The 144,179-nt window shown below is 45.8% G+C and overlaps 2 protein-coding genes, 1 long non-coding RNA gene, 1 other non-coding gene and 1 pseudogene across 6 annotated transcripts; 3 read left to right on the top strand and 2 right to left on the bottom strand.

Annotated features, from left to right (window-relative positions):
- Positions 1–9,302: 9,302 nt before the first annotated feature.
- DCLK3 (doublecortin like kinase 3) lies at positions 9,303–56,831 on the bottom strand. The gene is made up of 5 exons (XM_019946990.3): positions 56,404–56,831; positions 24,300–26,128; positions 14,131–14,263; positions 12,719–12,886; positions 9,303–10,088 (listed from the first exon to the last, which is right to left on the bottom strand). The coding sequence occupies exons 1-5, from the start codon at positions 56,483–56,485 to the stop codon at positions 9,895–9,897; spliced, it is 2,406 nt and encodes an 801-aa protein (XP_019802549.2). The 5' UTR covers positions 56,486–56,831; the 3' UTR covers positions 9,303–9,894.
- A 3,176-nt stretch (positions 56,832–60,007) lies between these two features.
- LOC109551996 (transportin-1 pseudogene) lies at positions 60,008–62,805 on the top strand (annotated as a pseudogene).
- Positions 62,806–77,076: 14,271 nt separating this feature from the next.
- Positions 77,077–142,712, bottom strand: TRANK1 (tetratricopeptide repeat and ankyrin repeat containing 1). 3 transcript variants are annotated; one of them, XM_019946960.3, is made up of 24 exons: positions 142,497–142,712; positions 140,222–140,272; positions 138,103–138,229; positions 136,089–136,239; positions 133,382–133,500; positions 130,746–130,829; positions 130,009–130,147; positions 128,125–128,256; positions 125,794–125,964; positions 119,834–119,995; positions 119,038–119,292; positions 117,321–117,497; positions 113,789–116,680; positions 107,037–107,236; positions 106,616–106,753; positions 100,723–100,869; positions 99,249–99,405; positions 96,244–96,332; positions 93,828–93,931; positions 93,590–93,722; positions 87,058–87,203; positions 80,810–83,859; positions 79,624–79,722; positions 77,077–78,592 (listed from the first exon to the last, which is right to left on the bottom strand). In XM_019946960.3, the coding sequence occupies exons 1-24, from the start codon at positions 142,625–142,627 to the stop codon at positions 78,492–78,494; spliced, it is 8,955 nt and encodes a 2,984-aa protein (XP_019802519.2). In that variant the 5' UTR covers positions 142,628–142,712; the 3' UTR covers positions 77,077–78,491. The 3 variants fall into 3 exon arrangements, with proteins under 3 accessions (XP_019802519.2, XP_019802520.2, XP_073667093.1); XM_019946961.3 differs by lacking the exon at positions 140,222–140,272; XM_073810992.1 differs by lacking the exons at positions 136,089–136,239; positions 138,103–138,229; positions 140,222–140,272; positions 142,497–142,712 and adding an exon at positions 134,160–136,037.
- Positions 82,188–87,090, top strand: LOC109552028 (uncharacterized). Its single transcript, XR_002178762.3, has 4 exons — positions 82,188–82,313; positions 84,492–84,574; positions 85,903–86,018; positions 86,886–87,090. It is a non-coding gene; the product is annotated as an uncharacterized lncRNA (long non-coding RNA).
- On the top strand, positions 102,015–102,087 carry TRNAG-UCC (transfer RNA glycine (anticodon UCC)). Its single transcript has one exon. It is a non-coding gene; the product is annotated as a tRNA-Gly (tRNA).
- Positions 142,713–144,179: the final 1,467 nt, after the last annotated feature.

Here is a 144,179-nt window from a genome sequence, read left to right as displayed (position 1 = left end):
AGATGACAGCAGCACAGGCCAGCATCTTAAGTACAACCTCATGAGAGACCCCAGTCTGAACTACCCAGCTATGCTGTTCCTGAAACACTGACCCACAGCGGGTATGAGATAGTAGTTTAAAACAACAGTAAACGTTAAGTTGTAGAGTAATTTGTTATGAAATAATAAATATCAATAACTAATGTAACACCCAAAACGCCAGCCTCGCTGGCCACATACAATTTCTTTTCAAATATTTTCCTCTCCAAATCTGGCTGCTATCCTCACAACGCTGGTTCAATAACACCAACCTGCTAACTTTGAGATGCAACACACATTTTGTAGCACTTCCATTACTGAATCACTCTGCTTTATTTGCCAGTGGGGATCTTGAGAATTTCTACTCCTTGGTTCCCACTGCCTGGCTTCCATGACACAATAGTGACCCAGTTCTACTGATTTGCTCTTTCAGGTCTCCCTGCCTCTTTCTTCAAAGAGGCTTCTTTTTCTACAGGCCACGTCAATGCTGGTGTCGCCTCAGAATCTATCCTTCTTTTCTTCTTTTGACCCCGAGCCAACTCTGTGGGTCATCTTGGTGCTCCCCGGCTCCAATGACCATCACTCCACAGATGGTCACCAAATCCATCTCTCCAGCCTAATCCCACTCCCCACACCCACCTGCCCACAGGCAGTGGTGCACTGGAGCCCAGTCATGGCAACTCACGAGAGCCAATGGCACACATCTCTTCCCAACTCTATCTCTCAATGTCACATTGGGAGCTTGAAATCAGCCACATGGAAACTGAAATGCAATTTACACCATGGCATTCCACAAAGGCTACCAATCAGGGCTTTGTCAAGAGTCAGCAGATAACCACTTATCAGCACATTACTGTTCAACCAGATGCCTTTGCCTTCTGTGTCGCATAAACACCCCCACTCAATGTGTCCCAAGCTGAGTTTTATTTTTTCATTCATTCAAAAATATCTGTTACAGTTTTTTTCAGGTTCTAATGAAGGAGAGACATTGGCTGCCTTCAACAGACTCGTATTCTGTTGGATTAAACAGAAGGTAAACAGGTAGCATCTACCACACTGGTGAGACTGTAGCACGGGGGGAAGCTCAAGGGGCTCGGGGAGCTCAGAACTGGGAAGACTTTTTTGGGGGGCTGTGCCATGCAGCTTGTGGGATTTTAGTTCCCTGACCAGGGATCAAATCCAGGCCCACAGCAGTGTAAGTAAGAGTGAAAGCGCTGAGTCTTCGCCACTGGACTGTCAGGGAATTCCAGGGGAAGACTTCGAAGAGGATGTCTCATCTCAGCCATGACCTGAATCACTGATGCGAAGTTTCCAGAAGAAAGGGGGAAGAAAAGTGTTCCAGGCAAAGGAAGAAGAGCATAAAGACTCAGTGTGAAGAGAGAGCACCGCATGTTTGGGGAGCAGCAAATGCTTCAGCAGGGAAGGGCCTGGCGTGAGGTGAGCAGAGGTCAATCCATGAAAGGCTTTATAAGCCCTGACAATTGCCTTAGACTTTTCCTGGAGGCAGTGGTAATTCACTTAAGGTTTTTAAGCCTAATCATAGGACTTGATTTGCTTTTTGGAACATTCACTATAGTTGCAATCTCGGAAGAGGGCTGAATAGGACCTACTTTGAAAGATTTTTGAAAGATTTTCTTGCACCCCAGTGTTCACAGCATCACTATTTTCTATAGGCAAGACATGGAAGCAACCTAAGTGTCCATTGGTAGGTGAATGGATAAAGATGTGGTCTATATATACAATGGAATATTACTCAGCCATAACGAAGAATGAAATAATGCCATTTGCGGCAATGTGCATGGACCTAGAGATGATCATACTAAGTGAAGTTAAGTCAGAAAGGGAAAGACAGGTATCATATGATACTACTCATAAGTGGAATCTAAAAATTGATACAAATGAACTAATTGACAAAACAGAAGCAGACTCACAGACATGGTTACCAAAGGGGAGGGGGGAAGGAGGGATAAATTAGGAGTTTGGGATAAACAGATACAAACTACTATATATAGAATATATAAACAATGAGGTCCTACTCTATAACAAAGGGGACTATATTCAATATCTTGTAATAACCTATAATGGAAAAGAACATGAAAAAAAATATATATGTATAACTGAATAACTTTGCTGTACATATGAAACTAACACCTTTTTGCAGACCTTGGAGGAAACAGCTTCGTCTCCTTTCCTGGGGTTTTCATGGGTGCCATCTGTAGGCTTAAAGAGTGTTCTGGTGGGACTCTGAGGTCAGGCTGTTCTGGTGAAAAACTTCAGGGTAAGGTCTATCAGAAGGTTAATCGCTCATTCCCACTGACAATTTCACTCAGGGCTCCTGTGGGGAATTAGTCACCTCAAGTCCAAGGGAGCCCCTGGGCCTTTTCATTCAGTGTTATTCTCTTTCTACCATGTGAGAGGCTCTTGTCTTTTATTGTTCTGCTGTTTTAGGCAATCTGTTTTCCAATGTTCTTCCTCCTTACAGTAAGTGCATTCATTGTTCCTTCCCCAATGGGGACTTAGCTCTCTTTTGAGTTACTCACCTTCCGGGAAGGTGAGAAAATTGGCGTTTTTGTTTTGCATCTTCTTTCTTCTGTTGTTGTTCTCTGTTGAACACTTTAAAAGCACCATCTACCAATTGAGAGGGCTTCATTCCAAATGCACCATCTAAATTTTGCAACTTTCTCCTGATATCTGAGGCAGTTTACCCCCAAAAGGTCAAATTTAACCTCTGTAATATTTTCAGGGGCCTTGGGATCTGCATTAGGTTGATGTCTGTAGGCCCGATAAATCCTTTGCAAAAATTCAGAGGGGTCTTCATTTGTTTTTTTGCTGAATTTCTTGAATTTTGTTCAAACTCTTGCTTTGGTTCCCCTTTTCAAAGCCCGGCCAAGATGCACTCATAAGTCATGCTCTAATAAGGGCATTCCTCCCTCATTGGGGTCTCAATTTGGTTCAGATTTCGGTGCTGCCAAGTGGGCTTCAGGTGTAGAGGATCCTCCCTATAAGGAGGGTCGTGATCTTTCAAATTAAACAAGCCTGAGAAACCCAGCTGGCTGATCATTTGTATTTAGGTTCCCTGTGAGTTAATGGGGGAAGGGAAATTTCCCTGCCCTGGGAGTGGCTCCTGGCCCAAGTTGGGTGCCCTGTCTGGTCTTAGATGGCAATACCAGACCAAGTCCCTGTGCCCCAGAAACTAACACAGGATTTTCTAATTGATCCGTATAAGCAGGGACAGTCCTGAACCCCAGCGTCAGGAATTGGGGCTGAATAAGAACAGAAGGTGATGAAGGGGTACATATATTGGTATGGCGGCCAGAGCAGCTGGCACAGCCACCTCAGCTGGAGGAGTGAAGGTTTGAAGCAACATAATCTCACTCTCATTCCCTTTTCTTATTTTCTCTGATAATAGTACAAATGCTTGCACATAAAAGATTTCATCTTGGGGCTTCCCTGGTGGCGCAGTGGTTGAGAATCTGCCTGCTAATGCAGGGGACACGGGTTCGAGCCCTGGTCTGGGAGGATCCCATATGCCGCGGAGCAACTAGGCCCGTGAGCCACAACTACTGAGCTTGCGCATCTGGAGCCTGTGCTCCGCAACAAGAGAGGCCGCAACAGTGAGAGGCCCGCGCACCGCGATGAAGAGTGGCCCCCGCTTGCCACAACTAGAGAAAGCCCTTGCACAGAAACGAAGACCCAACACAGCAAAAATAAAATAATAAAAAATAAAAAATAAAAAGATTTCATCTTTCTTCCCTGCTTCTTCACAAAATAGCTATAGTCATTCAAAAGCCACTGTAAAACCATAAATAGCAATTGATCATCTCTAACCGCTAAAAGGATGCCTTTTGGAATTAATATTGTTAACAACAATCACTGTTCCATAATCTAGATTTATAAAGAAATTAGAATCCATTAAAAAAACTAGAAATGTTGTCAAAAAAAAGGGACGCCTTTTTGCTTTGGCATCAACCCACTGGCATTACACTGTAATTGTACTTGATTACTGCTGTGACACAATTTAAGATAATTAATAAAATTATGACTGATATCATTTACCAAGATATGCAAGAATTTTAGAAGTTCCATATAATTTCTAAAATGTGTATGTTAATGACATTTACCCATATGATACAATCTAAGAAATTTTATAGCCACTTATTTGACAATGCTTCCCATGTAATTCAACATACCAAATAAGCCTAATTAGTTTACTGTTTCTGAGATGGAGAGAACACAAATAATTTGAGGGCTTCCAGGGACCCTTTGAAAAGCCTCAATATTAGCTAGAGGTCAAATGAACTTCATTTAGAGTTTGATCTTTGGGAAGTTTGTCAGAAATATCAAAAAGCTTTAACCAGTGATAAAAGATCAATGACAAATACAGATCACTTTAAAGAAACTTAATTACCAAACACAGTTTAGTATTTCAAGAAAACTGTCTTCTTAGAGAACCAAATTCAGGTTCTGTACCACTTTACCTTTAAAATTCATTTTCTTAATTAAGTTCAATCTCATCTTAGCCAATCCCAACCATGCACGAGACTCTTTCAGTGTTCCTCCTCCACAAACCTTCCACAATTTTCTGTGTCCATATTAATCTGCCCCTCACTTTCTTGTCCATTCAGAAACAACCAGCTCTAGGACAAGACCACGTTTTTCCCTTTAACAAAATGCATTTTCATTCCTCATGCTCTGCTGAAAACAGACATCCTACATCTTTACATACTGAAATGTTTCCCTCATAATTCTTAACCTTAAAACCTTAATCTCTAGTGAAAATCAAGAAGCAAGCAATCGTAAACTGTTTATCATACCTGAATTTCCTGACTAACAAGCTTATGCTTTTAGTCTTCCTCTCCTGAGAAGGCAAAGATAGGTAAACTTAGACCTACCCAGCAAGTAATGTTCCAATATTTTATCCTATTTGAAATGACCCAGATAGTCAATGAATTCTCTTCATTTAGCTTAGTTTAAAGTTACAAAAATCTAGAGAGACTATTTTAGATAGACATTCCCAAAACATAATTATTCCTATACAGTTTACCTAAAACTCTTACCTCATTTACCTCTATTTTATTTACTTAAAGTCTTTGTCATGGGACTTCCCTGGTGGTCCAGAGGGTAAGACTCCGTGCTCCCAACGCAGGGGCCCCGGGTTGGATCCCTGGTCAGGAAACTAGATCCCACATGCATGCTGCAACTAAGGAATCTGTATGCCACAACTAAACATGCTGCAACGAAGATCCCACATGCTGCAACTAAGACCCAGTGCAGCCAAAATAAATAAATATATTTTTAAAATATTTTCATATTGTTATTTTCCTTGCTGACAAATGTTTTAACAGGAATAATAAAGGTCTTATTTGATTTCTAGTAAACTTAGGTACAATGAAAGTACGATACTTAATGTTGATGACTCTAAAGACATATATGTATTAAACTAGCAAGTTTCAGCTAACTTTAACTCCAGATAGTAAAGCAACACTGAATATTTCCTAGATCACGTGAGCCCAAAAGTCATTCTGGTCGGTCTCTTCCATGTTTGAGTATGAATATAAGCACATAATTTCCCTCAAGCCAATCAAATAGAGCCCCCCCAAAATCAATTGTGGCAATGTCACACATCTATAACTCACATACAAACTCAAACACAGGGACCTCTCAATTCCCATTTCAAAATGTCAGCCATGAATCAGGTGCAGCAATGTAAAACCCACCAGTTACAAAAGAGGTTGGATTCAAACAGGGTTTCTGGCAGATGGGACAAATCAAGGTCACCTGTTCAGACGGCTAAACCCTTTTTACTAATATTTATGGAAAAGATACTTCTATTTGTAGCATTTGGTGACTTTAGGAACCAAGTAGAACCTTTCTCTTCTTCCTGGGAATGTCCCGTTCTTGGACAAGAACAGACAGGTTTTTGGTTTTTTGTCTGTTTCTTTCCTCCATTTGACATCAGTAAACGTTTAAAATATCACAAAGCTGATTTGGCTGTAAATGGAGAAACAGTACCAAACAAAATGAAACAAAAAACCCAAAGGACAAACAAAATACTAAATGAACCCTCAAGTTTGGTCTTGGGTTTTACATATGCCGATGACACAGGAGACCATGAATGACGTAACTGACACAGCAAGGGTACATGGTGCATAGGGTCCCAAGGTAACCCTGCCTAAATCCCTTGTGGAGATCCTAACAGGTACTATGGCCACACATGGTTACAATGATATAAAGTATCATCTTCCTCTCACCCATGGGTTCACAGCTGTAATCAGATCACTTATCCAAAACACACCTCAGAGGACTTTCTTTAGGGATAGTTGAAACATTCCTTGTTTTTCAAGACAAATAAAAAACACAAACGGCACATACAAATGCTAGTATCCAAAGAAACAAATGAACACGTTCACAAATTGGGTTAAAGTCCAACTCTTTCCTCTCTCCAGCAAGGTACATAAACAAATTGGCTTATTCTGGAGAAAAAGCTCCAAATGGAGAGGAAATAAAGTTCCTGGCTGTCTACGCCAGCACGACTTACCCTGCTGTATCAAGCCCATCCGCTACCAAATGTGGATTCCTTGCCCCAACTGGCAAGAGCTGGGGCAGCCGGTACTGCTTTGGAGAATTTTGAAGGGAAAATCCTCAGGACAAGTGGTCCCAGTAGCTGCTAGGGCCTTACCTGAAAATTTCCCCACCAGGGCCAGCTGGCCACAAGTAGAAAGGCTCCTGGCTGGCTGGCTTGCCAAAATTTGTTACTGAGTCCAAGCTTGTACTGCTCGCTGCACGACAGGCCAATAAATCGAGAGATGAGTTATTGGGGCAAGGAATAGTGCCTTTATTAGGAAAGCCAGCAGACCAAGAAGACAGTGGACTCATACCCCCCCCCCCCCCCAAGAACCATCTTGCCTGAGTTAGAATTCAAGCTTCTTTTATACTAAAAGGGGAGGGAGTAAAGTTAAACATTTCCTGGTTCCCGTCAGCCTCTGGAGGGGATGTGTTAATTTCTTCCTCCCTGCAGTCATTCACAGGTGGGCCTGCTCAGGATGTTTTCTGCCAGTTAAACAAGGGTATTTTAGCTTAACATTCATTGCCTGGGAGGCAGGGTTCCCAGAGATGGGCCATGATGTATAATTTAAACTTACAGGCAACATCCCTTTCAGATTACCTTGTAATAGGATACAAAGGTTCTTCCCTATTACACTTTCACTTAGCCTAATTATTTTGAGTTTTATCCATTCTGTTGCATGTATCAGCAGGTCATTCCTTTTTATTGCTGAAGAGTATTCATTGGATGGACCTACCACAATTTTTTTCTACACTCACCAATTTAGGGACATTTAGATTGTTTCCACTTTGAGGCTACTACAAATAGAGTGCCTGTGAATATTTGTGTACAAGTGTGTGTGTGTGTGTGGACATATGCTCTAATTTCTCTTGTAAATACCTAGGAGTGGAATAGCTGGATTATATGGTAGGTGTATGTTTAACTTTTGAAGGACTACCAAATTGTTCTCCAAAAAAGGAATACCATTTTTACATCCCCAACAGCAATGTACAAGAGTTCCGATTGCTCCAAATCCTCACCAATACAGGGCAGTGTCAATCTTTTTACTTTAGCCAATTAATTTTAGCCATTCTAATAGCTGTGTACTACTATTTCATTGTGGGTTTGACTTGCATTTCTCTAGTGACTAATAATGGAGCTACAACTTTTAACAAGTGGAAGACCAAACCTACTCAGAAGACCCAAAGGTGTAAAAAGAGATGTAGGGGGAAAACCAGGAAAATGCATGACTTATGGAAGCCAACTGGAGAAATGATTCAAAGAGAGAGAGGTCAGTAGAATCAAACGATGCCCTGAGGTCTGAAAATTCTCTTTTGGATTTAGTGCCTTTGGTGACACTATCAAAAGATGTTCCAGTAGCAATTGGTTCCAGCTTCCAGCCTCCTTCCACATTTCCAGAATGAGTCCTACTGTACTGCCTGTGGACAGCACCCCCTCCTCAGGTGTCTGGGTCCCAGCTCCATGGGGCCCCTTCTCGGACCCCTGAGATCAAAGCACCAGCTGGTACCTCTTTGCAGTCGTTCTAAGTTCCTAGGGGGTGTCCCAGGCTCTGTTCTCTGCGAAGCCAACTCTGAGATGGAGATCAGCATGCAGAAGTTTCATTAGGGAGTGATCTCAGGGCCATCACGCCTGGAAGAGAAGGGAAAGCAGCAGGACCGGGCAAAGGGCTCAGCCAACCCCCACGGGGAGCTGTGAAGCTGGGTGGCCCTTCAGGGTTGTCTGGCCGAGCCCTGTATAGACCCATCATTGGATACAGCCACTTCCCAGGAGGGGCATGTGATCCTGGGTGAGGTGACTCCTGCCAGCTAAGGGCTGTTCCTGTCCCTGGTGATTGCTGAGGGCTATCAGCCAGCATCACCCCGCAGCTCATTCCCTTCAGCTTTGAGGGGGCATCTGGGTGGCACAGTCAGAATGTGCTGCAAGGGTTTCTCCTCCAAGCTTCTACATTCGAATCGCCCAAGTCTCTTCCCTTGGCTCCTCATCTAGGAGTCATCATCTCTGAATTACTTCCTGTGTGCTTTCTGCATTTTCCAACACCTGTTCCAGCAATTCCTTATACTAAACTCTCGCTGTTCCTGTTTCCTGTCGGATGCACTTCCTCCACTGAGATGACACCTACACTGTGAGGGAAGGGATGGGGGGGGTGAGAAACCTGCACTTTGGGGCTGATTCTGTGTCCTATTGACCAGGTTACATATAACCTAGAAAAGTCAAGCTGGGAAATATCAGGATGATGTTTTGCTATCAGCTCATACATACTCCCAGGGTCATCTGTTGGTACCGAAGTCCGGAGTGAAATAACCAACATGTCCTATGCCCTCCACAGTCTGCCCTGCAGATAGGAACATGCCTGAACATTCTGAGCTCCTTCCAGCCTAGGCGTAACATATCGACTGCGTTTCTGACATAGTAATGCACTAGATGGCTCCCTCGTGATCTGAAAATGTAAACACAGTCACACCTGAGTGCCTAACTTCACGTAGTTGGGACTCAGACTCAGGGATCATTGGCTGAAACGCAGTCTAAATGGGTCCTGAAGGGGCGGGAATAAATCAATGATTTCTTTTTTTTTGGCCATGCTGCGCAGCATGCAGGATACTAGTTCCCCGACCAGAAGGCGAACCCGTGCCCCCAGCAGTGGAAGCACGGCATCTTAACCACTGGACCACCAGGGAATTCCCAATGATTTCTTCTTTCCATTTCAGGCTGCACTAAATCTGATTTTCAGTAAGGCTAAAATGCTAGAGACCGAGACCAGCACATCCTAAACAGACCTGGCCAGTTCATCAAGGGTCCATCAGCACATTTATACGTAGTCACAGTGGTTTCGGGAGGCATGTCTGAACTATAACTCCCTGGCTCTCATCACCAGCATTAAGAAGTAATCAGAATACAGTTACTTCAGTCATCCAGAGCACATTTTATTAACACAGAAGGACCACGATTCAGCTTATTAATCTCACAGGGGGAGTTTAGACCCTGGTAAGCACCACTCATGTAGTATACTATGAACTTGATTATAAGGAGGAAGCAAAACACATCATTATTACCAAAAATTCTTCACTGAGAACAAGTCTCCCCCTCACCCCCCCAAAAATGTATTAAAGGCTTCAAATCTAAAAATATGTTACAACATTTAACATTGACTCAAGTTTATTTTGTTAAATAAGCTTTAAAATATACTGTCTTCTCTCCTTCCCCTGATTCTCCAATTATGGGAGGAAGGCTTTTTCACTGTTTTTCTCCTTGACATCTATCCTCTTCTCTGTCCCCGAGCAGAACCGAGGGCTGAGCGAATGCTGAGGCCGTGACTATGACGCCTGCTCTGCAGCCCTCGAGTGCTGGCTCCGGAAGTGGTTCTCGCTGCTGGGGGGCCCCTCCTTTTGTAGCTTTGCCCTTCTGGTCTTTCCAGCAGTTTCAATCCAGGGATGCTGAAGGACCTGGTGGGCCGTGTAGCGCTTTTTGGGGTCTACCACCAGCAACCGGCTCACCAGATCTTTGGCAGCTGTTGGAATGACAGAAAGACGGAAAAATGAGATGCATGCAGGTGGTTTGAAGTTTCCCTTCCCCATACAGGAAATAAGGACACAAACCTTCCTGTTAGCACCATGGCTGGATCAGAGAACTTTCTGCCACGGTGGAAACTTTCCATATCTGCGCTACCCTCTTGGGACTACTGAGCATTTGAAATATGGCTGGTGCGACTGATGAACTGAACTTTTTTTTTTGGCCGCACCGAGCCTCTTGCGGGATCTTAGCCCCCTGACCATGGATTGAACCCCGGGCCCTGGGAAGTGAGAGCACAGAGTCCTATCCACTGGACGACCAGGGAATTTCCTGAACTGAATTCTTATTGCATTTCCTTTTAATTAATTTACAGTTACATTCAAATAGCCACATGCAGCTAAGGGCTACCATGTTAGACATAGAGTCATGAGGTCAGGCCTGCAACTAACACCCATGGCGCCGCCCAGCTCAAGAGGACACATGGAAGCCACATAGTATATGTCTACATATTTTAAAATTTGTAAATCAAACTATCAAGTTGTTAAATAAAATATGTCCAATCTTCCTTCCTAAATTGATAAATATACCTCCAGATTGACAAAACTGAAAAACATGGGCAAAGAGATCTAAGTAGTAAATAATGCAAATTCAAAATGAATTTCATTTTTTGCTCAAGACCATGACTGATTCTAGAGAGATGTGGTGACAGCTGGTGGGTCAGGTGGCAGACGGGGAGGAGAAGAGATTTCTCCCTGGCTCGCTGGTTCTCCCAGGCCGGCTCCCTGAGCCTCTTAACCAATTACTTAAGAATACACGGGAGGGAATTCCCTGGCGGCCCAGTGGTTAGGACTCCGCGTTTCCACTGCAGCGGGGCACGGGTTCAATTCCTGGTTGGGGAACCAAGGTCCCTGCAAGCTGTGCAACACGGCCAAAAAAAAAAATACCTGATGTAATAAAGGCATGAATGTATATATATATTTTTTAAAAAAAGAATGCATGGGGAAAAAGATATCCATGTTTATTTACCTTTATTGGGGGATGCCTCTTGTTCAAGGTCAGCTGTTCACCCACCAATTGACCCGCTTCTATGGCCACTGTCCAGTCACCTCTTGAGCATGGAGACCACAGGATTTCTCCTACCCCACCCCGTTCAAACTGGGCAGATTCCGCCCACAATGTACCCCTTCCCCATTCATCCCAGCATCACTCCTTCAAGGTCCTCGGAGGACTCAGGGGGTAGAAGCCCAGGTTTAAACGGAATTCTCAGTCTCACATGCCTGTGTGTGGACAGTTGGACACCCCACCAATATGTCTGTGCTCCCCCTACGCCCCCCAAACAGCTGCTCCTTGGCAGCCTAGGGCACTGTGGGGAGGGGCTGGGAAAAGAGGTCTCACAAGCCTTGGAATTGGGCTTGGGCCATTTGTGCGGGAAATTCTGGGGTCCCGGTTAAGTGGTCTAGAAGGGGGAGCCTGGGCTCTGGCGGGGGGCACAGCCTCTTGTCCCCAGAGTCTCCTCACTTCTGGGGAGACATGTAACAAGAGCAGGCCCTCTAAGGCATGGGACTCAGGGCAGGGGCCACCATAACCAAATCTAAGAACAGTGTTGCATAGAACTTTCTAAAATGATTTTTAGTCCTTTAATTCCTAAATTGCCACTGCCTTGATCAGCTCAAGACCCTTACCCTACAGGCAGCAAGCTTCCCTCTGCCCACCTTAGTTAAGTGGAAAAAAATGAAGCTCTTCCCTTCCCGCAAGCCCGAGCCCCAGATGAGGAGGCAGAGCTGAGGACAAGGGCAGATGAATAACTTATCTTAGATGATGTGTTTAGGGGAAATTGGGGAAAAGTTATCACTCCTATTCTACTTTTTCAGCTAAAGACTCAAAACCCCCAGTGATCTAGTTCTCAATTTTACAAGGGCAGTGGGTAGTACATACAAATCAGTAGAAACAAGGGGGAAAATTCCACTTGAAAGGGCCAAAAAGGAGGAGGACCACACATGCTTCTGCTCCACTAAAAAGTACCTGAGACCTTCTCCCTCGACCTTCCAGAGCCCCTGTGCCCCAAGTATGCCCCCATAGGAGCCTGAGTATTCACAGGTAAAGTACGCATCTCCAGTCTGTCCAATTCCCAAATACTTCTGTATATGAGATGGCAGATGGCTTTTTTTTTTTTTTTTTTTTGGCTGCACTGCACGCCTGTGGGATCTTAGTTCCCCAACCGGGGATTGAACCTGGGCCCTCGGCAGAGAGAGCACCGAGTCCTAACCACTGGACTGCCAGGGAATTCCCTATGAGATGGCTTTGATCTTTCCAAATGAGGATTACACATTTCTGATATTTTTCAGTTTAGTTTTCAGTTCCGAGGTTCTTTAATTGGCTTCAGGAAAAGTATTTGGTGACTACAACTGGTGGTGAGAATCTTTCGTTATATCTCAAAGCAAGTCGTGTTCGGAATGCTATGGAAATCTACACCAATCTAGCAGGAAATAAAGGATGAAGCACAAGATGCTGACAGCCCAGGTACCGTAGTGGGTTCTCTGGGTGGCGTTTTACACATCTGACCTGATCCCCGGAGGGGCTCCATCTCTCCATCCCCTTCCCTCCTGCCCGGGAAGCCCCAGGTCTCACCGTCAGAGATGTTGTCCCAGTAAGGAGCCAGGAACTCGAAGTGGCCCAGCTGGATGATGTTAAAGAGCTCATCCTGGTCCCTCTCTGGGCTACGGAATGGGGGGAAGCCGCACAGGAGGATGTAGAGGATAACGCCTGCGGCCCACATGTCCACCTCCAGCCCATAACCTGTGCAGTAGAGGCAGAGACACATTATCTCACCACTTTGGCTGCCATCTCTGTATCGAGGGGTCTCAAAAGCACACGTTCAGCCAACCAGACAACTCTGTGTATCCACCTAAATATCTCTACAGAGTCAGTGTGTTCAAAGTCTAACTCACCCCATCCCCATCTCCCAAAAGAGCTTACCTTTCCAACACCCTGTGTTAGTTGGTGCGAGCCCTACCATCCTGACTTCCCAGAGTTCACGTAGACTATTTGCTTTCATTCCTCTCTTATCCAGCTCAGTAATGCCTCCATTAAAATGTCTATAGTCGCTCAGTACTCTCTTGTCCCACTGTCACTGTGTTACCACAGCTACTATGCTGGCCACACCGAGTCCAAACTCACTTGTGGGGAATCCAGACTCAACCCACCCATCCAACTGCAATTCCCTCTGCTCCACTGAGGCTGGTCTTCTCAATGTCTCTACCACCCAACCTCCATGCATAGTCTAGTCTCTGCATGTTGGCTTCCCTGATGCTTCTGCTGCTGGGACAAAATCTCTCCCTCCTCCCTACCCCCAGACCCACAACCCATCCAGAGCCTTCCCATCTTTAGCCATCACAGGGTGGCTAAACTGATTTCTCCTGGAGTGCCAGGATGGCTAAATAGGCATTCACATACTTGGAGGCATATAATAATAATAATAATGATTTCCTTGTATATCCTTTACAGAGTGTGTCACTAAAATAGCCCACTGGACCCTCATACAATATACAAGCCTGTAATAAATGTTATTCATTGGGTTTGAAATGGGACCTCCTTTTCCTTTAAATGCAAGGTTGGTAAAGGAATTTTTAAGCCAATTACCATAAGAACCGTTCCAATTGTCTCCATTAGAGGTAACCTTGGGTGAGTGGCCAAATGACCTTGCTTGCTTGCGTTCCCCACCCAATTCTCCACCATCTTCCATCTCACCGTCCTGCCAACACACGTGCATGCGTGCGCGCGCACGCACACACACACACACACGCACATACACCACAATCCCTTCTCTGTAATAAGGGCAGCCCTTGTGAGGAAAAAGTGCTCATGCTTTGGTCAAGAAGACCTATTTCAAATATTTCCATTAACATCCAAGTACAAGCTTAGTGCCAACTCTCTGAGACTTTCCACTGCTCCATGCTGAAAAATGTAAAATTTAAATATTAAAAGTTAAACCTTGGTTAGTAAGTGAGCTGGAGTCCCCCAGAGCAATGTGTAACCCTTACCTTTCTCAGAAAGAATTTCAGGAGCTACATAAGTCGGAGTCCCACACACAGTAAATATAGGTCTCACCACATGCTTTGCAAGACCAAAATCAGCCAGTTTCAAGGTGGTAGATTTGTCCTCATTTCGCTGAACCTGTAAGAAATCAAAATCCCCAAACCACCAAAGTTGTGATGAGAACAAAGAAGGAAAACTAACAGGACAACAACCATGCAAGTTCAGGATAAGCAAACAATAAAACACAGGAGCTTATAGATTGACCCAACACTGACAAATCCAACTGGATCTCAGTGACACGTGCTCACTAAAGAACCAATGAGTTAGATTTTCTCTGCCGTCCAATATGGTAGCACCATATTGCCACAGATGGCTATTTATTTTAAATTAATTAAATTAAAATCTAATAAAATTAGAAATTCAGTTTCTCAGATCCACTAGCCACATTTCAAGTGTTCAATAACCATCCATGGCTAAGGGCTATTATATTGGATCGCGCAAGTCTATAACATTTCCATCAGTAGAGAAGAATCCACTGGGCAGCACTGAGTTAGAACAAGGATCAATGATATTTTTGAGCACAGACTAGCTTTAATGAGAATTAGAAAATGCCTGTGGATAATGTAAAGTCGGAGCAGAGGAAAAAAAGAAAGGAAAAAGAAGTGGGAATTGTAATGAAAAAGTAGACAAATAAGCAGTGGAGGCTAAAATTATATGGTTTACCTAGCAAACACTTCTGTCATGCTTCTTCTTCTTCTTTTTTTTTTTTTTTTTGTGGTACGCGGGCCTCTCACTGTTGTGGCCTTTCCCATTGCGGAGCACAGGCTCCGGACACGCAGGCTCAGCGGTCATGGCTCACGGGCCTAGCCGCTCCGCAGCATGTGGGATCTTCCCGGACCGGGGCACGAACTCGTGTCCCCTGCATCGGCAGGCGGACTCTCAACCACTGCGCCACCAGGGAAGCCCTGTCGTGCTTCTCTGATGCCAGGCGCTGTTTATAACATCTTACAAAATATTAATTCATTTAATCGTCATTGCAGTCCTGTAAGGCCATGCACATTCCCATTTTACAGATAAGGAAATGGAGGCACAGTTACATAGTAAATGGTGACCTGGAGTTTGAACCCTGACACTTGGGCTTTAGAGTCTGTGCTTGTAACTGGGGTATGATGCCGAATCTTCCAGCAAAGGGTTATTTCTGTTTCAGGAGGCTGAGGAGGTCTCATCCAAAGGCCCCCAAAGAATTGGAAGCAGGTGGACCAGAGGCAAACCTCCACCATCAGGGGGCACAGCCAGCCATTCTCGACCCTGAGTTTTACCGTGTTGTTACAAAAAGGGCTTTTGCAGTAAATCCCTCAGGCTGTGCTGGGCCCAGGAGTGATCCCTCTTGGGAGAGAGATGGCCGTGTCCCTGGGAGCATTTCTGCTGTGTGGCCAAGACCTCCAGAGCATCTGCTGGGCTGTCTGGGTTTCAAGATTAAACTAATTAATATCATAATTTTACCCTCCACAATAGTTCACCTCTGCAGAGCAGGACTGACTTCACGCAAAATAGGAAGTATTGATACAGAAAGTCAGCCTTGCTATCTTCCTCCTCCCCTTTCAGGATCTCCTCATCCAAACCGAGGGCCTCCTTCCCAGGCATGGCCCTGGTCCATCCTCTGCTGTCAAGGCTCCATCCTCCTCCCCTGCTTTACCGGGCCCGCATCTCATGGTAGAAGCTGATGGCTCAGGCCAAAGTGAGCTGAGTGGCTAATTTCAGCGCTATGGGAAACTCACTGGGATTAGCCTGGGTGATCTCATCCAAGTGTGACTCAATGGAGCCACCAGGGCTACAGGAGAAATTATCAACCTGTCTGCAGGTGCACGCCCTTGCATCCTCACTGGAACGGGGGCCAAGGTTCCCAATGCACCGACCAGCACTTGGGGGGCTGGAGGGCATTAGGCAGGGCTCCGGTTCTCCCTGTGCTGCATCAGACCCACACCCGAAAATGCAGGGTGGGCAGCCACTCCCCGATCTCCTCCGCCAAGGGTAAGTGCTCCAAACCTGCTTTGGTTCCTGCCAGAGAGTTTACATCTCTGTAAGCAGAATGTGTCTTAACTACTGAGCCCAAGTCACTGCCGGGCAATCTAATCAATATCTTCATAATTAACCTAACCTAATGGAAATCATAGATGTAAAACTAAAACACACTTCTGCTTTGGTCTGTGTATCGAGACAGACAGAGCCCTAAAGGAGACTGGAGAGGTAATTATTAGAATAATTTACACTAGAAAATCTACTTTGGAAGGCAAGGACAAAAAAAAAATGTGTGCTGCCTTAAGTTTCCAGATGGACCATCTACATGAGTCCCATTTGCTGGGTGACTGCTGAAAAAATCTGTCCCTCACAAATATTTGTAAATATTCCCAACAAAATGATCAGTATTAAAAGCATTTGGCTGATTGAATACACCAAAATAAACTATGAATCCCTATGCAAAATGACGAGCATTTCCTTCCTCAAACCCCCCATCCCCCCAACCCCTGATTCCAAAACCCGAGTCCACTGAGTCAGGAGCAGATGAAACATGATGGAGACTTGGCCTTTTAGCTATTTTGAAGTTTTTCATGATATTTATTTTGAAAATGTATTATGTTAAATGTCCAGATGCTGATGGATACATTTTCTTTTTTTTTTTTTTTTTTTTTTTTTGCGGTACGCGGGCCTCTCACTGTTGTGGCCTCTCCCGTTGCGGAGCACAGGCTCCGGACGCGCAGGCTCAGCGGCCATGGCTCACAGGCCCAGCCGCTCCGCGGCATGTGGGATCTTCCCAGACCGGGGCACGAACCCGTGTCCCCTGCATCGGCAGGCGGACTCTCAACCACTGCGCCACCAGGAAAGCCCAGGATACATTTTCAAATACCAAATCTGTTTTTAAAAATTATTTTATGGCCTTCCTGAAATAATATTACACTGCTTCTTGTCTCCATAGCTTTTCTCTTTGAGTCTCAGGATGATGAGACCCATAGCAGAACCCAAGGGTGGTTAGGATCCACAGAGTCATTTGTTCCTTCCAGAAAGTAAGAATGTTCTGTGTTTTTAATTCTTCTGTCTCCAGCCTCTGCTGTCAGGAGTTATGTAACATTTTTAAAAATTTATTTTATCTTTTAATTTATTTTATGTATTTGGTTGTGCCAGATCTTAGTTGCAACAGGTGGGCTCCTTAGTTGCATCATGTGTGCTCCATAGTTGCAGCAGGTGGGCTCCTTAGTTGTGGCATGTGAACTCTTAGTTGCGGCCTGCATGTGGGATCGAGCTCCCCAAGCAGGGATCGAACCCAGGCCCCCTGAATTGGGAGTGTGGAGTCCTAACCACTGCACCACCAGGGAAGTCCCGGGTTTTATGTAACATTTTTCAGAGCTGTCAGTGTGACTTGAGACTTATTTACTTCGCCTACATGAGCAGCTTAACTACATCTAGGGTCACACACTGACAGTGTGAATTTTCTTTTTGTTTTTTTTGGTTTTTTGTTTTCCAACAGGCACCTCACATTCTTGGCTTCGAAACAGTTCTTATCTTAATCCTTGAATTCAAATGACTGACATCCTCCTGGAATAACTCTTCCTTCTGGTATTTGTGCAACTTTTTTTTTTTTAATTTAAGTATAGTTGATGGACAATGTTGTGTTAGATTCTGGTGTACAGCAAAGTGATTCAGTTGTATATATATATATATATACATATATATATATGTATATATATTCTTTTTCATATTCTTTTCCATTATAGTTCATTGCAAGATACTGCATATAGTTCCCTGTGTAGGACCTTGTTGGTTGTCTGTTTTATATATATTAGTGTGTATCTGTTAATCCCAAACTCCTAATTTATCCCTCCCCCCACCCTTTCCCCTTTGGTAACCATAAGTTTGTTTTCTAAGTCTGTGAGTCTGTTTCTGTTTTATAAATAAGTCCATTTGTATCATATTTTTGATTCTGCATGTAAGTGATATCATATGATATTTGTCTTTCTCTGTCTGAATTTCTTCACTTAGCATGATCATCTCTAGGTCCGTCCATGTTGCTGCAAATGGCATTATTTCAGCCTTTTTTTATGGCTGAGTAATATTCCATTTTATATATGTACCACATCATCTTTATCCATTCATCTGTCAATGGCCATTTGGGTTGCTTCTTGGCTACTGTAAATAGTGCTGCTATGAACTTTGGGGTGCACGTATCTTTTCAAATTAGAGAATTCATCTTTCCTGGATCTACACCCAGGAGTGGGATTGCTGGATCATATGGTAGTTCTATTTTTAGTTTTTTAAGGAACCTCCATACGGTTCTCCATAGTGGCTGCACCAATTTACATTGTGTGGAACTTGTGAAACCATCAAAGTCTCCACCCAAACAGGAAACTTGTCTACAACATCTTCCCACCAGACTATCATTCACCTCTGGTTGAAATCTCAAGATGGAAAAGATCCCATAGTTTCACATGGCAGACCATCCAGATCATAGTCAGATTAACTTGTGAGTAGGTTCACCCCACGTTGATCCAGAATTCCACCTCCACCCCTTTTTTCTAAATCTGCCCTCTGGGAAGGACACACCACTTCCAAAGATGGGCAACAAGTACCAGGATTCCCCCCAGGGTGCTTCTGGTTTCTCTAACAGGCTCCCAGGTGGTACCAATGCTGCTTCTCTAAGTTCACATCCGAGAATCCTCAAGCTTATCCTTATAGGATCAGGTCTCCTGACCCATCATCCCCTTCTCGCTCCTCCCTACGCTAAGTACAGCTCTTGAACCAGCAGACAAGCATCACTTGTGAGCTTGATGGAGACCTCAGGCTACCCAGGATCCACTGAACAGAACTGCATCTCTGTGAGACCCCAGGGCGATTCTTGTGCACTGTAAAGTTCTAGATAATCCCTATTTAATTGACGCCTCTTTTAACAAAGAATGCCCAGAAATGAACACCATATACCACGTATGATTTGAACAAATCAGTGAGCCTCGGTACCCTCAGCTGACTAGGCACTGGGTGGCCATCAAGGCAAAGACCCCACTAAATGACCCACTTCGACGCCACAGCCCCAGTGCACACATCTGACCTTGTCCTCACCCCACATCTCCGTGTCTCTAGCTACAGGTTTATCTAAATTCACTGCTCTGGGTCACATTCCTTCTGGGGCTCGTTTTCAATTGCCCTCTAACTGAAAGGGTGTTAGAGATTAATTTACATGGTACTTTAATGACTCTTGGTCCATCTGCATCCATCATCCCTTTTTCTAGCCACACCAAAGTACCATGCTTTGAATCCAGACAATCTACATTTACATAAGCAGCCAGATCACATCTGGACAGTCTCAAAGCTTCAAAAGGAATCTTTCCTTTTCTGAGCCATTAACAGCCTCCTCTCCTTCAAGGGCACATCAATTTAAATGTGATCTTTCAATGATCATCTCTGAACAGCAGATGGAAGCAGAGTACAGACCAAACAGCAAGCGGCTGGCTCCCCCTAAGAAAAGGGGTAGAGCTTATTTATCTGTCATCTTCTTACTTGATCCTTCATACTTCCTCTGGCCTTCTCCCTCCAAGTTTCCATTTCCAACTGGCCATGAGGACGGAAATGATCTTAGAAACCAATTCACATGGAAATGCCAATGCCTAAAATCAATTCACATTTCAACAGCAAAAGATAGCGTAATACAAAGAATGACTGAAAAAATCAGTGGGGACAAAGTTTTCCCGGGACCTGTCACATTACTGGCCTGTGACATGCCTTTGGTGTCTATACATCATCACCTCTCTGGCTCCTGTTTGCTTAGGGCCCAGTCAACACCACACAGCACATTCCAACCTCTCCAAGGGAGCACATGCTGGCAGAAGAAGCAATTAACACTGATATTTCTTCAAGCTGGAAATTCTCATAATGAAAATTTTCTTTGCAAGATTTCAGGAGTCTAAATAGCCCTAAGGGAAGAGGAGCACTAGCATCTTATCAGGAAATGTGATCACTAGAAATAGATAAGCTCAGTAATACAGGCCTAAAATTTTAATCTAGGGCCCAATTATCAGATATAAATATTTCTGCTGGTGAAAACAACATGGTAAGCTTGCTAGATCCATTAAGAGCTCCTAGCACATTCTGGAAGTCTCTAAAAGCAGCCACACTCAGCCATGTAATCAAAAGTTAGTTCTAACATCATCAGTCTCCTATGTTTAGCAAAGTATTGATACAGACAGTAGCCATCCATTAAAGGAAGAAACAATTATTTTGATAATACAGAAGTCAGCACAAGAGCGGAACACTAAATTAAAGTCAACTAAAGAACATTAATTGATGGACAGTAGTCACCATGGTGATATTTACTAATATTAACTCTCAGAAGACCAGCCGAGTTTGCAACATAATTATCCTAACAACAGGTTTAGAGATGACACCTTTCTAAACTCAGACAAGGAGTCTATTGTCAAATCCAACACTCCCAGATCTTTGTCTGAAAAACCACAAAGAACTTATGTTAGGTAGCATTTAAAGTCTGACATAACAATATATTCAACTTTACTCATCTGGAAAAAGGACAGACACGATTTAGAAATGTGACAGGCCCACTCAGTCTGAAAAACACCAGCTGACAGATTATCCACAAGACAGAAAAGATGTTACCCTATGCCACCAAAGATGGCTCAGATCTGTAGCTTTTTGCAGCTTCTGAAGGAGACTTGCCACCACGAAAGAAAGTTTTTATTTAAAAAAACAAAAAGTAGGTTTTCTTGCTTGGTGCTTTGTGACCACCTAGAGGGGTGGGATAGGGAGGGTGGGAGGGAGACGCAAGAGGGAGGGGATATGGGGATATATGTATACATATAGCTGATTCACTTTGTTATAAAGCAGAAACTAACACAACATTGTAAAGCAATTAAACTCCAATAAAGATGTAAAAAAAAAGATACAATAAAAAAGTGGGAAAAAATGTAAAAAAAAGTAAAAAAAATGTAAAAAAAAATGTAAAAAAATGATACAATAAAAAAGTGATTTCTTTAAAATCAGAAAAAAAGGGTCGAAATATCAATTACAATTAACACCAATAAACAATTCATGTATTAGACTGAAAAATTATAGCTCCGCTGCAGTTTTTGCTCTCTCTCAGGACACAAACACACACACACACACACTTCACTGCCTTTAAGGGCACTAAAACACATATGAACTGACATTTAAATCCATGAAGGTGTTGCCAAATGACTTCTCAGAGGCAGCTAGCTTGTCCACACTAAATGTATTCCTTGCAATTTTTTATTTCCTGAAGCAAATCTCTACGTGCCACCTGCAAGTGCTGACTTTCTCCATTTTAAAAACTGCTTACAAGTCAATCCCTTAACACAAGTGAGAGTCTCTATTGCCCAAGAGATGGGCCAGCTCGACAGATTGGTTCCAGGACCTTGTGGAGAAAATGCAAGCTCAGATGACTGTCCCCAAAAGAAAACGATCCTATAGGGTAAAGGATCTCACTCCACATCCTCGAGAACATGTATCACTGTTCCGATGCTTTATTAAGCACAGGCCCAAAATGTTCTGTTCATGGGACCCACCCAGGCCTCTAGTCAGAATTCCTCCTGCTTACACAATTTGGTGAAAACATCAGAGGATCTGTAAAGAACACTGCTCTGTCATGATTCCAAAGTGCCATTGTAAACAGGGTCCGGCACATCACACATGGGGAAAACTTGGGCTCAGACCCAAAAGACAGAAACAAAAAGCAAGTGAAAAAAGGATGAGGACACTTAGCTCATGCAAAAATGGAATTCTTGGGCTTCCCTGGTGGCACAGTGGCTAAGAATCTGCCTGCCAACGCAGGGGATAAGGGTTCGAGCCCTGGTCCGAGAAGATCCCACATGCCGTGGAGCAACTAAGCCTGTGCTCCACAACTACCGAGCCTGCACTCTAGAGCCCGTGAGCTACAACCACTGGGCCCGAGTGCCACAACTACTGAAGCCTGAGCGCCTAGAGCTCGTGCTCCACAGCAAGAGAAGCCACCACAACGAGAAGCCTGTGCACCACAGTGAAGAGTAGCCCCCGCTTGCCGCAACTAGAGAAAAGCCTACGTGCAGCAACAAAGACCCAACACAGCCAAAAATAAAATAAATAAATTAAAAAAAATTGTTTTAAAATATGATTTAAAAATGGAATTCTTAGGGAATTCCCTGGTGGTCCAGTGCTTAGGACTCGGCACTTTCACGGCCGTGGGCCTGGGTTCAATCCCTGGTCGGGGAACTGAGATCCTGCAAGCTGTGCAGTGTGGCCAAAAACCCCAAAAAACAAAAATGAAATTCTTCAAAGGGAGATTTATTCCCTGGTCATTCAGGCAACCAGTCAATGATCTGCAATTCTATGAATCTGGACCAAAACAAGGCTGCTTGATTTAGGGGTCAATGTAGACCTCACTTCACCAGATAATTAGCTCGACTCACTCAGAAATCATTCTGCTTGTGGGAACAACTTACAGGCAGATGAATGTACTGGGATGATGTTTCCAGGCTGGCTCTACAGCCATGAAATTAAAGGAAACAGGTTAACTCCTTTCCCCTCCACCGCATCCCCCTGCTCAAAAAAAAAACAAAACAAAAAAACTGGCTCACGAAGATCACTGTCTCCATTTACTACAGCTTCATGTGCAGCAATCTGGCTTTGGATTCTTCCTCATGATGTCCACCTTAATATCAGACTCATTCCTAACATAGTAATAATGAGAGTAGCTGCCACTGATGGAATGCTTGCCATTTGCCAGGCAGCATGCTGGGGTCTGTACTCATTCTTTCATCCAACTGATATTTATTGAATCTCCACTATGTGACAGAACTGATGTCGTTTTCAAGGTACAGTCTGAATAAAACAATGTTCCTGGGGTCATAGAACTTTCCAGGAGGAGGAAAAAGAAAATAGAAGAATAAATATGGAACATATCAGGTGGTGACTGGGGCTACAAAGAAGAAAGTGGGACAAAGGGGCCAGAGAGGGAACACGTGAAGTGCACTGTCCTAACGAAGCCCACCAGGAACACACTTGAAATTCAGGAACACACTGGGTTGACTGACTCATTGCAACAAGGGAGATCCCCAACACCTTGGGGATCCAGGCATCTAAGTGAGAGGGTGTTCAATGAACTTGTAAGAGGTGGATCGTGTTAGGTGACTTGGGAGAGGGTTCATGAAAGCAGGATTTTGCTCTGAACTGGATACTGTCAGGAAGTGAGGGTAATTCTATGATTGGGCATCTTGGTAATTCTTATCTAGAAGGTGGGAGGAAGGTGGGGCAGTGAATCATAGTCACCCAAAAGGGAAAATGTTGCGCCATTTGTGGTCTGGACAATCTTGTTCTTATCTGGATTTGGACATGATGATGAAGAGGTCTTGCTTTTGTCTGGATCCATCATGGTCCTAGAGTGTCCTTATTTGATGTTGGTGCTTTGGGAGATTGTTTACATCCAAAAACAGAACAGCTGAGCTGTGTGTGCCAGGCCAGCTCCCGTGCTCAATCCTCCCTCAACCTTCTAAGACAGGTACTATTACTATTTCTCTTTTATAAGTGAGGAAACAAAGGCCCAGAGAGATGAAAGGACTGATGCTAGAGGCTTTCGGGATCTTAGTTCCCCGGCCAGGGATCGAACCCAGGTCCCCTGCAGTGGAAGCTTGCAGTCCTAACCACTGGACCGACTGGGAATTCCCAGTACTGAGCCTTTTGAATTCCTGCGGCAAGACCTCTTCTGCAAAAGGGCCAGGGGGACTTTTGGTGGGAGGGTGGGCTCAAAGCCTGCAGGGGGAGCTGCTACCAGCAGACACCCCTAGCACCTAGGCCAGAGGATGTGCAAATGCCCAAGAAATGAAGTCCACCTGATCACTGTCAAGGTGAAAATATTTTTCTTCCAGGCACGAGAAAACAGTTTCCATTTTGTTTAAATTGGAAGGCTTCTTTCTCAATAATTTAATCAAAACCCATTTATCTCTGCAATTTATGAACTACAACCAAAGTTTTAAATACTGAAACGAGTATGTTAAAAAAAAAAAAAAGACCATAAAGGTAAATGCTCTAGCGCACAAGGGTACCAGAGCAGGAGCCCGTTCGGACTTCCGGTATCCCACGTTTTATAACCTCCCTCTTCCGCCGCAGCCAGGGCGGGGCTTACCAGCAGGTTTTCCGGCTTGAGGTCCCGGTGGACGATGCTCTTGTCGTGCATGTGCACGAGCGCCTTGCACAAGTCCATAAGCATGAGGGCAGCGTCGCGCTCCGGGAACTTCACACTTTCTATAATGGCATCGAAAAGGTCCCCTCCCTGCACGTACTCCATGATCAGGTAGATCTCCGCGTCCGTTTCATACACTTGATGCAGTTTCACGATGTTGGGGTGAGAGAGGCTCTGGATGATCAGGATCTCGCTGTCGACCATGTCCTCCTTCCCCTTGAGCTTGGACTTGTCTATGATCTTCATGGCGTAGGCCTGCTGGGTGCCGCGGTGCCTGCACTCCTTCACCACCGCGAAGTTCCCGTCCCCGATCACGCGGCCCGGCTCGTACTGCTTGCGCACATCTGCCGCCAGGATGCCCGCGGGCCGCCGCCTCCTGCCGCCCGGCCGCTCCGCCTTGCTTTCCTCCGGCCTCGTCTTGGGCTCCTTTTCTACCCTGGCCGGCGGCTTATCTCGGGAAACCATCCTCCTCCCTCCAGACGCACCCGGCTTCTTCTCCTTTTCCGCCTCCTGCGCATCCCCTCTGGTCCTGGGGAGCTTCTCTGTGTCGAGGTCGGCAGGATGCTCCCTCCGCAGCCAGCCTCCCTGCTTGCTCCTGCCTACGGTCCTGCAGTCTTTCTCCTCTCTTATGGGCTGGGCTTCCCCGACAACGTCCCTCTTGGCCTTGGCTGCTGCTGGGCCATGACCTTCCTGGCCTCCTGGGTCTTGGTCCTCTTTCTTGTCAGTGCTTTTGCTGGGTCTCCTCGGCTCCTGAGGCGGGTGCCCGGGACTGCTCCGGGTGCCCTCCTTCCAACCTTCCTCCCCACCCTGGGGCTTCTCCTCAGGGGACCTCCTGCAGCTCCTGGCCCTCACCAGCCTCTCTACGTCATAGCTGGGGCACCTGCCCAGGTCCAGCTCGCTGGTGCCCAGAGAGAGCCGCTCCCTCTGCAGGCTCTGCTGGAGCTCTCTTTCCCGCTTACACTTCTCACACCTGATTATTTCCCCCGACGTCTTTTCAATCTCCACCCCCAGGTGCTTCTCTCCGCTAGCATGCCTCTCCAGGGTGGCATCCCTGGGCACCTTGCTGCTGGGTTCAGGCTCCCACTTCCCCCTCACCCTGTCCTCCACGGGGGTCCTCCCCTGATGTCTGATGGCAGCCTGGGACCTGGCAGCCTCACCGCAGCTCTTGGTGGTCTCGGTCTCCCCACAGTGGTGACCCCCTTTCAGAGCCTTGCTATAAAGCCTGCTTCTCAGCCTTGGAGAGGGGACCCGGCTGTGCTGGGTCAAGGTCAGGGCCCGGGCTTTGCTGGGGTACAGTTCCTCTATAGCCACCTGGATGTTCTTCAGCGTCAGTGGCTCTTTGCCCACGGCTATGAAAGCATCCCCTTCCCTGAAGAAATCGGACACACTCCTGATTTCCCTGCCCTTGAGGTTGAACAGCTTCCTCACACGGTCACTCTTCCATCTGGGAAAGCCCAGGGCCTCTGAGACGTCGGCCAAGAGCTGCTCGAAGGTCTGCACCGACCGTCTATTGAGGAGCAGCGTGATCTTGCGGAGGGGTTGCCCACCCAGCTTGACCACGGTCACGACCCTGGGCTTCAGCAGGCTGCTGTCAGCGTGGACAGGGTGAAGGCTACCCTGGGGGCTGAACATGGGCACCAAGGAGCCTCGAGGCCCCAGGAATGGTTTCTCCAGGCTCCCTGGGCCAGCAGGCAGCCACGTGCCCTGCAGCTTCCGCTCCGTGATTTTCGAGCTTAAACATTTTAGAGAATGTTCACAGAGACCTCGATGTCCTGCAGGGGAAAAAGGACAAAACAGTATTAGTCCAAGGGGTTCAAACAGCCTTCTGGGGTCTTCCCTGGTAGCGCAGTGGTTGAGAGTCCGCCTGCTGATACAGGGGACACGGGCTCGTGCCCCGGTCTGGGAAGATCCTACATGTCACGGAGTGGCTGGGCCCGTGAGCCATGGCCACTGAGCCTGTGCATCCGGAGCCTGTGCTCCGCAACGGGAGAGGCCACAGCAGTGAGAGGCCCGCGTACCGCAAAAAAAAAAAAAAAAAAAAAAAAGCCTCTGACCTTCACCAAACCTTTACTAAAGAAGACTGATGCTGTTACAAGTTAGAAGTGTGCTCGTTGAGGATCTGCTTGAAACAGTGGAGCCTTTACCAGTTAGGCCAAGAGAGACCAGGAGTGCAGAATGGAGTTGGCACTGGGCCTGAGGTGCCTCCTCAGGCCTTACGGGGAGCAGGGCGGACCACGCCTTGGGGTCCCCTTCCAGGCAAGACCTAACCCTGGATGCAACTCCCGCTACCCTAAAGTAAGCTGAGCTTCAAGAATCTACAGCTGAGATAAAAGGTCCAACGTTTGCTGCCCAGGAAATACCAACAAGAGGTCAGAACTTTCTGGAACTTTAAAAAATCCAAATCTTTTTTTTTTCCCTGCTAAGTCAATAAGGCTTTATTTTTATCTTTTCCATTTTTTAAAAATTAAAGTATAGTTAATCCACAGTGTTGTGTTAGTTTCAGGTACACAGTAAAGTGACCCAGGCACACAAACATATACGTATCTATTGCCTTCCAGATTTCCCCTCACCACTAAAGAATCCAAATCTTACCCACTTCTTTGCCAAGAACAGTTTTCTCAGCTTGACTTTCAACGCACTCAGGGTGAGGCAAGATGTGAAGAGGTTATGATCACAGAATTTGAGACAGATATGGATTTGAATCCTGGCATGGCCACTGATTCTTTGCGTGAACTTGGACAAATTACCCACGTTCTGTTTTTGTTTTTTTTTTTCCATCTATGAAGTGAGAATGATAACACCTTCCTCCCAGGATTTTTGTGAAGAGTAAATGAGAAAATGATTATGATTCACTTGAAGGAGTGCTTGACACACAGAAAGGGCACAGTGATAGCCAGTTATTAATATTGTCCTTATGATTTTTTTAAATGTAGATTTTATTCCTACAGTTCAAATTTATTTCCCTTTTTTTTTTGCAATTACTTTATGTCAAATTTTTTGCCACATGGCATATCGGATCCTAGCTCCTCAACCAGGGATCAAACCCGTGCCCCCTGCATTGGAAGCACGGGGTCTTAACCACTGGACCACCAGGGAAGTCCCCTGTCCTTATGATCTTAATATCTCTTTTGTATGATCATTTCATTTTGGTAGCAAAGGAACTCATGGGCCAACATGACAAGGTGGTCTTCTCCAAATGGTTTTTCCTTTTGGTATTAAAAAAAGGAAAGAAAGAAACCAAGGTCATATTAATATTATATTAATAATGAGAATGTGCTCATTCTCATGGTGTTTCCTGATAAAATGAATAAAACAAGACTCTGTATTTCCTGGTCAAATGTACCCAGCCTTACCTCATTTTACTGTGTTTCACTTTATTATGCTTTGAAGATATTGCATTTTTTATCAGCTGAAGGTTTGTGGCAACCCTGGGTCAAGCAAGTCTATCGGCTATTTTTCCAAATAGCATTTGCTCCCTTCGTGTCTCTATGTCACATTTTGGTAACTCTCACAATATTTCAAGTTTGGTCATTATTGTTATATTTGTGATGGTGATCTGTGATCAGGGATCTTAGATGTTACTCCTATGACTCACTGAAGGCTCAGATGATGGTTAGCATTTTTTACCAACAAGGTATTTTTATATTAATGCATGTACATTGTCTTTTTTCCCAATTTATACTTTCTTTTTTTAAATTAATTTTTGTTGGAGTATAGTTGCTTTACAGTGTTAATTTCTACTGTACAGCAAAATGAATCAGCTATACTTATATATATATCCCCACTTTTCTGGATTTCCTTCCCATTTAGGTCACCACAGTGCATTAAGTAGAGTTCCCTATTTTATACATAGTATCAATAGTGTATAGGTGTCAATCCCAATCTCCCAATTCCTCCCACCCCATCCCCTTTCCCCCTTGGTATCCATACATTTGTTCTTTATGCCTGTCTCTCTATTTCTGCTTTGCAAATAAGATCATCTATACCATTTTTCTAGATTCCACATATATGTGTTAATATACGGTACTTGTTTTTCTCTTTCTGACTTACTTAACTCTGTACGACACTCTCTAGGTCCATCTGTACATTGTTTTTTAAGACATAATGCTATTGCACACTTAATAGACTATGGTAGAGTGTAAACAAAACTTTAATATGCACTGCAAAATCAAAAAATTGTGTAACTTCCTTTATTGGGATATTCGCTTTATTGCAGTGCTCAGGAACCAAACCCGCGACAGCTCCAAGGTGTGACTGTACTTGAGACAAAAGTCGTTCAATCACCTTTTCTTGTCCAGGTCAGGAAAGGAAACAGGAAAATGACAGAATGTGGGATTCAGTTAAACCATGAGAGTGGTTAATTATTAAAGTTGCCCCACAGGATCCGTATGTCATATCCTACGTGCAGCAATCTGCCATTTATGCTTCCTTTAAAAAGAAGATAAAAATGATAATTTTTTTAACATCTTTATTGGAGGATAACTGCTTTACAATGGTGTGTTAGTTTCTGCTTTATAACAAAGTGAATCAGCTATACATATACATATATCCCCATATCCCCTCTCTCTTGCATCTCCCTCCTACCCTCCCTATCCCACCCCTCTAGGTGGTCAGAAGCACCGAGCTGATCTCCTTGTGCTATGCAGCTGCTTCCTACTAGCTATCTATTTTACATTTGGTGGTGTGTATATGTCCATGCCACTCTCTCACTTCATCCCAGCTTACTCTTCCCCCTCCACGTTTCCTAAAGTCCATTCTCTACGTTTGCATCTTTATCCCTGTCCTGCCCCTAGGTTCTTCAGAACCAATTTTTTTTTTTAGATGCCATATATATGTGTTACCATATGGTATTTGTTTTTCTCTTTCTGACTTACTTCACTCTGTATGACAGACTCTAGGTCCATCCACCTCATTACAAATAACTTAATTTCATTTCCTTTTATGGCTGAGTAGTATTCCATTGTATATATGTGCCACATCTTCTTTAACCATTCATCTGTTGATGGACATTTAGGTTGCTTCCATGTCCTGGCTATTGTACATAGAGCTGCAATGAACATTGTGGTACGTGATTCTTTTTGAATTATGGTTTTCTCAGGGTATATGCCCAGTAGTGGGATTGCTGGATCATATGGTAATTCTATTTTTAGTTTTTTAAGGAAACTCCATACTGTTCTCCATAGTGGTTGTATCAATTTTACGTTCCCAAGAACAGTGCAAGAATGTTCCCTTTTCTCCACACCCTCTCCAGCATTTATTGCTTGCAGATTTTTTTGATGATGGCCATTCTGACTGGTGTGAGGTGATATCTCATTGTAGTTTTGATTTGTATTTCTCTAATGATTAGTGATGTTGAGCATCCTTTCATGTGTTGGTTGGCAATCTGTATATCTTCTTTGGAGAAATGTCTATTTAGGTCTTCTGCCCTTTTTTGGATTGGTTTGTTTGTTTTTTTGATATTGAGCTGCATGAGCTACTTGTAAATTTTGGAGATCAATCCTTTGTCAGTTGCTTCATTTGCAAAAATTTTCTCCCATTCTGAGGGTTGTCTTTTCATCTTGTTAATGGTCTCCTTTGCTGTGCAAAAGCTTTTTAGTTTCATTAGGTCCCATTTGTTTATTTTTGTTTTTACTTCCATTTCTCTAGGAGGTGGGTCAAAAAGGATCTTGCTGTGATTTATGTCATAGAGTGTTCTGTCTATGTTTTCCTCTGAGAGTTTCCTCTGGCCTTACATTTAGGTCTTTAATCCATTTTGAGTTTATTTTTCTGTATGGTGTTAGAGAGTGTTCTAATTTCATTCTTTTACATGTAGCTGTCCAGTTTACCCAGCACAACTTAATAAAGAGGCTGCCTTTTCTCCATTGTATATTCTTGCCTCCTTTATCAAAAATAAGGTGACCTTATGTGTGTGGGTTTACCTCTGGGCTTTCTATCCTGTTCCATTGATGTATATCTCTGTTTTTGTGCCAGTACCATACTGTCTTGATTAATGTGGCTTTGTAGTATAGTCTGAATTCCGGGAGCCTGATTCCTCCAGCCCCATTTTTCTCTCAAGATTGCTTTGGCTATTCAGGGTCTTTTGTGTTTCCAAACAAATTGTGCAATTTTTTTGTTCTACTTCTGTAAAAAATGCCATTGGTAGTTTGACAGGGATTGCATTGAATCTGTAGATTGCTTTGGGTAGTATAGTCATTTTCACAATGTTGATTCTTCCAATCCAAGAACATGGCATATCTCTCCATCTGTTTGTATCATCTTTAATTTCTTTCATCAGTGTCTTATAGTTTTCTGCATACAGGTCTTTTGTCTCCTTAGGTAGTTTATTCCTAGGTATTTTATTCTTTTCGTTGCAATGGTAAATGGGAGTGTTTCCTTAATTTCTCTTTCAGATTATTCATCATTAGTGTATCGGAATGCAAGAGATTTCTGTGCATTAATTTTGTATCCTGCTACTTTACCAAATTCATTGATTAGCTCTAGTAGTTTTCTGGTAGCATCTTTAGGATTCTCTATGTAGAATATCATGTTATCTGCAAACAGTGACAGCTTTACTTCTTCTTTTCTGATTTGGATTCCTTTTATTTCTTTCTCTTCTCGGATTGCTGTGGCTAAAACTTCCAAAACTATGTTGAATAACAGTGGTGAGAGTGGACAACCTTGTTTTGTTCCTGATGTTAGAGGAAATGGTTTCAGTTTTTCACCATTGAGAATGATGTTGGCTGTGGGTTTGTCATATATGGCCTTCATTATGTTGAGGTAAGTTCCCTTTATGCTTACTTTCTGGAGAGTTTTTATCATAAATGGGTGTTGAATTTTGTTGAAAGCTTTTTCTGTATCTATTGTGATGATCATATGGTTTTTCTCCTTCAATTTGTTAATATGGTGTATCATGTTGATTGATTTGTGTATATTGAAGAATCTTTGCATTCCTGGGATAAACCCCACTTGATCATGGTGTATGATCCTTTTACTGTGCTGTTGGATTCTGTTTGCTAGTATTTTATTGAGGATTTTTGCAACTATGTTCATCAGTGATATTGGCCCGTTGTTTTCTTTCTTTGTGACGTCTTTGTCTGGTTTTGGTATCAGGGTGATGGTGGCCTCGTAGAATGCGTTTGGGAGTGTTCCTCCCTCTGCTATATTTTGGAAGAGTTTGAGAAGGCTAGGTGTTAGCTCTTCTCTAAATGTTTGATAAAATTCACCTGTGAAACCATCTGATCCTGGGCTTTTGTTTGTTGGAAGATTTTTCATCACAGTCTCAATTCAGTGCTTGTGATTGGTCTGTTTATATTTTCTATTTCTTCTTGGTTCAGTCTTGGAAAGTTGTGGTTTTCTAAGAATTTGTCCATTTCTTCCAGGTTGTCCATTTTATGGGCATAGAGTTGCTTGTAGTAGTCTCTCATGATCCTTTGTATTTCTGCAGTGTCAGTTGTTACTTCTCCTTTTTCATTTCTAATTCTATTGATGTGAGTGTTCTCCCTTTTTTTCCTAATGAGTCTGGCTAATGGTTTATCAATTTTGTTTATCTTCTCAAAGAACCAGCTTTTAGTTTTATTGATCTTTGCTATTGCTTTGTTCATTTCTTTTTCATTTATTTCTGAACTGATATTTATGATTTCTTTCCTTCTGCTAACTTTGGGGGTTTTTTGTTCTTCGTTCTCTAATTGCTTCAGGTGTAAGGTTAGGTCGTTTATTTGAGATGTTTCTTGTTTCTTGAGGTAGGATTGTATTGCTATAAGCTTCCCTCTTAGAACTGCTTTTGCTGCATCCCATAGGTTTTGGGTCGTCGTGTTTTCACTGTCATTTGTTTCTAGGTATTTTTTGATTTCCTCTTTGATTTCTTCAGTGATCTCTTGGTTATTTAGTAGTGTATTGTTTAGCCTCCATGTGTTTGTATTTTTTACAGGTTTTTTTCCTGTAATTGATACCTAGTCTCATAGCGTTGTGGTCAGAAAAGATACTTGATACAATTTCAATTTTCTTAAATTTACCAAGACTTGATTTGTGACCCAGGATATGATCTATCCAGAGAATGTTCCATGAGCACTTGAGAGGAAAGTGTATTCTGTTGTTTTTGAATGGAATGTCCTATAAATATCAATTAAGTCTATCTTGTTTAATGTATCATTTAAATCTTGTGTTTCCTTATTTATTTTCATTTTGGATGATTTTTAGCACCCCACTAAAGTCCCCTACTATGAATGTGTTACTGTCAATCTCCCCTTTTATGGCTGTTAGCATTTGCCTTATGATAAGTAATGAGGTGCTCCTATGTTGGGTGCATAAACATTTACAATTGTTATATCTTCTTCTTGGATTGATCCCTTGATCATTATGTAGTGTCCTTCTCTGTCTCTTGTAATAGTCTTTATTTTAAAGTCTATTTTATCTGATATGAGAATTGCTACTCCAGCTTTCTTTTGGTTTCCATTTGCATGGAATATCTTTTTCCATCCCCTCACTTTCAGTCTGTATGTGTCCCTAGGTCTGAAGTGGGTCTCTTGTAGACAGTATATATACAGGTCTTGTTTTTATATCCATTCACCCAGTCTATGTCTTTTGGTTGGAGCATTTAATCCATTTACATTTAAGGTAGTTATCGATATATATGTTCCTATTACCATTTTCTTAATCGTTTTGGGTTTGTTATTGTAAGTCTTTTCCTTCTCTTGTGTTTCCTGCCTAGAGAAGTTCCTTTAGCATTTGTTGTAAGGCTGGTTTGGTGGTGCTGAATTCTCTTAGCTTTTGCTTGTCTGTAAAGGTTTTAATTTCTCCATCGAATCTGAATGAGATCCTTGATGGATAGAGTAATCTTGGTTGTAGGTTTTTCCCTTTCATCACTTTAAATATGTGCTGCCACACCCTTCTGGCTTGCAGTTTTTCTGCTGAAAGATCAGCTGTTAACCCTATGGGGATTCCCTTGTATGTTATTTTTCCCTTGCTGCTTTTAATATTTTTTCTTTGTATTTAATTTTTGACAGTTTGATTAATATGTGTCTTGGCATATTTCTCCTTGGATTTATCCTGTATGGGACTCTCTGCGCTTCTTGGACTTGATTGACTATTTCCTTTCCCATAGTAGGGAAGTTTTCAATTATAATCTCTTCAAATATTTTCTGAATCCCTTTCTTTTTCTCCTCTTCTTCTGGGACCCCTATAATTCTAATGTTGGTGTGTTTATTATTGTCCCAGAGGTCTCTGAGACTGTCCCCAATTCTTTTCATTCTTTTTTCTTTATTCTGCTCTGAGGTAGTTATTTCCACTGTTTTATCTTCCAGATCACTTATGCATTCTTCTGCCTCAGTTATTCTGCTATTGATTCCTTCCAGATAATTTTTTGTTAATAAATTTATCTATTTATTTTTGGCTGCATTGGGTCTTTGTTGCTGCACGCGGGCTTTCTCTAGTTGCATCGAGTGGAGGCTACTCTTCGTGCGGTACGCGGGTTTCTCATTGCTCTGGCTTCTCTTGTTGCAGAGCACAGGCTCTAGGCGCGTGGGCTTCAGTAGTTGTGGCACTTGGGCTCAGTAGTTGTGGCTCACGGGCTCTAGAGCACAGGCTCAGTAGTTGTGGCGCATGGGCTTAGTCACTCCACGGCATGTGGGATCTTCCCGGACCAGGGCTCAAACCTGTGTCCCCTGCATTGGCAGGTGGGTTCTTAACCACTGCGCCACCAGGGAAGCCCCCTTCTAGAGAATTTTTAATTTCATTTATTGTGTTGTTCATCATTGTTTGTTTGCTGTTTAGTTCTTCTAGGTCCTTGTTAAACATTTCTTGTATTTTCTCCATTCTATTTCCAAGATTTTGGATCATCTTTACTATCATTACTCTAAATTCTTTTTCAGGTAGACTACCTATTTCCTCTTCATTTGTTTGGTCTGGTGGGTTTTTACCTTGCTCCTTCATCTGCTGTGTGTTTCTCTGTCTTCTCATTTTGCTTAACTTACTGTGTTTGGGGTTTCCTTTTCATAGGCTGCGGGTTTGTAGTTACCGTTGTTTTTGGTGTCTGCCCCCAGTGGCTACAGTTCGTTTAGTGGGTTGTGTAGGCATCCTGGAGGAGGGAACTAGTGCCTGTGTTCTGGTGGATGAGGCTGGATCTTGTCTTTTTGGTGGGCAGGACAGTGTCTGGTGGTGTGTTTTGGGGTGTCTCTGAACTTATTATGATTTTAGGCAGCCTCTGTGCTAATGGGTGGGGTTGTGTTCCTGTCTTGCTAGTTGTTTGGCACAGGGTGTCCAGCACTGTAGCTTCCTGGTCATTGAGTGGAACTGGGTCTTAGTGTTGAGATGGAGATCTCTGGGAGAGCTTCTGCCATTTGATATTATGTGGAGCCGGGTGGTCTCTGGTGGACCAATGTCCTGAACTCGGCTCTCCCACCTCAGAGGCACAGACCTGACACCCCACTGGAGCACCAAGACCCTATCAGCCACATGGCTCAGAAGAAAAAGGAGCAGAAAAAGAAAGAAAGAAAAAAATAAAATAAAATAAAGTTATTAAAATAAAAAATACCTTAAAATTATTAAAAATAAAAAATTAATTAAAAAAAGAAAAAAAAGAAAGAAGAGAGCAACCAAACCAAAAAATAAATCCACCAATAATAACCAGCACTAAAAACTATACTAAAAAACAAAAAAACGGACAGACAGACCCTAGAACAATAACTCTAAATACTAAACTAAGATAAACATAAAACCAAAAACAAATTAGATGCAGAAAGCAAACCCCAAGTCTACAGTTGCTCTCAAAGTCCACTGCCTCAATTTTGGGATGATTTGTTGTCTATTCAGGTGTTCCACTGATGCAGGGTACATCAAGTTGATTGTGGAGATTTAATCCACTGCTCCTGAGGCTGCTGGGAGAGATTTCCCTTTCTCTTCTTTGTCTGCACAGCTCCTGGGGTTCAGCTTTGGATTTGGCCCCGCCTCTGCGCCTCTGCGTGTAGGTCGCCTGAGGGCGTCCGTTCTTCGCTCAGACAGGACGGGGTTAAAGCAGCAGCTGATTAGGGGGCTCTGGCTCACTCAGGCCGGGGGGAGGGAGGGGTATGGAATGCGGGGCGAGCCGGCGGAGGCAGAAGCCGGCATGACATCGCAACAGCCTGAGGTGCGCCATGTGTTCTCTCCAGGAAGTTGTCCCCGGATCACAGGACCCTGGCAGTGGCGGGCTGCACAGGTTCCCGGGAGGGGAGGTGTGGATGGTGACCTGTGCTTGCACACAGGCTTCTTGGTGGCTGCAGCAGCAGCCTTAGTGTTTCATGCCCCGTCTCTGGGGTCCACGCTGTTAGCCGCGGCTGGCGCCCATCTCTGGAGCTCCTTTAAGCGGCACTCTGAATCCCCTCTCCTCCCGCACCAGGAAACAAAGCAGCAAGAAAAAGTCTCTTGCCTCTTCGGCAGTTCCAGACTTTTTCCCGGACTCCCTCCTGCCTGGCTGTGGCGCACTAGCCCCCTTCATCCTGTGTTCACGCAGCCAACCCCAGTCCTCTCCCTGCGATCTGATCTCCGAGGCTCAAGTCTCAGCTCCCAGCCCCCACCCGTCCCGGTGGGTGAGCAGACAAGCCTCTCAGGCTGGTGAGTGCTGGTCGGCACCGATCCTCTGTGCGGGAATCTCTCCACTTTGCCCTCTGCATCCCTGTTGTTGCGCTCTCCTCCGTGGCTCCGAAGCTTCCCCCTGGCAACCCACCGTCTCCGCCAGTGAAGGGGCTTCCTAGTGTGGAAACTTTTCCTCTTTCACAGCTCCCTCCCTGAGACGCAGGTCCCATCCCTATTCTTTTGTCTCTGTTTTTTTTTTCCTTTTGCCCTACCCAGGTATGTGGGGAGTTTCTTGCCTTTTGGGAAGTCTGAGGTCTTCTGCCAGCGTTCAGTAGGTGTTCTGTAGGAGTTGTTCCACATGTAGATGTATTTCTGATGTATTTGTGGGGAGGAAGCTGATCTCCACGTCTTACTCCTCCACCATCTTGAAGGTCTCCCCCAAAATGATAATTTTTAAGTGCATTTGAATTGTAGCAGAAAGTCCAGTTGTGCCAGCATGGGCAATTTGGCCCAGCATATTGACACAGAATGTGTTTTTGGTTTTTAATTATAACATACAATCTGTTCTGAGATGATTTCCATCTAGACACAGGTGTCCGATTAGATGACAAGTGGTGGCCGGTACTGATCTTCCCACATGCTGAGGGAGCTTACCAGTCCTGTTTACAGCTAAACTATTTATTTATGGACATCTGTTGTTCCTTTCTTCTCATAGTCTCTCTGATCTGCCTCCATTTTTGGCTGAGAGGGTTGATGCTGAGAGAGGAGAAGAGAGGTCTCCAGCAGTCACACTAGTTCATGTTTCCTCAGGAAACAGGAAGGATGCCAAGGAAGGTAACCTTCAGCTGCATGTGTGCAAAGGGACTAAGTCTTCTCATTTGTTTTCCTTAGGGTGCTTCTCACAGAATGGGACCCTCAATACATATTTGTCAGGCTAAGGAAAGGGAAAAGAATTCTCTATTCCAGGGAAGGTTCAGGGGAGAATCAGGAGGACAAAGGAACATTCTGTGAATACCCTAGGGATGCAGGAGAGTTTATGGAAGGGGGCTCAGGAGGGGTCCAAAGGAGGTCCAAGATGGGATGTCAGGAGACACACACCAGTCCTCTTGGAACAGGACAGACACTGTGGGTCACATGTTGAGTGGTGACTTAGGACAAAAGAGGCAAGTCGTGATGAGACCTCAGGGTCCCAAATAGTGAAACTGTGCAGTTTGAGTGTAATGACAGATGACTAGGCCCTGTGGTACCCAGAGTCTGAGGGCAGTGGTCGGGGGGAGGGATGGGCATGCTCTGGGATGCTTGTGCCCAGCCAGTTTCTGCAGACCCTAGCTCAGAAGCTGTCCTCATTCCTGGCGGTTAGGAGAGCACTCTGGGCACACTCCATCCCTGAATCCAGGAGAGGCTCCACAGGAGTGGCCCCATCCCAGGGTGTGGACACAAAGGATGTGAAGACAGTGCAGCTCAGCCTCTATCACCACCGTCACGCATGCGCAGCCCACTGCCCAGGCGTTCTCAAACTCACTTAAAGCCTCTGTAATCTGGGGCCAGAGTGAGAACTCGGTCCCTCTCCTTCCCAACATAATTAGGAGCTACAGGAATGGCACTTCTGGTTCTGTCTGCATTGTGCTACTGGGGAGTCCCGGGAAAACACAACCTCAAGATGCAACTATTATTATTATTATTATTATTTTGGCCGCGCTGCGGGGCCTGCGGGATCTTCGTTCTGCGACCAGGGATCCAACCACACACCCTGCAGTGGAAGTGCAAAGTCTTAATCCCTGGACCACCAGGGAAGTCCCAAGATGCAATTATTTTTATCCTCTCTTCCACAAGCCCTCCTTCCTCCTTTCAAGTTCTTGGTCCAGAGCAAATTTTTCTCCTTTAGAAAAAAAAATCAGGAGATTCTGAATTCCTGGTCCATAGGCAGGGAGAGCAAATATTAGGGAGAAGAAGAGCCTGGCACGCCCCTGGGGCCCTGGGCTCAGTCTCCAGGAACAGTCCCATCTCCCAAGGAAAACGGCACCCTCAAGGCCTCTGGGGCTGGCTGTAAGCAGCGATATCCCAGGACCTACCCAGATAACCTGACTGTGTCCACTCGTCTCCAACAACTTACAAAATCAATTAAGTGGAACCATATGAAATTACCAGTAGTTCTACCAATTACCCCCAAATGGAAATTTCATATGGCTCAACCTAACATGATCTAGGATAATAACTCCTCCTGTGTCCCTACACCAACAATAAATAGTTAATTGAGGTATAGATAGTAAAAATTAAACATCCTAATCCCCAGTCCTCAGCCACTAGCCAGCAGCTTCCAGGAAAGGGTACAGAAAAAGGTGCTCTTGTAGCATCATTTTTTGGTTAATTTCGTACAGCAACATAAATTGACTCAACCTGACAATACTGCTGCTTTTGCCTCAAACGCCCCCAATACAAATGTCTACAGGGTTTTTCCCCAGCACCCATCAAGCCCATGCATGCAGCAGAACTTTCACGAAGCCACTCCTCTGCTCAAGAGCCTATGGTGACTCCTTAGTAGCAGCTTTGAGGGCCAAACCCTTGACATGGAAGGCGTTCCCTCATCCAGCGGCCCCTCACCCATCCCAACCCGACTCCACCGTCACTGTCCCACTCATCCGAGCCTCACCATCATGTAAGACCTGAGACCCGTATCCACCACCAAACCCTCCCTGACTTCACAAGTTCACAGTCAGAGCTCCCTCGTCTGACTCTCTGTTCATTCATGAAACATTTCATTTGAATGCTTGAGACCCTTCCTTTTGCACACCTCAGCTCACTGTTACTTTATCTTCAAAGGTGTAAGTATTCTCAACTAAACTCAGGCTCTCCAAAGGCAGAGACTGTGGATTATGCAAACTCTCCTCCTCTGTCCTAGTACATATGATAAGCACATGAGATTTGGGAAACCCGTTTTCAGTCCTAACATCAGCACATATATCATGTCTCAGGCTTCTGGCTCTCCTTGTAAATAATTGAGTGTCATTAGTTTCCACATTGGTAGACATCCCACAACAGACCTTAACTAGATGAAACAAGTAACGTTGCAGAAAACACGATCACAGACATCCACTGACTATCAGTAAATGTGCCAAGGTAGCATTTGTCAAGAACAGCTAATACAGGCAGGGAAGAGCAGCGTATTTCTTCAGAGTTTTGTGAAAGCTTCATTTTAGAGTTGCACAAAGAACGTGAACATGGGGTCAGAAGCTCTAATTTAAATCCTGGTCCTACCAGGCTCTAAGTAGCTGTGTGATCTTGGGAACATTATGTGATATTTCTGAGCCTCAGTTTCTACATGGGCTTAACTTGGTACCTCACCCCTGCCTGCTGCTTAGCATAGAGTGGGCACTCAGACTGTGTTTATTTTCTTCCCTCTCCCTCTCCAACCTCTTGTAACCTTGGTTTTCCCCCAAATCCACGTACATGTCAAGGGCAAAGAGTACACGATGCTAAATGTGACTCAGCAGGGTGAATTCGTCATTTATGTAGTGACTGAAATAGAAAACCAGTAGGGACAGGATATTAAGAGAAACACTTGGGCAGATCTAAGCATACAGCTCCTGTGGGGAGAGAAACTTCACGTTCACTGATCCTAGAATTACCTGACTGGTGTGAGCCAATAAGCTCAGTTACTGCATAAGCATTTTGCTGTTATTACCTCTAATGGGTTTGGCTCCTAGCAACTGTGCCTCCTATCTGATACCACAATTCAGATGAATTGACATAACCCAGTTTCACAACGGTCATCTCTATGTTTTTCCACTGAAAAGGCTACCAAAATGACTGGAAATCACATGAACCCAGTTTCTTTTCTAATCATTTATTATTCCTTTGTTCAGGCTGCTAATCATCAAGTTTAGGGTCAAGACAAAGTAATGAAAATATACTGCTAAAATGAAGCTTTTCCTTATCTTCTTTCATCAGAACAAAGGAAGTGTACCTTTTCCTAGTCATTTAAAAAAATATATATATATATATTTATTTATTTAATTTGGTTGTGCTGGGTCTTAGTTGCAGCAGGTGGGCTCCTTATTTGCGACACTCAGCCTCCTTAGTTGTGGCATGCAAACTCTTGGTTGCGGCATGCCACGTGGGATTTAGTTCCCTGACCAGGGATCGAACTCAGGCCCCCTGCACTGGGGGCGTGATGTCTTAACCACTGCACCACCAGCCAAGTCCCTTCCTAGTCATTTTTTAACCATAACCCATATGCCTAATTACACCACAAAGAAAAACTACGTCCAAGGTCAGTATCCACTTTGGAATTCTTGCCTTGGCTCCTATAATAACATGCTAGAAAAAGAAATAGGAGAATCACACCCAAATTGCTATAGGATATAAATAATACATAATCACTCTTTAAGCATTTACTAATCCTGAGTATTAAAAGAAATGGAAATTGGTGTTTTAAAGCATCTGGTAATATGCAATGCAACAACACAAAAATGCCTGGCAAATAAAAGTCAATGTAATGCATCTAATGACATGTAATTCCCCTTCCTAGCAGGGAAGCTCCACTTGAAATACTTTCCCTTTTATCAACCTTTCATTCCTTAATGATGTCACCAGACTTACGGCCTCAGTAGGCAGTGCTAAGAGACGATTCACCTCCATTCTTCTGTGGGAGATGGAGTGGAACTGGCTGAAATCATTTTCCTTTTCACTGAGTAATCATTTGTCCTGGGCTTTTTCCAGGGCTTTGTTTGGGAACAAACTCATTTTGCTCATATGCAAATCTGAGGCAGGAGAAACATTTGTGAACTTATATTTGATTATGCAAACATCCCAAGGAGGATTTCCTAAACGAATAAAAAATTGGAACGCAGCCCTTTACTAAGCCTCGAAAATGCTACTGTTTCATAACTGGGAGGCCTGGCCAATGGCTGTATTGATCAAAACTGGGGAAATTAACAAGGGTAAGGTAATAAAATGAAATGCCATGCTATTTATTGTCTGTCATCACTGATGACACTCTAATTAACGTCATTGCTACCTAATCTTCTTTATTACCAGGAGGACATCAACCAAGCCATCCGAAACAGAGTAATTAAAAAGACGTTTTCCAGTTCTCATCTCAGAAGTGCCCCAGTTTTGGGTTGTTTTTTACCTGCTGACCTTCCCATGCCAATTCCCCAAGTGCCTCTCAGCATGTTGGCACAAGAGCCCTCTATGGTCTCTCGGTGAGGGATGTTTGCCAGTCCTTGTTACAACAGATACCTGATACATTTTTTCTAAGCTCCTCGCTGATTTAATGATGACCTTTACTGTCCCAGCTACCTTGAAATTGTGATGCATTTTATGCAGTGCCTCTGTTGTTTACAAGGGGATTCTAAAGTGAACCAGCTTACATGTCGTTCCTCGTTTTCAAAGCTGATCTCTGACCACGCTCAATAATTCTCATCCTCCCTCCCTCAGTTTTCCGCTCACCCTGATCTGGTCCTGCATAGTCTACCCATCTCATAATCACATCACAGTTTCCACTTCCTCCTCTGCTAGTTTTATTTTGTCTGAAGAATCTTCATACTCCATGCAAGCCAGAAGGTATTCTCCTCTCTCCCCAGATGTCCCAGGTCACACCAAGACAAAAAGGACTGACGACCGAAGTATGAACTTTTCCCTGTTGTCACTCACCTGCCTCCTTTGAGCATCCTGCTAAAGTGGCAAAGCCAGCACCTCCCATTTCCGATATACCGTGTTCTACAGGGCAGGGCTTCTCAAATGCTAATGTGCACACACACCACTGGGGACCGCGTTAAAGTGCAGGTCCCAACTCAGTCAGTCCAGGTCGAGGGTGGGGCTGAGATTCTGCAGCTCTAACACGGTCCCATGTGATACAATGCTGCAGGCCCAAGGACCACACTTTGAGAAGCAAAGCTATAGAATTAAGCTATAGAGAGAAGTTCCAAGTATCCTTCCAGGAATGCTGGTCAACCATTAGCATTTTGAAAGCGGCCCATAAACGATTCCCTAAAGTAGTGTTATAACAAACAGTATCTTTATTTTCATAATGTGAATAAGCGATGTGTGATAGGTAATCAAAACAGGACATCACCCGTGCGGTGGAACACAAAATCCACTCATGATTTCCTTGCCAAACGGTTTTCTTTCAAGTACAGCAAACAGAAACGGGGGAGGGAGCGATGAAGGATTTGACTACCCAGAGTGGACCAGCAGCATCGGTATCCCCTGGGAGATCATTAGAAATGCAGGATTTCAGACCCCACTCCAGACCTACAGAATCAGATTCTGCATTTTAACAAGATCTCCAGATGATCTGATGCACACTGAAGTTTGAGGAGCACTGCTTTGGACTGTCTCTTACTTCATCAAACCAGTTAGTGGAACCAAAGTATACAGAGCACAACGGGAGGGATCAGAAGGTCCTTGGACTCGTACATATCCATTTGATTAACCCCAAGAGCATGGCAGTGTGACTCAACCAAATCCAAACTGGGATCCAAGGCAGCCAGTGGCCCAGGGCTGGGACCTATTTGCACCAGTTGCCAAATGGGCAGGAAGGGAGTGGGCGAAGGGGGCAAAGGAGATGTTCTGTGCCCAGGTATAACGGACACCTGGGAGGAGATCAGGCCCGGGGGCAATGACAAAATAGGGGACAGCTTGGCATCTATGCCCTGCCCTCCAAGCCTTGGAACACAGGGTTAAGGATGGACGCTGAGGAAGATGGGTTTTGAAAGCCTGTGCGAGGCACTGGAACCCAAATGCGGAGGTACAACAGAGTAAGCAGAGAACCAGCCCCCTGCCTCCCCAGCGCAGCAGGAGGGGGCAAGGCGGTGCCCTGGGGACACATTGGCAGCCAGGGGACAGCAAGGCCAGGGGAAGTGAGGAGGGACATCATGACTGGAGGAAGAAGAGGAGCCACGGTGCACCTGAGCGCAGGTGACGTCCTCCCCGGGGGACTCTGAGGACTTGGGCCGAGGTCCTGTGAGAGCAGGCAGGGCCGCTGGGACTCCACACTGGGCATTAATATTAACATGGCCTCGTTTGCTCCCAGGCTGGTGAGGCCTCGGACATGCCAGTGACCACGACAATAACCTTCTCTCCAACTGCAGGTCCTCCAGGTGAACCCTTCTCCCGCCTTCTGATTATTCCATCACGCGAAGGCTGCACGCTCCTCTTTTTGCTTTTGCTGCCCTGTGTGCCACTGTTGTCCCTCACGTTGTCCTCCTTTGTGACATCCGATACAGGTTTGCTTTGACTGAGGCTTCCCCTGGGGACAGCTTCTCTTTCGGTCTGACCCCTGAGTTTAATGTTTCCTCCCAACAGTTGCCAACTCACCCACGATCGCATCCCTGGGATGTCACCACTCACTCAGTAAAATTCCAAGATGGCATGGCTCCCAGGCCGGGCTGTGGTTTCCTATGATATGGACTTTTAATCCCAATTGTCTGTTACAGATCAGAGATTCATAATAACCTTGATGTGGGCTGAGTTTTGCCTTTCTCAGTACTGTTCAGGGAGGCTCAAGGGGGTGTGTTTATTTGGAGAGGGAGCACTAAAGTACATCCCACCTTGGGACCTGTCTCCAGCTGACCTGATGCCCGCAAGGCTTCCTATTTTCCTTCTTCTGTCTGATTATTGCACCCCAAGGTCTTCACCAGCCTACTGATCTCCACGGGACTGTGTCACAACAACATTCAAGCACTGGGCTAGACAGAGCTGTAGCACACTCCATCCCTATAGGTGAGGCTGCAGAAATCATTCTGAAAGCAAACTCCTCCATCATCTTTTTTGTAGAGAGATGAGCACTTCTCATTCATTTCTACATCTCTGTGCTTTGGTTGGACGGATCTTAGATTGACATAAAGGCACCTGGAATATTTGCACCATCCGCCAGTGCCTCCCTGCAGACTCTCACCCCTCATTATCAGATGCTTATCTGAGGGGCAGGCACAGAGCTCCACTATCCATTATTGGGACCTCCCTGGCAGTCCAGTGGTTAGGACTCTGCACTGTCACTGCCACGGGCTCAGGTTCAATCCCTGGTCGGGGAACTAAGACCTCACATGCTGTGCGGTGTGGAAAAAACCAAAAAACAAAACCCTGCCATTATTGTAAGGAAAGAGGAGGCAAAGAGCTTGTGGATTCTTTAGAAAGTGGTTTTTAAACGATTCTGACTTCTTGGTTAAGACAACCTCCACGTACAATATAATTAAATAGCAAGCGAGTAAAACAATTTAAGAGGAACTGTTACAAAAATATACATAGTTTTCATTCATATTCAGGAGAAGTGACACATTTGGAAAACACTGGGGCTGCTCATGTAAAATAATAAAGGAACATGATGAATAATTTTGAGCCAATAAATAAGACAACTTAATGAAATGGATGGATCCCAAGAAGATACATATTATCAAAGTTCACTCAAGAAGAAATAAATACCCTAAGTAGCTGAGGTTCAGATACACCAGGCTGAGGAAGAACTTTACATAAATATTTAAGGCGTGGTCATTACATGATTGATTGGATTTACCGATAAATTGCTTACGTGGAAATATGCATCCTTTGTAAACAAAAGTAATGCCATGGATCCAATCTAAGAAAGATGCAAAGGAGGATCTTAAGAAGCACCCGTGTGTTGGACGCAAAGGCTGTGTGGGTGAAAATCTTTGCGTGTTCGACCTGAAAGGGCCAGTAGCCCAACACCCTCAATTTTTAGATACAACTGCTGATCAGAGAGAGTAAGCAATTAGCCCAAGGCCGCACGGCTAGTTAGTAAGAACTGAAAGAATTCTTCCACAGATCCTGAATCTTTTGGAGCAATGGTTCAGACAGGTTTGGGGGAGTCATTTGTAACCATGGAATAAAGCAAAGCTCAAGGGATCATCCAGAGGAAATGGAGCCAGACGCAGACTCCTCAACAGGCAACAATACCTACGCAAAGCAGCCTCACTTTAGCTTTACTCCAGTTATTAAGCCATCCAGCATCCCAACTTGGCAAAATAAAGTCACCCAGTGCTCCTGAAGCTGGCAATAAACAAGTGAGCTCGTCCCTGATATCCCCGTAGACAGGATGATCTAAAAAAACAACTCCCTGAAGTTAACTAAGATTCCAAACAAAGAAGAGTGATGCTAGGGGAAAGCAGATTAAGGTACAAACTTTTCTTCCTTTAGGGAATTAAAACCGGGTTTTGTTTTCCTCTCATTGGAAAGTAGGGGAAATCGCAGTGCCAAGACCCTGACTGCATCCAACAGGTTCCGTAAAGCTCTACCAGCGGCCCCAATATCCACCCTGAGTGCCAGAGTCAAGGGGGGCCTCGCCTACACCTCTGCTGTCAGAGTATCTCGTGGTCCTCACTGCCATGGGAGCCTGCATGGCCACCACCAGCCCCACCTCCCAGGATGGCTACAAAGACCATAGCAAGATGGCAGGCAGAAGGTCACCTGCATATAGTAAGCATTCAGTCCCTCGTGGTTAAATCAGATTGACAACGGCAGCACCAAGCCTACAGCTCTTCTATTAAGAAGCCAATCTCAGTGCACAGAAACTTAGGTGGTTCACTCAAACAGACCGACTGCTGCATCTAGGCTTTTTGAGAGCATCCTTTACAAATATTTCCACAAAGACTGCTGCCTTCCGAGCCTTGATGGGGGTAGACCTTGGCAGCTCTGGCTTCTCTAGCTGTGGTTAAGCTTCTTCAGGATCCCCTGCAATGCTATCTCTTGGCGTTTGCCCAAAAATATATGATTTGCAGGGATGGAGACTACTAAGTAAATGGGCCTTGCTTGGCAAGATTCCAAACTCCCAGCCCTGATGCCAGGCATGTGCGGTAGACCATCCATAAACAGGTATTCCATGAATGAACCCAGTAAATCCATAGTCATGTGCAGGGAAACAGCCTCGTGGTTGAGTTCACAATCCTCAGAATGTGCCGGGTGATCGAAGCAATCCTGTACTCAGGACTTTTCAGCTGTTTCTGCCCCCAAATCTATCGAAAGCTACTCAGTCATCAACACACTCTGGGGTCAGCACAGTCATGGACCCTACAGGTGCCCACCCAGATGCTCTTACCAGGCAGCGGCTGCCGCTCACCAGCTCTTATGACTGATGGCGACAGGAAGGGTACAAAAGACAGGCTCCTTAGCCCACGGTAAGACCAGCTCCTTGGTGCAGTGCAAGCCCCAGAACTCCCAGCTGAGACCACATCCTTGCTTAGCTGTGTCTCCCACTCACCTCGCTCCCCTACCCCCTTCTCCTGCCGGCCCTCCCCCCAAAATCACATGCACAAGAATCCCAATCGCAAGTTCTGCTTCTAGGGAACACAGACCCACACCACTGCCCCAAATTATGAGAAGTCTTTATAGTTTATTATTTTATTTTATTTTGGCGGGGGGCCACGCTGAGCGGCATGTGGGATCCTCGTTTCCCCAACCAGGGATGGAACCCTCACCCCCTGCATTCAAAGCGCAGAGTCCTAACTACTAGACCGCCAGGGAAGTCCCAAGAGGTCTTTAAATTAAAAAAAAAGAAAAAAAAATTTTTTAAAAAGAATGAACACTAAGTGTTTTTGTGTTTCGTGGCATTTTCCAAATTCGTAAGTAGAAGGCATTCCTTCTCTTGTGTTTCATTAAAAACAAAAGGCAATGAATTACCCAGAGATGCCTCGAGTGTCTTCAAGCTATTTCTTTCATACACCGTTCTTACCTTTGTTCAGGTCTGCAATGGATCTAATATCATTTCTCCAAGAAGCCTTCAACCCACTCTCAATATGTATGAATATGTCTATGTAACACGTATGAAGACCCTCAACCGGCTCCACCTCCTTCTTCACTCATCTTGCTTCTTCTTCATGGAAACTTACCACTATTGGTGTTACAACATTTGCTTTTGCTCTACAACATTTACAGATGCTTTAATCTGTCTCCCCAGCTCTCTAGGTCTGTTCTGATACAATAGCCATCAGCTACATGTGGCTATTTTCAATTTAAATTGAAATTAATAAAAATTGCTGTGCCTACCACAGTGGCATATAGTAGACACTCAATAAATATATGTGAGCCAAAAGAAAGGGTACAAATGAACTTATTTACAAAACCTTATTTACAAAACCTTATTTACAAAAACTTATTTACAAAACTTATTTACAAAAGAGTCACGGATGTAGAAAACAAACTATGGTTACCAGGAGATGGGGGTGGGGAGGGATAAATAGGGAGATTGGGATTGACATATACATACTACTATATATAAAATAGATAACTAATAAGAACCAGAGGTATAGCACAGGGAACTCTATTCAATACTGTGTGATGGCCTACATGGGAAAAGAATGTAAAAAAAAAAAAGAGTGGATAGATGTATAACTGATTCACTTTGCTGTACACCTGAAACTAACACAACATTGTAAATCAACTACACTCCAATAAAAATTATAAATAAATAAATAAATAAATAAAGGTAAGTGAAAGAATGGTTCCTGGTGATCATCAGTGATTTCCTAATATCTAATTTGGTAACTTTTTATACTTTTTACACTTTATCAGAACAGGATGGAGAAATGAAGGATGGGCTAACTTAAGTGTTGGCACCCCACAGGGACAGGGCTAATGCTACGTGTCAGGTAGGTGCCTCAACTGATAAATGCCAAGAAGCTCAGTGGCTACGATAATAAAAGGTTCTTGCTCCTATGAAATCTCATGTGGACTAAGCAGCCTTCCTCCATAGCACATCCTCCCGGGTTGCCGCAGTGGTGGGAGAGACACAATGGCAGTGCCTGCTTTCGTGAGAAGTGACACACAGCACTTCCACCCATAGTCCAGTGGCCCCAACCAACCCAAAGGTCTTGGGTTGGACTCTCCCCAAAGCAGAGGCTGGGGAAAGGATTTGGGTTTATTGGGGAGGTGATCCTGGGATGTACTGGAGGAGGCGAAAGAAATGAGGCAGTACAGCATCACGAATGAGCAGGTTACTGCTGTGAGCAACCTGGACTCAGCTCTGCTGGGAACCTCTGGGGAGAACAGGTAGAGCATGCCCAAGGGTTGGCCCACCAGTGGGGCAAGGAAACTGTGATATGCATCCACCCATTCCCCTCTATCAGTGGTTCAGGGCTGCTTCTAGGAGCACTAACTACCCAGAACTTCTGGCTTTCCCCAAGAATGGTCCAACCATGCCCCTGCAACCAGAGAAAGCCCTCCAGTAGGATTGCAGTGCATTGTAGGGGAAACATCAGAATGAGGACTGTGGGCAGGGACTTATAGCATCTGCTAAAGAAGGGAAGCATGTGGATATCTGGAGAGCACCAGCTGTCTCTATATAAAGACCCAAGCTCCAGAGGATTCTAGTTGTAGCCAATCCGAAACCAACAAAGCATGTGAAAGAAACTGAACAACCAGCTTCATCCAACCCATTCCTGGAAAGATACTCCTAAAACCAAGGCTATTATTGCTGGGAGATCTGCTCATCCAATCGGCCCTGAGATCCAAAGATGCTCCTTGAAGGGTGCCCTGGACTAGTTTGTGGGTGTGGAGATGGCTGTTAGGAAAAATGCTCCACAAGTTTGGGGGGATTCCAAGCCTGTTCACAAGTAGTATGTGGTCTCTGGGGGTGACCGGTAAGCATTTGCTTACAAACCATTTATCACAAGTTCCAAAGAGACGGAGCAGAGGAAGGGCACACGTATCCCTGGAGGGCCTGGGAGGTGCTGCCATGAAGGTGATGCCTACGAAGACGCCAAGAGACAAGTGGAAATTTGTCAGGCGTGAGGACAGGCAGGATGCAAGCCACTTCCAGCAGCTTGGTCCCGTTGGTGTGTTAGGTTCACACAAAGAGGAAATACCAAGCTACCTTTTAAATTAATTAATGCTGAAAACCTTCATTAACACAAGATTTCACTCTAACCACCAGAGATTTGTTTCTGTGACATTTTTACTTGTGTGTTTGGGGGGCCTCGTGTTTTCTGCCCTCTGCTTCAACAAAGTGCAATTTCCATACTTCTTTTTTTTCCAGGCTTCCATTTAACTGGCAGCACGCCTGCTCTCTCCTCGGAGAATTTTGAGCTTCTCTGTCCAAAAACACAGAGTGGAAAGCGAATCGTTGGTGCTCTTAAAAACTGAAGGCAGAGCTTCCCTGGTGGCGCAGTGGTTAGGAGTCCGCCTGCTGATGTAGCGGACACAGGTTCGTGCCCCGGTCCGGGAAGATCCCACATGCCGCGGAGCGGCTGGGCCCGTGAGCCATGGCCGCTGAGCCTGCGCATCTGGAGCCTGTGCTCCGCAAGGGAGAGGCCACAACAGTGAGAGGCCCATGTACCGCAAAAAAAACCCCACACACGCACACACAAAAACAAACAAACAAACAAAAAAATACTGAAGGCAGATCACTAAGCTCACATGATATGGGATGACAGCTTCAATCTCAAAACCATCCCCAATTTTTCAAATGTTTTTCACTGTCCTCAAACATACAGAAGACAAAACAAGTGTGTGATTAATTAGGCAAAGTGTTACCGAGCCCTCTCCCATGGGTCAGAAGCAGCACTCACAAGAGACAGGCTAACTCAGAGCATCCGAATGAACCCTAACTAAATGTCCTGGAGAGGAAAGAACAGATACCCCAAGATGCAACAGCTCCTCGGAAACTGGTTCAGGAGGGCTCAAGTCAGTTAGCAAAGGTGGGATGGTGGATGTGGCTGAACAAAGCTCTGCCCTAGGGGCTTCCCTGGTGGTGCAGTGGTTGAGAGTCCGCCTGCCGATGCAGGGGACACGGCTTCGTGCCCCCGGTCCGGGAAGATCCCACATGCCGTGGAGCGGCTGGGCCCGTGAGCCATGGCCGCTGGGCCTGCGCGTCCGGAGCCTGTGCTCTGCAACGGGAGAGGCCACAGCAGTGAGAGGCCCGCGTACCGCAAAAAAAAAAAAAAAAAAAAAAGCTCTGCCCTAAAGCTCATCTGTTCTTCCCGTGGATGCGTGTGGTGCTCCCTCTCCTCCCCCTGGGCAGCGGCACCATCAACCCTGTCCCCTGCCCACCCCCCCAACCAAGAGTCAGCTGGGACTCCCATTCCCTTCCTTCACTGCCCACATCCAGTCAATCTCCACTCCAAGTCCTGGAGATTCCATTTACTTTTTTTTTTTTTTTTTTTTGGGCCACGCCACATGGCTCATGGGGTCTTAGTTCCCCTACCAGGGATTGAACCTGGGCCCTCAGCAGTGGAAGTGCCAAGTACTAACCACTGGGCCGCCAGGGAACTCCCTCTACTTCCTAAATGTCTCTCAAATCTGACACCTCCTCTCCATTCTCTTAACTACTTGCTGCTTGAATGCCCCTCCTCCACCATGACATCGGACCCGAACCATCTGTCTCTGGCTCTTCTTCCTACCCCTCACCTACCCACACACCTGGACAAAGTGAGGTCTCTAAACCATAAAGTGGGTCATCTTTCCCCTGCCTCAACTAAACACTCCAGTGGGTTTCCACCTGTTTCTCAAATTCTGCGGGATCCTCAGACATATTCTGGGGGTTCACAAGTTCTCCAAAATTATTTTTTGTTTAACTTTGTGCTTTCACTTTAATGAGCATCTTTTTAATAGAATATCAATAGAAACATATTCTAGAACATCCAAATGAGCATGTTATGACCAAGTACTGCCACATAATTCCACTGTGTGTATTCCTGCATTTATGGTATAGTTGGCAATAAGAAATATGATGATTATTATTATTTTAATTGTCACAGGCCAATGAGAAAACAAGTCAGACTTAATAGAGACAAAGGAAACTGATGAGAAAATTAAGCCATCATATAACCCATGTGGTACGGCCCACAGCCTCCCATAAGAATGGAACAACTGTTTTTAGACCCAGAAACAATGATTTGGTTTTAGCAAGAGTGACTTCATCCATCACATTAAATTCATGGACTTAATCTGAATTTACTCGATTTGTAGCTGTGTTGATATTTTATTCATATATTTGTTTTGGTTTTATGGTCATATGAGAGCTCTAAATATAAAATGCTTAGACATATTTGAATTGCACTATAATAAAAATAATTTAAGCCACCACTAGATGCTATAAGATTTCTTTTTCCTTTAAATAAATTCACATATTACTCCCATTTGAGGAACTTGGGCTTTCAGAATGCGGTTTAAGCTACAAAACAAGGCATACGTGGGAGAGACAGTGACATTCTCTGAACTTTCATCCGCACACCCCTCATTGTTTCCCAGCCCCCTCACCATTGGTTCTGGCCAACGGGCTGTGGCATAAGCAACGATGCATCAGCTCTAGGCTGAAACACAGAAGAGCCAGAGAGTAACTCTCCCACAATCTCTTCCTACACTGGTGACCACATAGGCCAACTTTTCCAAATGGTGTGGCTGCAAGATGGGAAAGCTCTGTCAGCTTGGCCCTCCACTGACCTAGGAAGGACACACAGTGGAAGTGAGAAGTAACTATTGTTGTGTGAAGCTACTAGATGATGAAGCTGATTTGTTACTGCAGCAGAGCTTAGCCTATCCTCACTAATACATCTTCGGGAACAGCAGTCTACCTCACTGACCAAGCCCTTCCCATCATACTCCAGGCTCCAAACAACGTTTAGTTCAATGACTTGAACACATCAAGTTGATTCATGGCACCACCTTACCTTTGCACATGCTGTTCCTTAATCCTAGAATGTCATTCCCCACACTCTTCTGCCCTCTTCCCTATCCTGCCATTGTGATTCATCCTTTGAAACCTGGTTCAGATATAATTACCACCAGGACATTTCCCTCCATTTTCCAACCCTCTTCCCCCCTTCACCATTACCCATCAACTCTACAGAATGCTTATCTTGCCATGTGATAATTACACGTTTACATGCCTGTCCCTACCCCACCTCCAAACACACTGTGGCAGGGTCAGTGGCTTATTCATCTCCACACTATCAAGACCAGCATGCAGCAGAAGTAGGCAGGATTTGGCCATTTGGCCAGGAAGAGCTTCCTCCAGGGGGCTGGTCCTAAGGCACTGGAAGGAAGTTAAGTTAGATCCATCACGCCCCTGGAGGAAACACCTGACTCAACAGCAACAAGACCAGTGAGTCTCAGCTGTCTCTGCCCCAGTCCCAGGCCAGACACGCCAAGGAATCCTGAACCCTCCCCATCATCTCCCCAAACACATTGCTCTTCAGCCCCCAGGGAGGACTCAGACTTTACCTGGGGCGGCGGGGTCGGGGGACGAGGGGAGCAGCCTAGGGCCTTGTACTCAAAGTGTGGTCCACACTTAAGAACTGAGGAGCTAGTGAGAAAAGCAGAACCTCAGGCTCCATCCCGACTCCTGGGTCAGAATCCACATTTTAGCAAGATCCCCAAATGATTCATATGCCCAATAACATTTGAGAAGCACTGGCCCAAGGCACCCAAACAGAATCTCTCCAACCTGAAAGGTAACTTTAATAACAATACTTCTATACACTGATGTATGCAATTATATCTCAATAAAACTGGAAGAAGAAAAAAACTCATGAAAAAAAATAACAGTACTTTCTCTTCGTAATAATATCTGCAAAGTGCTTTACATCAGCGGTCCCCAGCCTTTATGGCACCAGGGACCAGTTTCATGGAAGACAAGACGGGGGGGGCGGGTAGGGGGGGATGGTTCAGGCGGCAATGCGAGCGATGGGGAGTAATGGGGAGCAGCAGATGAAGCTTTGCTTGCCCGGCCCACTACTCACCTCCTGCTGTGCGGCCCAGTTCCTAACAGGCCACGGACCAGCCTTTTCAAAGAACTCCCCCACATACGAATCTTCAAAAGAGGCTCTGTGTTACCACCAGATGGTTTAGGCATTAACAGGAGGCTACCAAAGGAAAAAGTGGGAAACTCTGGGTACCAGATACGATAGCCCCCTAGATGCAAGGAAAGGAAACATCATCAGGCAAGAGCCTCTGACTAACAAAGGCTGTCCAAGCCCCTCACAAGCCCCGGTACTGGTCTGCAGCTTGGGGGCTGGGGACCCCTGCTTTGTATTACTCAATCCTCAGAACAATTTGCTCATGTCCATTTTACCAATGAGGAAACTGAGACTCAACGTGTCTGGGTACCTTGCCCACCATTATACAGCTTTGAAGAGTCAGAGTCAGAATTTGAAGGCAGTTCTGCTGGACTCAAGAGTTGTAACCCCCATCACCACCCACTACACGGCACCCTGCCATTCACAAGCACTTAGCCTTCCAGACCAGCTCTGGAGACCTCCGTGCCCCTTCACACAGCCGCTGGACAGTATCTCCCTCTATTCCATCACTTACTTCCAACACCACCATGCCTCCACATACACCACTGTCCCTGGGACACTTTCAGTTCTCCCTGGGCAAGGATTTTATGGGCTTGCTAAATGATTGTTTGATGAGTCAATGAAAATATTTCCCCTTCATCATCAGACAGCCCTCTGAGGATGGCTGGATAATTATTATTAAGTAAAGAAAGGTGAAGACACCGAGGTTCCCAGAGAAGTTGAATGACTTGCACCAGATCACCAGGAAGCCTCAGACCTCTGGGGATAGGATGGAACTGAACTCCCTGACTCCCAGTACAGCCCCTTCCACTCTCCCTGTATTTCCCTCTTCTGACCTACATTACCAGGCAGTTAAAAACATCCTTGTCGGGCTTCCCTGGTGGCGCAGTTGTTGGGAGTCCGCCTGACGATGCAGGGGACGCGGGTTTGTGCCCCGGTCCAGGAGGATCCCGCGTGCCGCGGAGCGGCTGGGCCCGTGAGCCGTGGCCACTGAGCCTGCGCGTTCGGGGCCTGTGTTCCGCGGCGGGAGAGGCCACGGCGGTGAGAGGCTTGCGTACCGCAAAAAATAAACAAAAAACAAAAAAAAAATCCTTGTCAAAGAACTCCCCCATATATGCATCTTCAAAAGGGGCTCTGTGTTACCACCAGATGGGCCAAATTTAGACATTAACAGGAGGCCACCAAAAGAAAAGGTGGGAAACTCTGGGTACCAGATACAATAGCCCCCTGGATGCAAGGAAAGGAAACATCATCAGGCAAGAGCCTCTGACTAACGAAGCCCGTCCAAGCCCCTCACAATGACCCCATGTCAAGGCAGAGGCCCCCTGGAAGGCCAGGCTGGTGGAGACACACCCACCCTCCCTGGAGTCTGTGGTATTGTAGTTCCACTGATCAAGACAGCCCTTTCTTTCCCTTTATTGTCTTTAGAAAGAAGCTAAGACATTTAATCAGCTCCACATGTAACCAGAGAAAAGCAACACACCTGCCTGAAATATTCAAATATTTAGGAAAACACAGGAGGGAAATTTCCCTTGAACTGGTTAAAAGGGGGATGAGAGAAGCCAAGAGTGAGATCTTGGGACAATGAAGCAACTCTCCATTTTGTTTTGCTTTTCTGAGCATTACACCCAAGCACCATGCCACCCGTTGGGCACTGCCGAAGGCACCCAGATGAGAAGTTAATGGTCTGGGCACAGGGCTCCATCTGCTAGGAGGCACCTTGTGAAAATTCACACCAAGGCACTCTGCAGGCTAGCGCAGGCTACCCAGTGCTGATGATACAGCCCTACTCTAGAAATGTTTGATTGGGTTCCCTAGAATCAGATCCTGAGATAGGAATCCCTAGGAAAGTGTTTTATTGGGAAGTATTGCTAGGAAGAAACTGGTAGGGGAGTGAAGACGTGAGTCCAGAAAGAGAAGCAAACCCAGCAATGACCCCTGGAGATCAATGTGACACCACACCACAGTGGATTTCTACAGAGTACGTCACACCTGGCTGTGTCCCAATCAAGGGCAAGGGAGCGGGACTATATACACTCCGGCACCCATCAGGCATTGGTTAGGGGCTGCCCCCAGGGGAGATGGCAACTCCCAGGCCCGCCTTGCTCTCAGCTCCTTCAGACCAAGCAGACTCCAGCAGCCCCAACAAAGACGGTCATCCTCCAACGAAGGGGAGGGGCTGGCGGCTGGGAGTGAAAGCGCCCAGGGTACCAGTGTGCACAAAGGGCTCTGAGGGGACACTGTGTCACACTGAAGTACCTGTGACAGTCCAGGGTCCAGTACTCCTTTCTCCAAGTTTTGCCCAAAGCCTGACCATGATAACGCTGACTCCATCTCAGCTATTCTGCGGCCTCACGGGGTTCTCACATTTCTTTGAGCTCACCATAAATGTACCTGGCTCAAAGACCTTTCAGACCTTCATGGAATGAGTTACAGAGCATCTTTCAGATATCGTTTTCTGCCTCTCTGTTCTTTTTCCAGGGAAGCATTTTCTGGCACCACCCAAAGCAATCCAAATATTAAACTGAAATGCTTTTATGAAGTTGGGCTGCCAGGCAAACCCAACATCCTTTTCCTTTTTTTCTTTCTTCCTGGGGCCCCTGTTTCTTGCTACCTTGCCCCTTAAGGATAAGCACAATGCTTGGCTACTACTCTAGACGCCCCATTCATTGTGATTGTGATTGTCAGCTCAACACTAGCCAACAGATCACCTCTGTAAGCAGTGACGTGGACTAACTTCACAGCTCCTAACACAACCATAAAGGCCCAGGACCACCTAATGGCAAGACAATCAGGAAGGAAGGACCCAGCTTCAAGTTGGCAGCTGTGATCTTGGACAACACAGCAAGTAAATGAAAGGAGATGGAATCCACAGGGAAGGGGGTAAGACAGAGGGAGAACTAATGTTGGAAATGAATAACAGCGGAGTTCTCTCCACAACTTCTCTTCAACCCCCACTCCCAGCAGGCGGATACCCCGAAAAGGTGTCTCCAGACGCCTCTGCCCAGCCCTGCACAGTCTTCTTCCCACCTCACAACACCTCGCCCCCAGAGCCAGACACCCAAGGCAGTATAAATGCGGTCCTATAATTGAAATTATTGATGGGATATTTCACGAACTCATTTTCTTTTTTCTGTTTATGCCCAGACGCTCTGCCTCTAGCCTTTTCCCCTATAGTCTTTAGTTCTTCTGTGTGTTTCTTTATCTAGTTCTAAGGAGAATTTCCTTTCCTTTAGCTGGGTCACAAGAGCTGTGGAAACCTGGGTTTAAATCCCAGCTTGGTCGCTATTAAGCCATGTGACCTTGCGAACCTCTGTTTTCTCATCTGACAAATGGGGATAAATCCACCTTCCTTACAGGTCTGTGGAGAAGATGGATGAAATGAGGTCAACTCTAGGTAAAGCACCTGACATGTCGACATGCTCAATAAAGCCCGGCTCCCTCGCGGGCGCCTTCCCTCTCCGACAGCCCCACCGCACCTCCCAGGATGCCCCCGCGTTTCCCAGGCCAGCCCCTCTGGACAGCGAGGGACAGGAACCCAGATGGGGACAGCGTTAACCCCGACCCCGAGCAGGCGAGTTTCAGCTGGTGTGGCCACACACACACACACACACACACACACACACACGCACAGCGCTTGCTCCGGGTACCCCCGCGGGACCGGCACTGAGGCCCCACAGCGCACGGAGCGGGGTCTCGAGTCGGGGAGACACAAGGGCTTCCCCTACCCCGGCGGCGGCCCCGACCTGGTGGGCGCCAGAGCGCATGGTACTTACCCGGGGCGGGCTGAGCAGGGCAGCTGGGGGCGGGTCGTGCGGGGGGCGGCGGCGGGCGCGGGGCGGGCGAGGCGGCGGGCATGGCTCGGAGGCCCGGGAGCTAGGCGCAGGGCTTGGAGGCGCGGGGCCGCGGTTCGACGGCGGGGCGAGCGCGGCGCGAGCGGCGAGGAACCCGCTCCGCCCTCTCTCCTCGTTCCCTCCCGCCGCCCGCCCCGCGCCGCGCAGCGCCGGGCAACAGCCACGGGGAACGTCTCTGGGGGCGCCGGCTTAGCAACAGCGCGCCGCCCAGCCTTTCTCCCAGCACCCGCACCCGCCCCGCCCTGCTCCGCGCGCCGAGCCGGGCGGGGCCCGCTTTGAACTTGCTCACGCCCCCCCAGTCTTCTCCAGGGAGCGCCCGAGGTGGCCCTCGGGGACCCTTCCGCAGCCCGCCTCTGTCAGATCGCAGGGCGTGCCCTAGAGCCAGGCGCGGTCGGGCTTTGAAACTGAGCCTCGCCCACGTTCTCTGTGGGTGGCGGACCAAAGGCGTCCCCAGGACCCGGGAAGTCCTCGCCCCTCCTGGTCGTTCAGAGACCAGGCTTCCCTCACTGATCCCTTCCTCCTACCCCGTCCCCGCTACGCTCACACATTGACCCTGCAGCCGTCCTATATCCTGCTTGCCCCACAGATTCAGAGAACTGCTCACATGCCGTCCACACCCGTGACCTCAAAGATACAGCCTGCAAACCTCCCTCCAGCCTCACATCTTCCTGGTACCATCTAAAAGCTGCTCAGTGCCCCTTGCGTTGTTCTACCCCTTCCAAGCCCACCACACGTCTAATCCTCCCATTTGCAGATAGATCCCCCATGTCTGCAGTCACAATCCCATCTCCTCAAAGACTAGCTCCCAGGCCTCTCCTGGGAGAGATGATTAATGCAGGGAAGACCATGCCCATGTAGGGGAGCAGAATTTGCCACCCCAAACGATGTCTCTTTGGGATATTATTTTAAGCTAGTTATTTTCTGAGAAACAGCAGACGTGGGAAAAACTCCGAAAACCAAGTAGGAGTTACCCCTGTGTAAGAAACATTTACATTTGTAAAGGAAATCTCCATTTATTAGGTGTCTCCTTCACCGTACCTGGAAGAGAAGGACCAAATCTCTCAAAATTCTTTTTTTTTTCTTTCATTTCTAAGTCTTTCCTGAGTATTGTCACCTCATTTCTGAGTTTTTCTTTTTTTATTATTATATGAAACATATATTGTTATTTCTCAACATTTTTAAAAGGCCCTGATATAGAGCAAGTATTATTTTCCAAAATTATTTGAGCAAACAGTTATATTAATATATCATGAAGAAATGGTTCTATAGAAGGAATAAATGAGAGTTCATGTGCAAGAACTAAAGAAAGGTATTTAAAGACATTTTTCCCCCCCTTTGGTCCACTCTGTGAGGCTTGTGGGATCTTAGTTGAACCCCAGACCTCGATAGTGAAAGCACGGAGTCCTAACCACTGGACCATCAGGGAATTCCCTAGAAATTCTAATCAATGGAGAAAGCGATGACAAATCTGCATCACAACCTTCCCCTTGTTTACTGTGCTTTTCATGGTAACCTCTACACCCTCAAGATCCTCTTTTGTCTTTAGGTGAGGATGGTGTTTAAGGTGAGGGCTTCAGCCATTTAGAAAGTTACTCAAGTTTTTCTGGGGCTGTCTCATGTATACATGTTATTAAACTTAGCTTCATTTTTCTCCTGTTAGTCTGTCTCATGTCAATTCTGAGACCAGCCAGAAGATCCTAGAAGGTAGAGGAAAATTTGTTTCTCCCCAACACCCACATCTCCACATGGCCACTGACATGATTACAGCAATGGTCTTGATGTTGCCTTGATCCATCAGGTCACAGAGTGGGCTTGTCTGATGTTGGTGTTCTGTGAAATTGTTCACGTTCCGCAGAACACTAAGAGTGAGGCCAGATCTGCTCCTGTATGACAGGGTCTGTCTTTCTCTTCCTCACACATAACAAGAAGTCTAGGAGAAGGCTATTCCGCGCTGGTTCAGCATCTCAGGGGTAACCTTAGGTATAAATCTCTTTCCAGGATTCCACATGGCCCCCTTCAACATATTGCCTTTTCCCCTCAGACTCAAGACTGTTGCCTCAGGGTCACAAAATGGCTGCAACAACCTCTGGAAGCCATTGTGTGCAAAGGAACTTCTGCTTCCAGCTGGTTTGATGGCCAGACAACCCAAAGTGATCATCAAGGACCATTTTCAGCAATCCAGTTCACCAACAGTGAACAAAATGACAAAGGACCTGCCTCCCAGTCGCTCCCCTCTAGTCAGGGGAGGCAGGTAATGAAATAGCAAGTATGGTGCTAAATGGTGTGGAGAAAACAAAGGAAGGAGAAGGGAATAGGGAGTGGGGACTGTTGTTATTTTAAGTTGGGCAGACAGGAAAAGCCTCACTGACAAGATGACATTTGAGCAAAAGCCTGAAGGAAGAAACTATTTGGAAATTTCTCTTGGAGGTAAGTGCCCCTCAGCTACTTAAATATTTCCTTTTTAGAAGCCATTGCAGCTACTCTTCCTGGCCCTATGATTTAGGAGCAAACAAAAGTTTTAAAAACTGAGTTTTAGGGTAAGGTTTAACTCTCATGGAGGAGAATTCAGATGACTTGTATTTTCTTTCTTGAAAAGCAGCAGTTCAGCAATGTTTAATTACTGGCTAGATAATCATTTATATGTTCATTATATACACATTAAACATACAAGGAACAACTTAGCTCAAGTTATCAGATTACCTCCCAGCAGTGAGGGATAAACGTGATACATCTTTTTTTTTTTTTTTTTTTTTTTTTGGCCACAACGTGCCGTGCAGCACGTGGACTCTTAGTTCCCTGACCAGGGATCGAACCCATGCCCCCTGCAGTGGAAGTGTGGAGTCTTAACCACTGGACTGCCAGGGAAGTCCCTAAACATGATACATCGTCTCCAACACTGGAAGAAAATGCTAGTTACCTACTCCTATTCTCCCTTTCTGACCTAGTAACAGACCCCAATTTTAAGCTGACCACACTGCAACCTAGAATAAAGAATAGATTTTCTAGCCTCCCTTTGTTACCGAACCAAACTAGGGTCTGCTCACCCACCACGCAGCAAAGACAATCTACTGACACCAGATTGTGATGAAGGAAAGTACAGTGTTTATTGCAGGACACCACACAAGGAGAATGGGCAGCTCATGATCAAAAGACCTGAACACCTCCATGGATTTTAGGGAAGGGTTTTCAAAGGCAACATTTGGGATGAGGGTTGCAGTGCGTGGACTTCCTTCTGATTAGTTGGTGGTAAGGTAACAGGGTGATGTTTCAGGAATCTTAATCATCAACCTTCTGGTTCCAACTCGTCTGGGGTCTACTTGCTTGAGGTCAGCATGTAGTCACCATCCTCCATCTGGGTAGTTGGTCTCAGTTTCTGCAGAACAATTTAAAGATATGTGTCGGTTCCTTGTGCTCGGTGGCCATGGCGGCAGCAGCAACAGACATTAGCGGCCCAGCTGCTAGGATCAGTTCCCCTGGGTTTCACCATCCCAGACTTCCTTCAGGGCGCCCCAGGCAGCAAACCAAGATGGAGTATGAGTGGAAACCTGACGAGCAAGGGCTTCAGCAGATCCTGCAGCTGCTGGAGTCCCAGTCCCCCGACACCACCATCCAGAAAACCATTCTAGAAACTGGAACAACTCAATCAATATCCAGACTTGAACAACTACCTGATTTTTGTTCTTACAAAATTAAAATCTGAAGATGAACCCACAAGATCATCGAGTGGTCTCATATTGAAGAATAACGTGAAAGCACACTTTCAGTATTTCCCAAATGGTGTAACAGACTTTATTAAGAGTGAATGTTTAAACAATATTGGTGACTCCTCTCCTCTGATTAGAGCTACTGTAGGCATTTTGATTACAACTATAGCCTCCAAGGGAAAACTGCAGAATTGGCCTGACCTCCTACCAAAACTCTGTAGCCTGTTGGATTATGAAGATTACAACACTTGTGAGGGAGCATTTGGTGCCCTTCAGAAGATTTGTGAAGATTCTGCTGAGATTTTAGATAGTGATGTTTTAGATCTTCCTCTCAACATCATGATTCCTAAATTTTTACAGTTCTTCAAGCACAGTAGTCCAAAAATAAGGCCTCATGTTGTTGCATGTGTCAATCAGTTTATCATCAGTGGAACTCAAGCTGTGATGTTGCACTTTGATTCCTTTATTGAGAATCTCTTTGCATTGGCTGGTGATGAAGAACCAGAGGTACAGAAAAATGTGTGCCAGGCACTTGTGATATTGCTTGAAGTTCGAATGGATCGCCTGCCTCCTCACATGCATAATATAGTTGAGTACATGCTACAGAGGCCCCAAGATCAAGGTGAAAATGTGGCTTTAGAAGCCTGCGAATTTTGGCTTACTTTGGCTGAGCAACCAATATGCAAAGATGTACTCATAAGCCATCTTCCTAAGTTGATTCCTGTGTTAGTGAAGGGCATGAAGTACTCAGATATAGATATTATCCTACTTGAGGGTGATGTTGAAGAAGATGAAACAATTCCTGATAGTGAACAGGATACAAGGCCACGTTTTCATCGATCAAGGACAGTGGCTCAGCAGCATGACAAAGATGGAATTGAAGAGGAAGGTGATGATGACGATGAAATTGATGATGATGATACGATTTCTGACTGGAATCTAAGAAAATGTTCTGCGGTTGCCCTAGATGTTCTTGCAAATGTGTATCGTGATGAGCTTTTGCCACATATTTTGCCCCTTTTGAAAGAATTACTTTTTCATCATGAATGGGTTGTTAAAGAATCAGGCATCTTGGTTTTAGGAGCATTTGCTGAAGGTTGCATGCTGGGCATGATTCCCTACCAATCTGAGCTCATTCCTCACCTTATTCAGTGCCTCTCTGATAAAAAGTCTCTTGTGCGTTTCATAACGTGCTGGACTCTTAGCCGCTATGCACACGGGGTAGTCAGCCAGCCCTCAGACACATACCTGAAGCCATTAATGACAGAACTGCTAAAACGTATCCTGGATAGTAACAAGAGAGTACAAGAAGCTGCCTGCAGTGCCTTTGCTACTCTGGAAGAGGAGGCTTGTACAGAACTTGTTCCTCACCTTGCTTATATACTTGATACCTTGGTCTTTGCATTTAGTAAATACCAGCATAAAAACCTGCTCATTCTTTATGATGCCACAGGAACGTTAGCAGATTCAGTAGGACATCACTTAAACAAACCTGAATATATTCAGATGCTAATGCCTCCACTGATCCAGAAATGGAACATGTTAAAGGATGAAGATAAAGATCTCTTCCTTTTACTTGAGTGCCTATCTTCAGTTGCCACAGCCCTGCAGTCTGGCTTCCTTCCATACTGTGAACCTGTGTATCAGCGTTGTGTAAACCTAGTACAGAAGACTCTTGCACAAGCAATGCTGAGCAGTGCTCAACGAGATCAGTATGAGGCTCCAGATAAAGATTTTATGATAGTGGCTCTTGATTTACTCAGTGGCCTGGCTGAAGGACTTGGAGGCAACATTGAACAGCTAGTAGCCCGAAGTAACATTCTAACACTAATGTATCAGTGCATGCAGGATAAAATGCCAGAGGTTAGACAGAATTCCTTCGCCCTGTTAGGTGACCTGACAAAAGCTTGCTTCCAGCATGTTAAGCCTTGTATAGCTGATTTCATGACAATATTGGGAACCTACCTAAATCCAGAGTTCATTTCAGTCTGCAATAATGCCACATGGGCAACTGGAGAAATCTCCATTCAAATGGGCATAGAGATGCAGCCTTATATTCCTATGGTGTTGCACCAGTTTTGCACCAGACCCAACACACCAAAGACGTTGTTAGAGAATACAGCAATAACAATTGGTCGTCTTGGTTACGTTTGTCCTCAAGAGGTGGCTCCCATGCTACAGCAGTTTATTAAGACCCTGGTGCGCCTCTCTGAGAAACATAAGGAACAATGAGGAAAAGGATTCAGCATTTTGTGGGATTTGTACCATGATCAGTGTGAATCCCAGTGGAGTAATCCAAGATTTTATATTTTTTTGTGATGCTCTTGCATCATGGATTAATCCAAAAGATGATCTGCGAGACATGTTCTGTAAGATCCTTCATGGATTTAAAAATCAAGTTGGGGATGAAAATTGGAGGCATTTCTCTGACCAGTTTCCACTTCCCTTAAAAGAGCGTCTTGCAGCTTTTTATGGTGTTTAATCTCATACACTTATGCTACAGTCCCATAATTAGGGGTCCTTCAGTCTTGGAGACTATGAGGGAGCCTCTGCACCCAGGGAAGATGTTACCCTTTACAGGGAGGAAGGGTAAACCAGTAAGGAATACAGTACAGTCCCAGCCCTAGTGGGAGGGGCTGGAGGGAGGTGTTGTCGTCGCTGTATTAAGTCGCTGTTTTAACATCTGGAGCCTTTGTGGGTGGAAATCTGTCTCCAATTACAACGCTGCACTAGATGTGAAGAGGCAAAAAAAAAAAAGAAAAAGTTATTCAATCTACTCACAATACATTCTGGAATATTGTGGGGAATTGTACCAAAACAAGAACCATATAAATGATGCATAGGGATGAGAAAGAGGAAAAATTCTATAGCACAATAAAGGAAGCCTAAGAATGGGGATTAGAAAACAGTAAAGTTTTTTTTTTTAATTTAAAGGTTTTTATAAAATTTCCCACATGATGGGGACTTGTTCTTGCATACTGATGAAGAACTACACAAATGAAAGCTAATAAGAGTTAAAATCAGCTTGCCTACCCATAGTAGAAGCAGGTTCTTGGAAGTTACAATTTAAGGTACCCCAAAACGTTGGAAATAAAACAAAACAAATTTAAACAATGAAGCACCCTGTGAAATGCCAAATGAGTCACTCCTTTTACCTCTGTGGGATGGGCAGGGAGGGAGGAATAAATGGGGTTGGACATATCAAACTAAAGATTGACATCTTGACTTTGCATTAAGACGTTAATGTAGTGGATATAATTTGATGGTTGTACTTCATTAGATTTAATTTCTCGGCCAAGAGGTCATTTTTTTTTTCATTGTTTCACTGTGCCTTTAACCTTTTATTAAAAGGAATTTTTTTTTTTTACATCTTTATTGGAGTATAATTGCGTTACAATGGTGTGTTAGTTTCTGCTTTATAACCAAGAGGTCATTTTTAAAGTGCAGTTTAAGGTTCAGGCATGCATTCTGGCTCATAGGGATTGAAAGTACTTTAAATTAGTGGGAAAGTAGCATGCTTGCATCACATAGAGCGAGATTGGTATTCAGTTACCTCTGTTGCGCCAGTTTGTGTTGCAGTTTACCAATTCAATATAGCCCTGCATTTAAAATTCCTTTTTAAGATTTGTGGATTTTATTTTTATTAAGAATACAGATATAAAGTACTGTAGTTTACAGCTAGGCCTTGAAATATCTTTTTAGGATCTGTTAGGAATAAGATTGATATTGTATTGTGTGTGACCTGCACAATGTGGAAAGCTGATATGCCTGTGCAACATCTTTGCCTCTGTGCTGTCAGTGTGATGTGCTTTCTGCATGGCTATATACTACTAGTGATTTTATCAAAACTTCTAAAACTTAAATTACATGGTAAAGGATCTGTAAGAGGCTGCATAAATGTTAGTTGGCACATAAACACAATTGTAGAAGTTGAAGACATGATTGCTATATTTCAGCGTTTATTCCCACTCAACATATTGCCTTCTAAGCTTTCTTTTTTGGTTCAAAGCAGGATCTTAAAGATATGTTTAAGTTAATGGATGTAAGGCAGGGTTCCTACACTGTACTGGCACATGTTGGTGGCCCTCTGTGCCCTAGATATATGCACACAGTGTGCAAGTAAAAAGCTACAGAGTGAAAGTTGGTTTGGATCCTCTTCATTTGTTTAGCTTTTCTGTTATTTTTCTCTACTTACATGTATTTCTGTGAATAAATCGTTGTTAAGTTAAAAAAAAAAACCAGATATGCGTCAGATTATTATGCATATTCCTTGAGGAGGAACCCGGGCTCTGTTTTATCATTGAACTATTGTTTAAGCTATCCTTACTTTTCTTGCTTGACGGCTTTTCCTTTGTTTCTGCATTCCCTCACGTCCCTAATTAGTAACTGCTTGAGTCCACTTTGGAAATCAGGAAAAGCCTAGGAGACTAAAGCCTTTTTCTGCAAACAAGAAACAGGGGACCCAGTGGACTTTTGTATCTGGAAAGGGCCCACAGGGACCTGCTCAGTGTTACCCGCCCCCACCTTTTCTTTAACACTCCTCCATCCTGAAGGGTACAGGGGCGGGAGAAGAAAGGGAATAAAGCTTTGGATAGAAACTTAGCAGGAGAACTCCGTTTTAGGGGGACTCAGTTTCACTGTCTACCTCTCAGCCCTCACCTCCTGCCAGTCCCCCAGGGATGCTCTGGGCTCCAGCTAGTGCAAATTCCTTGCTTTGTCTCGGGCAGCATCTGTTTCCATCCACTGCTCCATCTGCCCCCGTGTAGCCCTTACTCAGTCATCATCTCCTCACCCTAAGTAAACTGCCAATGCACGATTCAAGCCCTAACTCCCTACCAGCAGGAAGATAGGAAAGTAGGGTGTTGAAATGGCTGCATCATGGTCAATCTGGTTTCCCTCCAGTACTGACAAGTGACCCAGTCAGTGGCACATTCCATTCAGCCGGTGATTCCTATCGACATTGAAGTCAGTCAGAATGCCTCCGTTGGCTTCAGCAGACTCATCCCATTTGACCCAAGTCCACTCACTCCAGTAGACTTCTTTCAACAAGGAAGTCAGGGAATTCCCTGGTGGTCCAGTGGTTAGGACTCAGCGCTTTCACTGCTTTCAGCTGCTGGGGCCCAGGTTTGAACCCTGATCAGGGAACTAAGATCCCGCAAGCCGAGCGGCATGGCCAAAGAAACAAAAATCAAGGAAGAAGTCGAAACTCTTGCCTAAGATAAAATGAAGGATTTCCTGTGGAGGACATGAATGCATACGATCACTCTTCTCACTCTGGTTCAGATAACTGTGTGTCAGCTGTGTGTATACATGATTTCAGGAATATATCAAAGATACGATACCACTTTTTCTGGATACAAGCCCCTGCTTTTAAACGAATCAGTTTATTTCCGATGTCTGCTAAACTTACCATCTGGGCCCTCCTGATGCCCAAGAATATGGCACTCGGTGCGGTAAAAAGCAAGATGCAGATAATTGTTTCTGTATTATAGCAATAAAAACAAACTCACTTGCAAAACTACTAAATGATCTTCAAATGTGGAATGGTAATAAAAGGTAAGTCTGAAATATCCTCCAGCCCTTACGGTATAGTAGCAGATTCAGGGCAAGATTTCAAGTATCATAGGACATGACATTCTCAGAACACTGCCTATAATTAGGCATAAAAGCTAGAAAAATTGGGCTTAAGTCTGAAAAAGATAGACTGTAGTACAAAAATATGTGTAATCTCTCTTGAATTACCAAACTTGCCCTCAAAAAAAGGAAGAGATAATAAGTAAATGATATCCAGTCCTAAGATTCCAGAATAAAACACACAGGCACACAGTTAAAGCTGTACATATACACAAGCACGTTTGCAAAATGTGATGTATGGTTCATGCCTATGTATGGGCCACACTGAAATTGCGCATGTTATAAAGAAATTCCTCAGTTAGGGCTCAAATTGTCTTACATAAAAATTTTAAATAAATATATTAGTGATTCAGTTGGCCTCAAATAAATTCTTCCTGTTCGTCTTAGTATCATATAAAGGATAGACGTTCACCTTGGATATGGGTGCTGTCCTCAAAGATAAACAGAAACAAAGTAGACAGACCTTTCCTGATTCTTATATTTAGCTGAAAGTTGCTGCTGTGGGACAGGGGTCTGCAAACTATACAGACAGTGCAGCCAAATCTGGCTCAGTGCCAATCTGTGTAAATAAAGATTTATTGGAATACAACCATGCCTATTCATTTACATATTGTCTATGCTGCTTTTGAATAGTTGTGACAGAGACCATATGACCCACAAAGCTAAAACTATTTATCATCTGGTCCTTTACAGAAGAAGTTTGCAGACCCCCGCTGTTGTGTCGGCACATTCTGTGTTCTGTCTTTGGATGAAATGGAGAAGTGCAAGCCACCAAATTTTACTTCCTTATGTGTTGAATAATGATGAGAACTGTTTTGGAAAAAAATTAAAGTTTCTCGTTCTCAGGTTTGCAACAGTCATTTTGCTTTAATCTAACCCTGTTGGCGTCCAACCCACTTGGTAGATTTAACTCCTTCTCTGAATATTAAAATCTCTACCAAGTGGAGAAGCCCAGTATGGGAAGAGAGATGAACATTTCTGAACCATCTATCAGGAGCTTCCACAGAGGGACCCCTCTTTTAAAACCCAGAACTCTGTGAGATAGGGTCATTTTTGCCATTCTTCTGAGGCTGTCTCCTGTTTTTAAACACTTGAGAAAGCCGAGAATCAGAGAGCTTAAGAAACTCAGCCAAGGTCACACAATAGCATAATAATATGCAGAGGCAGAATTGGAATCCAGGTCTGTCTGATTCCAATGCACATGCTCCTTCCACCATACCTTGCTGCCTGATCAATGTATTCATTTATTCACTCAGTGAATAATCACTGAGCACTCTGGGGGTATCTGCTATGTTCAGTCATTATGTCAAACCCCGAGGACACAAAGATCACGAAAAACAATGAAGAGGAATTGACCAGGGTTACATTTCAAATAAGATTGATGTGACCTTCCACAGGTCAGAATCCCCTCAATCCATAATTTAATTTAAAAAATTAAGAGTATCCATATCCTTATGAAAGATAGTTCCATGATTGTATCTTCCTAAAAGATCTAGTGTTGACTAATTAGATTGTAACCCTGAAGTATAAGCATAATATATAGACTGTTGACATCATATCAGAGAAGTTGCCTGGCTCATGAATTAAAGCAATTTCTCAAACCAATTTAGTTTTTAAAAATCTAGATTACCTTTGAATTTCTATTAACCACAATACCAGACTTAATTCTGGTGTCCTGTTGGCATGGTACCCACCAGACAGTGATGACCTACATAGTCACTATTCCCTAGTCTCTAACTTGGGTGTCATTATTTCTTCAATGTAGTCTTGGGCAATTTTTTTTTGTCTAACGCTGAAGATATTGGAAGTTCATTTTACAATCTTGACAGAGCATCTTTAATTTCCAACAGCTCTGGTTACTTAAGTGATGATTATATTATTTCTTTCCACTGAATCTTCATAGCTGTATGAAGCCTTTCATAGAATCCTCAAAGTGGTAAAAAAAAAAAAAAGTATTATACACATTGCAACTCTAAATAGTGTTTTATATGTAAATAGTGAAGATTCCAGTAGAAACAGCAAATGTGAATCTGTGCTGGAACAAGTGACTGGTATGTGGTTTCACACAGTCAGAAAGGTTGTTTGTTTTAAAAAAGCAAGTAGGATGGGAATTCCCTGGCAGTCCAGTGGTTAGGACGTGGCGCTTTCGCTGCTGAGGGCCCGGGTTCAATCCCTGGTTGGGGAACTGAGACCCTGCAAGCCGGGTAGTGCAGCCAAAAAATAAAATAAAATTTAAATAAATAAGCAAGTAGGAGCCTCAACAGTGAATATGTGAAATCTGATCATCACTGCATCAGCAATCTACTGACCCCTAATGCTCAAGAACTGTCTATCTTGAAACTGTCACAGTTGGCAGGAAGTTATCTATACATTTGTTATTCTCAAACTCAGCACAGTGACAGAACCACAGTTACAGGTAAACCAAATTCTCCCCACTCACCCCAGAATAAGTCACATATTCCAGTGTGAAACTGACCAACAATTAATGGCTGAAAGAAAGACTAAGGCTCTCGTGCATCACTCCACTTTGAACCCCTTATAGCAAAAACAGGAGTAAGTATCTTGTAAAATCAACCACAGTAGTCAGGACCAAATTACGCCTAGAAACAAAGCAGAGATGGTTATTGGCAAAAGTCCTTACCAAATGACAGCATAGGAAGTCCCGTAAAATCGGTGGGACATACAAGAGGAAGGAGCAACCTGTATTGTGTGTGTGTGCATGATAGAAGTTTCTTCAACTTAGATTGGGACAAAACACTGCAAAAAGTAATCTAGCTGTTGACACAAGCATGGCACATACACAAAGGAGAAGCACTCAATGACTTTCATGCAGCAGGAGGAGAGATTGTTTACGCAGCTCTGTTGTAAACTAGAAAACAAGTGTGGGTCAGGGTTAATGGAGCATCAGCCACACCTGAAGCAAAGAAGAGTATTTCTGTACAGTTCAGGGCCTGCTGCTGCAGGCCAGTCCATACATAGCTTTATTGACAGAGGTCAGGCAGTGGTCATCAACATGCCATCTGGTTGGGGTATCATGTCAAGGGAGCCACTGAAAATCACGAGCATGTTCAAATCACAGCGACTTAGCCTCTGCCCTCTTGGCATGCTGTGAGAAGAAATGGGCAACAAGAATCTGTTTTGCATGATTTATATGAAACATACTCAAGTATGATAGCAGTCAAGAAGAGGTGTGCTTCCATTAAATTACGGAGAGGAGGATGAGGTTATAGTAATGGTTTTTTCATGTCGCTGATAATGTAAAGAAAGACCTCTTCTGTGATTCCAAGGGGCAAGTGTCAGTGACATGCTTAGAGACGGTTGAGCTTCTAATCTCAAACCTCACAATTGTAAATATTGAAAATAAGATAGCAGGGGAATTCCCTGGCAGTCCAGTGGTTAGGACTCCGTGCTTCCACTGCCGGGGGCTCGGGTTTGATCTCTGGTTGGGGAACTAAGATCCCACATGCTGTACGGTATGGCCAAAAAAAAAAAAAAAAAAAAAGAGGTATCAGAATTTCACAAGGAGGTTGAACTGTGGTACAGAAGACTCTATCACCAAGCAGGATTTTTTCCTCAACATTTATTTTCTTCATTCATCAGAGAAAGAAGTCAATATGTTACTGAACCTGTTAAAAAGTCACATTCAAACATTGTACCAGACCATGAAGAAATTCTTTCCTGGGCCAAGTCAATCAAGGGCAGAACAGGACTGCAGGCAATGTTCCCTTCCAGGCTCAAACATTCACCCTCCTGGGATCCCAATGCAGTGTAACTGTCGGCCTAGCAGCCTTGGAGTACAGCCTTCCGTAAGAAATTGCTCCAATATCCAAACCAATTAACAGAGCTATCAATACACCTTCTGGTGTCCTGTGTGCCTAAAATTATGATTTAGAAGAAGCAAAGAGTTAGAAAAGAAAACAGCTGGAGAGTTAGCATGACCTACTATTCAAGCTGGCAGATATAGATACCTTAGTGGGGGGAAAAAAATACTCTTCTCCTGGGTGATCTGAAACTATTATTATTAATCTTGAGTTTTTAATGTCATGCTTTGTAATATTTGGAAGTTGTGATGATATTTTTGAACCTAAAGTTGGTAAATGGTGTGATCCAAATTCCCATGAGTTGTCTAAATTTAAAAACAGAATAAATTCTCAAGTAAGCATATTAAAAACAAACAAAAAGCGACTGCAGCATAGCTATTTTTGCATTATGAAAGCAGGGCAGCCATGGCTGCGTCTGGATAGCCATTGTTTTGTGTGTAGTCCTGTTCTTTGTTTTCCACACTTGCATAGAACTTTCCCAGTCTGAAATTTCAAGAATTTTGCAAGTGTTCCATGAATCTTTAGACCATCCCACTTACACTGAGAGTAGGTGGAGAACAGGAGACCCAGGGAAATGAAAGAGCCTCTTCTGTGTTAGAGAAGAGAATAAGGATGGAAAAAAAATGTCCTAACTTTGTTCTGGTTCATTATTAATAATGTCATTTCTTGCAGCATTTTAGCAACAAGAAAATTGGGGAAAAAAAAACCAACCTTAGGGGCTTCCCTGGTGGCGCAGTGGTTGAGAATCTGCCTGCCAATGCAGGGGACACGGGTTCGAGCCCTGTTCTGGGAAGATCCCACATGCCGCGGAGCAACTAGGCCCTTGAGCCACAACTACTGAGCCTGCGCATTTGGAGCTTGTGCTCCACAACAAGAGAGGCCGCGACAGTGAGAGGCCCGCGCACCGCGATGAAGAGTGGTCCACGCTTGCCGCAACTAGAGAAAGCCCACGCACAGAAACAAAGACCCACCACAGTCAAAAATAAATAAAAATTTAAAAAAAACAAAAAACCAACCTTAAATGATCCCTAAGTTTCAGAGAAGGTATAAAAATGTAGATTTTTTAAAAGCTATTTTCAGGAAAGCATTTAAATATCACAATTATCTAACAAAGCAAAACTGATAATTATATAATTCCACAGCACTTGGCAGCAAGATAACTTTTGTTTAAAGGGACGGGTGGGATGCGTCGTATTCCTTCGTGTCTACAGAACTTGGTGCCTCAGACCTCTAGAGATCTCTAGTGCAAAACAAGGTTAACATCAATCAAATGCCTTGCAGGAACAGACACTATCTTAGTCTTTAGGAAAACAAAAGTTGAAGAGTACAAATGGAAATTACTGGTAATGAAAAATTCAAGATATGGTTGAAAGAAGGCTTTCTCTAAAAAATGAAAGCAAATGACACATAATCAGTGACAGAAGACTTGGTTCCCAGAAAGATAGCACCTCCTACACCTTGAACTTTCAGAAGGAATCAGCAGGTCTTTGGAAGAGGTGTTGGGACAGGAAGACTTGATTGAGAAGTGATGAGCACAGCAGGGAAACTGAGGCCCCAGGAGTGATGGAGACGTTTGGGAGTAAGATCAGAAAAGACAGAAGGGAGGCAGAAGGCAGAGCTCAAAGGACAGCATTTATTACCGTTCCTGCGCCCCTGCCAGCCAGTTGTCCAAGCTCCTCCAGCACCTGCAGCATCCTGGTTGACCAGATGACTAAAGCCTTTGGTCCCCTTCGCTCAGCCAGAACTTTTATCCCAGGCTCTGCTCTCTGTGACTTGACAACTGAGGCTAATGGTTCAACCAAACTCCTTCTTCCTCGAGTGGCTCAGAAAAGCTGATGCTGTAACCTGGTCTATGGGCTAAGTTGTGCCCCGCCCCCCAGATTTGTATGTTAAAATCCTAACCCCCAGTACCTCAGAATGTGACTGTGTTTAGAGAGACGGTCTTTAAAGAGGTGATTAAGTTAAATGAGGTCATTAGGGTGGGCCCTAATCCAGTAGGATTGGTGTCCTTATAAGAAGAGGAAATTTGGACACAGACATGCACGGAGGGAGGACCATGTGTAGACACAGGGAGAAGATGGCCGTCTACAAGCCACGGAGAGAGGCCTCAGGAAAGACCAAACTGCCAACACCTTGATCTCAGACTTCGAGCCTCCAGAAGTGAGAATATACATTTTCATTGTTTAAGCCCTCCAATCTGTGGTACTTTCTTATGGCAGCCCAATATTAACAGACTAACATACCTGGTTATCATTAGTGGGGTGACAGCCCTAGGCAAGAAGGGCTATAGTTCTCCTCTCCGTATGTAGAAAAGGCAGCCGCCTCCGCACTGCACAGAACTCCCCCTGCCCCTCCCTGACGACCCTACCCCACACACCTACTCCTATCAGTGCAGGGTGAAAAAAGGGTGTGTAGACCCTTCAGATGGCAGGCTCTCACTTGACTTTTTAAAATATCTCCTGTAAAAAGGGTAGACAAGCAGTGTTCGTCCCTTGGCAAAGACTCTTTCTCAGATATATTTGCGGATTGCCATTCACTTGGACTAAACTGCGGTGGCTTCATTCCACCTGGACACCCCCGGGCAGCCTTTGCATTTTTCTTCCTTTGAGTTAAATACAAAGAAGGAACAGAAGGGATGAGAAATTCAGCCACATGCACCTTCTTCTTCCGTGTCCTGGTCCCTATACACACACACACACACACACGCGCGCGCACATACACACGCGCACGCGCGCACACACACACACACGTGTCTTGCCTACTCACAGCTGTGTGGGGCCTGGCCACATTCCCCCCTCCTGCAGCACAGACAGCCTGACAGACTAACATCTCCAGAGTCTACTTTTATCCTGATAGGATTTCTTCTTCTTTCAAAATTTTATTTGAAAGCCCTTGATAGGAGGAAGATTAGAGTTCTTCCAGAAAATGCCTCAATTACAAACTCAGGTGTCCCTAAAAACTCTAACCTGACTTGGGTCCTTAAGAGCTGAGTTTTGATGAGCTGAGAGAATTGACGATCAAGGTCATCCATCCCCTGGTTGATTCCAAGGATTGCAACTTTTGGCATCAGGCACACAAACTTGAGGAAGGCACACGGCATCTTCTCCCTTTCGTCCAGCTGTTCAGACATCTCGCAGCCCCAGAGGGAGGGATAAAGTGTTTCCCCCTAGCTCTAACCCAGAAGCTTTGAGTAAAAGGGAAAAAGTCAGCAACCAGGTCTGTTGTTTCCTCCTCGGTAAGTCAGGAACATTCTACATGAGAGGCTCTTTCCCTCCCTTGGATGTGGCTGAGCCCTGTACTGGCCCCGGGGTCCCACTCCTGGGCTGATGAGACCAAAGACATGGTGGGAAAGAAGCCCTGAAGCTCTCACCCAGGGAAAGGGACTTTGTGAGCAGTGACAAAAACCAGATGCTCCCCCCACCGATGCCAAATTAGCACCTGAAAGATCGGTAGTCAGAATGGTCAAAGGACCCCAGAAAATTGGAAACACGATGACATCTGCATGAAGGAAAACTAAAGGGAGGAGGAAATTGGTGGAATAGAAGATGGAAGAAAACTGTTTTTATTTCAAGAAAACTTCTACCCTTTTTATCTGTGTACAGTTCAAACAAACTTAGATCTGTGATCCCCACGGGCTAGTGCTGGAGAGGAGAGTCCTGAGGGACAGGGCTAGATGGAGCTCCTCAGTTCTCATCTGTGATGGGTGTGATCATGACGTCTCCCTCATGGGGTTGCTGTGGGTACTCACTAGGGTGGTACCTGTATAAGCCACCACTGAAGTACTCACTTACTAAACGACAGCTGTTCTTGTTGCTGTTTGCTCTGTCTCAAGCCCCACAGCTAGGTGAGTGTGTCCTTAGAGCTTAGGAAAGAAGCCAGGGAAGGCAGCAGGAAGATGCCATCATTTGGGAGACACAAGGGCAAGGATGCTCTCGGGGAGTATCCTTGAATCAAGATTACTAAGAATAGGACATAGCAGGGTCAGGTGATCAAGTTCAAGGTGTAATTGATGGACAACCTTAGAAGCTGAGGTGCCCTCTTATTTACTGCTGGCTGCAGATGCACCCCAGTTGGATGGGATCAGTTGGATGAGAAGCATAGGACAGAGTCGATCTGTGAGGCCTCAAGGGGTGTCTTGAAGAGCATCCTTTCCTACTGGATTATCATCACCTCTTAGTACCGCTTTGTAAGCACCTGAGTCGATGGGGGGCATGTTCTTCTCTGACTGCTTCTTTAAGCAACAAATATTTGCCCTCCTGCACCTCTCCGTTTTGACCTCCATAAATATCTTTGGTTTTTGTGACCACACGTAGACTCCAAACTATTTTTAAAATCCCACGTCTTACAGAGTACTCAAGATCACCATCAACAACAATTTGGAATTAAATTTTTATTTGTTTTACAAAAGTGGATTGAACCACAGAGCCTCCTCTTCATAGCTTGAGTTTTCAGGGAGCAATTGACCTTCACCACATTTCCATGCCAGCGCATTTCCATCTTTCTAAAACGTGACCCATATTTACAATGTTCAGCCACACCCCAGCTGAATACTTGAGTTGTCTGCAATTTTGTGCTCTCCTGAGGCTCCAGAAGTGGACATTTATTTGGGCACTTCTAGGAATGTTTTGCTAATAGAAATCCCTAGGGATGCTCTGTACTTCCACTGCTGGGGGCATGGGTTCGATCCCTGGTCGGGGAACTAAGGTTCTGCAGGCCACGAGTCACGGCCAAAAAAAAAAAAAAAAAAATCCCTGAAAGTAAAAATGCTGATAATATACATACAATGGAATATTATTCAGCCTTAAAAGGGAAGGATATTCTGCAATATGCTACAACATGGATGGACCTTGAAGACATTATGTTGAGTGAAATAAGCCAGTCATAAAAGGACGAATACTGTATGATTCCACTTCCCTGAGGTCCCTAGAGTGGTCAAAATCATAGACACAGACAGTGGAATGGAGGGTGCCAGAGGCTGGGCGGAGGGGAAGTGGGGAGTTGTTGTGCAATGGGTACAGTTTCAGTTTTGCAAAGTAAGAAAGTTCTGGAGATGGATGGTGATGGTGGGCACAAGAGTGTGAATGTATTTAACACTGAAAAATGATGAAGACAGTAAATGGCGTGTTGTGTGTATTTTACCACAATTAAAAATGATAGCAATTAAAAAACAAAATGTAGGAATGCTGGGTCCAAAGTTGAATCTGTTTTCAAACTTAACAGATACTGTCGGCATGGCCTCTAGGAAGGCCATCCTGGTTTTGTTCCCGCTGCCATGGGTAAGTCCACCTCCTACAGCCTCATCAGGGCGGGTGTCGCCCATCTTTTCTCCATCATGATTTCATTTTGGCAAACGGAATGGCAGAAAAATGGAAAAGTGGGCAGACATTGACTCTCAACTTGAAGTGTAAAAAGGGATGTTTATCTGGGGACTTCCCTGGAGGTCCAGTGGTTAAGACTCTGCTTCCACTGCAGTGGACACGGGTTCTATTCCTGGTCGGGGAACTAAGATTCCTGTATGCTGCGTGGCACAGCCAAACAAAAAAAGGGTGTTCACCTGCTCAGCCCCTCCAGACGCTCTGGAGTACCCACAAAGGAAACGTCTCGGGAGTTATTCTCATTCTCTTCCCCTATCCCACTCCCTAACCTTAAAATGTCTCCAAATACCACAGGGTGGCCGACATACATGCCTGAAACAGCTGTCCTGCAGAATCACAAAAACTTGGGCTAAAAATAGTCTCAGTCTCTAAAAAGCTTAGGCCCCTGGGAACAAAGCCCTCTCAGAAATGTCCCCACCTCTGTCCAGGCATCACAAAGCTGACCCAGCTCTGTCCCCAGAGCTCATCATCCTTCGTGACCACCCCTCCCTGCCCTGGAAATAGTTGCCTGGAATCTTTTTTGAATTCTTGGTCCCACTAGGGAAGGGAGGCAGGGGAGGAGGGAAGATAATGTAATTACACGCAAGCTCCAAGTTTGTGTCATTATTTCCATTTTATAAATGCCTAAATGGGCTCAGAGATTTTAAATAACGTCTCTGAACGCCCATGGCCAGTAAAAGAAGCCAAATTTCTATTTTAATGGCTCACTTCCAAGATCCCGTGATGACAGTTCTCCTTTTAGTGCAGCCCATCCCCCCACCAAGGTCCTAGCAGATGCTCAGGTCACATCACCACTGAGGAGGGTGAGATGCTGTGTCTTAAGCAGAGAACATAGGATTCTGAGTACAGTTAGGATTCTGCAGAACCGGGAGGCAGGTCTGTCAACAACAACCCACCTAAAGAACACCCAGTACCTGGCTGATGGCTTTCCCTCCCCCTTAGCAGGCGAGGAGACAAGTTTTTCTGGGCGGCGGGTGGGAGTGAGGCTCAGCTCTATACTGCTGTTGGCAGGCCTGCTGTCTCTGCTGTGGTAAGGTGGGCGGGTCTGTCAAGTTCAACAGGGAGACCCCCCCATGGACGTTCGACCTCTCGGCTGCTACGGGGGGCTGCTGGGTGGGGAGATGGCTCCTGGTGTCCCCACCTGCCTTGCACTCTACAGGCAGAATCTCCGAAGCACGTTTAGAGGGACAGGATCGGACAAAGACAGTCTCAGGGCTGAGGAAAGATACTTGTGGCAGAGGGAGAGCAACGTTACCTGCTGTGTTGATTTACCCATCCTCTGGATCAGGAACTTAAGGGCGACCCAGGGGTGGATTTCTGGCAACTACATGGTATCGATGTGGGAATACACTGCAGGCAACTCAGACCCTGAGTCAGCCTGCTGGAGACGGCCAGGGAGAAATGAGTGAGTGAGTGAGTGAGTGAGTGAGTGAGTGAGTGAGTGAGTGTGTGTGTGTGTGTGTGTGTGTGTGTGTGTGAGAGAGAGAGAGAGAGAGAGAGGGGGGTTAGGCATTGAGATTAAGATGGTGTCATGGCTGGAGAACCCATGGATGCCAGATTCCCATCTTGAAAAAACCCTGAAAGAGACAGATGCGTGAGGAGAAATGACCAGCACAAGAGGCACAATGCTGTGTTGTTATTAAATATTGTGCCCCAAACCTGCCACACCAGATCCCCTGTCCCTCGGGGGTGGTTCCGCATTCTAGCCCTCAGCGAGTGTGGACCGGGTCTGACTTGTCCCAGGCTATACAGCTCCTTGGGGCAGGACCAGGATTCAATTCCAGGTCTCCCGTCTCCAAGAGAAATGTTCTTGTTATGGGGCACGGACAAAACCCCTTCCAGTCCACACCCTGCCTGCTTGGAAACACCCAAAGGGAAAGAATTTACACAGGCAGGCCCTCAAGAGATGGTGCAGTCAGCTGCAGCTGTGGGCCCCTGGATTTCTCAGTTTCGGAAGACACGGCAAGCTTCTGTTCACCAGCTGACCAGGAAGAATCTGCTCCACGATTTACCCCTTTACTCTCGAAGTAGAGATGAGAAATAAACAAGTGGAGAGAAACGTAAGAGAAATGATTTAACTTTATAAAAATGTGATAATACAGCAAGATTTGATTGTTTTTTTTTTTCCTGGCAAGTAAAGTTTATAAAAACACCTGGAATAAAAATTAGAACTATAAACTAATAAAAATTAGATACCATACATTTCAAGGAAACAGAGTCATTTAGAAAGACAATGAAGAAAAAAACAAAGAGTAGCCAAAGCAGCAGCAGCACGGGGAGAAGGCTGGTTCTGTGGTGACGATGAAACAACGACGGACCCGTGTGAGCCTGACCTCTGGCACCAGGCCGGGCTGAAGGGTGGGGGACAGGGAGGGAAGTGACCATGAGAGAGGTGGAAGAGCTTCCAGAAAGGGACATACCGAAGGCTCAGTGGGCAGCCACGGCCTCCTGCAAACAGGCCCACGGCCCCTTCTTCTTCCCAGACCTGCTGGCCACAGGGCAGTGATTCATGGCCAAATCCTATTGGATGGGCACCACAAGGCTGGCTTCTCCTCTATCCGTCCCCAACCTCCAGCTCTGCAGGTCCTGGTGCTCCCGTGGAGAGCTCAGTGGGGGAAAACTCATCGGGACGTCAAGCTAAGCTAGGACAGCTAACTTGCCAGGGAGACCCAAGGAAACCAGACGTAGAGGGCTACATACAAAACACTGTTTGGAACGTCTGCACCAGAGCCAAGGTAGAGTTGGGACAACCTTGGAGAGACAGGCTGGGAACTCCCGGCAACATCCCCCAGCCTTTCATTCTAGGGGGCTGGTCTTGAGGCTGGCCGCCCAGAAGACAATGGGGAATTCTTGACTACGTTCTGAGGTAGTCTAATCGCGACTTGCACGGGCAGCTGAGGATGGTCTCAAACAATGGGGGGAAGGCAGGCAGAAACGTTGCCACCGAGAGAAAAGGCTAACATATATAACAGAAGGAATTAAGCCACAGGTGGGCTCAGAGATGACCAGAGTGTGGCCTGGGGTCGGGGGTGGCCAGCAGCATGAACAGAGATGAGAGGATCCGGGGGCAGTGTTCCCGGGCCAGGGCAGTGGTAACTCTGAGGTGAGGGATGTCCCTGCTACTTACTGACCAGTGTCATGGTGATCATGAGCCAGAGAACCCGGGGGCCTCAGGGGGTGGATCCCAATGTTCCCTCCAGCTATGACTCCTCTTGCCTGAGCCTCTTTTAGGGGGACCCAGTACTGCTGGACTTGAACTTGGAAAACACTTAAGAGGCCCCTGCTCTGAGGGAGCAGTCAGACCCTGAGCCACCACAGAGAGAGAAATGACAAGAATGAAAAGCAAAGGCATTGTCAGACCCCTCCCGCCACTTCTTATGCTAACGTATATTCTTCTCCTCATCCGCCCCGGCACTCGGGATTCTAAGTCAGGATGGAACGTCCTGAAGGTTTAGGAAGCAGCAGCCGGGTGGACGTTACAACTTTCTCCACTTTGCACATTTCCGAAAACGCCTTCTGGGACGGAGCTCACCAAAGTCTTCCACTTCATTTTCGTAATCATCTTCTTGAACGACACCTGTTTAAAAAGCAAAGAAAACAGAAATGAAGTGCAGAATGGTGATCTTTTTCACTCTACTGCAACATACAACATCCTAGTAAAACCTGATGTCTCTGTAATCGTTGTTTTAAATTAAAGAAAAAAAAAAACCAGGCAGAGCCAAAGTAAACACCCTTCTCCAGAATGTTGTTTTACAGGCTAGTTCCTCTGGCCTTATTTTAGAGGCCCTTTAAACGAAAAATCTTTCAGACAAAGCCTAAAATCAACCTCAGCCTTGAGCTGGTATCCCAGTTATATTCTCCTGTTTGAAACCATCACAAAAGTCATGGCGCCAGAAGTGACTATAATCTAAAGACCTTTTATTGGCACAGACATGTGTGTCAAGTCCTTTCCAGTTTTCCCCAGCTCGGGGGTCTGGATTTTCCAGCAGCCTCTGGATTATGAGGACCCACAGAAGGGCAATCTGGGGCAGGTGAGATACTGGGAGGAAGAAGAAATAAGCTCTCCCCAAGAGGGGGAGACTTTCCAGATCAAATAGAACTCGGCAAGATAAGGCTGACTGTCGAGAAAGAAACCCAACTCACTATACACCAGCCTTAAACCCTCTGAAGGAAGATGTATGCAAGTTTCCCCAATGATTTTATGTGTTTTGTTCACAAATTTGTTTTATATCCCCAAGCCCAGAACAGTACTGATACATTCTAGACACTCAATACATATTCATGGACTTACATGAACGGTTTGCACAGGCAAACATTTATCTAGGGATGGCTTTGCAACACTTTGCCCACCATGGGAGTAGTGACAGAGCATCACTGATAACAGCTCATGAGTGGCAAACGTTTTTGGAAAAGCAACTGGCACAAGCCCTGAATAACAGCCCTCACAGTCAGATGGGGGAACCCAGCCACTCTATCACGATTGACCTGAGTCACTGGGGGCAGTGACTGCTCACATCACAGGGGGCCCTACTTCAGACTGACCTGGGAGCCAGCAGAATCAAGGACCACAAGACCCAGAGCCTCACCCTGGGGTGAAGGACTCCTCACCTTCTTCCTTCAAGCGCAGCTCTGTTTTCCTCAGCCACTCCCGCGCATCCCTGGCGGACGGGATCAGGACGTTGATCAGCCGAGCCATGACCTCCTCCGCTAGTGAACCAAAGAACGAGAGCTCTGAGTGAAAGGGCGGCTGTAGGGACCAGGACACTCAGTACTAGAGCCAAAGCCCCCAGCTCCTGGGAGCTCGTCTCTGCTTCCCCTGTGGAGAGGGGCAGCATAAGGCCACTGGTCTGCCACCAGGAGCAGAAACCACAAGTAGATGCCAGCCTGATTACCAGTCCTGCCCGTCTGGAGACATTGCCAGTAGCAAGCCTTTCGAGGAAGCTTTTGTTCAAACTGTGATTATCTTAAACCAGAGTGTCTGAATTCTAGAATGATTTAAAAATATGGAATTTCACTGATTTTATACATAACTTCCACTCAGCACTGCTAAGATGTAGCTAATAAGGATGTCAGAGGAAATCTGATTCACAGACCACATAAGAATTCTTATTAAAGGCTCAGACTGGGTATGATGTGAGGACCCTGCTAAAAGAAGAGACCAGCTACGTACCTCTAGATCTTAGTCAAAAGTTCAGCACATAGTAGGTGCTCAAGAAACAATCACTGAATGAATGAATCAGGGGACGTTTAAAGAGTTTCCTCAAGGGCTCCCCTGGTGGCGCCGTGGTTGAGAGTCCGCCTGCCGATGCAGGGGACGCAGGTTCGTGAGCTGGTCCGGGGGGATCCCACATGCCGCGGAGCGGCTAGGCCCGTGAGCCATGGCCACTGAGCCTGTGCGTCCGGAGCCTGTGCTCCACAACGGGAGAGGCCACAGCGGTGAGGGGCCCGCGTACCACAAAAAAAAAAAAAAAAAAAAAAAAAGTTTCCTCAAGATTTGAAACATTCCCCCTCTATGCTCTACATAGAATTGGTTAGCAAACATTTTTCTTGTCTGTTGTGCCAGGGGAAACCATCCTGACCCAAGATGATGACACATTGTTAACTGTGGGAGGGGTGGTCCAAACAATGGGGCTTTGCTGTAATTGGAGAACGCATGGTCCTCACTTGTATTTCTGCTAATGCCAAGATTCCATCATCCCCAGGTCAGACATCACTACAAAGGACTGGAGTCGGACATGTGTTCCCAAAGCCCAGGTTCTGACACCATCTGCGCCCCACTTCTGAGGGCCCTTACCACCAGCCCAGGCCTTCCGCCTGTAGAGATCCTCCACCATGTCCGAGACCTTCTTGATGTTCTCCTGGACCTTCCTCTGCAACATGTGGCTGTGCTCTTTGGAGCCCAGGTGGCTGCGGACCCACACGTTCTGCTCCATGTCCTGCACCACCAGCTTGCCTTCATCAATAGCCGGGTCCACCTTCTTGTGGAAAAAGTCTGAGTACTTCTGGTAGGCCGCTTGCTGCCTCTGGTGGCTTTGCAGGCGGATGTGCTGCTCGTAAGACTCACTGCTCCTCTCCCGACCTTGCTCGTCTTCCAGCTCGGCCCCGGAAAGGGCCACAGCCTCAGGAGCCGCTCCCTCAAATGCCTGATCAGAGCCGAAATAGTTCTCGGGCCCACGGGTGAACTTCACCCCACACAGGTCACACTGGGTCCTGTCCACATCGGCCTTTTTGAAGCTCCCAGCCCCGGGTTCCCTGCCCTCCTCCCTGAAGTGCTCGGCCTGGGCCCCCACCCTCCTCCTCCAGCTGATGCACAGGGACACCACCAGGTACGCCCTCCGCAGCTTCCGCTGGATGGAGGCCTTCCGCTGCTTCTGCGACAGGATGGTGGCAAGGAGGTGGTCCCGGTCTTCCAAGGCCAGCTCCTCCATCTCGTCCTGACCTACCTCGCACTCGGGTTCGACAAAGTAGCCCATGGGGTCCTCGGAGAACAGGCGGTTCAGTCTGACCTCCTCGTGGTAGAGGCCTCGGACAGTGGTCCCTTTGGTGTGCCCGCTGTCCCACTGCCAGTGGCAGTCCATCAGGTATTCTTCATCCCGCTCAAAGAGCAGGTCCTGCAGCACCTCCACCACAGACTTCACATTGACTGCCAGCTGCACCCGATTCACTGCTCTGAGGAGCCTCTCGGGGACCTGGCCCGGGAAGTCCCTGCTCATCAGCTGCAGCCTGGCCTTGATCTCCTGGAAGTGGCTTGACAGAAGAGGCTGGCATGACGGCTGCAGCACCCCCTCAGTGTTCACAAGCATCACCAAGCACAGCACCAGGGTCCGCTCTGCCTCCCCGGACACCAGGTAGTCAATTTCACTGAAGGCATCGAGCAGGACATTGAAGTTCTTGTTCTCGTGGCCGCAGAGCACCTTGACGAGGTAGGACAGGTGGAACTGGAAATTCTGAATGGCTCTGGTCACATCCTTGGGTCTGTATTCCTGAATGATGGCGAACACATCCCCAGGCTCCCGGTCCTTCTTGCTGAACAGGAACTCCCAGTAGTGCAACAGTGCGATGTAGCTCTTAGGGAGGCACAGGATGGCGTTCTTCCAGAGGCGGGCCAGAACCGCCCCACAGTGGATGAACTGGAACTCCAGCAGGGCCACCGTGTTCCCAATGCTGGGGATGAGTGGCTCTTTGCACCTCTTGACAAGGACGTTCATGAAACGGAAAAAGCGCCTCTTGTAGTCTTCTGGGTTCCTGCACACGTAGAACTGGTGGATGGAATCCTCCAGCAGCCGGATGAAGCACAGGTGGGTCTTCTCCACGCTCTCATCATCCTTGTTGGGCGTCAGCATGCCAAATTTCCCTTCTATTCCTTTCATCCTGCTGCTTCTCCCCATGCTCCTTCCCTCTTTTTCAGCCTGGAGGGCTTTGAGTTCCCGGTTGTACTGGTCCTCCTCCTGGTGGAGCAGCTTTTCAAGCTCATCAGGGTAGCTAGAAGAGAGAAGGAAAGCTTGCATGGCGCTCAGCCACAGGTCTGTGGACTCCCGGCGGCTTCGAGCCCTTTCGTTTTGAAATAGGACATGGATGTACTCTTTCAGGGCAGACCTGTAGGACCAGAAGGATCTGTAACGTGGTTTCAGGACTTCTTTGCATGCCATGGGGTTTTCTGACAATACTCTCTGATGGAAATGCTTAGGGAAGAGGACATTCAGCAGGGATTTGCAAAGGCCATATTTATCCGGAGACAAAATATAATCGATTTCTTCAAGTTCTTCAGCTAAGACTTTAGGGAATACTTTTTTGGCTTCCAAAAGCAATCCGCTAATCGCCACCAGGTGTATTTTTGTCTGAACCAAACACTTGGCCTCATGACGTCGCAAAGGCCTGTGGAAATCTTCACAGTGTTCATCCTCGCATTTTAAGCCCACGATAAACCTCGTGCAGACGCCCAGGTAGGTCTTCCCAAGCAGGCTCCCTGTGATCTGACACAGCCTGCTCAGAAGGTGTTTGTTTAAGGCTAATTTCACCTGGTCCGTCATTATCAAGAAATGCTCTTTCGTTTTCTTCTCTCTCAAGTTCAAATCCAGGTCAGAAATGATTCTTGATATGTGTCCGGGGTTGTTCTGAGCTATCTGGCAGTACTTGGCATCCACCTGCGAAATCCCAAAAAACTCAAAGCAAGACTTGACCATCTCCTTCTCGGCGTTGTTGGTCACTCTTTTGAGGGCCCTGACCAGACTGAGAAGGACCTCCAGGCCCGCCGGAGCCAGGGCCAGGACATCCTCGGGCTGGGCCTCACAGCGGCTGGTGGCTTCGTAGAGCGCCTCCACTGCCCCTGCCGAGTGGTTGAGGGTGTCAAACGTCAGGAAGGCGTCCTTGAGCTTTGGAAAGTCTCTCAGGATCACCCCCTGCAGGAAGTGGGCCTCGGCGATGCCGGACACCTGATTGGTCTGATGGCAGAGGTCCAGGGCTTCTCTGAGGATGGCCTTGGTATGGTCGACATCGGAATCCCTGGCCATGTTGAGGCGGGCGGCTGCCAGCAGACATGAGGCCTGGAAGTCCTTGTCGGCAGTGAGCCTGGCAGCCTCTAAGAAGCAGCCATGTTGCTTCATCAGCAGGGCGGCCTCTTCCCTCCGACCTTCCCTGTTGAGCAGGTCGGCAGCCTCTGCAAGCCGCTTCCGAGACTTCAGAAACACCAGCTGGTCTTCCGTGTCGAGCTTTGAGAGCACAGCCATCATCTCCTTTATCTTATTCGTGCTCAGGTACTTGGCTGCAGCTTCCAAGTAAAACTGGCTGGCTGAATAGGAGAGCTTGGGAATGGGATGGGTCTTGGCCCTTAGCATTTCTTCATACCTGCAATGACAGACAGACAACACCAATGTCAACTCAGTACCACCCAGCAGAAACTTTACAAAATGCAGCACAGAACAACTCATCATAAAATGACCACTTGTAGATAGGACCTGCAGAATAGGACCTAAAGTTATCCAGCATCTTTATCAAGGCTTCATTTTACACTGATAAAATTAATTCTTTATTCCTCGAAGGAACCAAGCAATAGTATGCTTAATTAATGAAATATAGTGGAGTTGCAGAAAAAGAAAAAATACTAAAAAAAAAACACAAAAAAGAAACACACACACAAAAGAACAAACCCCTCCCAAAAGCCAAAAAAAGAATAAAAAACAAAAAAAGAAAAAATAAACAAAAAAGAAAAAAAAGAAATATAGTGGAGTTGCAACCTAGGCAAGTAACAATTATGTTGGAAAGTCAATCTGTAAGGCAGAAATTATGCATAGCCAAAATCATCCTTGAAAAAAATCCCTTAAACTTGCATAAAAGCTTGCTAATCACTTTGGGTTCACAACCCTGTTGAGTCTGATACCTGATTAATGAGAAAGAGTGGAGATGGGGGCTGCAGACACACCAGCCATTACATCAATCTTCCTCTTATTAACCAACCCGTGACTTTTCTCTTTTGCCAGGAATGTAAGCGGTTGAGTTAGTGTGAGATGAATGAAGCCCCGAAGTCACCAAAGTCAAGCTCCTCTTGACTCTGCTGATCCAAGTGAGTATACCCCACATATGAATTTTCAAGGCATTGGGCCAATCCAATGAAACATGCTTACTTTTGAACTCTCACAGGAGACAAAACACATTTCCTCACAACCAGAGAGGTGCCCAGGGACCTCCTGCTGCCCCAGGGTCATCTCACAAATATCAGATCCCTTCGTATAACAGGCCCTCTGTGAAGGGGTGTAACTGAGGATTAGCCTCTCTTGTGAGTTTTGGCTGATGGAGTAGGGGGTATTTACAGCAAGTTTAAAAATTTTTTGGGACCTCCCTTGTGGTCCAGTGGTTAAGACTCCATGCTTCCACTGCAGGGGGCCTGGGTTCGATCCCTGGTCAGAGAACTAAGATTTTCCTCATGTCACGCAGCATGGCCAAAGGAAAAAAAAATCTTAAACTACATATGGGAACATATGTATATGTATAACTGATTCACTTTGTTATAAAGCAGAAACTAACACACCATTGTAAAGCAATTATACCCCAATAAAGATGTTTAAAAAAAAATCTTAAACTAAGAAAATTTACTTAGGTATTTTCTTTTCAAATCTAAAATGTCCTCATTACGTTTTGAGTCAGGCCAGTTAGCAATTGAATTCTACATACACTATATAGAGAATTCAAAAGACACAGAAAAATCAAGTGTGAGGCTCCAATTAGTACTGATGACATTAGATCTCAACTCAACATATCATTAAAAAGAGTCAGTTGAATACCTCAGGAAAGCTGATAAAGATAAACAAAATAATGAGAGACCCCAAAAAAATGTTTCTGGGGAAAATCTATGATTATTCAATGCTCTCCTGGAAAAGTGAGAACAGATTAACTAAATAATTGAAAGTACAATAAAACCCTCTCAGGTGGTTTTGTCATATGGCCTCACAAGGGAATTGGCCTGGTTGATTACTCAGCGTACACAGCACCCAATCAATGTCACAGGGGGCACCCTGTTACGGATGACAGTTTGTGTCCCCTAAAATTCATATGTTGAAGCCCTAACCCTTAGTGTGGTTGTATTTGGAGATGAGGCTTCTAAGGGAGTAATTAAGGTTAAATGAGGTCATAAGGGTGGAGCCTTGATCTAATAGGATTAGTGTCCTAATAAGAAGAGACACCAGGGAATTCCCTGGTGGTCCAGTGGTTAGGACTCTGTGCTTTCACTGCCAAGGCCCGGGTTCAATCCCTGGTCGGGGAACTAAGATCTCACAAGCCGCGCAATGTGGCCAAACAAGAAAAAAGAAAAGAAAAAACAAAAAAAGAAGAGACACCAGAGAGGGAGCTCTCTGTCGCCCACAATCTCTCTCTCCCTCCATGCTTAAACACCAGGGGAAGTCCACGTGAGGACATAGCAAGAAGGCAGCTGTCTGCAAGCCAGGAAGAGAGCTCCCACCAGTAATCCAATTGACTGGAGCCTTGATCGTGGACTTCTAACCTCCAAAACTGTGAGAAAATAAAATAAATTTCTGTTGTTTAAGCCACCCGATCTATGGCATTTCATTATGGCAGCCTGAGCTGACTAATACATACACACTGTGTATATCTTCCACATAATGGAACCAAAGACCTGGATAAAGGAATATGCTCAATTACCAACCTTGACACTGGACACCTTCTTTTCCATTTCCAAAAATAAAACTCAATTTCTTTATCTAGGTGTTGGTTACACAGGTGTATTTACTTTGTGAAAATTACATGCTTTTAAAAAATATATGATATACTTTAATAAATGCTAACTTTAATATAAACTTCAAACACCTGGTCAATCATGTTCATTTTGTCACATGTATAATTTGATAGAAAGCAAAGAAAATACAGAACTAAGCCACAGCCTACTTTTCCAGGAGCTGTTGAGCAGAAATACAGAACAGCAGACTCTACAATTCTAGCTGTTACACTCCACCAGGAAGACCTCCGACAGGCATCAACCACATGCTGTTTCTAGATTCCTTGTCATCCATTAACCCCACCCATCTGCACTTCACCTTTGGAACATCAGTTAGGCTGAAGGCTCAAGGAGGCTCTACCGGGCCATGTATGAAACTTGTGTGTCCTACAACTGAGGGCATGTGTATATACGTATCATACACATATGTATCAGGGCCTGGCTGGGCATCTGCCAGTAAACCATGATGAAGCAGAATCCTGACCGCCCACTAGTACTCTGACCTCTATCCATCCACACATCAGTGAAATTGTCAACTCAGCAGGTAAAGGTGGAGAGGATAGAACTATCATTAAGCACGAAATTGCTGGGCATGTTATAGACACTCGTAACGCATCCTTCATCTTCTTCTGCCCCCTCTCCCCAGGACGCTGTATTCAAGGAGTTCTTGACTCAGCACGGAGGTCACCACCCAAGTGGAAGGAGGGTGACTTGGTCAAGTCACTTCAGAAGAGCAAGACAACACCTACTCAAGGAGCAACAGGAGGGCAGGGCTTGGGGGTATCTGGCGGAGAAAGGAAGAGAATAAAACCACTTACTTTTCCACTGCCACAGCAGCTTCTTCAAAAAGTTCCTCTTGGCAGTACATTTTGAGGGCTAGATCAAATTCCTGAATCTGCTCAAAGCATCTGAAAGCATCTTTGTAGCACTGGCTTCGCTTATAGAAGGAGGCGGCATCTCTTATCTAGGACAGAGTAAAATTTTACTCAGAGTATTTATAATATAACTTTTCATCTTAAAAGTAAACCAACACCATGAATAATAAAGAGGATGTCTGCGATTTATTAGAATCTAGTGAAAAACACTAAAACATAGGTAATTTAGGAAAACTACTGCTTTATAGGGAGAAAAATAAAGTGAAATCCCAACCTCACACCATACACAGATGGAAGCTCCAGATGGGTTAAAGGTCTAAGTGAGAAAGCTATTGGAGGAGAATGTATGAGAATATCTTTGTGACCTTGAGGTAAAGAAAGTCTTCAACAAAACTCAAAACACATGAACTTTGGGGGAGAAATTGATGGATTTGATTACAGTTGACCCTTGAACAACACAGGTTTGACCTGCATGGGTCCACTTATGCAAGGATGTTTTTTGACAATAAATACTACAGTGTGATATGGTCTGCAGTTGGTTGAATTCCTGATATGAAACCAAGGGTACAGAGGAACCTCGGATATGGAGGGACAACTATAAATTATATGTGGATTTTCAGCTGCATGAAGGGTCAGTGCCCCAATACCTGCACTGTTCAAGGGTCAGCTATACATCAAAACTGTTCAACAAAGAGCACATCAAATAAAGTTAACACAGAGAAGACAAACATTAACATCTAGCCCAGCACTGTCAGACAGAGCCTTCTGTGAAGATGGAAATGTTCTGTATCTATCTAGCCAATACGGTAGCCACTAGCCACGTGGGAACAGTGAGCACAGGAAACGTGTGGATAGTGTAACCGAGGAACTGTATTTTTGATTTCATTTAGTTAATGTTATTATAAATTGCCACATGTGGCCACTGGCTACTGTACTAGAGTGGACAGGTCTAGAACACAAAACGGATTCCTGCAAACACAAGAAAAAGACCTTCCAGAAAACTAGGCAAAGGGTATGAACTGGCAGTCTGCAGTGGGGGGAACTTAAATGACTAACAAATAAATGAAGATGCTCAACCTTGCTAATAACCAGAGAAACGTAAATTAAAGCCACAGTGAGATACATCCATGAGGTCTGCAAAAATTAGAAAATCAGAACCCTCTGAACGTGGTCATGGATATGGGGCACAAGGACCCCTCATGCACGGAGTGGTACAGCTGCTCTGGAAAGCAAAGTGGCTTTCAACTTTCACTTGGTGAAATTAAACACATGCGCCCCCTGGGGTCAGCAAAACCACTCCTAGCAGTTCACAGCACTGGAAGGGGATGCGCTGTGTCATAATACTTGTGTGTGGCAGCTGGGAGTTGGTGGCGACTTGGATGTTCACCACGAGGGAAATGGGTAAGTCAAACGCACTGGATGCCCATTCTGGAATACGAACAGTGGTCAGACACCTGGCTGGGCCTTAACACCATAGCGGAGGGTGGAAAAAGTAGCAAACAGAACAAGATGCTATTTAGATAAGCTTAAAACAAATATGTACAGAGAATACAATACTATTTATTCTTCGGTTATGCACGTGGATGGGGACATATATTAACTGCATTGGAATGGCAGCCAATGAGAAGAGAATGGAAATGGCCATGAGGAGGAAGAGGATGAAGAATATAAAACGATGGTGGGTTTACGTGAACAGAAGAGTATATTCCACTCCTCTTCCTCTCACGTTTCCTGTCCAGCTTATCAGTTAATCGCGTTGGCTTGGCTCTCCCAGCATTTCCCAGACAGGACCCCTTCCTAGCCCCTCCACCACCATGGAGGCAATCCAAGCCGTAGCATCTCAGCCTAAGCCACTGTTCACCCCTCCGAACTGGCCTTTCCGCTTCTACTTTTGCTGCCTACAGAGCTCTCCACAGAGCATCCCAATAATTCGTTTCATGTCACCCCTCCAATCAAAACCTTCCACTGGCTCCCCCTCACCCCGGAACAAATCCAGTCCCTACCATGGACCACAAGGTCCTACCTGATTTGTTTCTGCCACACTCTCTGGCTCATTTTACCAGTTCGACCCCACTCACTCTGCTTTGGCCAAACTGGCTTCCTTGCTGTTTTCAAACTCGCCCGTACGCTCCCACCTTGGGGGCTTTTATCTGCCATGTCCTCCGGAGGCAGCTGTTCTCGTGGTCTTCCTGCAGAAGTCAGCTCCCTGACCCCGCCTGCACCTAAAACAGCAACGCTTGACACCCCCTCTCCCCTCCCCCAGCCCTCATCCCCGCTGACATCTTCTGTCCTATTGGCTCTGTCACCTCTCTCCCACACTAGAAAGGAAAACTACAAAGGCAGAGGCCCCTGCTCTGCTGCCTGTTGGTTGCCACGCGCCCACAGTGCCTGGTACACACTGCGGGGGGCAGCGGGGGGCTACCTATTTGTTGAATATTTCATTTCCTAACTCGACTGGCTGCACCTGACATCCAAAGAGAAAACAGAATCAAAATGGAACAAAACAAAATGCATATGCCAGACTCTCTAATAAATCTCAGCTGGGTTTTATTTAACGAGACAAGCTACACGAAATGCCAAAATACGAACAAGATCCAGGTGTGAGGTTCTTCTATGTCCAGAGACCTCACAGACCAGGGAGCTACTAGACCCATTGCCCCACATCAATCAAACCCCATAACCATAACACCTAGCCACCTTTACCTCTCCTTGACAAGGCTGACTACTCAGAAGAAAACCCCCAGGGTGAACGCAGGCCCCCTTAGGTGCAAGCGTGCACCCAACTGGGTCGAGAGAGAGGAGGGCTGGCTCTAAGCAGGCCCCCCCACCCCGGGTCTCTGGGCTCCTGCCGCCCAGAGCAAGGGCCCTGAGAGGTTTCCAGGGAAACCAGTGTTGACCTCTGGAGAGGCAGGAAGCAGGCAAGGCAGAGGAATCCCTGAAAGGAAAACTTCTGCTCCCACAGCCACTTCACAAACCCTTCTCCCCAGGGTCAGCACACGTCTGGGGACTGTGAACAGGGAGGCGGTGTGGCCTAAGGATTTTGCAAAGGGTGGTCAACTTGAATCATGCTGGCTAGTTTGGTGGGATGACCACAAGAGGTCTGATGCTGTCTGAGGGTCGAAAATCCTGCCAGGGAGGGGCCTGAGCAAAGAAAGGGACCAGACTCCTCCCCAGCTGGGGCTCAGAGCTACTGGAATGTGCTGGCAAGAGAAGGCGGAAGGAGCTGGCACCGGTGGTCAACCCTGGGGACGTGAGGAAGGCCAGCAGCCTGTGTCTCCAGGACCAGGGCGGCCTCCATATCCTGAAGGCTCTGAGGTCCTGGAGAAGGGAACGCGGCCGGACATCTGGCCTGCTGGGCCCCACCCCGCTTTCAGAGGTGGAGCTCGGCGGGCCTCGGGGAGGCAAGGTGAGCAGACAAGGAAAGGGGCTCTGGCTTAGCCGGGATGGGCACTGTCAGGCAAAGAGGGGAAAGCAACAGGTTCAGGCCTGTCCCCTGTTGCTGTCACTGCTTAGGGCCCAAGGGGGTGCCTTGGAGATGGAGGCCGGGGGACAAAGGAACATGGAGAGTTCAGAAACCATTTTAGTTCCTGGAATCTTATGACCCAAACTTCCTTCACACGCTGAAATCCCCATTCCACCCCCTTCTCCCACATGCTAACTAGTCACGTCCCATACTAAACATGGGGCAGGGAGGGCAGCTTTGGGACGGCCTTATCTTCTCTGACACTGACTTGGGGCCACACTTCAAACTTCCCAGGAGGTCCCACCTCCACCCAGCCCAATGCCCAGGGTGCTCTGAGGGTCCAGGAGTTCCTCCAGTTCACATACAGACATGAACAGCCCCCTCCCTACTGGACGGTCATAACACCTGACGCAGGAGGAAATGCAGTAGCTGCAGCCGGGAACCCTACAGCAGCATCCGTGGTGAGGACCAGATGGTTCCACATCCAACCCACCACAACGGATACGGTAAAAATGAACTGCTTCGTATTATTTATGATAGCCAAGATATGGAAGCAACCTAAGTGTCCATCAGCAAAGGAATGGATAAAGAAGATGTGGTACATATATACAATGGAATACTACTCAGCCATAAAAAAGAATACTGCTCAGCCATTTGCAGTAACATGGATGGAGAGTACTGTGCTGAGTGAAAAAAGTCAGACAGAGAAAGACAAATACAGTATGATATCACTTGTATGTGGAATCTAAAAAATACAACAAACTAGTGAACAAAACATAAAAGGAGGAGACTCACAGATTTAGAGAACAAACTAGTGGTTACCAGTGGGGGAGAGGGGCAAGACAGAAGTAGAAGATTAAGAGGTACAAAGTATTAGGTAAAAAATAAGCTTCGGGCTTCTCTGGTGGTGCAGTGGTTCAGTCCGCCTGCCGATGCAGGGGACACGGGTTCGTGCCCCGGTCCGGGAAGATCTCACATGCTGCAGAGCGGCTAGGCCTGTGAGCCATGGCCGCTGAGCCTGTGCTCCGCAACGGGAGAGGCCACAACAGTGAAAGGCCCGTGTACCGCAAAATAAATAAATAAATAAATAAGCTTCAAGGATAGGGGCTTCCCTGGTGGCGCAGTGGTTAAGAGTCTGCCTGCCAATGCATGGGACACGGGTTTGAGCCCTGGTCTGGGAGGATCCCACGTGCTGTGGAACAAGTAAGCCTGTGCGCCACAACTACTGAACCTGTGCTCTAGAGCCCTCGTGCCACAACTGCTGAAGGCCAGGCGCCTAGAGCCTATGCTCTGCAACAAGAGAAGCGACCACAATGAGAAGACTGCGCACCGCAACGAAGAGTAGCCCCCGCTCACTGCAACTAGAGAAGGCCCACGGGCAGCAACAAAGACCTAACGCAGCCAAAAATAAATAAATTAAATAATAAAATTTAAAAAGTATATATATATATATTTTAAAAAGCTACAAGGATATATTGTACAACATGGGGAATATAGCCAATATTTTATAATAACTATAAATGGAGTATAACCTTTAGAAATTGTGAACCACTATATTGTACACCTGTAACTTACATATTACTGTACATCAGCTATACTTCAATTTAAAATTTTTTTAATTAAAATTTTAAAAATGAACTGCTTTATGTACAGCATTGTGACTGTAGTTAATAACAGTGTAGCGTGTATTTGAAAGTTGCTAAGAAAGTAGATCTTTTAAAATTTTTATTTATTTTTGTTTTATTATTTTTTATCAAAGTATAGTTCACTTACAATATTATATTAGTTTCAGGTATACAACACAGTTATTTGATATTTTTATAGATTACACGCTATACAAAGTTATTATGAAATACTGGCTATATTCCCTGTGCGGTACATTACATCCTGTACTTATTTATTTTACACCTGGTAGTTTGTACCTCTTAATCCTCTTCACTTATTTTGCCCCTACTTCCACTCCTCTCTGGTAACCACTGGTATGTCCTCTCTATCAGTGAGTCTGCTCCTGTTTTGTTATCTTTGTTCATTTGTTTTATTTTTTAGATTCCACATGTAAATGAAAACGATCTTAAATGTTCTCATCACAAGAAAAAAGATCATCACTATGTGTTGTGACGGACATTAACTAAACACTGCGGTGATCATTTTGCAATTTATGTATATAATGAATCATTATGCTGTATAACTAAAACCAATTTGATATTATATACATCAATTATATCTCAATAAAAAGAAGAAAAATGAATCACTATGAAAATCATCACCTCTCGGATGTCACAACCATGCCAAATTGCCATAAAAATCTCTGTCTACTTTCCTCTTTGGAGTTTATCTTGTTACAGATAATAAGTGTCTGTGGCCTGTGCCAGCCTGCAGACCACACTGTGAGCCCTGTGCTCTGGACCAGCAACTCTGTCCACTAGCGCTTCTAGAATAATGGAAATGTTCTATCACAACGTGCACCTGAGATGTGGCTCGTGAGACTGCAGAAGTGAATTTCTGACTTTATTACATTTTAGTTAACCTAAATGTTTAATTAAGTAGCCACATGTGGCTAGTGGCTGCCAGATTGGTCAGTGCAGATCTAGAGTAATTGCTGGGACACAGAGAAAACACCATGTAACTGCCAGACCGTCCCCCCAGGCTGACTCCAGACTGAACATGGAGAAAGAAAAGGCAGGAATATTCTTAAACCCATCTTCCCTTTGATGTGAACATTTGGCCTCCCTGTGGTTAATAATGGGTCGCAAACATTCACAGACATGGACGGACACACACACACACACACACACACACACACACACACACACACACACACACAGAGTCCCTGAAACCATCTAAATGTTCGAGCAGATGGAGGAAGAAGGGCCACCCACAGAGTCGACAGGGCCAGCCTCTCCCTCTTGGGAGGACGGAAGCCCTTCCTGACACAGGCGGAGGCTGGGGGCCACCTTTCCATCTGCCCCACGGAGCCCAGTTCTCCTAGGAGCAGCCGTGGGCCAGACGTACCTTTCCCAGCCTCTCGCACAGCTGGGCACACAGCTGGAACTCCTTGGCGTAGCTCAGACACTTAAGGGACAGCTTTGGCTCCTTGCACTCCAGATACGTCTTGGCCAGTTCCAAATACTCCACCTGCTTTTCCCTGGGAGGGGGAAATAGAACAGAGTTTCCATGGAATGTGATACCAGTAGATTGAACCTGCAGCTCTCTCTCAGAGCAAACCTGAAATGACCCCCGAGGCTCTTACTTGGGGCTGACTTTCTTGGATTTCATGTTCAGGGCGGTGCTGTGGGCCAGAGCCAGCTTCTCCTTTTCCAATGCACCTCCCTTTTGGAAACACTTGGCTGCAACCTGGAATAGACCAAAGGTTTCTGTTTCCAGCAAGGTCGCAGAGGTGACACAGGAACAAGAGTTAAAGCACACATTCCATGTTTTCACGGACAAAGCACTGGGTCTCACCCCAGCCAAATCCGTGAGGGAGGGGCAGGAAGGTGCTGAAACACTAAAGAAAACAGCCTCAATTGGGACTGACATATACACATTGCTACATGTAAAATAGATATAACTAATAAGGACCTACTTATAGCACAGGGAACTCTACTCAATACTCTGTAATGACCTATGTGGGAAAAGAATCTAAAAAAGAGTGGATATATGTGTGTGTATAACTTACTATGCTGTGTGCCTAAAACTAACACAACGCTGTACATCAATTATACTCCAATAAAAATTTTTAAAAAAGAAAAGAAAAAACAGCCCCAGAGGATAAAGCCTAATTGTGTTACCAGCTAACACTTTGGACTCAAAGCTTCCCTTTGGAAACACCTAGGAGCCATGGAAAAGGCACATCAGACATATTTTTACAGGTCACCGTAATAACACCCTCATCTGATCTTCAATAGCCGCGTGTGAGATGTTTCATCCTTCCCACACTATTTGGTAGCAACCTCAAGTCAAGGACATGGAGAAACTGGCCCAAGGTTGCCCAGTGGCTTTTCTGGGCTCAACATAGGTCCCCTCTAGTTGGTAACAACTAGTGGGCAGTGTTGGCAGAGCAGCAGCAGTGCACCTATTATGGTAGAAACGGGGACAGAGATGGTGTCCCAACACATCCCAGAAGATGACTGACCAGATCCTTGGCACATGCAGACCTGTACGCTGCAAAGAGAAGATGGGCAGACAAGTGTCCCAGGGGAGTCAGCCTGCTCCCTGCTCCCCACCAGCAGAAAGTTGCTGACATCATGTCTCCAAGTACGGACTACAGGGCAGAAAGTTCATGTTCTGCCCAGCATGTAGGGATTAGGCCTCAGTGTGGGCAAGAGAAGGATTAAGTGGCACTTACTGATAACACAGGCAGGATGGCATCTCTCCCCCCGGGCTCTCTGTTCCAGCCTCCCCAGCCCCGTGGGCCTCCTTTCATTCCTGTGACACGCGAAATGCTCCTTTCTGCCACAGGGACTTTGCACACACTCTTCCCTCCGAGTGAAATGCTCTTCCATCCCTCCTCTGCCTGCTTAACGTCATGTACCCTACAGGTCCCAGCTCAAGGCTCCCACTCAAAGTAGCCTTCTCTGGCCACACCGTCTAGGACAGGCGGTTCTGGAGGCAGCTTGTCATTCACATGTGACATCGGGAACCGCTGGCACTGTGCCCTTTTCTGTATACCTGTCCTGCCCACTGTCACATCCCCATGACCTAAACGCAATGCTGGGCCCACAGCTCCACAGGATATGCTGAATGAATGGATCTCAAGGGTTTCCACTTGTATGGTGGTTCTGAGACACTTACTGACATGCAGCCCCAAACAATATACTTCCTGAGTCCCAAAGCCCTTTCGCGGAGTCAAAATAAAGTCAGGTGAGGGGGAGGCTTTTTATAACATTCTCATCTGTGCTACTCCCCTCAAAAGATTTTGGATTCAAACATTCAAAAGGTATCTTTCAAGGGATAAAGAATTGGAAATCCACGGGCAATACATATAAACACCAGCTGTGTTCTGAAGCGAGAAAGGGAAAGACTTTATAGGTTTCTAATTTCATACCCACACCTGCTGCCCACATTGTCCTGCCCTATCCCCTCTCCGAAAAAAAAAATCTTGGTTTTATAACAACAGCCAGGTGTTTAGTATTCCTTGCCAATTACAACAAGGATGGGCAGTGAATACAGTGCAGGGCTCAGTCAACTTCTGCAGCTGCATATTTATGGAAACACTATCCCGACACGACTAAACACACAACAGTGCAAACTGTTTTCTCCTCCCTTACACCTGATGGCAGGGGTGACCACAGGCCTTCACCCCTCTCTGTATCCATCCTAGCCCCCTTATGGAGCAACTCTGCAGCTTCCCCCATCGGGAGTGCAGCCTGTTCCCCATCCCTCCCGACAGAAGGATTCCTCAGCGGGCAGAGGCCAGGACCCTTCCTCTTCCTATGATCACACGCTGGCACTTGGCCAAAAGGAAGGCTTGTCATGACCGCATGGGGGTGGTGGGGAGCGGGACAGGGAGATCTCTGCATGGCGGGTGACCTGATGTCGCAGAAGGGGCAGCAGCACAAGTACCATGACCCCGACCCCCTCCCCGTCCTGGTGACAAATGCAGAGATGAGAAACCTGCTGGTGAGGCTTGACGAGGCCACAGGTCACCCAGACCTCTCTCTCCTTACCTTCCAGCACTGGTGTTTAGCATAGTAATCTCCTTGGGCGATCCACTCCGCAGGGGTTGAGGTTTTAACAAACATGCTATCGTCGAGGTCTAAAATGAAAGAGAAACGTGGGTTTGCTTCTCTGGGGATCCCTTCACTGAAACCTGTTATGGGCTCTATTTTGTTCCCCTACACCCAAAATTTCAAGTGTTGAAGTCCTAACCCCCAGTCGCTTGGAATGTGACTGTATTTGGAGACAAGGGTCTTTAAAGAGGTGATTAAGGTAAAATGAGGTCATATGGGTGGGCCCTGATCCAATGTGACTGGCATCCTTATAAGAAGAGGAGATTAACACATACGAACAGACACAGGGGGCTCACACAGAGAAAAGGCCATCTACAGCCAAGGAGAGAGGCCTCAGAAGAAATCAAACCACTGACAGCTTTATTGATCTTAGACTTCTAGGCTCCAGAACTGAGACAATAATTTCTGTTGTGTAAGCCACCCTGTCTGTGGTATTTGTTATGGTGGCCTGAGCAAACGAACACACCTACGTTGTCTGTCTAGCATTCATGTAAGGCAGAGTGTAGCTTACCAAGCCAGGTTGTAGTGGGTTTTGGGAGAAGGAGGTGGAGGTGAGAAAAGATGCTCTTTGATTTTTGAACTTTGGTCTGCCTTCCCTTCCTAGGGATACGAATTAGAAGACAGACAGCAATTTCCAGTTCCTCCTTGAAAACCCAAAGCCATGTAGCTCTTGGCAAACTCCCATGCCGGGGCCTTAGCAGGGGAAAAGTGACAGTATTTCCAAATGTGCAGACTTTGCCCTCATCACCTCAAGCGATCTGACACATTCTGGTTGGCGGACGTTGACCACTGCCACCACCTGCTATTGGTCCCGTCTGTCAGCCTCAGCAGCTGGCGGTGACTGCACTGGCCCCCCTTGCCGAGGACCCCCGAGCACCGCCAGCGGTGGTGGGGGTGGGGGCGGAGGCGACACTCTCTGGGGATTCCGAGCCACAGCTTCACAAAACACACAAAAGGCTGAATATCAGGACGACGCGGAAGTCAAATCTGAGCCGGAAAGGTCAGAGTCCCCTCAGCCAACAGAGGTCAACCAGAGGGGCCAGGCAGACAGGCCAGCTTTGTTTAGGTGGTGCAAAAACACACGCCAGGGCTTCCCCGGTGGCGCAGTGGTTGAGAATCTGCCTGCCAACGCAGGCGACACAGGTTCGAGCCCTGGTCTGGGAAGAGCCCACCTGCCGCGGAGCAACTGGGCCCGTGAGCCACAACTACTGAGCCTGCGCGTCTGGAGCCTGTGCTCCGCAACAAGAGAGGGCGCAGTAGTGAGAGGCCCGCGCACCGCAATGAAGAGCGGCCCCCGCTTGCCACAACTGGAGAAAGCCCTCGCACAGAAACGAAGACCCAACACATCCATAAATAAATAAATAATTAAAACAAAACAAAACAAAAAAAACACATGCCAATCCTTGCAGCCCCCCGCACGCACTGTGTGCAAAGCTGACTTTGCAGCATCTTGTTCTGGTGCTGTGTGCACTGTGAGTGTCCAGGTGACATCTTATTTCCACAGCAAAGCCCCACACAGTATCTCTGCATCTGGCCGGTGACCTCTACTGGTGCCGCGCTGAAGACACCCCCAAATGCAAAGTCACCACACTCGTCCCCAGCTCCTCAGAACAGTGAGAACAGATGTCCTCAAAGACTTTACCACGTGCAAGTCGTAACTCACAATTAAGATGGGACTTTTCCTTGCATTCTTAATGCAAACAAGAGATAATATTAATTGCAATCCTTTTTCATTTTGAATTTTTAAATTAAAAAAAATCGCCAATCTTGATCTCTTATAATGGGTTGCCAGAACATATTGTGAGAATAAAAGGACTCGGAGCTGCGGGGAGGAATAAGAACCACCACGGTAGGTCAACGCGCTCGTTTTCCTTTTAGTAGAGGAAGTGGAGGCCCAGGGGGAGAAAGTGTTAGCTGAATTAAGTCCCACGGCTGCACAGGTGGAAAGTTCTAATGAGAAGCCAGGTTAACCCCAAGCCTTAGACTTTTCACATTATAGCACCACAGTCAGGTCCCAGGAATAGAGCTTCTAATCCTGGTCCCCAACTGAGCCATTGGCTGTAACCAGAAACAGTCTCCGTAAAACTGGCTGGAAAATGCTCAGGAAACCAACAAACCTCTCTGCAGCCACAGAGCCGTGGGCTTTCCCCCATCTTTGGAGAAATGCACCATGGCCTGGAGCAGCCAACTCAACAGCTAACCCCCAAGAAACAGAACAATTTTCTTCTTCATGAGGGCTGATTATTTATCTCCCAGTTATCCCATCAGGAGACCTTCATTCCATTTTTTAATTAGCTAGCCTTTGTAACTTATGAAAAACAATACATAATGATGTTGTTTTTTTTTTTAAAAACACTGCAAGCAGCACAGAAATGGTGAAAAGTTAAAGAGGTCCACATCTAGTTAACAATCTCACACCCACCGGTCCCAGCACCAGAGGAGCCACTGCAGACACTTTCACCTTCACGGACACTTAAGTCATTTTTAGTTTCTTATCATTACAAACGGGGCTGTAAGGAGCGCTCTCGTGCATGTTATCTTAGAGATTGTATAAAAGAGTATCTCTGGATAGATCCTTAGAAGTGGAATTACCGGGTCAAAAGGTAGGTGCATTTTTTATTTTGATAGATATTGCCAAACAGCTGTCCAAAAGTCCACAGTTAATTTGTATTCTCCCAGCAAAGCCTACTTTGTCTATCCTTTGTCCATGATCCTTACCTTTTAGGACAAATAAAAGTTCTTCCCTGAAGGAGTTAACCCTCCCACTCTCATTACAACTTCAGTCTCCCACACACTTTAGCAATAAATAGGAACACTCATGTCTCAGAAGAATGTGGAAAGAAAGTGTTTTCCAAAAACGATACCCTTTACCCTCGGCCACAGGGCAGCTGAGAGTAACATGCTTTCTGTCCAACAGCCAGAATATTTTAATGAGCGCTTACCTTTATTTTCATCCATTTTCACGACTTCGACAAAATTCCTTTTCATGAAATATTTGAAAGCAGGAGCCCGTTTCTCTGGGTTTTCGTCAAAGATCCAGAGGTTGACCCGAGCCCGGGTGATGGCCGTGTAGAGCTGCTTCAGCTCCCCGTTCAGGAGCTAAAGACAAGATGAGGACCAAGGCATGAGCCTTCAGGCTACAATACAACGTGTCTCACTTCAACGGGCTTATTCTGATTTTGGAGGAATATTCAAAAAGTAAGTTTTATGAAGTACAGCCCAGGCCTGAGCAGGACGTGGGGAGCCCACTGTGGCCGCAGCACAGGGAAGCGAACTCTAGCGAGGGGGGCAGTGTTAGTACAGGCCCACCCTTGAATCTGCTGTACTTGTCCACTTTGAAATAATTATAGATCCCTAGGAGGTTACAAAGATATTGCAGAGAGGTCCCATGTACCTTTCACTCAGTTTATCCCAAAAGTCACATCCTACGCAATTACTGTAACTTATTTTTAAAAATTGGAGCAGTGGGAATTCCCTGGAAGTCCAGGGGTGAGGACTCCACACTTTCACTGGCAAGGGCCAGGGTTCAATCCCTGGTCGGGGAACTAAGATCCCACAAGCTGCACAGTGCGGCCAAAATTTAAAAAAAAATAAAAAATTAAAAAAATGGAGCAGTCCCACGCTGCTACTGTGACTACTATTAGCACTATATTACTCCTGACCTACCCCATGACTGAGGACTCTGGGTATAAGGGGACTATGTCTTAGACTCAGGGAGGACCTCCTTGATTAAATCATGCACATTTCAAAACAACGGATTTGTGGCTACCCAGAGGTCTGCACAGCTTGGTGATGATTTAACATCTATGTGCAGAGCCTTCCAGGTAGTTACAGAAATAACCGGATAACTGCTCTTCTATTTATTTGTTTTCTACTATGTAGGAGACATAAAACTAGGACAGCAGTTTCTCCCAAAGCTTTTGGTTTTTGCCGGTTCGGTTTTCTGTGGTATTGCCCTCACTCTCGAGGCCTCTGTCGGCCTTCGTCGGTCTAGAACTCCACAGAGCTTTTCGGCTCTGGCCTACTTCTCGGTGATGTAGTGGGACGCCCAGGGGAAGGGAGACAGGGTCCCTTCACAGACAAGGCTGGAAGACAATGGTCTCCACTGACTACAGTCACGGACTTCACTTCTGAGTTCCCCGTCAGCCATGTCAGAGTTTCTGAACAGAGCTCCAGAGGCGAACAGAAGGTGCTACCCTCCCCCTTTGGCGCCCCACATCAAGCCTGGCTCTCTGCTGAGAAGAGGGGGTCGCCAGCGCTGAGCCCACCACATTCCCTTTCCCATCCTCCACCCCCTAGTGCTGACGGACAGGAAGACCCGCAGCACAGGCTCCATCTTTAACCCCATCTTATCGGCCAAGCCCTGCTTACTGGCTCCCTGTCAAGCAAGCTCATGGACCCCTGGCTGATACTCACCTTGTACATTTCTGGATTCACCATGAAAGCCCCGCCCTGAGAGGAGCTGCATTTCTCTAGGGGCACCTCAATCAGCCGACGGCTTTCCTCTCTGGACTCAGAGGATGAAGGGGTAAATGAGGAAATGATCTTCCATTCCTTGTAAGCCTGAACAACAAAGACAAATGAAAGACCAGCAGAATATGCTTCTGCAGTGCACACCCAGCCTCCCTGGGCCTCACAGAGAACTGAGCCCCCTTTGCCTGGCACGGCGGCCAGGCCTTCAGCACCAGCTGTGAGGAGGTGGCCATCCTATGGCTTCAGAGTGGGGGTCGGGGCCCAGGTGGTGCAGGCAGGGATCAGGGCAGCTACCGGGAAGACCCCCAGACACTCAGCTAAGACGGCCAAGAAGCAGGCACATGTGCTTACTTCTAGCACGAGTGTTTATGGCCTGGAGGTTCCTGTTGTTGAAAGAATGTCCACAAGCAGAATGGAGAGAGAAAACCAGTATCCTCACCTCTTTTCACAATGTGTTTAAAAAATGCCACTTAGGGTCAGTCATTAAGACACATGTGACGCTTAGGGTGGTACCCGCGGTGTCCATCCATGTTGTCACAAATGGCAAAATATCAACTCTATGGTGACAAATGGAAACTAAATTTTTTTTTAAGTTTTATTTTTCCTTCCTTCCTTCCTTCCTTCAATTTTTTGGCCATGCCACGCAGCATGTGGGATCTTAGTTCCCTAAGTCCCAGAAACTAAATTTTTGGTGGTAAGCATGCTGTAGGCTATATAGAAGTAGAAATACAATCTTGTACACGAGCGACTTATATAATGTTATAAACCAGTGTTGCCTCAATAAAAAATAAGTCTAAAAAATATAAATACAAAATAATTTGTGTTAAGCTTTGGGTTTCATATGACTAAGAGTCACAAATAACCAAGATAATAAAAATATAATTACTGCTGTTACATGTGGATAGTTTAGCCATGTTTAAATGAGTAATAAAGATGTAATAATTCATAAATTATTTTTACATCTATTCTATAAAATAGAGTCTTGCCCTTATGTCAGCAAAATTACTAGTTGTGTTATAACCGAATTTTCACATAATTTGTGTTATATTAAATGCCCAGGATTAAGAGATGTAATTGCATTCAAAGTGTAAATAATTTGAAACATTTTCACTGAACATATGAATGCTAGGAAATGTAAGAATAAAAAATTAAAATTATTTTCTTATGATATAAAAAAAAGACATGTGACAAAATTTCCTAACCAAGTGATCCAATCAAGGACGGAGCTCGGGAATTCCTTGGCAGTCCAGTGGTTAGGACTCTGCACTTCCACTGCAGAGGGCCCAGGTTCAATCCCTGGTTGAGGAACTAAGATCCCGCAAGCCACAAGGCCCCCCCGTCCCCCCAAAAAAAGGATGGAGTGAAATTCAGGAGCCGTGGGGTATGCTGTGCAAGGTGGACTCTGAGGTCAGATGGAACAAATTAAATCTCGATTTGTCCACTTATTATGTGACCTTGAACAAATGCCTCTTCTAGGTCTCATTTTCCTGTTCTGTAAAATGTGGATGACAGAACTAACCACATTGTTGGAAAAATAAAAGGAGATAATCAATGTCAAGTGTCTCTACAATGCTCGATAAAGAGTTGACATTTTAGCCATTTTCCCCTTTACCCAAATCAAACCACAAAACCACGGTGACTTGTAGATCAGGGTCTGTAAATTTTTTTGCTAAAGGGTCAGATGATAAATATTTTTGGCTTTGTGGGCTATATGGTCTCTATTGCAACTACTCTACTCCGCTACTGTAGAGCAAAAGCAGCTCTAGTCAACAGTAAATGAACGGGCAAGTGTGATGAAATGAAACGTTATCTTTTGACACTAAAATTGAATTTAATACTAAATTTTCGCATGCCACAGGATATGATTTTCCTTTTGATTTTTTTAACCATTTAAAAATGTAAAAACCATTCTTAGCTCACAGGCAGTGAGCTGGGTTTAGCCCCCAGGCCATAGTTTGTAGACCCTGGGGAGGCAAACGTGACCAGATTATACACAGTATCTACAGTGAAGAATTCCCATGAAGTTTCAGATTTCATACTTTATTGTGTGTCTTGGGGGAGTAGGTAGTCAATTCTCCTATCCTTCAGTTTTTTATAAAATGGTGCTACTTGCCACCTATGTATCTTTTCAAGGATGATGGAAAGGTGGAGTAGATACAGTTCATTACCTCCCTTCAGTTCCTCTATAATGTAAACTCTATAAACATTAGGTTAGGGACTTCCCTGGTGGCTCAGTGGTTAGAATCTGCCTGCCAATGCAGGGGGCATGGGTTCAAGCCTTGGGCCGGGAAGATCCCACATGCTGCAGAGCAACTAAGCCCATGCGCCACAACTACTGAGACTGCGCTCTAGAGCTGGTGAGCCGCAACTACTGAGCCCACATGCCACAACTACTGAAGCCCGCACGCCTAGAGCCCGGACTCCGCAACAAAGACAAGCCACAGCAATGAGAAGCCCATGCACCACAATAAAGAGTAGCAACCGCTCTCCACAACTAGAGAAAGGCCACATGCAGCAACGAAGACCCAAACGCAGCCAAAAATAAATAATAAAATAAAATAAATAAATTAAAAAAAACACATTAGGTTAAATGCTTTAAATACTATCTATTAAATAAGAGTGGTTATGCTACTAACCAATTAGGGAATTAATCACCAGGTTATGAGAAGAGATGTGAGTCATGTAATCAATTTTAGTAGTTGAAAGTTAAAAAAAAAAAATCTTCAGGACACATCTGTGACTATCTTTTCATCTTCGTAAAGCTGTTTACCCAACTTAATTGTTTGCCAAAGAAAGCAGGCAAGAGACACGCATGCTAACACCTGAGGAGGTCCGGCAGACAGCGGGAGGTGCAGGCGGCCTGAACTTGGAAGGCCAGTGAAGCACCTGTATCTTTTTTTTTTTTTTGCGGCACACGGGCCTCTCACTGTTGTGTCCTCTCCCGTTGCGGAGCACAGGCTCCGGACGCGCAGGCTCAGCGGCCACGGCTCACGGGCCCAGCCGCTCTGTGGCATGTGGGATCTTCCCGGACCGGGGCACGAACCCGTGTCCCCTGCATCGGCAGGCAGACTCTCAACCACTGCGTCACCAGGGAAGCCCAAAGCACCTGTAACTTAAAACTGCTCGAAGGAGACACAGAAGCTGCTCGTATGGCACACGACTAACCTGTTTCCATGAATAAAACACATTTCACTCTCAAGACAGAGCCTCCTAGGAGCGAGCACGTGTTTACAGCAAGAATACAGGCCTGCAGCACTCCCGGCAATAAAAGGAAGAAGCATCTAGAAGTCTTCCAGCTTCTTCTCTGGGGATTAGTAATTATGAAGGAAAAGGACTTAGACTCTACCAGCAAGGCTTCTTTTGTGGGGCCTGTTCTCTAGATTAGTTCAGCAACTCTTAAAAATTGTGGTTTTGAAAGCCTCTCCTGTCCTGGTCACACATGAGTGTGAAGGAAGGGACTCCCCACTGGGGCAGAGTGTCAATGGCAAGCACCCCTCCAAGTCCCCACAGGAGGAGAGTTTGGAGGTGACCAGAGAATGACTTCCCCTCCCCCAAATGAGGCAAAATCCTACAAGAGAAGGCCTTGATATAACCATTCCTTGGTTCCTTTCTCATCTCAGAAGATGACCCTGGTGTCCATGTGGTTGAACAGGTAACAGTGAATCCTCTGAAGCCAGGGCCATAAGAAGCCCCCTACACACACACACACACACACACACACACACACACACACACAGCACCTTCCAGATACATAAACGGCGGTGGAAGAGGAGGCCAGGGATGGAGAGAGGAGTCCTCCACAGTCTCCCATGTCAAACAGCAAGTACTGTTCAGCAGCCTTCACCCATCACCCCCAAAAGAAACCCCACGTGAGCAGCCAGACCACAGACGCATGGGGACTCCTGTGACCTCTGTTTTTCCTCTCCTTTGATTGTAGCATCTCCTCTCATTTGCTGACTGGTGCCTTTTGGTCCTGTGGTTGTGAATGATAAACTGAGGGTGTGCTTTGTGCTGGGGAATGCACGATTCCATTCCCTGGTAATTGGGAGGCATCACATCAGAAGTCTTTTTAGAATTCTCATTCTGTGTATAGGATGACGTGGATGTTACCACAAGACTTAATTTGTGATTGTTTTAATTTCATGCAACTCACTGATCCCTTGGTGGGAGCTTAGGGTCAAGGGATCCAAGATTGTGCCATTCCAGGGTCAGGGTGAAAGAGAATTAAGTAGATTTTTCTTTCACAAACAGAGTTGACCACAAGTTACCGATCCATAAGTCCAGAGCTCCTGGAGCTTCTTACTAGCACAAGCATACAACTGGCACTTAATAAAGGACACGAACAACAAAGTCTTACCCTTTCCTCTTTTAGGAGAGCCTCGGTCCAACCATGACCAATGAATGTATTATGAGAAAAAAAAAAGTTAGTCCTCGGAGATTAAAAATGGTTCCAGGATTAATGAGAATGCATCTGATTTTATCAGAAAAGTCAATAGAAAAGGAGTGCACTTAAGGTATGGTAATGATATATTCATTGTGGAAGGTTCTGGAAGCCGATTTGCATGCAGGGTATTAAAAGGAAGGGAGTACAGTGGAAAGATCTTGAGATTTGGAATTCAAAGCATCTGAGTTCATCTCCGAGCTCTGCCACCTACATTACGACTACAGGCAACTTATGTAACTTCCATGACCCTCAGCCTTATGTGTAGAATGAGAGTAATAAAAATACACACAATGTCAGAGGGTTGGTGGAGGATAAATTGAGACAATGCCTTCAAAAAGCACTTTATAAACTGTAAAACATCCATAGCAATATTAGTCATAGGTATTATCGAGGCAAATGTGACATTTAAAAAAAGACCAGAAAAAAACAAAACAAAAACAAAGGACTCCATTTAAAGGGTCAGTTCTGGAGCAGATTTTAAGGAGTCAAAGCTAACAGTGCTCGTGACTTGGGTATGAAAACAGCCCCTTCAAGCATGCACTGTGTGCAGCGGGGAGTCTGCAACGGGCACCAGGGTACAGCCAGCTATGTCCCCAAAGGAGACCCCACAGCATGGTCAGCAGCCAACCTGAGCCTCCACCGAAGACGGTGGTGAAGAGAAGGCAGTTGCTATGAAACTGAGGACAATGGCCTTGAGCTGGCGGCTCTACCTATAATGTACTGAGGTTGGGAAGAAAAACCATCACAAGGACTCAGGAGCCAAGTCAAGACAATCGGCTGGCACAGAGGTCACTGGGGGTCAGTCTGGGGACTCTTTTGCTGCCATTGTGGGCAAGGGTGGCAAGCAGTGGTGGCAAAGCCATGCCCGGAGGGAGCTCAGGCAGGATGGCTGTTCTCGTCCCCTGCATTACCTGATCCTGTGGGCAGGAACCAAGGCTCACGTGTCTTCCTGCAGTTGTCTCCCTATGAATGACCTTGCCCGGTTCTGTCCTCATAGGGTGGACATTGCTAACCTTGCCTTCATTTGTAAGGCTCTCCTTAGACCTTGCTCCAACTTGAGGATCCTTGGGAGTCAAGGTTAACAGTAGCTAGTGAAAACCGGAAGCTGGCGCTTGGGTACCAGGCATTCAGAAAAGGGGAATACAAGAAAACAGGGAAGGGCAAGGCACGGGGAAAGCCATCCCACAACACACTATGAAACAACCCACAGACATTGTCGAAAGCCGCATCCAAACACACAAAACCCCACACCAAATGGATGATGCTCCAAAAGGGAAACGGTCACCTGTGACCAACTCTCATCTGCTCAGCTCCAAAATTCTCTTTCCTGGAGTGGAAGTGGAGCTCCTACACACACATGCGCTGTGAGAAGAAGAATTGAGTACGACATACCTCAGAATCAGTGAAAAAGTTGTAAAGGAGCACGTCATCAAATTCTAGGCCTTTGGCTTCGTAAACTGTTAGCACAAGCGCTAATCCCAGCTCTTCTGGAATTTTCTCCTTTGCCATTTCACTGGCTACAAGGATTACCTAGGAAACAAAGGGGGATAGAAGAGAAAAAACTTCACATTGTACAAAGAGAAATCTAGTAAAGCTGAGACTATTTCTGTGGGAGGTAAGTAATGTCTTTGATGAGGAACGGCCATCGTGGTGGGAATATTAATAACACTTCGTCACTCACCCATCTCTGAAACTTCCTCGTTCTGGGACAGGGGCTACTGAATTCTACGTTGTGGAAGAACTCAGCTTCTCAAACCTTTTTTCAACTGCAAACTGCCTTTTATTTTAAAACATACAATCTCAAGAAACTCACCTGGTGGGCTCCAAATTCAATGGGCTGGGTTTTTCTTTTGTTGCCTCGAAGCAATATTGCCAAGTCACTTACACTACAGGACTCCAGGACAATTGGTCTGGGACCATCAAAGAGGCCAGAATCCCTTGGAAGGCGATCAAAAGATTCCGGGAAATAGAACTGAAGTAAATCTACCACTCCAGATGCCAGATTGAGGATTCCTGGGATAAAAAAAGTCAGATACTGTACAACACGCCAACATGGCTGGGGTTTTTGGTTTGTTTTGTTTTGTTTTTGGCCACGCTGCACAGCTCGCGGGATCTCAGGTCCCTGACCAGGGACTGAATCCAGGCCACGGCAATGAAAGCCTGGAATCCTAACCAACTAGGCCGCCAGGGAACTCCCGTGCATTTTGTTTTCTTATTTTGGTTTTGCTTTTCTCCTGAGAAGCAGTATTGGTCCTGAGAGTACATACAATTGCAGCCAATTTCCAGATCCTGTTAGATTATCACTTTGGCTCCGAGCTGTATTACTCCGGGTACCGCAGACAAAGGCAGAGATGTGTTTGCTGTCCTAAGAAGGTTTTGTAAATCTCATTCCTGGACTATATTCATGTGAGAGAAAATGACCTCATGAAGAAGAGTCAAGGCAGAAATGTAACTAAACACTTAGAGTTGTTAGAATGCTAATACAGGGGCTAATATACAGTTAAAAAACAAGAACTATCCTGTCCCCTGTCGTTGGTACTTAGAGCACTGGAGACAACACTACATGGTAAGAGCTGGACGTTAGGTGGGGCAGCAACCTCGGCTTCCATTGCCCTTTTCCACCAGGTTTATACCCAGCAAAGAGAGGAGTATACTAAATAATTGTCAGAGCTGGATAAAGGATTTTCCAAAGAGCTTTCTCCTTGGGTCCCATTTTTGTCTAAGCGCTGAAGTAACACTGACAGTGATGTCGACTAAACAAGAGGCACCTTCATAAAGATTAACCTGTTTATTAATTCTCACAACAGCCCGGTGAGACAGACCAGACAACCCCACTTTTACAAACAGGGACTCCAAGGTCCGAGAAGTTAGTAAACACCTCCAAAAGAAGCTGGACTGAATACGGATCATCCTGGGTCTCCCACTATTCTTAGGGGCCATGTGCCCTTTGCCCAACACCAGCTAGAATTCTATGAAATGGGCATATGTGTACCCATTGCTGTTACCAAATAGTAAAGGGAAATGTTACTATCCAATGCTATTATTATTAACACTATGCAATATAAAGAAATCAAGAATACAAGTGGAAACTGTTGAATTTAAGCAGATCAGCTGCGACTGTGGTTCAGAGATGTACACTAATGAGAGGATCAGAAAAAAGCACGGAAGTGTTCATTTCAGTGAAAAACTGGAATCCACTTAAATGCCCTTCTAGGGAACTAGATAAAATTTTTTATACAAACATGCTCAAAGAATAAAAGATGGTTCAGCTATAAAAAGCAATGAAGTACTGATACACGCTACAATATGGAAGAACCTTGAAAACACTGTGCTAAGTGAAAGGAGGCAGACATAAAAGGTCACATATTTTGTGATTCCATTTATATGAAATGTCCAGAATAGGCAAACCCACAGACACAGAAAGTAGACTGGTAGTTCACAGGGGTGAGGAGGGGATAAGGGTGACTGCTAACGGTTATGGGGTTTCTTTTGGGGGTGATAAAAATGTTCTGGAATTAGACAGGGGTAATGGTTGCACAACCTTATGAATATATTAAAAAACCACGAAATTGCACATTTTAAACAGGTGAATGTTATGCTATGTGAATCTCAATTTAAAAAAGAATAAAAGATGGGGGAAGTATTCACTAAATATTCACTAAATTATGATTGATTAAACAATGTTAATCAATCATAACACTGATTATGTAAATACACATAATCAATCAATAAATGTGTGTGATAAATGCATATCTGTATATGGCCAGTAAAGAGATCAGAAGGAAACGAAACAAAATGTGAGTAGTGAGTAGCCTTACAGGGGGCTTGAATTTTTTTTTTTTTTAACGTTTTGTGTGTTTTCTAAAGTCTCTCAAATCTAATACATATTATTGGGGCTTTTTCTGGTTCTATACACGGAAACATTTACGCACAGTCTTCCCTCTATCCTGACAGGAGGTGGAAAATGGAGTTTATGTAGTGATCATCTGGGTGGGTTGCCTACTACATAAAAAAAAAAAAAAAAAACAACTGCTCACGGGACAATGCCCTTTGCCATACTCTATCTTGCTGATCATAAAGGCTGCTGCCCCAGACCAGTGGTGCTGAACCCATGTACACCATCAGAATAAGGGGCTCATTCAACTACTCATGCCAGGTCCCCTCTACAGAGTCCGACAGCAAAAAAGGGGGTGCCGTCTGGAGCTACCCCCTGGGGACAGAGAAATGTGAACGTCTTGGTCACCAAGCCCCCACACAGTGTCAGGTAGGGGAGGAGCTCAATATATGTTTCCTGAATGGATAAAATCTCGTATTTCGAGCATAAACTTCTTTGTGCCAGTTTTTCCTGCACAGCACAAGTAGAAAGTCATGGAAGAGCAAGAAGCTGAGCTGCTCAGACCCAGGCAGACCCTGTAATTGATGGGCAACATCAGGAAGACTGTGAGAGTCCTGGAAAGCTGGGCTGAGCTGTGTGGTGTATGCTACACTCTGGGAGGCCACCTGGCTTCTAATTGTTTTCTGAATCCTTGGCTAAACAAATCAGAATGTTAATCTACTTTTACACTGTAAGGGTGTTAAGAGTACCAATGTGTGTGTGTATGTGTATGTACGTGTGTGTGGTCTGTGTGTGTTTTCTCTTTTCACCAAACCACAGCCTACCTGAAATGCATCCAGAAAAAGAGAATCCATCAAAAACCTACAATAAGCACCAGACTTAAATGGTGAAATGTTAAAAAAATATTCACATTAACTTCAGGAATAACATACGGATGCCTGTTACTGTTTCTGTTTAAGGTCCTAACCAATAAAATATGATACAAAAAAGAAATGACAAGTATAGAAGATCAAACCTGCCCTTACCTGCATAAAAATGTCAAAATGGTACATGTAGTAAGAGTGTTCAGCAAGATTGTGAGATACCAGATCAATACACAAGAACCAACAGCATCCCTCTATACCAGCAAGACATGGCTAGAAAATTTAAAAAGAGAAAAAAGGTGCAGCCATGATAGTAACCAAAAGTATAAGGTTTCTGGGACAAATCTAAGAGCTGTGTAAAATATCTGGGGAAAATTATAAAATATTATTGAAGGCAGTAAAAAAAAAAATCTGAACAGAGAAATATGCCAAGGTCATGGTTCAGAAATCCCTACAATGTAAAGATGTGATTTCTTCCCAAAGAGTGAGAACTTCAATTCCAATCAAAATTACAAAGAGTCAATGGAGAAATCTGATAATACAGTAAATAAAGACAACAGATATTTGAAAAGCAAGAATTGCAAATGAGGGGAAAGGATGGACCATGAGGTAAATGGCATCAGCACAACTGTTTATCTCTATGGAAAAAAGGAAAATTAGATCACAGAAGCATGATTTCAATAAAGACAATGTCACACCACACATACATTTTAAACTGAATTAATTAAATTTACCTAAATTTTGACACCTACCTAAATATAAGGAGCACAATTTAAAACCATTAAAAGACTACATAGGAGGTTACCGTAACCCCAGGTCAGAAGGATTTAAGTAAGACAATCATCAGACCACCGATGACCAGTTTCAAGATGACTGTCAGAGCTGACTGTGCTGTTTCTGCATGTAGCCTCCTCCCTCCCTCTATAAAAGCTCTTGACCACCGATTGGCAGGGTGGGGGGAAGGGGAGTTGGCCTTGGGACGTGAATCTGACACCCCAGCCCCGGGTTGCTGGTCTCTGAAATAAAGCAAACTTTCCTTTCCACCAACCTTGCCTCTTTATTGGCTTTTGAGCAGCGAGCACCTGGACCCACTTGCGGGAAGTTTTTGACACCCAACGTGAGGCTGCGCTCTCGCGATATCTGGCTTCCAGGGTTTTCTTGGGAAGAGCTGCCGCCATGAAGAAGCACTGGGATGGCTGTGAGGAGCTCATTGCTCGTGGCTCACTGGATTCGGGAGGGGGATTTGGGCGGACGTTCCTAGCAGCTGCCCTAACCATTGGTTTCGGAGATCCTCCCTGTTTCTTCCTTGCTCGGCACTGGCTGCCAACATACGCTTTTCCTTGGTGCAACGGAAACACGCATCTGGACGAGCTGACGAGCGCCAAGCCTGAGTAAGGGCACTGGTGAGCACAAGGCACATTTTCTTTTGAGCATGAGGTGCTATCTGGGCATCTTGCCAGTTGGTTCTGACGTGTTTCTGACGTTGAGGACCATTTGTGTTGGGAAGTGTTTGTCTGGGACTCCGTATCGGTCATCCTCTCAGTGCATTTGTGACAGTTCTGTCTTCTGGTGTGTGAGTGTGTATTCCATTTGTGTGATTGGTATTCTTGTTGCTTTTTGTAAAATGGGAAATTCAGGTTCAATTCATTAAGAAAAATTTTGGCTATGAACCTATGACTAAGAAAAAGACGATTTTCTTTTTAACACTGTGGGCCAACAGTATTCTTCAGACTCCAGAGAAAATTGGTTAAGATGAAACTCTTCTGACACTCTAAACTGGTTCTTTTTTGCATATGCAGTTAGAGAAAGCTAGCTTGATAAAATACTGTTTTCAGAATTCTGACCCTGAGAGAACAAAAATATGCCTAGGAGAAAGCTTGAAATTAACGCTTATCATGTCCTTGAAATACAAACACAGCCCACTTTGCCTGAGACTTCAGCCTTGGGTTAATTAGCAGAACTACAAAAGATGTTTGGGTTCCTTAAACAGCATCTTGTACCACATTAAAGAGAAGTTGTGCTATGAGAAAAATATATGTTTTCAGAGGTTATGTTCTTAAGCTTGCCAATCAGAAAATGCTGATATAGGGCTTCCCTGGTGGCGCAGTGGTTGAGAGTCCGCCTGCCAATGCAGGGGACACGGGTTTGTGCCCCGGTCCGGGAAGATCCCACATGCCGCGGAGCGGCTGGGCCCGTGAGCCTGCGTGTCCAGAGCCTGTGCTCCGCAACGGGAGAGACCACAACAGTGAGAGGCCCGCGTACCACAAAAAAAAAAAGAAAAAGAAAATGCTGATATAAACAAACAGCTCAATTACTTGTTTCTTGGTTTTGTTAAGGTCTTTTAAGTTAAAAACTGTAATATGTAAAAATGATAAGGGAAGCATTTCAGTGTGTAAAGCAAGTAGGATATGCGTTGTCAGCAAGAGAAGTATAAAAAACGAAAATATTTTTGTTGAGGGATAAAGGAAGAATAATTTTGTCTGGAAAGTGGATAACAAAGTGTGGTGCAGTCATGAATTAGACTACTAACAGCACTGAGAAATGCATGGACTGCAGCTCCATGGTATCAACATGCAGAAATCCCAAAACATTACTATAAGCAAAATTACGAAGTTGCAGAAAGGTACGTCTGGTATGAGTCCATTAAACAAAGTTTTTAAACATGTAAAATAATACTCTATGTTGTTCATGGACACATGCAGGACATAGGAGGTGAATTGGTGAGCATTCTATAAACCACAAAGGAAGTATTCTCTGTGCCTCAGTTTCTTCCTTTGTAAAATGGGAATGATGTCTACCTTGTAGGGTTTTTTGGAGGCTTAAAAACAGGTACCCATGGGGGTTCCCTAGTGGCCCAGTGGTTAGGATTCCGGGCTTTCACCTCCGTGGCCCAGGTTCAGTACCTATGTCAACTGCCTGGCATCGTGCCTGGCACAGGGAAGGGGCACACGTGAGGCACAAATTAAAAGCACCTGAGAGTGCATTATCTCCCACAACCTCCCGCCCCCCCCACCCCCCACCCCCCACCGCCGTCTTTTCTTGCTTCTCTTCGGAAGAAAAGCTGCTTTCTTTCAGGATTAATGACTTGTAATTGACGTATTACTTTACATTTTAGAAGCAGGTGCTTCCAAAGTGCTTTAACAAAAGTTCTTAAGCAGTTTAAATGTTCCCCTGAAATGTTTTCATGTCATGGCCAACACCTTAAGCTGTAATTACTTAGAGGTTCATTTCCATTCAACCACAGCTTAAATCATCAACCTAAGAATGAGTAGCGATGACTACTGAACTTAATGGTTACCAAAGGGGGAAGGAGGAGTGGATAAACTAGGAGTTTGGGATTAACATATACACACTACTATATATTAAAATAGATGACCAACAAGGACCTACTGTATAGCATAGGGAACATCTTGTTATTATTACAACATCTTGTAATAATCCATAAGGGAAAAGAATCTGACAAAGAATATATATATATATAACTGAATCACTTTGCTGTACACCTGAAACTAACACAACATTGTAAATCAACTATACTTCAATAAAAAAAGAGAAAAAAGGGGGATTCCCTGGCGGTGCAGTGGTTAGGACTCTGCGCTCTCACTGCGGACGGCTCGGGTTCAATCCCGGGTCAGGGAACTAAGATCCCACAAGCCAAGTGGCCAAAAAAAAAAAAAAAAGAGAGAGAGAGAGAGAGAAAAGAATGAGTAGTGGCAAAAATCATAAGATCTCTTGTTCATGTGGGTAGATCAAAATATTATCCTTAGCTACAAGAACCCAACAAAAGCTAGGCCACAGCTTCAAAAGTAGCCCAAGGTCAGTGCCCAAGCACCTCCCCTGTAGGGAGAGCCCGAGGCCTGGACGTACCTGAGTGGGACCTGTAGTTCTGGTGCAGCTGGTAGATCTTCTTGGGCTTGCGCACTGCATACTGCTTGTCCGTGGTGTTCTTGCTGGCGTAGTGGAACAGAGAGCGCAGATCACTGAAGCGGAAGGCCACGCCCTTCATGATGCTCTGAGCCGTGTCCCCAGTGAGGAACATGGCGTTGGGGTCATTGATACATTTCATCAGCAGCGCCAGCTCCGCTTGGGTGAAGTCCTGGATCTCATCACCATAGAGCTCATGGATGGACCATGGGAGCACCTTGAGCTTCGACAGCCTCCGGGACAGGTTGTATAGCACATCCTCTTCATCAAAGTACCCTTTCTGAGACCTGATCTGCTGATACAGGCAGAAGAGGCCATAGATCTCACTCCGGTCTTCCTTGAAATTGGGGGACCGCTTCCGCCCTAATTGCTTATATGCTTCTTCTGTGAGTCTCCCCTGGGGGCAGCTGAGGGCCTCAAAAGACCCCTTCAGAAAAGACTTTATTTCTTTCCAAATCAGGGCAGGGTTGTAGGAAGTTTTCCCTTTGATCATTTTGGGCCATATTTCATTGGCAAACACCTCAAATGTCACGTACACCCGGGGGTCACTGTCACATGGGCGTGTCTCCACGGTTGTTTCCTCCTCACCATAGTCCCCGTCTGCCTCGGCCTCCTCCTCATCTTCCTGCCAGTTGGTGACGGTCAACTCTTCCTGCATGGACCATCCTACGATGGATCTTTTCAAGCTGCCATCTTCGTTTCTCAGAAAAAATGGTCTGGGCAGAGAAGCATCAAGCAGGAGGAGCAGCTGCTTGGAAGTGACAAACAGAGGAAAGTTCTCATCCCGCAGGTCCTGGAGTTTGTGGACATTGGGTTCCAGTGGTTTGTAGTGACTGGTGGCCTTGGTAGACTTGGAGAGCTCAATGAAATTTCTCTGCACCTCCTGGCACAGGACGTGGTTCTTGGTCACGAAGATCTGATGTAGATGCTCCAGCTGGTGGGGCTCTTCTGGGGTGGGTCCTTCCACCCCTTGTTCGGGGTCCCCTGGCTCCCCACTGGCTCCCCCTGCACAGGCTTCACTCTCCTGCTCCTCTTCTAGGCTGTCCACTGTTACCACCTCAGTGGGTCCTTCTTCCTCCTCCTCTTCGTCCTCCTCCTCCCCACCTGGACCCTCCTTTCCGGGTTCCAGTTCCAACCTTCGCTTCAGCCAGATCTGCCTGGCCAGCAGCGGGCTTCCCGCCTGCTCGGCTTTCTCCCAGTAACCGTGGAATTTCTTCCACAGCCTGTACAAGCAGCAAGTCGTCTTGCCAGTGCCGCTCCGCCCGATGAGGATGATGGTTTCCAGTGGCCTGGGGTTGAGGTCGATCACCGCGTACTCGAGCTCGCCCACCCGGAAGGGGTACTCCACCGTGGCCGTCGTGTCACTGAGGATGTTGGAGGCCATGCTGGTGCTGAAGCTGTGGAACTTCATAATGTTATACTCCGTCTCCACCGCGCTGGCAGGGGGGAAGTACTCAGGATCCACGTGTGCCCCGCCCTTCTCGGCCTCTGTGTCCTCCACGTAGCAGCGGGGTATACGCTTTTGGATTTTCATACTGTCGGACACCTGGCGCTTGTTGATACCCTTCAGCTTCTTGCGCAGGATGCAGGACAGGCCCCGGTTGTAGGCGCTGCAGATGGCCCTGATGGAGTCCGACAGTTTGCTGTGATCTAAGATGATGTCCCAGATCCGGATGATTTCCGTGTAGACCTGCCTCGCCTTCTCGGTGGGATGCGCACTGTGCTCCGCAGCCATGATCTTCTCGGGGTTCTCGCTGCACCGCGGGGAGAAGTCAATGGCGAGCTCCCACAGCATCCGGGCCCCTTTGTCCAGCTTGGCCTCGAAGAGCTGGATGCTTCCTTTCAAGTTCTTTAGCCGCTTCCGCAGGCCCCTGGTCCATTCACCATTGCCGAGCTTCTGGATGGCGAGGATAATTTTCTTCTTCATGAACTTGGTCATGACCTTGCTGGACAGCTTCTTCAGCATCTCCGAAGTGCACTCGATCTCCCATGTCATGTTCTCGAAGTCCAGGAGGCAGGCCTCCATCTCCGGCACGTTCTGGTCGTCCTGGTCGTCGCTGCCCTCTGTCCCCCTGCGATCAGCAGGCACGAGCTGCGGAGTCCCGAGGCCTGCCTGCGCATGTCCCTCCGCGGCCTCAAGGACTGCGGGGTTGTTCCCACTGCAGTCAGAGCCCCCCGCCCCCGGGGTGCCCTGTAGCTCCTGTTTCTCTCCTACGGTGCCAGCTCCTGTCTCCAGAGGCTCGGAGTCCTGTGGACAGTCCTCCTGGAGGGACGGATCCAATTCCACCTGCTGAATCAAAGCCGTGATGTCCTGCACAAGGCGGTCTCTCTGCGAACAGGGCCTGGCAGCCCCAGCCTCTGGCCTCGTAGTCTGGGCATCCGGCAGGGTCTCCCAGCTTTCAGGGACCCCGGCTCTTCTGGGTGGGGCTCTTGCAGTGCTGCTGCAGGACAGGGACTTGGAGGAGCCCTTGAGTGGAGCCGTGTGAGCCGGGGCTGCACGGCGTGGGGGCTTCCCTGGGTGGGCGGCAGCATCCTGTCGGCCCCGGCGCCTGCTCTCCTGCAGGGCTTTGTTCCAGGCCAAGAGCAGTGCGTCTGTCTTCTTCACTCGGTGCCGGGCATCTCTGCCTTCCTTGTTCTTCAGGTTGAGGTTGATGTCAAACTTCACCAGCAGATCTATCAGCTTCCCCATGCGCTTCAGCATGCCCTTCTGGAAGAGGATGTGCATCAGCGTGTTACCGCTGTTGTCCTGGATATTGGGGTTGAGGTAGTCAAACTCGGTGGGCTTGGACCAGAACAGATCCAGCAGGTGGCTGAGGAAGTTAAAACCGATGTCAGCTGAAAGACACAAAAATCCTGTGAGTGCTGAACGGCTTTTCTGGGGAGCAGAGACGCCAGCCGGGGGTCCTCAGAACACTGAACTTCCCCAAGGATTTGATAACCCAGTGGTTCTCAACTGGGGGCGATTTGCTCCCCAATGGACAGGTGGCCGTGTCTGGAAACATTTTTGATTGTCACAATTTAGGAGGTGCTACTGGCATCTAGTGGGTGGAGGCCAGGGATGCTGGTAAATATCCTACAATACACAAGGCAGCCCCCCCCAGCAAAGGATTTACCCTGCCCAACTGTCAAAGGTGGAGAAACCCAGAAATCACCGTAAATATTCCAGTAAGAGCCTTTATGTCAGGACCCTTGAAATGGCGTAAATAAATGGAAAGTATTTGCAGCTATGGACAGCCGATTCTTAAGTTTGGAACTTAAGAATCCTCCTCCATCAACCCACCCTGACCGTTCACCATGATGGTCACTCCTTCCCATCAAGCTATGGGTGAGGGGCCAGGAGATACAGGCCTGGCCAAGAAATGGGCCTTTTCCAGATGGTTAGTTTTCCCAGCAGGAAAGACCAAGGAGCACAGCATCCATTCTAACACCCAGCTTCCTCCTCAAGAAAAAGACTGCTTACAAAATAAAGGCCTACCTTCGATATCTAGAAAGATGTGGAGTGCGGCATGCAAAGGAGTGTCGCCTTCCGTGAGAGAAATGCTACGGGGGTCCGCACCCTTGGTCAAGAGGACGAAGGCCAGCTCAAAGTCCCTGTGCTTCAGGCACATGACAAGCGGCTGCTCCTGGCTGCCCTGGAGACCCTCGGGCGAGGCTGGGGGAGGCAGAGAGAAGGGACCGGTGAGCAGCATCCCTGAGCCAAGGTCAGCAGGGCCCACCTGAGGGGGGCGGGACCGATTCTGCCCTTTATTCCAAATCAAGAGGGGGTGCTGACCTGACTTCTGAGGGCCTCCTGCCACGCCCCCTTTCTGGGAGGCAAGGGTTTCCCAGTGCCCTTGGAGGGAAAGCCTGCCCCCTTCAGGTGTCCTGTCCCTGGGCCTCACCTCCTCTGTCTCGCCATCTCCCCCTCCCACCCCGCCACGGGACCACCATCAGCACCGGAGTAGGGATGGCATGAACAACGGAACTCCCAGTGTTTGCCCAACACAGTCCTGGACATACACTCGGTGACCTGGACGTGAGCATGCTTCCCACATCCTTTGCTTCTAGGAAGCTTCTTCCCGAGAATGCCCATCGGCCCTCATTTGCCATGTTCCCTGACACATCCCCACTGCCACATCACCTTCTTTTTAGCTCAGTCCACACCTCCCCTCTGCGCTGCAAGCTCCCTGACCTCCACCCCCTGAGGACTGCAGCCCTCCTGCACTGCCACCCACCGGCAGCCATATGTTCACTGTCCATCCTTGTGCCCTGGCACCTGACCCCGGGGAGGCCCTCAATAAGTGCTTGCTTCATCAGGAACAAAATAGGAATTCCATAACCGCCATCGTTTCTGGGCAAAGGTAGTAACACTCCATGCAAGGAATGGGTTTGAAGACATAAACCACAGGCGGCCTTCCATCTATCTCCTGAAACCCGTGGGTAGAGCCAACGCCTGAAGGCGTTGTAAGTCACTTTGAGAGTTGGGACCAATGTGGCATCACTCCTTCTGAAGGTCATTTCCCCTTAAACGGCAAGGCAGGTGGAAAACCACACAGCCCAGGCGCTCCGCCGAGAGTCTGCGTCCATGAACTCATTGAATATTCCAAACAGCTCTAAGAAAGGGGGATTAGTTTCATTCCCATTTTATAAATGAGGAGACGTCAGTAGTTACAGTGGCCAGTTAGTGGTGGCCTAAGTGGGGGGAGCGTAAGGAGAAGGTTAGTGCTTCCAAATTTGTTTTAAAATAAAACCTGATCCAGCAAGACGTCTGCACACTCCAGACATACATTCAGCCAAGCCTGATTGTGCCGATTAAAACAGCAGATGTTTCCACCCACCCATTATTTGGCTGTTTCTTTAAAAAACAAGCATCACAAATCCCAATCCATGGATCAGAAAAGAATGTCACAGCGTTTGACAAGGACCCATGCGGCACACTGAGTGCAGAGAAAAGTCCAGTCGGAGGTTGGGAGGAAATGACCGCTGTGGCTACACCAGGGCCCAGGCCCCCTCCACAGGCCTGAGGTTTCTTACACGAGAGAAAGGGAAGAATTCACAAAAATGCATCGACCCTATCACTGTTTCCAATGAGAAGATAGGGAGGAGGAAGAGAATGAGGCAGAATTTAAAGGAGTCTCTGAAATCAAGCGAAAAGCCCCATGAACTGTGGCACCTGGACTCCCCTGGGATGTCCTCCCGGTGCTGGGACTCACCTCCGTGGTCTATCAGGTGGCCCAGGAGCAGGGTCCTCCGCTGGTCCCAGGTGCTGAGGTGGGGGAGGATGGCACAGAGGCTGAGGTTCGAGAGGTCACAATCTTTGATGAGACAGTCCCCGGACGGTGGCTCCCCACTCACTTTGCGGGTCAGCAGCAGAAGCACTTCAGGCCATTTCTGTTTTTCCAGTAAAAACTTGATGAAGGCGTTGGCACAGTCGCGGTCAATGTCATAGACCAGGTCGGGAGGGATTTCTTTCAAAAACAAGAACACACCACACTCCAGAAAAAGGTTCATGTGATTTCTGTCCCCAGCCAAAACCCAACACAGAGGGACATCATCACCCCAAGTTACGGATCAGTATCTTTAAGACGTGGGGAAACCATAAACAAGTACTTAGTTATCTGGGTCATGCTACTCAACCACGTGTGAACCTCAGTGTCAGCACTGGTGCGTGAGCTTCTTGGGAAGGTTGGGAATACTCAAGGAGTGTAGAGTCCTAGCCAATAGAAAAGAGAAACATCTGTGGTATTTTAAATAAGGATAGTATATGCAAATTCCAGGAGGCTGCATGAAAAACTAATAACAGAGGTTGCCTCTGTGGATGAGATTTAGAGACTGAAGTTCAGGGGTGGATGATCGACTTTTCACTGAAGAATGTTCTGTGTTGTTTGAATGTTTTACATGTAGATCATGGCATTTATTTTTTAATCAATGTTTAAACAGATAGTAGAAAAGAGTTTTAAGGTGCGTAGAGCATCTTTGAACACTACTGAAGGTTGTAAGAAACCTTACCTTGCCGAGAAGAAAGGAGGCGCAAGAACCTCTGAACCACTCCTTGCTTCCAAAAGTTTTTCTGCAGCAAGCGGCTTTCTGAATTCATGTATGTCACTAGCTGCTCAGAGGCCTTCCGGAAAATGTCGCCCTCGCTAGCTGGTCCCCTGCCATTGCTCAGTCCTGCAAAATACCCCCGAGTGCTGCTTGTGACTGCAGAGATCACAGCCCCGTAGATTGCAAGGATGACCACACCTCTCCACTCCTCTGTGGAGCCAGGAGACTTTGAAGTGCCTGTTCCCCTCCCCGACCCTGACTCTGGCCTGGCTTCATGACCTGCTGTGACCAGGAGAATGCAGCAGATGTGATTTTTGTGCCAATTCTGAGCCTGGGCCTCAAGAGGCCTTGTTTAGTTCTATTCAGATCCAGGCTAGATAAGAAACATCATAAAACAAAGAGGAATCAGTTCAGTTGTCCAAACTGAGCCCCAGAGATGTGAAAGAGCCCAGCTACGATCAGCAAGAAGTAGACACTTGAAGGAGTTCTGTTAAGGCTATGAGAACTGCCCAGCCTCAATGGCTGAGCTGCAGGATCATGAGCTAAATAAGTGCTTGTTGCTCTAAGCCACTAAGTTTGAGGGCTGTTTGTTATGCAGCAATGGATAACTGATACAACAGTTCAGGGAAGTGATGGCAGGAGGGTGGCTTACTGCAGCAGCAACATCCAACTACATGCCAGCCACCCATGCATCTAACTGGCAAGTGGAAAAAGCCAAGCGTAAGAAGCCACCTCTCTGGCCATAAGAGGGAAAACATTATCCCCTTGGTTTAATTTACTGAGAAAGTAGTCATGATTAGAAATCAACCACTGAAGAAAGGTTGAAAAAAGGCAAATGTTTTATTTGGTATCAGATTATACACTCAGAAAGCTCTCTTGGTTAAAATGGAATCCTACTGAACAGATAACTGGACATCTGTTTTCACACCCAATGAGATGGGCCTGGCCCACAGCATAAGTGCTATCATGTGATGAACAGGTGAATGCATGTTCAATGTCATGTTCTAACAGAATAGGAACACTTTAGAGATGGAAAAATAAAAGCATCCTATTATCAGCCATGTCTCCCACAGCAGACCCTGAGGCAAGGATTTGTGTGCATGTAGTTTATGAAGGAAGAGACCAGTGAGGGTGGGGGAATCAGGTCAGGGTCAGGGAGGAACCAGGCAGGGTGTGAGCTCAGGCTGAGTCCCACAGGGTAGGGGTGTGCCTTGCCTGACCCCTGGGGGGATCTGGAGTGAGTCACACCTCAGAGCTGTGCCAGCCAAGGCAAGGGAACCGGGCTTTCAGATTCTCACCTCTTTCTGCCACCGGCCACAGACTGCCTTGGGAGGATGTAAATTCCCAGGCACTTCTGGTTTGAAGGAGCCTGAGCAAAACAGGCTCCATAAGCCCATAGGCTGTTCTCCTTGAGAACGAGCCTTAGGTGCTGGCTTTGCAAAGTGAAGGCACACCAGGGAGCACACAACAATGGGAAAGGACCCAGGGGACCCAAGCAGAGTTCTGATGTCAGCTGCCTGCCTTCTGATACACACCTGGATCACCTTTCAACAGATCAGAGCACCAGAAACACACACACCCACACACACACACCCCAACTTCGGGGGCAAACGCCCACTGCCCTCTAATCAAGAGACCTTCTGGTGCCAGATGGAAGCAAGAACTAACATTAACCCTAGCACTAACCTCCAGAGAAAAGGAAATGGAAAACCTTGGCAAAGGAAGACTTATTATCACCTCAGTGAGCTGCCTGTTCTGAGGCAAAGAACATGAACTGTGTGGTGTAACAATGACGGACTAGCACCCCTGGGTTCGGCATCCCACCTTCATCCTAGAATGCCTATGAAGACACAGAAAACAATGAAAACTCACGAACCAGGAGAATATGACGCTTGGTAAAGGAGGAACTTCCTTCACCACCAGGCAGATGGAAACCTGCCACTTGTCCCCCTACCTCATGCCTCAGGGCATCATTCCTCCACAAGGGCAGTTAGTTTAGTACAAAAGTCACTTGAAACTGAACAGAAATATACCAAGCTTGACAAAAGAGACAATTAGATGCAGTTGTATAATAAACGCATGGTTGTGTGCTTCAGAATAATTAAGAAGGCGGTCAGATCAGGGAAGGGTCCTGAAATCAGAAAAGAAACCAGAGAGTGATATATCAACAACATAAAACAGTATAAAAGGAAAGGTGCTGAAACACTGACAATGGTAGCCCTGGGTCAGCATCTCTGGGTAGGTACGGGTGATTTGTTTATTACTCTGAACTTGTCTGGTTTTTTTCTTTTTTTTCTAAATTTTCTGTAAGCTTACTAAGAGAGAAAAGAAGCATCAGGATATAGAATTGCTTATACATGATAATCACAGGTTTTTAAAAAAGATGACTACATAAGTACTGAACAGCAACCAAAAGACTGGATAAAAATATGCCAAGGTGTAATTACAATAAATTTTTGTTTTTATATAAAATGAAATTTTTACAAATTTTCTACAATGATCATATTTAGTACATATATACAAGCAGATTTGAAATTAAAAATTAAAACTACAAGAGATCTGAAGCTGCAAGCACTCAGAAGTGTTAGAAAATAGAAATAAATCATTTCAAAGAGATTTTGTTTTTGCATGAAATCTTCCTTTTGAGCTAAAAAAGGTGAAACTGGTAAGTTTTATTACATATATTTTATCAATTGAAATTTATGTAACCATCTCATTTTTATAAAAGAAAATAAAAAATGTGTAACTATAAATGCATGGAATAAGAGTAAATGACTAAATCACAACTATACTAATTTTTTCAGGCAGGTGGGCTTATGCAGAATTAATATTTTCTTGTTTTCCTTTCCTACATTTTGTAAATTTTCTTTTTTAAAAAAGAATCTATTGCTTTATAAACAGGAAGAAGTATCATCAATACCGCACATCTGCATTTACTGAAAACAGGGCATTGTGTGGTGCTGAAGGATTTGAGGATGACACACCATGGCCTCTGAGTCACAGGCTCCGTTTATGCGGGAAACAGACACACAGAGAAGGTCCGCATCCTCTTAGTGCAGAGCTAGAGGCGCCTTCACAGAGCAGAAAGCAGCTGGCGCCCAGGGGAGGACCAGAGAGAAAGGCTTCAGAGGCCTGGATTCGTTCTCACTCTGAAAGGCCACGCACTAGTGAATCAGAGAAAATCACAAACAACTGCGAGAAAAACAAAGACTCCAATCTTGTTGGTCCTGAGGACAGTAGAGCATCAGCTGCTGGAGAAGGTGAACATGCTGCCATCTAGTGGTGGCTGTGAGAGGCCGGGAAAGACAGGTAACCCTGACCACTCAGGTTCACACCCCCACCCTGCCCACTCCCTGTGGGCTCTGGCTTTCCCCAGCAGCTAGTGAGAAAGGCAGAATCAGCAGATATTTAAGATTCTATTATACCAGGAAACTGAAAAAAATCAAAACTTTAAAAACAACAACAAAACTGCATGACATACTAAAGTCTACAGCATTCTAAGCATTAAGATTAGAATTAATGAACAATAAATTTGCAGGCACGTCAGCCATTTTCTACCATTCATTGGTGGTCCTTCTCTAAAAGTTTATTTTAAAACTTTGAAATTCATTGGCAGAGAAATCTGTTTGGTTAGTTTCAATTTCTCAAACAGTAGAAACCACCCCGAAACTGAGGTTACAGGTATAAGCTCTCAGGAGGCCTCTCACAATAATTTATTAATTACACCACCAATTCCTTAAAAGAGAAATCATTTAAAAACTAAACATGACATATCACAGCTTTAAAAGAACATCCCAGGAAAACAGGACTCTGCAAATACATTTATTCCCATGTTCTCACAGAAACAACAGGAGATATTTTAAATAAATGAATAAAAATTAAAACATAGATGGGGAAACAGGGGGCAGTGTTAAAGGAAAAGCAGCTTCAATCTCCCTCACATAAAACCTTCCTGACCCTGAAAATGGCCACGATCCTCAGCCTGGCAGGGTGCCTCCCACTCTCCCCACCACACACACCCCATGTGCTGCCTACAACCTGCCGCCTACTCACCCATTCCAGTGGGGGAGTGTTTCTGGAGAAACACATCCAAATAACTTCAATAAATGCGCACTAACCATCTATTAAGTATTAATAAGTCTAGTTGTTCATTCATAAATACAAACCATCCAAAGATCAGAAGATAAAATAGGAAAAGCAATAGCACAAAAGAGAAACAAGAAGAGGGATCAACTAAGCCCCCCAAAAACATAAATAACTCACAGAAGAGAGGACAACGGTCTTTAAAAAAATTCTCACCATTCTTAAAGGCCATTCGAGAAGTGGCAAATGTCAATCAAGCACAAGTTGTCACAGATAAGAAACAGAGAACCAGAAAGAGTTCTTAGAAATGAAAACTGAGTTTCCAAATTAAAAAATGCAATAGGCAAGCTGAATTATAAAAGGAGAAGCTAAAGTCCTAGTTAAAGATCTCGAAAGAAAAAAAGGAGATAGAAGACGTTAGGGAAAGTAGAGAGACATGTTACAGATTCAGGAAGCTCATCCACGTGAAAGTGGTGGCAAAGAGATGCTGGAAGGGAACAAAATGATAGAAAATAAGTTCTCTGAGCTAAAAAAAGTTAGATTGAAAGAGGCCAGCAGGTGCCAGACAAGAAGAATGAATACGGACCCACATCTAGACACATCCCAGGGAAATTCCACAACCCTAAGGACAGAAAATTCTAAAAGGGAAAATAAATCAAACTGACATCTAATCAGTAACGGAGGCTAGAATACCAAGTTGTAAGGAACGAGGTTTTACAGAGTATTTCATAAATCTAAGAGACCCCAGATTGTCAAACACACCAGAAAACGCTGCCATTAAACTGGGACACGTCACTGATTGTGAAACACATTCGTTTCAAAGGTGGCAAAATGTGGGGGGAAAGTGCAACTGAGGACCGATAAAATACAGTGCTTATATGCAGACCAATGCTCAATCGAAGGATAAAGACATTTTCAAAAACACCATAAGTCTACTATGCATATCTCCTCCATGAAAAACTTACTGGAGTTGGTACCTAGCAGAGTAAGAGAAAAATCTAGACAGACAGTGTGAGCCACAAGAGCCACATATGAGCGCAAGAACTAAAAGAAGCATAATATACATGTGCTGGGGCTACCGTCTAAGTTAAAGTCTAAATAAAGTCTAAAAATCTATGTGTGTACATACATCTATACACACACATATACAATAACGTGTATGTATATGTTTCATCAAGCCAGGATGCTCAAAGAGTATCACATTTAAAGAGCAAAGTTTTCAGGGCATTTGGTGATTCTTTTTTATGGGTCCAACTATGCTACTATTTGTAGAAATCATACTCCATGTAAATGTGATTTAATGGTTTTCAATGTTCAGAATCAATCTATAGATGAAGCACAGAAAACCCAGAGTTCAGGAACAGGATGTAAATGACACAAATAACTTTACTAGACAAAATTCAACAGAGAGCTGACTTGTTGCACTTTACCTTATACAGCAATTAGTCCATATATGCCGTCCCAAACTTACAGATCAAAAAATAGAGCTATAAGTGTAGTTTTAATTGTTAGCTATGGTTTCTGAAAAGTGGGCTTGATTTTTGTTATCTCATGTTCTGTCTGAATTTTTTCTTTCTTACTGTGTGCATGCATGGAAAAAAAAAATCACCCTTACTGCCCAAAGGTAGACTTGCCAAGTTTCCAGAAAGTGGTAGACACTCTCACAGTAAGAGTTGCTTCATTCTATCTTTCAAAAAAAGCAAACAAGTTTTCCAAAGACTGGTGGGGGGGGAGGTGCTCACTTCCATCTTCATGTACCAAGAAAAGATAAACTGATTTGTACCTAATGGCGCAGAACCAGTTTTGCCCCCTCTAAAAAGTTAATTCCCTGGAAACTGTACCTGAGAGGTCCTTAGAACATGCTGCCAGCTTTTCCAAGTGACTGTTGATTTTCTCAATGGCTTTGAAGTTCTTGCTCCTCTTCAGGACATCCAAGGCGGACCGGGACTGTCGATCCAGCAGAGTGGGGTCCGCCCCAAAGCTCAGGAGCATCTGCACATCATCTGTTTGTCCTAGAGCAGGCCAAGGTGAGAAGCGGGGTGGGGTTTGTCATGGTTTCTTCCATAAGGAGACGTCCCCATGAGTGCACTTCCTCCCAGTTCCCGGCCTGAGCAGCCTGGGGCAAGGGGACCAGTGTCCCTCTCTGCTTACAGAAACTGATGGCCTTGGGCAATTCAGCCAAGTCCCCAGAGCAAGGAGTCCTGTGTGGAGTGGGAAGGACAATAGCTTTTAAGAGGTTCAGAAGTGCGCTCCTCTCTACCTTTCTCCCCTCTCCTTGGCAACAAGCAAGGAGAGGGGGAATCTGGTTACTAGGCAACAGTTACAGCTGTAAGGATGACAGCAAGCTGTGACTTCAGATTTCTTTATTCCCTAGAGAGGAAACAGAATATACTCCCAGAAAAAAAGCCTGTCTGGAGACAAGAGAAGAAAGTGGCAATTGCTTTTGCATCAGGGTCTTCTTGTCACTGTTTCAACCCTTGCAGCCCCACCTCTGGCTGCCAGCTCCATTTGCTGCTTTTTTTTTTTTTTTTGCGGTACGCGGGCCTCTCACTGCTGTGGCCCCTCCCGCTGCAGAGCACAGGCTCCGGATGCGCAGGCTCAGTGGCCATGGCTCACGGGCCCAGCCGCTCCGCGGCATGTGGGATCCTCCCGGACCAGGGCACAAACCCGTGTCCCCTGCATCGGCAGGTGGACTCTCAACCACTGCGCCACCAGGGAAGCCCCTCCATTTGCTGCTTTGACATATCTATTTGCCAAGCATTCAGGTGGCTCTGTGATCACAGGTGCAACAGATTTCAGAATGTAACAGGTGTATCCCTGGAGGTACCAAGACTTATGTGAGCACAGAGGTTAAAGGAATCAATGCCCAATTCCCAGCTTCCATACCCGTGCTTTCCTAAAATTCACCACCTTAACAAAGCACCTCTACTCCAGGTATCGTCCTGCTGGTGATGCTCTCCTTCCCCATCTCCCCAGTCACAACTGCTTTTCTCCCATTTTACAAAAATAAGACAAAATTAAAAAGTCATACTTCTTACCCATCAAGTACCTCACTGTGATAGGCAGAATTCTCAGACAGACCCTGAGATTCCCAACCCCTGATGTACACACACCTTCTCCCAGTTAAGCATTTAATACTAATCTAAACTCTGCTATGATGAGACTTCGCAAATGTATTTAAGGTCCCAAAGCAGTTGATCTTAAGATAGGGAGATTATCCTGGCCTGATCACATGAGCCCTAAAGGTCAAAGGTTTAGAGGTCAAAGACAGAAGAGGGCAGAGATTCAAAGTATGAGGAATCTGATGCGCAAGAAGTTTTCCCCTGCTGGCTTTGAAGACAGCGGAGGCCATAGGACAAAGAATGTGTGCGATCAGTAGAAGCTGACAGCCAGCAAGAAAACGGGACCTCTGTCCTACAACTACAAGGAACCGGATTGTGCCACAATCATGTGAGCTCGAAGGGCTGGAACTCCAGATGAGGATGCAGCCTCAGCCAGTACCTTGATTACAGTCTCAAGAGACACTGAGCAGAAAACTCAGTCGTATCATGTCAGACTACTAACCTACAGAGTTAGAGTGTCATTTTAAGCCACTAAGTTTACGGTGATTGGTTACATAGTATAGAGAAGTCATGCAATTACCAAAGTATTGCCCCGAAGGAGGTGAAAGCTCGTGACCTCCAGAGTATCAACCTAAGAGAAAATCAAGTAGCTGTCAAGCCCCTTTTAAAAGGAACCATGACACATCCTTCTCTCACCTCCCTCCAAAATTATTGTTTTTAACAATTACTTACAGAAAATTTAATATATTTACGTCGCTTTGGTGATCTCTGTAGTAATGATAATTTTGTAATAATTAAATCCAGAAAAAAATTAATGCTTAGAGTCTTAAATCACAGAAAGTTTTTTAAAATTTAAAGCTACGTAAGTACTTTTGCTCAAGAAGAGTATCACTGGATAAGACTTTCAAGGATAAAATATATTAGAGTAAACTTCTTTCTGAAAAGCCAACTGAAAATATGATCCAATAAAAAAAGGAGTGCATAATTTGATATTTTTGACTATTAAAGCCTGTCACGGGATGGCACGGGTAAAGCGGTCAGCTGTGTGGGTTCCCTAGCGCCTGAAGTCACTCCATCCACAGCACAGCTCTGAGGGGTGCTGCCACTTACGCTTGAGGAGGTACCCTGGGGAGTGGGCGGCAACCACGTGCAGGACGGTACGGCCATCCTCGTCCTTCTGGTTGATGTGACCTTTCCACTCGGGCTTGTAGTCCATTAACCACTTGAAAAGACGGTTTTCCTCTGAAGGAATGAGTTACTGATGTTATTTTCAACACACAGAAAAGCTGCAAAGCAAATCACTGTGCACCACACCGAGGGAACCCAAGGGGCATCCAACACACATTGTCACTTGCCACAAACAGGTGTGGAGACACAGAGTTTGTGCATTGAAAGGATGAGTCATATAAAGTTATTCATAGGAAACTGAAGTCAGATTCCCTAGAAGCAGAGCCTGAGACAGAGATTCTTGTACGTGTGATTTATTGACAGAGGGAGAAAGACGGGGAGGGAAGCAGGGCAGGGGATGAAGGCAAGCAGTGATGTGGCCTCAGCTGAGTCGGCTTCAGCCTGATCCCACGGGGAGCTGTGGAGCAGGCACTGCCCTACAGTGCTGACCCACCTTGAGGCAGGGGCTCACCTTTTGTACCCCGGTGTCAATCAATCCAGAGCTACAGAACCGCCTCCAGAGAGGGACATGGTGCCTATTGGCAAAGAGCAGCTCCCTGGCAAAGGAGGCAGCTGTGGTGCAGCAGGTGGGGCTGGGGGCACTGGTCGCAAAGAGGACCTGGGCAGGGCAACAATCATTACCCCACTACCTTACTATCAACAGGACAGAGATTTCAAACTCTTTCCCCAGACTCCTTCCTTGTAAGTCCTGGAAAGCCACATAATTCTGCCAACTCTGTGGACACCATTTGTCACCATGTCAGTTTTCCTCTGAGAGACAAATCGGGGATAAACTTGAAGACTTGATCTCATCCACATCTGCCTCTAACCGCAGGAGCAAACTTAAAAAGTAGACACAGAGAGGAATTGTGACTTTCATACCCAGAGGCACACCTAATTTGAAACTGGGAGGATTGGATCAGATTGCTTTTAGTCAGACTTCATACTTTTAAATGTTTTATCCACTGTATGAGAGTGAAACCTTTTATGGATTCTCCAACAGATGAAATGTATCACGATAGGGCAAATGTGGCTGAAGCAAAGATGGGGGCTCAGGTCTTCAAGCCACTGGCCACCCCCACTCCCATCCTGAGGAGATGCTACAGCCTAAAAGAGGAAGACAGTGTAGACAAGTTCTCTTGGCTCCTTCTGGCTCTAAGATAGTGTGGGTCAGTGTCCAACAGTGAAGCTACATATGCTTAGAAAAGAAAAACAGACTTCTATCTAAAGTGTAAATGTGGATATTGTATGTGTGTGTTTTAATGATAAAAATATTTAAAAATTCAAATCCTATAGCCAGGTGGTGAAGACTAAAAAAAGACAAATTATATATACACATATGAAAATAGGATTCCTTTAAAAGAACCACAAGCAAACTGTATCAGCAATAGCCAGTGTTTCCCTTGGGGTTTCCCCCCTCCCACTCCCCACAGTAGTTGGTCCTCTAGTCGAGAGAAAATGAACTCGGAAGAAGACCATGGCTGCCTTTGCCACCGGGAGGAAACTCCCTCCACAGCTTCCCTGAGAGCTCTGTCCAGCAAAGGCTGTCTGTCCCAAGGCCTGTCCTTGAATCCCAGGGCTCCACTCTGCTGCCAGGATCTGCCTGAGAACACAGCATCCTTTCAGTGTGGGCCTCTAGCTATGAGGTCCCGGGAGAAGGAAAAATGATGCTGTTTCCCTGCTGCCTTCATTCATCTGAATGATCAAATCATGAACTATTCAAATCATCTGAATATTCCACATTCTGGTTTCACTTGAGCTAAGCACAGTCCCTGAGGTCCAAGCTGGAGGACAGCGTGGAGGGCGCACCGTCAGGAGAGAACTCACTGGCCTGGATGCAGAGGCGCATGAGGGCATGCAGAGGGTACGGTCCTATGGTCTCGATGCTCGCACCTATGGAGATGAGCCACTGGACTAGCCTGGGCACCTGTTCCATTTTCTCATGAAATCCGAAGAAGACAAATTTCTGGAGAAAAAAAAAATACACAGGAAGAATTATGGCAGTGGCCTTATCGATATGAAACTTCAAACTCCTTCCCCATAGAGTTTGGGGTTCTTTTTCTTCCAGTTGTATTGAGATATAGTTTGACATACAGCACTGTATATATTTAAGGTATAGAGCAGAATGATCTGGCTTGCCTACATCGTGAAACGATGACCACAAGTTTAGTGAACATCCATCATCTCATATAGATACAACATTAAATTAAAAAAAGAAAAATTCTTTTTGTGATGAGAGCGCTCAGGATTTGCTCTCTCAACAACTTTCATATAGAACATACAGCCGTGTTCATTCTATTCATCATGTTGTACATGACACCCCTCGGACTTATTTATCATATAATTGGAAGTGGTTACCTTTTGACCGCCTTCATCCAATTCCCCCTTCTCCCACCCCCCACCCATAAAGTTTAGAATCAGTAAAACCCTGATTAGCTGTGGCCCCAGCCTAAGATTACTATAAATAACAAACTTGCAGTGAGGTGGCTGAAGGGGAAGGTCCCAAACACCACAGTCCAGAAGTGGCCTGACTTGAAACCGTATGTGTCAAGAAGCCACCTTACCTCAAAGAGACTTTTCAGTGATAAATTTGGGACGTGGAGATTTCTCGGTAGCCGGTCTTTTCTCGCTGACAGAAGTAGAAATGACTGATGAAAGGGGAGAAACAGAAAAAGCTGGAACAATAATGGTCTCCACATGGGTTATTAGAACAAAATTAATCTTAAGCTTTAAAACACAGAAACAAAAAAACAGAACAAGACACCCTCTAGCCCTGTCTCTTTGTTTAAGTCACCTGCCAAGCTCTTCAGCCTGAGCCATGATAACCAAAGTGTCTCTGTCTGGCAAACTTCCTGTTGGTGCTGAGAGCTAAGCTCTTTCCACCTTTCCTCAAAGTCTGCTGAGGACAGGAGCAGCCGATGGCGGGCAGCATTGGGACAGTACAGGGGCAGGCAGGTAAAGAAGTAATTTCCTGCAAAGTTCTTAAAGCTTAGCAAGTAGAAGAATCAAATCCTTTTGAAATAGCCCACCCTAATTAATTCTTTAGCACATTACTGCTATTTGGGGTCCACAAGACCCTATCGAGTGGTGTGCTGGGGCAGCTCCTATCAGTGAGAGCTCCCTGTGCACATCTCTTCCAAATGTGAGTCCTCCAGTCGACTTAGCAGCTTGAAATTGGCCATTGAAATCGAGAGAATTTACACTACAGAAGTGGCAAATGCCGCAGATCAGGACTTTTTTTTTTTTTTTCTCAGAAAGTCTGTTGTTAAACCACTGACCCTAAACTGAACCCCAGAGAAGTTAAGCAACTTTCCCTAGGTCACACAGAGAGCAAATCCTGAGAGGCCCCTACTGGGATCATCCAGGTACGCCAGCTGGTCCAGGAGTTCTAGGCTTGGCATGGCCATGGCTGGAGACCCAGTCTCAGAATCCACGTCCCTGACATATGCTCTTGCCGGTGGGCGTGGCACCACAGGGACTCAGTCTGCGGCTACATCTTGCTTCCAGCTTCTTTCAGTTTGATGCCCACTCTTAACTGCTCACCCTAAACAGATCCCACTGCCCAGACACTCCCAGATGACAGGTTCAGGGCTCTGACAATCCTGATGGCTGGCCTGGCTTTTATAAGGTGCCTCTGTCTGCAGTGTTTGAAAATGGCCTAGGCTCCACTGCTGGTAGGATATGGGACCACCACTTGGGCTGGATTCCTGGGCCTCCATGGCTGGCTGGGTGATAGCCCATCAGGTGATAGCCCGTCAGCTACTGGGTTCCCACTCCCTCCCTCCCCACATAGACTACGGAGCTCTATTCACATTCATCCCATGTGGGGAAGAGGGGACGTAAAACGTTCTTTCCTGGGGGCTGTAAATGGAATTACTTTCCTGTTAATGAGGCCTAGGGCCTCCCACTCACAGATCTACCCTAACACTTGGAATCACAGAATTTTAGGACTTTTTAAAATAAAACTAGAAAGATCTCTTAGTTTACCCATATTATCGGAAAAGAGAAGATCCCAGATTTCTTGTTAACAGGGCCCCGGATTTCTGATTCCTGGTTCCCCAAGAGTGCAGCCTGCTTTCCGCCCCCTCACTGCCATGTTCTCGAGACTGTAATATGGGGATGTGCTTCTGGGAGCCCGTGGCCAGACTTTAGGGGGTTCCCATGAGCTCCCTGAAGCTACACTCGTAAATTGTGTGTATGTGTATGTGCAAAGAGAGTCCCATCGATTTCATTAGATTCCCAATAGCACCCGTGACCTTCTCAAAAACCGAAGAATCCTGTATCCTACAGTCATCCAGCCTTCCTGGGTCCAGAGTCCTTACAGGCTGCCCTTGCAGTCCAGACTTTTCTGGACTGCCTGGCTTTAAAAAGCCTGCAGGCCCTTTCTAACCAAATTCCCAGCCTGGGCCAGCCCATTCTCAAGAGCGCTTACAGGCTGTCGTCAATGACAGCTACTACTCATTGGGCACTGAGCATACAGGTGCCAGGTGTTATAACACCCCTTTGGCTCAGTGTCTGGCACACTGTAAACCCTCAATGAACATTATTATCAGGTGCTTTTGGTCCATTATTTCTAATCCTCACCTCAACCGGGAGGGAAAAGGTTTATATCCTGCAACTTCCAAATGAGGAAATGAGGCTCAGAGAGGAAGGAATTAGCCCAGACTAGACTGGGGAGGATTTGGATTCAGTGAGGCACCTGTGTGGCAGTGAAGCCCAGCTTCCACAGTCCACTGGGCTCCTCCATCCTATGGATTCCCGGCTCTGGATTCAGGTCCTACAGCCTTGCTGCTTCCTGAGGGTAACAGTCCCTTGAAATCATACAGCAACCCTCTGAGAAGCACAGGCACGTTATCAGGCCTTGGCTAGCAACTGCCGTATAGAGAGGATTATGAAGATGAATAGGCAATTGTTTATCTCCCTCATTCCACATCACCATTAGCAACTGGACTTCACACTTCTTTGATGACAGTGGAGACACAGCCAAGAGTGAGGTTGCCACAAACTGTTTTCCTAGCTTAAAAAATGGAAACTGGCGAACCAATATATCTCAGAGGCTTTTCATCTTTAATGAGGTTAAAGTTTAAAAGTTACTTTGGCATCAAGATAAGCAAGTACTAAATTATAATCCCCCAGTGCCAGCAGAAAGAAATCGTTTAAGCAAGAATGTACTTTCCCCACAAGATCTCTTTTCACTTACATGCCATAATCCTTTCTTTGCCAACTTTTCTATTACAGATTGCCACACTTCAGTTGAGAATCCAGTAGTGAAAATATAATCAAAGCAGGGCAAGAAACTTTGCAAAACAATAGGGTCACCTGAAAGAAAGTTCCAGAATTTAGAAATTTTAACTTAGAGAAAGTCTAGAACATCTAGGAAAAGGTCCTCCAATTAAGACCACACATAGACAAATGATAAATTTAAGATATCAAAAAGAAAAGAGAACTGGGAATTCCCTGGTGGTCCAGGAGTTAGGACTCCATGCTTTCACTGCACGGGGCAAGGGTTCGATCCCTGGTTGGGGAACTAAGATCCTGCAAGCCGCATAGTACAGCCAAAAAAAGAAAAAGGAGAGGCCATATAGGGGTGGGGGAGTGGGAGGTACAAACTACTGGGTATAAGATAGACTCAAGGAAGTATTGTACAACATAGGGAATATAGCCAATATTTTGTAATAACTGTAAATGGAAAGCAACCTTTAAAAACTGTATAAAAATTTTTAAAACTTTAAATTTAAAAAAAAGGGCCTTCTCAAAGTATATAAAATCCTATATAATTGAAGTGGGAATCATTTTAAGTTTGGGTGAAACTGTCCCCTAAGGCAGCATAATGTGACCTAACACTCACTTAGCTTCTCTATTTGCCAAGCCCAGTGATGGGTGTTATACTAATCCCTCAAACAAACCAATAAGGCAGTGCCTATTACCTCCATATATGGAGGAGGAAATGGGTGCTTAAGGGAAGTTATAAAACTCACTTCCTTTAAGAAAGGTGACAGGGGCTTCCCAGGTGGCGCAGTGGTTGAGAGTCCGCCTGACGATGCAGGGGACGTGGGTTCGTGCCCCGGTCCGGGAAGATCCCACATGCCGCGGAGCGGCTGGGCCCGTGAGCCATGGCCGCTGAGCCTGCGCGTCCGGAGCCTGTGCTCCGCAACGAGAGAGGCCACAACAGTGAGGGGCCCGCGTACCGCAAAAAAAAATAAAGAAAGAAAGAAAGGTGACAAATATCATTTTCATCCAACAGTGAGAAACTATGAGAAATGAGATGAAGCTTCGTGGCTTATCGTGCAGCTAGTTCATGACAAAACCAAGACGGGAACCCAGGTCGAGCAGCTCTTTGAGTCAATTTGCACCCTTTCAAGCTAGTGACCTTTTGCATCTCATGACCCTGCAAACTCGTGGATGCGAACATCCAAGGCGACAGGTCAGGGGCCAGAATAACATGGCACCTCTTCTAGGATTATCAATTTCCAAAAATGAGTAAATAGCAAAACATATATTGTATAAAAAAGATACACAATTTTCATAAATACATTTTTCAAAATTTAGAAATTGGGCATAACATTCATCCTCCAAACAGGTATACTTTGGTAGAAAAGTCTGGGATGCGTTACCCTAAGAAATCCTGTTAACTGCCCCCCTCAGGATCCAGATTTCTTAGAGGGGCAGTCACCAAGAGACAGTTGTCTGGAATTCCCATAACTCTGGCCTGGCTTCTGACAGAACAGTGGCTTTTAAAAGACACAGAGAACAATGAGGAAGTGTAGGGAATGGGTCAAGCCATCAGGTTCAGAGGAAAGGGAAGCAGGCTTTAGTCACTGTCGGCAAAAGGCTGACAGGAAAGCTGCGACCCATTAGCACCTGTCTGGACACCTATTTCTCTGCCAGGAGACACAGCTGAGCCCACCTCTAACCCCTTCCCACCCACTGCCTGACACTGCTCTCTCCGCTTCTCTGTGCCGAACTTCCCAAAATCTGTAGGATCCCATCCACAGAGCACAAAAGTTGCTTTCCCACAACTGCAATGGGAAGAGCTGGATCTATATCAGTTGAATCTATCGTCAGCAGTAATTTCCCCATTTCTGAAGCTGAGAGCATTTTCCAGCAATTCTAACATGTGTCATTGTTCACATTCTACCATCTGTAGAATCGGGGCATGTGCTGCTATTGATGCTGTCTCAACGGCAGAACATAAATTAGTGGCGCATCTTAAATTAGTGCAATCTTAAATTTGACCAAACACAGTATTTGAAAACAACATACTGACCACTGGCAGAACTTTAGACTGCGCTGTGATAACCAGGGAAAGAGCTCCTTTGTCCCTGGCAGGGAGCATATTACATTGTGTTTCAGAATTGTCTATTTTTGCCAATTCCAGGCCACGGACAAAGCCATCTCACACGCCAGGTCTTCAGACTAATAACCCAATAAGTGATGCAAACCGCCACCCCCCCGCCCAACCTGGTGTGTCCCTCGTAGACTGTCAGCTTCCACAAGCCCCTCCCTCAGCCTTTTCAGATTGGTTTTATAGCAAACAGGAACATTTTCTCGACACACTGGAGAGATACATGCAAAAATCACGTAAAACACGTAGTATAAGCAGGGAAATCCCTATGGCTAGCAACACAGAAAACTTAAGAAGTCTGAAACAAAACCGGAAAATTGGGACAGCTTTAAGTGATTTGTGCAAAAAGACCCAGTTGTTTTCACAAAGGCCCCAGCCAACAAAGCTTCCCATGTGCTTTCTAGTGTAAAAACCAGTTTCATTCAAGCTACATAAATGAGCCACAAAGAAAAACACCCTGTAATTATCTCCCCAGAAACCTGAGTCCCCAGGAGGCTTTCAAAGAAATCACAAGCACTTTAAAAGAAAGAAAGAGGGTGGGCCTCCCCCAGTCCTGACTTACTGCCCATCGTGGTGAAGACTCCCACCAAGAAATCAGCAACCTGGGTCTGGTCCTGGCTGCTTTGCACGAGTCTCAGACCCTTGAAAAACATGTCAGCAGCTTCATAAGGCTGGTGCAACCGCAGCAAGGAATAACCAGCTCGGTAGTATCCCTGCAACGAAGAAAAGCAAAACCGTTAACACACCCATCTTTTCTGACCTGCTGCTGAAGGCAAGATTGAGGCTGTGAGGAAACAGACTGCAGGAGTCTGACTTCTAGGTACATACAGATTTCTAACAAGCTCTGGATACAGGATTTCCACATTGTTCCTGCCATTTTTTAACTGGCAAGAAAATAATCCCTTTCAAGTCCATGACATGTACAGCATCTAACATAGGACCCAGAGAGAAGGGAGCAGGCCTGGTTCCAATGACATGTGTGGTTTATGTATTCATGCTTCAAATCGCAGCCTGGCCAAGAAGGGAGGAATGAAACCAATCCTACGAATACAGTGTTCTGGAGAAGAATGAGATTGTCATGTCAGCACAGGAGTTGTTCCCTGCTCCTTTCAATCAAAGTAAACACAATTTCCAATGGTAATGACAAGCACTGAGGTTTACCCAGCCCCACATTATAGGCAACATACACCAGAGGCCAAAAAATTTTTTTGGTTTCTGGAGAGGGAGGAAAATTACAATGATTAATACAAGAAAATGGTCAGTTTTGCCTGTATACAAACTGTCAAACTCTCGAGAAGGAACAAAATGATTCATACTGCTTTCCTCACTTTAACCATCAAAATGAATCAGTATCAAGAGGTACCAAAACAATTTTCTGTCTAAGATAACACAAGGTGTTCACCAACTGGGTTCATAAAAAAGCAAGCACCTGAAATTCCACTAAATACCAAATCCCTGATTATTTACTGATTTGTTTTCACCGTCATTTAAAAGTCTAAAACAGTAGATAACAATCAGAAAAAGGAAAGAAAAAAAGGTGTTCCCCCCACCAACCAAGCAAGATGGTACAGAATTTCCCATTTCTTTACCTTCCTCAGTTCTAAGTTTCACCTTTTATTTTGGAGGAAGGTGAAGGGGATCAGAATACATCACCCCAAAATGTGACACTTTGGCATAAGGATTCTTTTGAGCTGAAGGCCTCTGAGATTCAACAGATGCAGAAAGAAGCCTTCCTGGGACTTCCCTGGTGGCCCAGTGCTTAAGACTCCACACTCCCAATGCAGGGGGCCGGGGCTCATTCCCTGGTTAGGTAACTAGATCCCACATGCATGCCAAAACTAAGAGTTTGCATGCCACAACTAAGGAGCCCACCTGCCACAACTAAGGAGCCCATGTGCTTCAACTAAGGAGCCTGCCTGCTGCAACTAAAGACCCAGCACAACCAAATAAGGAAGGAAGGAAGGAAGGAAGGGAGGGAGGGAGGAAGGGAGGAAGGAAAGGAAAGGAGGGAGGGAGAGAGAGAGAGAGAGAGAAAGAGAGAGAGAGAAAGAAAAGGAAGGAAGGAAGGAAGGAAGGAAGGAAGGAAGGAAGGAAGAAAGAAAGAAAGAAAGAAAGAAAGAAAGAAAGAAAGAAAGAAAGGAGCCTTCCTGGAGCCTCCCTTCTCTGATTACAAGCAGAAAACTCCAAGAAATATAGATTGCCATAAATCCCCTCTCCCGGAGAATTATTATGGCCACAAAGAAGACAGTGAAACGTGCAAACTGCAAAGAACATGAACAGACTATGAATTTTGGTGCAACTACATCAGAAGAAAATGAGCTCCACCAGGATCTCCACTGGACTCCATCTGCCAAAAGGCCCGGCTCCACTCTCCCCTGCAAATGCCTTTCAACACTTGGCCACCAACCTTCTTGCTCTTCTCCAGATACAGCATGCGTGCTCTGTGCACATCTGTCTTAAGTGCAGAGAAAGTTGAATGAGAAGCACTCCTAGCATTTCCATTTTAAAAAGAAGGAAGGGAAGGAGGCAGATTAAGAGGAAGAGGCAGCAGCCGCAGCATCTGGTGGTCACCATACCTTCACGTAGGTTGGATCCCACTGGAGACACTCCTTGGCGGCCACGGAGGCCTCGTTCCATTTCCCGAGGCTGTAAAACGCATTGGATTTGTTGCACAGCAGCACAGCCAAGTCCCTGCGGGGAACCCTGTGAGAAAGGACCAACTGGTGGTCAGTAAATAGTTCTTTCGTCCTGCAAATACAGAAGCTCGAAGGCCACCATTCTGGTGCTGGTTGCTGCCATCGTGCTAGAGTTTCAGCAGGAAGCGTCCCAATGATGCCTATGACATCTGACCCTCATAGCCTGGAAAGCCTGGGATGTTTGCGATGTCCCAATCTCCCTTCCTCACTCCCAAATCCTGTTCCCAACTTTTCGCAACAAATGTTCTCAACACCTTGGGTCTACCTCCTACTGATCTCCACAGGTCTTTTTATCCTTTAGAGACCATTGGAGAAGATGCTGCGAAAAGATGGAGAGGATGGGAGTTCCCACCGAGCCCTCGCAGAGAACAGACACCGTGGGAGCCACCCCACATGCACGGAGGCAGAGCTCATCAGAACACATGACCACACTGTCCCCACGGGCCCTGCGAAAGATGCAGGATGAACACTGTTCTACTACATAGGCAGGGCCACCCAAATGCGTGCAGAACCCAGGGCCAGAGTGCAAAAGGAGGCCCTCACACCATGTGGTTAATCTCTGTCTGCTACAGTAGCCACAGGCCACGTGGAGCCATTTAAGTTAAAATTAATTAAAATTAAATAAAATTTAAAATTCAGTACCTTAGTTGTATTAGCCACCTGTTAAGTACTCAATAGCCAAATTCTCTGCTATAGAACATTTTCATCATCACAGAAAGTCCTATTGGACAGTGCTAGTCTAAGTATTTGAAGGCCATAACTCAAGCTTACAAATGTTCAATAAAATATCTTTTAGCCTTCTACTTTATAATAACTGAAAGGCAAGCTTCAAATTTAGAACACAGGCACTGTCAGGGGAGGGTGAGCCAAGCTGGCACCGCTGCCCACTCCCTCTTCTCTTTCCATCTAAGCCTTCATCCTGCACTGCAGAAGACACAATCCCAAGCTCTGTCCACACTCCTGACCTTGGACAGCACTCCAAAGAATGGACTGCGGGTAAGAGGCCTGTGTAGGCCCTAGGAGCAGGGTCCATGGACAGGACTTCCAGGGGCCTGGTACCCACAGTGTGGACGAAAGAGGAGGCAAGGGCTCTGGCTGGGTAAAGCCCGTGGCCCCAGACTCCCACCTGTGGGGAGGGTACAGCTGGAGAACGGCCAAAGCAGGCCTGTAAAGCCTGGCAGGGCAGGGCCCCTCCTGCCTGGGTCTAGGGGGTCACACAGCTGCAACGTTAGTGCTGAAACCAGGCTGCAAGAAGCAAAACACAAAATATACCATAACAGGTCAACAGAAGCCCAAGTGCTGCTGAATTCAAGACACACAAGGTGGAAAAGCAAGGCTTATGCTTCTTTTTTTTTACTGAATACTTTAACTGTAAAAATAATACAAACAGAAAAGTTAGTTAATATAGATACCCACAAAAATAAAGCAAAGCAAAAATCTCCTCTACTATGTCCCTACCCGCAGTGCTTGGTGTATCTGGCTCCTCTCACTGCCCATCATTCCCTCTCAGTGAAGGATGAGGACCCAGAAGCACAGAAGCAGTGGGGCTGTCAGAGGGTAACTGACAATGGAGCCGTGGCCACAGTGTAGTAGTCGCCACGTGTCCTGCCCAGACACCTGGCCAGCGCAGCCGACCCCAGCAGGAATGAGTGTTGGCTGCAGGAGACCCTGCATCAGGGTCTCCTGATGCCCCGTTCTCCAGAGATTTATCCTCAGCCTAATGGGAGCTGCCCTCTCCCCAGAAAGTTACACCCCCGTTATGGACTGTGTCCCTCCCCCAACAAATTCATACGTTGAGGCCCCAGCCCCCACAGTGATGGTATTTGGAGAGGGTGCCTTTGGGGAGGTGATTAGGTTTAGATGAAGTCAGGAGAGTGGGTCCCTCACGATAGGATTAGTGCCCTTATAAGAGATGGCAGAGGGTTTCCGTTCTCTCTCTCCACCATGTGAGGATGTAGTGAGAATGTGGCTGGCTGCAAACCAGGAAGGGGGCACTTACCAGGGACTGAATTGGCTGGCACCTGGACCTTGGACTTCCCAGCCTCCAGAACTGTGAGGAATAAATTTCTGTTGTTATTCCACCCTGTCAGCGGTAGTTTGTTACTGCAGCCTGAGCTGACTAATCCAGCCCCACTCCCTAGGACAACTCCTGGGGCCAGACAGCCTATGACCGGTGACTGACTGACATGGGAATTAAAAGGTCAGCCTCCTTTCCTAAAGTGGGACAGCTCTGCAGTACATCTCAGGGGCCCCAGAGCTCCCCAGGGGATCAGGCTGCAGCTGACTCCAGCGGAGACACCATCCCTGCCCCATCCTGCTTCTCCCTCAGTCCCCTTCTCCTGAGAGCACCTGCTCAGTTAACCACAATTCCCTAAACCCCTATGTCAGCTGGCAGCAGCAGGAAGGCAGTGATGGGCACGGGGAACTGTGTCAGGAAGGTCCCATGACAGGCGACATGTGAGGGTGCAGGCAGGTGTCCCATTAGTGGTCACACAGCTAGTAAGTGGTGGTGCTGAGATCTGAGTACTCACAGTGTGGTCAGTCTATGGCCACAACCATGACACAACATTAACTTTTCAAGAAAGGTCAATGTTTTCCCCCGAATGAGGAGCTCTAGGCCCAGTCTGACCTGAGGGGGCAGAATGACAGAACTACACAGGCTCAGGCCAATTGCGGTCAATTCAAGTCCAGCTGGAGTGTAGACACCAAGGAGGGAGGAGGTGGGAGCCATGTGTTGGGAATTCAAGTCAGTGCCCCTTCTCGGTACACGTTTAGGCTGCATACACCCTACAAATGCCAACTTCTGCTTCCTCTACTACAGCTGTCCCCAGAGTATGATCTGGGAAACTCTGGGGGGTAGTTCCCCCAGAGGGAACAACAGTAGTTCCCTTGGGAACTACTATTTCAAGTAGTTCCCAAGGACAAAATATCTTCACAATTGTAGTTGGCTGAATAATGGTTTCCAAATGACGTTTTTTTTTGTTTTGAATTTTATTTTTTTATACAGCAGGTTCTTATTAATTATCCATTTAATACATATTAGTGTATATATGTCAAATAATGTTTTCTTTTATGGCAAAAGGAACTCTGGAGATGGGATTAATTTAAGGATCTTGAGAGGAGGAGATTATCCTGGATTATGATACAGTCACAAAGGTCCTTATAAGAGGGAGACTGAGAGAGCCGGCCACAGCAGAGGAGAAGGTGATGTGACAACAGAAGTAGAGACCGGAATGATGAGCTTTGAGGATGCAGGAAGGGACCACAAGCCAAGGATACAGGCAGCCATTCGAGGGTAAAAGAGGCAAGGAAATGGAGTCTCCTCCACAAGGAACCAGCCCTGGTGACACCTTAATTTTAGCCTTGTAAGACTCCTTTCAGACCTCTGATCTCCAGAAGTGTAAGATAATAAACGGGTATTGTTTTAAGCAACTAAATTGGTGGTCATTTGTTAAAGCAGCAACAGGAAACTAATACAATAATACCAAGACAGTGTGTGCCTTTTTCACATTCATTCTCTCACGTGGACGGGGAATTTTCCAGAGGCTACTTGGCGTGTGGTATCACAACAGACTAAATGCAGAAGCAGATGTGAGAAGACAGACATCTTCCATTGAGACAGACATTAAAGAGACTTGCGAAAATGTAAAACTCTTCTCACCAAATTTTTCATTTTGAAAAATAGTTATTTCTCATAAAAACGCTGCTTATGTTAATGTCATGGGTTTATTACTGCTATTTTAAAAAAGATGAATAAATACATATTTTAAATGTTTCTCAGTTTTGAGTTCTAATACAGGCTTTATTGATAGTTACAAACTACATCAACAAAAGCTCTCTGGGGTCCTGCCTGTAAGCAGTCGTGATCCTGAAATGTTTGGGAACAGGTCTGCTAGAAGTTGAAGGGGCAGGGGAAGAGGTGAGGCTTAGTTCCTGGTGGTGTGCCCTGTGGCCAGGGGGTTGATGGAATGGATAAACAAGATGAAATGAACGACAAGTGAGGGGCTTGGGGGCTTCAGTCATCCCAGGAACCAGAAAGAAGGGGAAGTTTGTAATGTTTATCAACAGTCCCCTATGTTTCACTTTCCGTTTCCTGAATTCCTCTAGTCTCTGAGCTAACACTGCAGAGAAGAGAAACAGAAAGTGGGAGGAGAAAGGAAACAGAAACTAGGTGGTGTGGCAACAAATGAGAAGAAAACAAAAGCAAGAGAGTGAGTCCCCCTTTACTTAAAAAAATTACAAACAAAAGGCAGGGAGAAAATCCAAACACTTACCCCCACTGGTATAAGTGCCGGAGAATCTGGATGGCTTCATCGTACTTTCTGATGGCCGAAGAGAAGTTTCCATTCTTAAAAACCTGGTTGCCAAATTCTTTCAACTGCTCAGCGTAAGCTGTGGGGTCCATCCTGTGAGGAGACGGAGGAAAGGCTGGCTGCCCGCCTGAACAGGTCTCCTTCCCCTCTATATCTGCATCGCTGAGTCTGGAGAGGCTGGTGGTTCATCCTGGCCCCTCCCACCGGCCTAGGTTACACCCTGACTACACCCCTCACCATCCGGGAACCAGACTGGATGTCTGCTCTGATGAGACGGTTTCTTCCTCAGTTCTCTTCTGACCTCAGGAGCAGCAGCCAGAATGATTCCATTTATTCTGTGTTAATGACCAGCTAGGCTCTGAGCAAAGAGGCTGCTTCCATGCACAAGCCGACATAAAGCTGGTAGGTAGTGGCAGCTCTTCCCATAACCGCCACTAGTATTACTCTCTGATTTACCCATCACAGCAGCCCAGAAGGAGGCTCTGTCCTCACTGTTCAGATGAGGAAACTGAGGCTCAAAGGGGTTCAAGTCACTTGCCTAAGGATCCGCTAATGGCGTTCCCCGATTCTGACTCCAATTCCAAATTTCTGCCCTTGACCCTGTCCTGCATCACCTCCTCATACAAGGAGCTGACAGTCCTTGCACTCTCTTAGAAGGAGGGAAAGGGGAGGGGAGGTACAGTCCTAAAGGCCTCAAGGGGCTAGGACACGGGGCCACCACCACTGCCTCTCCCACCCTCCTCTCTTCCTAAAAACACTAGTAAAATAAGCCTCGGAGTATTTGTCTCTGAGACTGCCACTGCCTGCTTACCTGTCTGCATCCCCCAGGAAGCACCTGCCTCTTTCATGACTCTTGCTTTATTTATTTTGTAATGCTATGGCCTAACACAGAACGGGTACTTAAATATTTGTGGCGTAATAAATTTGAATGCCAGACTCAGACAGGCTGTCTGTTACTGATTCTCTCTGGTGTGGTCTCTGGGTGGTTGGAGAGAAGGGCCTGGAGCCCTGCCCAGCTGATGGGCCTCAGCAAGTGTTTGTTGAACCAAGGTAGTGGAGAGGAGAGGCCTTGGAGAGCCCTGAGAAGCAGCTGCCAACGAGGCAGGGAACAGGTGGGGGTCAGGGACCTCCATCACGTCATTTCATTCCTACAGTCCAGTGGTTAAGACTATGTGCTTCCGTTGCAGGGGGCATAGGTTCGATCCCTGTTGGGGGAACTAAGATCCTGCATGCTGCACGCTGTGGCCAAAGAAAAGGTAGGGGTCAGAAGAGATGCCCCTTAGAATTTTCTCCTCCCAAGATGGCAGCAGCAAAGGCAAGGCAGTGGGGAGGGTCTTAAAAATGAGGATACTTCAGGTGGCTGCATAGGCCCTGTACCTGTGGGGTCATACGATTACCAAAGGCCTTCTCCACCAGCACAATTCTTGGATAGCGAATAATTCTTATTGTTCTTATTTCAAATCTTGTCCAGGGGTTTTGGGGCTGGGGAAGCAGACTCAAGCAGATAGAAGTGGTGGCTTATTTTAAACCCATATGAGCTTATTGGGCTTTTGAACTGCATTCCTGCGTTCCTCAGGCAGAGCTGTACCAGAATGAGGCATGTGATTGCTAAACAAGTCAGAATACGAAATTCCACCTAGACTT

This window comes from Tursiops truncatus, chromosome 10 (assembly GCF_011762595.2).
Source record: "Tursiops truncatus isolate mTurTru1 chromosome 10, mTurTru1.mat.Y, whole genome shotgun sequence".
In the NCBI taxonomy this organism is placed as follows: Eukaryota; Metazoa; Chordata; class Mammalia; order Artiodactyla; family Delphinidae; genus Tursiops; species Tursiops truncatus.
Note: the sequence above shows the minus strand (reverse complement) of the source record. Positions and strands in the feature narration are given on the sequence as shown.

Coding starts and splice junctions, on each gene's coding strand:
- TRANK1 (XM_019946960.3), bottom strand. CDS start 142,627: ATGGACCCCACAGCTTACGCTGAGCAGTTGAAAGAATTTGGCAACCAG. Junction 140,273..142,496: donor CGGCACTTATACCAGTGGGG/GTAAGTGTTTGG, acceptor TATTCCTCACAG/TTCTGGAGGCTGGGAAGTCC. Junction 130,830..133,381: donor CAAAGAAAGGATTATGGCAT/GTAAGTGAAAAG, acceptor CCCTTTCATCAG/TCATTTCTACTTCTGTCAGC.
- DCLK3 (XM_019946990.3), bottom strand. CDS start 56,485: ATGCCCGCCGCCTCGCCCGCCCCGCGCCCGCCGCCGCCCCCCGCACGA. Junction 26,129..56,403: donor CCCTGCTCAGCCCGCCCCGG/GTAAGTACCATG, acceptor TTTCCCCTGCAG/GACATCGAGGTCTCTGTGAA. Junction 12,887..14,130: donor TGAAATTCTTTCTGAGAAAG/GTAAGGGTTACA, acceptor TCTACTGCACAG/GTTATGGGCTGGAGGTGGAC.